Source organism: Chenopodium quinoa, unplaced genomic scaffold, assembly GCF_001683475.1.
Source record: "Chenopodium quinoa cultivar QQ74 unplaced genomic scaffold, ASM168347v1, whole genome shotgun sequence".
NCBI lineage: Eukaryota > Viridiplantae > Streptophyta > Magnoliopsida > Caryophyllales > Amaranthaceae > Chenopodium > Chenopodium quinoa.
In genome coordinates this window covers 10,716,325-10,846,967 of record NW_018745024.1, presented here as the reverse complement: position 1 = coordinate 10,846,967, position 130,643 = coordinate 10,716,325, and the positions used below count along the sequence as shown (strand labels likewise).

General features: G+C 36.7%; 9 protein-coding genes and 1 pseudogene across 17 annotated transcripts; 6 read left to right on the top strand and 4 right to left on the bottom strand.

Moving 5' to 3' along the window:
- Window positions 1–1,838: 1,838 nt before the first annotated feature.
- LOC110708648 (nuclear transcription factor Y subunit B-4-like) lies at window positions 1,839–3,394 on the top strand. The gene has a single exon (XM_021886834.1). It carries the CDS (start codon window positions 2,498–2,500, stop codon window positions 3,035–3,037), a length of 540 nt encoding a protein of 179 aa, XP_021742526.1. The 5' UTR covers window positions 1,839–2,497; the 3' UTR covers window positions 3,038–3,394.
- A 21,120-nt stretch (window positions 3,395–24,514) lies between these two features.
- On the bottom strand, window positions 24,515–29,560 carry LOC110708647 (pentatricopeptide repeat-containing protein At3g22470, mitochondrial-like). The gene is made up of 7 exons (XM_021886833.1): window positions 29,432–29,560; window positions 28,447–28,512; window positions 28,248–28,322; window positions 28,041–28,146; window positions 27,909–27,955; window positions 27,684–27,747; window positions 24,515–26,377 (listed from the first exon to the last, which is right to left on the bottom strand). The coding sequence occupies exons 2-7, from the start codon at window positions 28,458–28,460 to the stop codon at window positions 25,073–25,075; spliced, it is 1,611 nt and encodes a 536-aa protein (XP_021742525.1). The 5' UTR covers window positions 28,461–28,512; window positions 29,432–29,560; the 3' UTR covers window positions 24,515–25,072.
- Window positions 29,561–32,073: 2,513 nt separating this feature from the next.
- LOC110708646 (putative pentatricopeptide repeat-containing protein At1g12700, mitochondrial) lies at window positions 32,074–35,579 on the bottom strand. The gene is made up of 2 exons (XM_021886832.1): window positions 33,459–35,579; window positions 32,074–32,421 (listed from the first exon to the last, which is right to left on the bottom strand). The coding sequence occupies exon 1, from the start codon at window positions 35,472–35,474 to the stop codon at window positions 33,561–33,563; it is 1,914 nt and encodes a 637-aa protein (XP_021742524.1). The 5' UTR covers window positions 35,475–35,579; the 3' UTR covers window positions 32,074–32,421; window positions 33,459–33,560.
- Window positions 35,580–39,511: 3,932 nt separating this feature from the next.
- Window positions 39,512–43,808, bottom strand: LOC110708645. Its single transcript, XM_021886831.1, has 3 exons — window positions 41,777–43,808; window positions 40,616–40,676; window positions 39,512–39,744 (listed from the first exon to the last, which is right to left on the bottom strand). Exons 1-3 carry the CDS (start codon window positions 41,834–41,836, stop codon window positions 39,524–39,526), a joined length of 342 nt encoding a protein of 113 aa, XP_021742523.1. The 5' UTR covers window positions 41,837–43,808; the 3' UTR covers window positions 39,512–39,523.
- Window positions 43,809–44,098: 290 nt separating this feature from the next.
- Window positions 44,099–52,066, top strand: LOC110708644 (cyclin-H1-1-like). Of its 7 annotated transcripts, none has more exons than XM_021886829.1 (14): window positions 44,099–44,441; window positions 44,576–44,728; window positions 45,555–45,627; window positions 45,717–45,835; window positions 45,923–45,996; window positions 46,251–46,371; window positions 47,141–47,209; window positions 47,336–47,377; window positions 48,165–48,242; window positions 49,529–49,587; window positions 49,695–49,779; window positions 50,427–50,515; window positions 50,616–50,701; window positions 51,642–52,066. In XM_021886829.1, exons 2-13 carry the CDS (start codon window positions 44,618–44,620, stop codon window positions 50,698–50,700), a joined length of 1,005 nt encoding a protein of 334 aa, XP_021742521.1. In that variant the 5' UTR covers window positions 44,099–44,441; window positions 44,576–44,617; the 3' UTR covers window position 50,701; window positions 51,642–52,066. The 7 variants fall into 7 exon arrangements, with proteins under 7 accessions (XP_021742521.1, XP_021742519.1, XP_021742522.1 ...); XM_021886827.1 differs by having other exon boundaries at window positions 44,100–44,441; window positions 50,616–50,696; XM_021886824.1 differs by having other exon boundaries at window positions 44,104–44,441; window positions 50,613–50,701.
- Window positions 52,067–52,730: 664 nt separating this feature from the next.
- LOC110709002 (cyclin-SDS-like) lies at window positions 52,731–58,224 on the top strand. Its single transcript, XM_021887228.1, has 7 exons — window positions 52,731–54,686; window positions 54,805–54,975; window positions 56,110–56,276; window positions 56,678–56,806; window positions 56,984–57,164; window positions 57,629–57,673; window positions 57,786–58,224. The coding sequence occupies exons 1-7, from the start codon at window positions 53,868–53,870 to the stop codon at window positions 57,816–57,818; spliced, it is 1,545 nt and encodes a 514-aa protein (XP_021742920.1). The 5' UTR covers window positions 52,731–53,867; the 3' UTR covers window positions 57,819–58,224.
- Window positions 58,225–60,494: 2,270 nt separating this feature from the next.
- On the top strand, window positions 60,495–66,164 carry LOC110708642 (cullin-1-like). Its single transcript, XM_021886822.1, has 9 exons — window positions 60,495–61,186; window positions 62,508–62,669; window positions 62,755–62,854; window positions 63,778–63,963; window positions 64,076–64,123; window positions 64,211–64,411; window positions 64,535–64,612; window positions 64,809–64,898; window positions 65,763–66,164. The coding sequence occupies exons 2-9, from the start codon at window positions 62,542–62,544 to the stop codon at window positions 65,841–65,843; spliced, it is 912 nt and encodes a 303-aa protein (XP_021742514.1). The 5' UTR covers window positions 60,495–61,186; window positions 62,508–62,541; the 3' UTR covers window positions 65,844–66,164.
- A 4,329-nt stretch (window positions 66,165–70,493) lies between these two features.
- LOC110708641 lies at window positions 70,494–83,794 on the top strand. Of its 3 annotated transcripts, none has more exons than XM_021886821.1 (14): window positions 70,494–71,246; window positions 73,951–74,023; window positions 74,107–74,228; window positions 74,317–74,703; window positions 74,794–76,508; window positions 77,446–77,810; window positions 78,708–80,080; window positions 80,174–80,328; window positions 80,774–80,934; window positions 81,200–81,348; window positions 81,810–82,076; window positions 82,203–82,340; window positions 82,445–82,579; window positions 83,381–83,794. In XM_021886821.1, exons 1-11 carry the CDS (start codon window positions 71,148–71,150, stop codon window positions 82,002–82,004), a joined length of 4,794 nt encoding a protein of 1,597 aa, XP_021742513.1. In that variant the 5' UTR covers window positions 70,494–71,147; the 3' UTR covers window positions 82,005–82,076; window positions 82,203–82,340; window positions 82,445–82,579; window positions 83,381–83,794. The 3 variants fall into 3 exon arrangements, with proteins under 3 accessions (XP_021742513.1, XP_021742511.1, XP_021742512.1); XM_021886819.1 differs by having other exon boundaries at window positions 81,810–82,115; XM_021886820.1 differs by having other exon boundaries at window positions 81,810–82,115; window positions 83,369–83,794.
- Window positions 83,795–107,674: 23,880 nt separating this feature from the next.
- LOC110708640 (sucrose nonfermenting 4-like protein) lies at window positions 107,675–119,381 on the top strand. The gene is made up of 14 exons (XM_021886818.1): window positions 107,675–108,011; window positions 108,114–108,456; window positions 108,561–108,648; window positions 110,500–110,682; window positions 111,037–111,162; window positions 111,270–111,329; window positions 115,788–115,877; window positions 116,796–116,930; window positions 117,822–117,966; window positions 118,058–118,231; window positions 118,387–118,450; window positions 118,541–118,610; window positions 118,802–118,919; window positions 119,006–119,381. The coding sequence occupies exons 2-14, from the start codon at window positions 108,329–108,331 to the stop codon at window positions 119,095–119,097; spliced, it is 1,473 nt and encodes a 490-aa protein (XP_021742510.1). The 5' UTR covers window positions 107,675–108,011; window positions 108,114–108,328; the 3' UTR covers window positions 119,098–119,381.
- A 6,338-nt stretch (window positions 119,382–125,719) lies between these two features.
- Window positions 125,720–128,889, bottom strand: LOC110708936 (annotated as a pseudogene).
- Window positions 128,890–130,643: the final 1,754 nt, after the last annotated feature.

The window sequence follows — 130,643 nt, the reverse complement described above, 5'->3', positions numbered from 1 at the left end:
AAGAGTACAGTAGAGGTTGTAGAGCGTAACTATTTATAAAGTCATAAGTTTAGTGAGGGCATGTTCTCTTCAGCTTTATTTAAGTTCAATTCAGCTCAGTTCAGTTCAGTTCAATTCAACTCCTAATTTCCTTCTCTCATAAAATATTTAGTTTAGTTCAGCTCCAATCAGTTCATTCAATTCACTTCAGTTCAGCTCAGTTCAGTAAATCAGAACAGGTCCTGAGTTAGGGCATGTTTACTTTAATTAGTTCAGTTCAATTTAGTTCTTAATTTCCTTCTCTTAGCTCATAAACAATTCATTTCACCTCTATTTAGTTTAGTTAAGTTGGTTCCAGTAAATTAAAACATGCCCTTATGTCACCTATTGACTTAGAATCGGCTTAGCCCAGCAGTGATCCAACAATTAGAACAAACAAAGAAATATTGGACAGCATTAATTTATATGGACCATTTATTGGAACATATAATTATATTCTCATCCAAACTACATGGTGCTGTTTGACATGAAAGGTAGTAATTTTTTTAATCATTTAATTTATTCCCATTAAGTTTTACATGGATTTATTGAAATTAGTAGCAACTCTAGATTTCATATGAATGCATTATGGTAATGCAAAAGTTAAGAGAACTTATAGGATTAGCTTTACTCGTACAATTCAACTCTATTGTTTGGTTGATGAGATGATACTTCTTCGTAGGTTTAAAAACTTAATATGTAAGATACAACTATATATAAAAGTATCATCTTTAAATAAATAGCAAATTGATTTAAGAGAATAAGTAAGAAAAATAAAACATTAAAAACTAGTAAAGTAGTGGCTATATTATCCGTACCAAAATACCTTGTATATTAATTAGACTAATATTTTTTTGTAAAATTAAACAAAAATTAAAATTATGATCGACTTGTATGAAAGGTCGATGATGCCATTAACACTATATATGGAATGAAGATCCAACAAGCTATTATTTCAATTTAAGAAAAAAAAGTTCGAATATTACACCTCATTATTTAAAGGCCTGTAACAAAAGCAGGACGAATAATTCGTTCACTACAAATAATCGTCACACGTATGGTAACCACTCAAAAGCATCTCATAAACTAAAAACTCAATTTCATTGGTTAAATTACTAATTAACTAATTAAGCTAGCTAGGAATTTATAAATCTAGACCTATGATGATTAGTAATGGTGTTATGAAACGCTATTCAAAGTTGACAAAATCCCAAGTATATATGCCATGAAAGGAATTGCACAATTAGCCATGCGTCTAATTACAATTGGCTACACAAAGATTAGCACTGTAATTAGTACTAATAGTAGAATTAACTAGAAGATTAAGGGACCCATTAACTAACTTTAGTACAACTTAAACTTCAAAAAAGGAAATGCTTTGCCCCCAAATAGAGTGACAAAAACTACTATTCAAATGGGTTAATTTATGCAATGTAATCAGACACTAGGGTTTCCCACTTAATTGGCTTTTTAGGTATGGTTTTTAGTCTTTTACTTAAACCCATTACTAAACATACTTACTTGGACAAATGTCGACCGCCCATTCGTGTACTTGTACTAATTTTTTATACTACATTTTTTGACTAATGGAAGCATTATTTCATGCAAAATGAGAAGGATGATTTGAAGGAGTAGGGGACCATTGTTGTGTTATGGTAGATAAGCATTTAAGCAGTACAATTGTCGGAACTCGCCTTTCTATTAGCCAATTAATTATTTTTTAATAATTAATTCATTTTTTAATTAATTTGATTTTAAATTGAATTAATGTCTAGTTAAATTAAGTGAATTTAATTGTTTTTATTTAATTTTAAGGGGTACGGTTCATACATAGATAGAAACCCTAAGAATTGTCAAGTATATATAAATCTTAAGCTAAGTTTGAGAGTGCATAATGCCTAGAGGGCTAGAGGTGATTATATATTATTCCAACTTGTTTATCTACTTTTTTTTTTCATTATTCATTCTTCAAATTTTCATCAAATAACATGATTATGGCTTATCTATTATCTATCCATCAATTCCATTTGATCCTTCTAGATCAAACAAAGGTGAGTTTTCTTGAGTTATATAGATCTATAAAGTTTGGATGTATGTATGTGTATGTACTTATATTGCAAATGTTGTTGACTAAGAATTTAAGCATCAAGTGTTTCCTATACTTGGGCCGCTTTACTTTTTGTCAATTTGTTTATACCAAGGAATTTATACGCTCAAAAGTTTTTAATAAACTTATTAGGGACCATTTTGAATAATTTATTATCCACTTGTATGACGTGGATGAACATTCTATATTCTGTATCATTCTATATATGTATGTATCTATACACATATACTGACAGTTGTAGCGATTAGGAAAGAGTTGCTACAGTGATATACAGTGATAAATTACAGAAGCGAATTAACCAATCTTGAAATTATCGATTCAATTTGTAGATCGATTTAGATCTAGCTAGTCGATCAATCTAAGTAAATTAAAATGGTAGATGAGACAGATAGGTTGCTACCAATAGCCAACGTAGGAAGAATCATGAAGCAAATACTCCCCCCATCAGCAAAGATCTCCAAAGGGGCTAAGGAAACAATGCAAGAGTGTGTAACAGAGTTCATAAGCTTTGTGACCGGGGAGGCGTCCGATAAGTGCCACAAGGAGAACCGAAAGACGGTCAATGGAGACGACATTTGTTGGGCTCTAAGCACTCTAGGGTTTGACAACCATGGAGAGGCAATAACTAGATACTTGCACAAATATAGGGAGTTTGAAAGGGAGAAAGCTTGCCAAGGCAAAGGCGGCGAAGAAAGTGGAGTAGTACTACTTGGTGTTGTAGGTGGCCGCGGTAGCAGCAATAGTACGGAAGAAAGAGATCTTGATGAAGAGACAGCAACAAAGTTTGGAAGTCATGGAGGAGGAAGGGATCATCATCATCAACTCGATGTCGAAAATTCGGGTTTTCCCTTGGAGTTTAGAATCATAGATCCTAAGGGTAAAAGCCCTTTCAGAAACAACAACTCATCTTAATTGTAAAAGCTAAATCATAAGGTAAACTACTGCCAGCATACTTAGCTTATTTAACTACTAAATGATTTCTTCCTTTAATTAAATTAAGCTTGTTGATTTACTCATTAACTTTTATTAGTTCACATGAAATGATCAAATTAAAAGAGCAAGATAGATGTTAATGTAAGACTAATGATTTTCTTAAGAAAAATAATCTGATGTAATCTTTATTAGTTTCAGTTTATTATTATATCTACATATATATGTACTACTTTGTTTATAATTTGAGAATAAGAAATGTATGTGGTAACTGGTAAGCAATTAAAACACACTTAAAAAGTGCTCGAATCATACCGAGTTTAGTTGGTTCTGAACTTATAATCTAATCCCTGATGATGTTGATATAATTGATTTAAGGGCTTGTAATAATATTATTTGTTTCTAATTGTATAGCATATATATGTTGCTTGCTCTCCTAATCAGTAGCACACAATCGCGTTTGAATCTATAAAACAAACAGCTAGCAAGAACAATCGAAGCCTTAAAACACATATTTGCGTTTAAATCCAGGCCATAAAACTAAGGGCCTGTTCACTTCAGCTTAATTTCAGTTCAGTTCAGCTCTAATCAGTTTAGTTCAATTCAGTTCAGTTTGCTTCAATCAGTTCAGTTCAGTTCAGTTCAACTCCTAATTTCCTTCTCTCATAAAATATTCATTTCATCTCTATTCAGTTTAGTTCAACTTCAATCAGTTCAGTTCAGTTCAGTTCAGCTCATTTCAGTAAATGTGAACATGCCCTAAAAATTATTAGGAGTAAGAGAGGTACGAGTTATAATCTTAGGCTTACTTCAATCTCTTCCATGCACTAATGTACTTGTATAAGCTAGTGATAGATGCACACTAACAGAATTAACTAAAAAAATGATATGATTCAATTAGTTCATTCAATTGATGTTGTCCATAGAATAGTTCTATACTAGAATTTAGTTCAATTAGCCCTTTTGTACGGTTTAACAAACTTTAATTTCTATTTGAATCATTAAATCTGTAATTTATGTATCTTAATCTCAATGTATATAAATCAACATTCACCACGTATAATGTTATTGGTAATGATAAATCTGTTACATTTCAATGGCTAAAGCTACGCTAGCTCTTGAATCTCAACGACTTATTAGTCATTATATTTACACTAAACAACTTAATACGTACATGTAGACATTTATTTCTTTTTATTACGATTGTTTATGACTTTCCAATCGTAGCCCCATTGTAAAAACTTCTCATACCTAAATCATCTATCGATAAAAAATCTATACTAATATATTAAAAGACGTTTGTAACAATGTTCACGTGTCACGTAAGCTCCCCTCACTACGCCATGTCATCCATTTAAGTACTCAAAACGCCACGTGGCTCTCTCCTCCATTGATTTTCAGTACATGTCATACACTCATAATAATAATTAAAAATAAGTTCTCCACATGATTTGAACTCGCAACTTCTATTTCAAGAACTAAATATCTTACCACCAAGCTATGTGATTCTTTATGTAATTTTTTGTATACAAAATATTAATAACTAGCAAATGACAATATGAATAACAAATTTTATTACAAGAAAATTAAATCATAAATTACAATGTATATTAATGATCAATTAGTTTCATGTAATAACCCGGGGCATCGTCCGGGCCCAAAAACTAGTAAGGATAAGTAAATGGGGCTATGGTTGCAAATAAAGTCAGATCATCCCCTCACAAGCCTCAGAAGTCAGAATCATCCCCTTTAATTTAATTTGCTCAATAATTAATTATGCTGATTATCTCCATGTGCTTTAATAGTGTTACGGAGTAACCTATGAAATTAACTAGTCTCAAAATCAATTAATAATGCATTACAATACATTCAACCTAATCAAACTGTTTTTCAGAAGTAATTAATAAATTCAAATTATGTGGTTAAGCACTTAATCATCATACACGAATATTGGATTAGATTACTTTTGTTGATGAGTGAAAATTGCAATGTTTGTGACGTATTTATTTCATTTTATGATCAGTTTGATAAGTTATGTCGATGATTAATGAATTTCTAAATTATTGGAGTATTTTAGTACACTATTCTTTCAAGAATTGGAAAACAACAAATTAAATATTTTAAGATTTTAATTTAAAGCTTTGAAATTATGTTTGGTAACTTAACTATATACTCTTAATCCAACAAAAGAAATTAAATTTCATTTAATTCACCCTTTTTCACAATTATTACTTCAGTCTCTTAGTACAGTACACTTCATCCGCCTCTATGTGTTTTTTATATTGTCTCATAAAAAAGTCAATGTAGAACTTATTTACAGACGTAAGAAAGATAATTAAGTCACTAAAAACCAATTATTCAACTTTTAAAAAAAAAAATTCCACTTTGTATAAGAGAAGAATGCCCACATTATTATTAGTTATACGATTTTTTTTTTATTGTTATTGATTATTTATTATTTTTTTACAAAGTTATATGAAGTTAGTCTAACAATAGTTTGTTGCTTTGTTTGTTGTGGGAAGAGCCAAAGAGGAGCCTTTAGATTTGATGAAGTGGGATATCACCCAAAAAAAGGAGATAAAAAGAGGGGCTGTTTACTTGTATATGACTTATAGAGCACTAACTAACATAGACACACATAATAATTAAGTGTTAAATCATCAATTGCATACCATTCCTTCCAAATTATTTAGGATTATTATATATACTTGTTATGACCCAACAATCTACTTTATATTAGAAAAGGCAAAAACTTGTTTAGATACAAAGGGCTTAGTCACCAAATAACCTAAAAGACAAAATTACAAATGAAGAATGAATTTAAATTTATGTGATTAGGAGTGACTAAATTGGCTTGTATATGGAGTTGTATCTTATAATCCATTGTATAATATTAATTAGAAATCGAAATTAAATCCTTTCACGTGTAGTAGGAGAAATCATAATAATAGACTCTGATCTTATATCAATGATCTATTAGTAGAAAACTACTATTTATAGATCAATAAAAACTACTGATCTTGTGTCTTATGACATATATAGCCTATTTCATTTCTATTTTAAAAGTAGTATGTAAACTCTATATTAGGCCATGTTCTATTCACCTTATTTTTCAGATAAGTTCAGATAAGAAATGTTCAGGAAAAATAAGCTACCAAGTTTAATTTATAACTAAAATAAGTTAAGATAAGTAAAAATCAGGTGAAAAGAACACATCCTTACTATGTAAATAAAAAAAAAAAACTTATTCGTGTAAGACATAACTAACTCATTGTTAGATAAATACGTTATATATTTGTGTGTATTGTTGGTGTTCAATGATGTTTTTTCTTTGCATTACATCCATGATCCATTATATTGTAAGAATTAGATAGCAAATCTGATTTGACTAGCATATTAAATTAATTAAACTTGCTTTGTATAAACTTTGTCGGAATTTTTGTAGTTATGACACAGCAGCTAGCTAATTGGATTCTTACTTTAAGAGGCGATTGGCCTGGTTACATTGTATGTATACCGTACTTTCTTTTGAACAACCCACTATTTATCAATATGTTTCTCTTATTTAACATATTTGAAGAAGGCTGAATTGAAGGAAATAAGAGGTCTCATAAGATTTGTCCTAAATTTCAAAGATATATATGAAACAGGAAGCGATGTCATTACTCTATCGCCTCAACCTAACTTTCTCTTCTAATACTTACTAGCACAAGCTCCTTTTATGCATGCTCGGGTATAAACCTAGAGCTAGATGTGCTCACATTTATTAACTGCATGCTTGTTTAGGGTCATCCAAATTAACAAATACAGAGTAATTAACTATGAAGTACGTACATTGTATAATAATAGGTATACAAGTATATGGTACACCCACATAAACTCAAAATAATCATGCTCCCATCCTTCATTTGTGGATCGGAAACCAAAACAATTTTTTTAAATAAGACTGTCTTATTATCATAAGACCATTTTGTAGATGAGTAGAATCAAGGTTAAAGAGAAATTGAGATGTATAAGAGTACATGTTTGAAGTTACTCACAAAAGTGATCTTATGATAGTAAGACGTCTAACATAAATAATGTTTCTCAATAGATTATCAAGAACTTTTTCGTACTTCAATTCGTATTTATTTCTTAATCTATACAAGTATAAAGAAAATCAATTAAAAAAATACAAATCAACTTACATATTGAAAGTACAGTCTAAGCAGCCTTATGAGGCTCCCTTTATGGCTTTGTGGTCCATCTCCATGTGATCTACCAATCTCTTAATTAACCAAATTAAAATTAATTAATCAAAATTTAATTAAGTTTAGTGCTTCTAACAAGGGAGTCTTAACCCTAAGCCATAAGAAATTTGGGACCATTTTTTATCAACTTTATAAAACCATGATTTATTGCGAAAATTTCACCCATCATATCAGCAAAATGTTCCCATTTTATTACCCTTCCTAATTAATTAAAGCTTAATTATTAATTTCTTCAATATCAAAAGAAATTTTCCCATCATCACCCATATATACCAAACTGACAACTGAATATCCTTTTGTTTATTAATTATATAATTAAGTTAACTATAAGTACAATCCTTACTAGTTACTGTACTAATTATTATAGCCAAAAACAATCAATTAAGATTAGGGTTTATAATTAAAATCATGAAATTTAACATAGGTTTTTTTTTTTTGGTTCAAGGGACCTAATATCACCAATATTATCATCTTTGATTTAATAAATAACTTTAATTTTTTTTACCATTTATTTTGTACTTGAAAAGCCATATCTCTTTGGCTTTAATTTGCCTTTTATTCTAAAACAATGCAAAGGTATGAAATAACTCCTTTTCATGTTGACACAGCATGCTTGGAAGTACAATGAGAGTAAAAAGCAAGAAAAAGGTGAAATTAGATGCATGTATTATACAATTTATCTACATGTCTACCAATGCATATTGTACTACATATTCATATACAATTAAGTATATGATTGATTAATTAATAATTATTTGCATTTTATAATAATTATAATTTTGGATTAATGGTTTTCAATTTAGTTAATTAGGGCAAGGAATAATCCTGGCATCAACCTTGATTAATTCATTTGCTTCAACGCATGGCTCGTTGGCAATGGTGAAATGTACTTATTAATTTTTGTTGTAGTCAAATTACTATGTATAGAGGTGCTATTTTCACTCATGATGCACCTATGTTTCCAAGACATGAAGTCATCTTGTCTGGAAATCTCCTAGAAATTCTATTTGCTAGGGAGGTGCATCCCTTTGCATTGCCAAGAGCAAACTAAACTAAAACCTAGGATTGAGATTTAAATGGTTTCCATAAGGTGTGACTCTTCCTAAATTTGTTCCCTTCCAAAAGACACATACCCTTAAAACTCAATAGCATATACTACAAAAATATATACAAATCGAGAACACAAAGTATTTCTTTATAAACCGATTTAAATGATAGAAAACACTTCTGTTGTCAAAAAAAAAAAAAAAAAAACATTCATCGTATATTGTCTATTATTGTTTTCTCTTATTTGAGAGGAATTAATTTATTTTTTCTTTTTGCATCTTTATATAAATATATAAATATACTTCAAAATTAATAAATTATGATTTTCATCTTATAATAAAAAATTAATACACTTTTTAAAAAGAGGTCATTAATATATATTGCATAAAAAATAAACACATAACCTTATAAATTTTATGGCGAAAATGAAAAAAAAAAAAAAAAAAAAAAAAAGAGAGAGAGAAGAAGAAAAATTTGGGAAAAAATAACACTTGGCGATTATCAATATTCTCCATTGGAAATAAATAAATAATTACTAGTTTACAACCAGCTGAAGCTAGGGCAGAAATAAAAGTGTATGTGCTACACTAATTTCAACTCCTTTGCAAGAAAACGTTTCGATGCCGTTGACCTTCATGATGCATTTTTATTTTTAGCAATTTTTGCAAAGAGATAGTTAGAGATCCAAAGCAGGGAATTGCAAAATACACTATCAATTCATACTTTGCATAATTCGAGAGTTACAGTATGTAGCAACTAACAAGTAAAAAGAGTGGAGAAAGTATAACTTATTTCCAAGTGTTTGGGTCCAATTTAGTCTAATTGGGCCTAGTCATTAAATGATCCAATTTAAAGCCCAAGGTTAAGGTTCAACTCTCCAATTGTGCTAAAGTCAAAGATCAGTCCTCAAGGCAAGTCAAGTGGGCTAAGACCCAACTTCTCCATATATGCAAAGGTATAAAAGCTATCAATATTACATTTGTACATTCATTCAAACAAAGCCTCAAGCAATTAATTCTCTTGCATAACATTCTCTTTCTACACACTGTACTGACTTTAGCATCGGAGGGGCCTTCCTCGGCAACACCCCCGAGGCTAGTTTACGTGTGTTTACTGTGCAGGAAACCTTCGGCCCAACATCACTTGGACCGAATCCAGTCTTCTCCACTTCATCGGACCTTCGACAAGGTCCCATTGTTTTCACCCGAAACAATTTGGCGCCGTCTGTGGGGAAGACTTTCAAAAATCTTTAAGCCAAGTTTCTAACCAAAATCATCTTGCAATTATCTTAGTAGCAATGGCTAAGAACCGCAAGAGCAAAAGCCTCCGTCAAGGAGCAGGCGAAAAGCCTAAAACCCCTACACCATCACCCTCACCGGACCGGAACTCTCCCAAGGGTGCCAGCTCGGGGGGAGGATCATACAGGGAGGATTCCCTTTCTCCCGTAATTCATAACTCTCATCATAGGCCGAGTCACTCTCGGTCTAGCAGGGGTCAGTCCGATCATAGGACACATTCAGTGCCCCAAAGCCAACCATCGACCGTCCGCTCTCATCCCCATACTCAGCCGAGGACCCCTTTGACGGGGCCCAGCTCGGAGGAGGTGGCAAGAGCGCTGGCAGTGCTCATGGAGGCAATGAGGGCACAAAATATGTCGCCACCTCGCGATCGAACTCCTCCGCATACCCGGCATCAGCGGAGGAAGCTAGACCATGATGGTGGGAAACTTCCTTCCTTCCGGGAACTGGAAGAGTGGGAAGAGGATACCTGGAAAACTGAAAGAGAGAGGAAAAAGAACCCTCAATTCTTCAGAGGATCCTCGACCTCCCGACCGGAAACGCATAAGAGCAGCAGCTCAGCTTCTCAGCCAGAATCTGCTCGCCAAGAACAACCTGAGACTGTTCGCCGAAGCGTCCTCGACCGACTCGGCGGCAAGGAACCGAGCGTGCACAGTCGCCTCTCGTTCCCTGCAGCCGAGGCCCAGACTTCCCAGCCAGGGACGAAAACCACTCCTACCTCTCTAAGAGGGCGGAGCGCGGTCCCTTCGGCCAGGAACAAGGGCAAAGCCGTTATGCTACCCACCAGTTCCCCATTCGAGCAATGGATACTGGAAGAGCACGTGCCCACGGTTAAAATACCGTCGCACATCACATATGATGGGACTTCGGATCCGAAGGACCACGTTGCCTCGTATGAGGCTCATATGCATCTTTGCCCTAGATCCGAAGCGACTTGGTGCAAATATTTCCCAACCACTCTCAAGGGGGTCGCGCAAGCATGGATCTCCAAGGGAGTAAAGCAAGGCTCTATAACAGGGTGGGATGATCTGTCCTCCAAATTTAGGAGCAAGTTTTCCACGGCAAACCGCCGAGAGAAGACTACTGCAGAACTCATGGGTCTGCAACAGGGGGAGACCGAAAGCCTCCGAGACTATCTGACCCGTTTCAGCAACGAGTCATCCAGCGTCTCTCAGTTGGACCAGGGGCTAGCCGTTTTTGCAATGCAGAATGGCCTTCAGCCCGGGAAGTTCATAGACTTCATGGTCATGCATACCCCGCAGACCTTGGAGGAAGCTCTGAGCGCCTCGGATAAATTCATCCGAGCCGAAGAGTGGAACAAAACAAAAACCCAACCTCAATCTGGGGGAGGGAAGCAAAAACAAACACCCTTGTCTGAAAGCCAGGGCCAGAGGACAAAGGGAAAGGGAAAGGCCAAGGCCTCGGAACAACCTTCGGCCAGCGACCCAAAGAAGGAAAAATCTGCCTCATACACAGGCAGATACGAGTCCTACACTCCGCTCTCTCTTCCACGCGCCAAAATTTACAGCGTGACGAAGGAGGAGCAGAGTTACCGAAAGCCGAGACCACTCCCAGAGTGGTATCAGCGGAAAAATAAAAATCAGTGGTGCAAGTTCCACGAATCTCCGGGACATAACACTGAGGAGTGTATCCAACTGAAGGACCAGATAGAGGACATGGTCTGGAAGGGATACTTGAAAAAATACATCGCGGATCACCGCGAGAAAAAGGAGTCCGAGAAGTCAGCAAAGGACCCTCGGCAAGACCTCGACTTCCCCCGGAAGAACAGTAAAAAGCCAGAGGGAAAATTCTCTCCGATCAATGTTATCTCGGGAGGAATATGCTCTCGGAGGGAACACAAGCGACACCTTAGGGCTCTGACCCACCAGGTGAACAACGCTGACATTCAGCCTCCCCAGTCGCCGGTGCCGAACATGACGTTCACAGCCGCCGACTGCCGGGGGGTAACGTTCCCTCACGAGGATCCGTTGGTGATCATCGCCACGGTGGCCAACCACGACGTCAGTAAGGTCCTTGTTGACGGTGGCAGCGGAGCAAACATTCTGTTCCGAAAGGCCTACAATCAAATCAAGTTGAAGCCCAAGCACCTTACGCCGGTACCCTACTCGGTATCCGGGTTCAACGGGGCTTCAACTTATCCAGATGGGAAGGTGACACTTCCTGTCACCATCGGCTGCGATGAGGCAGCCAGGAATATCATGATTGAATTTTTGGTCATTGACGCTCCTTCAGTGTACAACGTGATTTTGGGGAGACCCATAATTCATGAGATCCAAGGGGTCGTCTCAACTTATCATCAGCTGATGATTTACGTCTCAAACGCTGGCTTCCCCGAAAGGATACAGGGCAACCAAAAGGACGCCCGAAGGTGCAACTACCTCAAGCCATCCAGTAGTCGCCCAGATGACGACAAGGATGAGAAGGAGAAAGAAAAAGAAAGAGAGTCAAGCACAAAAAAGCCAAAAGGCCTAAGTGCTTCGGCCCAAGGATCTGTGCCCAGAGAAAAAGGGCCCGAAAGGGAAAAGACTGGGACACCTGCTGACATAGGCAGCAGGCCAGATTCTGAAGAGTCCAGTCCATCAGCAATAGACATGGACCAACAGACTGAAACAGTTGAGTTGGCCGAAGGAGATGTTGAGAAATGTGTAACAATCGGGATGGACCTTGATCCGAACACCCGTTGTGAACTTATTCAGCTCCTTCGGGACAACAGAGATGTGTTTGCTTTCTCGGCAGCTGATATGCCCGGGATAAGTCCAGACCTCATCTCCCATAAGCTTAATGTTGACCCAACGTGTCGACCAATTAAGCAAAAGAAGCGGAATTACTCCGGTAATAAGAACCGAAACATCGCAGCCGAGGTCAAAAAGTTGCTGGAGGCAGGCTTCATCGAGCCTTGTCAGTATCCAGAATGGCTTGCAAATGTGGTGATGGTTCAGAAGGCCAATGGTACCTGGAGGATGTGCGTTGACTTCACGGACCTAAATAAGGCTTGTCCGAAGGATTTCTATCCCTTGCCGAGGATCGATCAGCTAGTTAATTCGACAAGTGGCCATGCCTTGCTTAGTTTCATGGACGCATTCTCGGGGTATCATCAGATCTTCATGCACCCCGACGATCGAGCAAAGACGGCATTCGTCACGAACGCCGGGGTGTACAATTATAAAATGATGCCCTTCGGATTGAAAAATGCGGGGGCAACCTATCAAAGGCTGGTGGATCAAGTGTTCGCCGATCAAAAGGGCCGAAACATGGAAGTCTACGTCGACGATTCGATCGTCAAAAGCAAAAAATCTGAGGACCATGTTAAAGACCTGGCTGAAACCTTCGCCACCTTAAGAAAGCATCAAATGAAGCTGAATCCGAAGAAGTGTGTCTTCGGCGTGAAGTCAGGGAAATTCCTTGGGTTCATAGTCAGCAAGAGGGGGATTGATGCCAATCCCTCCAAAGTCAAAGCAGCGCTCGACCTTCCTGAGCCGAAAACAAAGCGGGATGTTCAGCGGCTCACCGGAAGAATGGCAGCCCTCTCGAGGTTCATTTCCAGAGCTTTGGATAAGGGGTTACCTTTCTTCAAAGCCCTGAAACTCCCGAAAACAAAAGAGCTCGTTTGGGAGAGAGAGAGAGAGCAAAAAGAAGCCTTTAAGCAGCTTCGGGAGCATCTGGCCCAACTCCCAACGCTGGCTAGCCCAGCAGAAGGAGAAACTTTGTATCTGTATGTGGCCGTTAGCCCAGCCACCATCAGTGCAGTACTGCTGAAGGAAGAAAGCAAAAGTCAGCAACCGATCTATTTCGTCAGTCATACTCTGACGGATGCCGAGACTCGCTACCCTCTACTCGAGAAAGTCGCTTTTGCGGTAGTGGTAGCTGCTCGGAAGCTGAGGCCCTATTTTGATTGCCATCAGATAGTGGTCTTAACTGATCAGCCGCTGGAAAAAGTTCTCGGCAAAGTTGAAAAATCTGGTAGGCTGGCCAAGTGAGCTTTTGAGCTCACCGAATTCAGCATCAGCTACCATCCGAGGGCTGCCATTAAGGCTCAAGCTCTAGCGGATTTCTTGGCCGAATGCTCATACCAAGAAGCGCTAGACAATGAAAAGAAAGTCGGGACCGTGTTTACGGATGGATCTTCCACCGAAAATGGTTCGGGGGCAGGAGTAGTGATAACCTCTCCCGAAGGAAAATCCTTCGAGTATGCACTAAAATTTTCTTTTAAGACCTTGAACAACGAAGCCGAATATGAGGCAGCAATCGCTGGCCTAGAATTGTGCATCTCCCTGGAAGCCGATCATGTCTGCCTGAAAACAGACTCTCAGCTAGTTGCATATCAGATCAGCGGCAGCTACGAGGCCAAAGAGCCCTCCATGATAGCCTATCTTGCCAAGATCAAATCAGTCATTGCAAAGCTGAAAACTTTTGAGGTTCAACTGATCCCAACGGGTCAGAATACTCAAGCCGATGCACTCTCCAAACTTGCCAGTTCAACTCTCACTGAGCTGAACAGATCTGTATATGTGGAAGTGCGTCGAGAAAGAAGTGTCGACGAAGCACCTAAAATGTGCTGCGCTGACCCAGAGCCTAGCTGGATGGACCCCATCCTAGCTTTCAAACTTCGGGGAGAGACTCCCGAAGATAGAGCTTTGGCCTCCAAAATGAAGAGAACCAGCTCAAGGTTCATTGTCTTCAGGGGGGAGCTTCTGAAAAAATCCTTCTCAGCCCCATTGCTGAAATGCGTGGGACCAACAGATGCAGATTATATCCTACGGGAGATTCACCTCGGCATCTGTGGGAACCACATCGGGGGAAGGACCTTAGCCCACAAGGCATTGAGGGCCGGATATTACTGGCCCACCATGATCGCAGATGCTAAGGAGCTGGTCCGGAAATGCGAAAAAATGTCAAAAATACGCACCAGTTATCCACCAGCCAGCAAGGGATCTTCAGCCGATCCTTAATCCACTCCCGTTTGCCCAATGGGGACTGGATATACTAGGACCATTTCTAGAGGCTGTGTACCAAAAAAAATGGCTGATAGTTGGTGTTGACTACTTCAGTAAGTGGATTGAGGCCGAAGCAGCCTCAATTATTACAGAGCAAACTGTCAGAAAATTTATCTGGCAGAATATCATCACTCGTTTCGGCATCCCGAGAGTATTTGTCTTCGATCATGGGAGGCAATTCGATAACTTACCACTGAAGCGGTATACAGACCAGTTCGGTATCAAACTGGCATATTCAGCGGTATGCCACCCGCAAAGTAACGGACAAGCTGAAGCTGCAAATAAACAGATCCTAAATGCCCTCAAAAAGAGGGTGGAAGATCAAAAGTCCAAGTGGCTGGAGGAGCTCCCTGGAACCCTTTGGTCCCTTCGGACAACTGAAAAAGAGGCAACGGGCTATTCACCTTTTGAACTGGTGTATGGTGCCGAAGCCGTTCTTCCAGTGGAAATTGGCTCTGAGAGCTTACGAGTGCACCACTTCTCGGCTGGGAATGAGCGACTGATGAAGGAATCTCTCGATTTCCTCGACGAAGTAAGAGACTCGGCCCGAGACAGAATGGCTGCTTATAAGCAGAGAATCAACAAATTTTACAACCGAAGGGTCCATGCAAGACCTCTCAAAATTGGAGACCTTGTCCTTCGAAATGCTGCTGCAGTTCAGAAAAGCCGAATCCATGGAAAACTCTCAGCTACATGGGAAGGGCCCTACGAAATCTGTGATGAGCTTCAGCCAGGGACATACCGACTTCGGTAGTTGGAGGGAACTGAGTTGAAAAATCACTGGAACGCTGATGTACTGAAAAAATATCATGTGTAAACCCTTCGGGGCAGAACAATCTTTGTAAGTACATTTTGAATTAATGAAAGGCCTTGGAGCCACCATTTATATAAATATTTGCAACTTTTTATTCTTTCAAAGTTTTCTTGGTTCTATCTACTCTTTAAGGGTTTTTATTCAGCCTCGTCTGAAACCTTCGCCTTCGGGTAACTGGGTTTCAGATTGCTGACAAACTCGTCTTTTTAAAGAACACTGGTCTTTCAGCTGAAGTCAAACTTTAGTAAGACTTGTTCTCCAAAGGCATGAGTCCATGGACAATTCTGGAATATTGCCTTAACTGAGCCTTGTATTCCAGAAAGCCATTATCCGAAACATTGCCTTCAGCTGGCCCTGTGTTTCGGATATCCATTTTTTTTTAAAGATAGCTAGAAGATTAAGGATAACAGCAACTGTTGGAAATTGTTTATTCAGCCTCGTCTGAAACCTTCCCCTTTGGGTAATTGGGTTTCAGATTGCTGACAGACTCGTCCTTTTTAAAGAACTCTGGTCTTTCAGCTGAAGTCAAACTTCAGTAAGATTTGTTCTCCAAAGGCATGAGTCCATGGACAAGTCTGGGATATTGCCTTAACTTAGCCTTGTATCCCAGAAAGCCATTATCCGAAGCATTGCCTTCAGTTGGCCCCGTGTTTCGGATACCCATTTTTAAGAAATAGAGAAATTGTTTATTTAGCTGAAGTCAAACTTCAATTTCTAGGGGGGCAAGAGGCACTACCAGTGCAAGTTTATGTTCAGCAGAATTGAAGAAACAGTAAAGCATTCAAAGTAAGACAAAGCAGTTGAAGAAAGGAACGTCAGATTAATAATTCATGCTCAGAAATTGAGCTACAAGTTCAAATAAATTAAAAACTATATCGGCAGCCGCCCACAAGCGGAAAATAACAGCTGCCGAAATACAAGGCAAAAATTCAGAAAGCGGCAAGTCTAAAGTTGAGCGCATGATGAACCGCAAGATTCTGAAGACGATTGCCCGAGTTCCTATGCTTCAGCCCGAGGATCAGACTGATTAGCATTGTGGGGCCCCATGGTGGCCTCAGCCCCAGCAGCAGAAGAAGCAGGCTTTGCACTCTGCCGAGCCTCCCATTCCCTCTGTTCAGCCTCCAACTCCTTTCTCTCAGCTTCTTCTTCGGCTTCCTCAGCCTTAAGGATTTCAGCTTCGATTGGAGTTGCATATTTCATATGAGGGTCTTCGGGATCCTGGACCCATTCAGCACATTTGGACCAGTCCAACTTCGGCTCAGCATGTAGGCAGACTCTTTGGCACACTCTGAACCCGTTTCTGAAACCCATTTCATACTCTTCTTGGGTATAGATACGGACTTTGAGTAGAGCCTCAGCATTACCCAACTTCTTCTCTGTCTCCTCCAAGTCTTCCTTGGATTTCTTCAGCTCATCGGCGAGCTTGGAGGAGGAACCTTTCAGCTCATTCAGCTCCTGCTGAACTTGGGAAGCCTCTGTCTGAGCCTGGGTCAGTTCTTCTTTCTTGGCCATCAGTTGATCCTCAATTTCTTGGAGCTTAACTCTCTGAGCTTCAGCAGCATTAGCAGCCTCTGAGAGTTGGACATTCCGGGCTTGGAGCATCTCTTCAGCGGCCATTCTACTGGCTTCAAGAGCTTCCAGCTTTTGCTGCACTTCAGCTTGTGCAGCAGCTCCTTCCTGGATTCGGCTCCCAATGGTAGCCTTGAACTTGGAGATGTCCACTCCCATGTGCTCTTGAAGGAATTTTTCCCCTTCCATCAGTGGGGGAAAAACTTCCTTCTCCATAGCACGCAGAAGGTTTTAAGGGCTTCAGCAGCTCTCTTTTCATATTCTTCACCCTTCTGCTGCTTCTCTTCAGCTGCTGCTTGCTTCAGCTTAGCAAGCTTTAGCTCCTCCTCAGCTACCTTCTTGTCATACTCGGCAGCATCTACCCTATCTTGTAGGGTATCTATCAGCTCTACAGTGAGAGTCTGATTGTGCACGAACTGGAAACAGGAGCACAAGTCAACCAAAAAAAAATATATAATAATAATAACTGAAACTGAATTGAAGAGCTGAATTGAAAAAGAGATAAAGGCAAGGAGAATCACCTGCATCATCAGCAGTTGATTAGACCTGGTTGGGTCTGGAACTGATCTGCTGGATTTGCCCATCCCAGCAGTGGCCTTTAGCGATCAGATTCTTGCCCTATCTACTTCGGACATGCCAGCAAAATCGCCGAAGTAGGCTGCAGCACCTTCTCGGTTCTGACCCCATATGAGGTCCCAGATGTGATCTGGGATTGGAATTCGGGGGGCCGAGAAACCCATTTCCCCAGACTGCAGCGTCTGGAAGGAAGGGAAGGATGACGATGGAGCTTCTTGAATCTTGGAGGGCTCGACATCCCCCTTCTTCTCAGAAGAGTCAATTATTATGACTTCTTCTTCTTCAGGTGTGAGGACGAAAGCCTCAACCTCTCTTGCAATGTCTGTCGTGAAACCCTCAGCATTGGGCATCACAACATCCTCATCTCTGTGCTCAGCAGCACTCTCTTGAACTTCCTCTTGGACCCCTCCCTTGAGTTCGGGAGTTTTCTGATCCACCTCCATCTCGGGAGGTGGCGGAGGGGTCTTTGGAGGTGATTGAGGTGGCGGCCGGGGAACCCTCGGCGATACATTGCCTTCCTCAGGTTCCCTTATCTCGACGCCGATGGTCATCGGCCTTCGCTGAAAGTCATGCGGGCCGATGATGGCCATTCTTCGTCGCCTTTTCTGAAGCGGCTGCTCATCCATGTCTGAGTCTGAAGACTCTTCTTGTGCCTGGTCTTCGGGACGAACATGGGCTTTCCCTTCTCTATGTCTATTACTCTCTTCGGACTGTAAAAGACAGGGGGGGAGGAAGAATGTGAGTAAAAAAAAAAAAAAAAAAAAAAAAGCCACAGACAAAACTAAGTCTAAAAGCTCACCGAGGTCTTCAGCAAAGCCTCGTCTTCTTCAGCTGCCCTAGCTGCAGCTTCTTCTTCAGCAGCCCTGGAGGACCCTTCTCCTCCTTCAGAAGCTTCAATAACCCGTGCAACCTCTTCGGCCGTAGGGGCAGCTTCAGCTTCTTCGTCTAACAGCTGAAGCCAGGGATCTCTCTTCTTCCACCAAGGCTTATGCCTCTGATACAGAGCAACAACCTCAATTTGGAAATGGAAAGAGTCTAGATGAACTTCCCTATGCCTCGGTTCAGTGATAGAGGGGGCCCGATCAGTTACAACTCGTTCTCGGTTGACGCCAAGACGAGCGTAGTTAATGCCGACGTTGGTCTCGTCCCGCTCTGAAAAAGAAGAGGGAAAAGGTCAGTTCAGTTAGGTTGGCACAGCAGAAAAGAGCGAAGTAAAATCGGAGGAAAAAAGGTAATTAAAAGGCCTCGGCCCCAGCCGAAGAAGCTTACCATCCCTAAACTTTCGGCTGAGGCCGACAGCTGCTAACATGTTCTTTTGGAAGACATAATGCGTATCGGGGAGCCAAGTCTACGGGATATGCTGCATTCGACCGCTGCCCCCCCGGTTCGGCAGCTTGCCGAAGATGTTCTGTTGATTAAGGTTCGGATCTGGGCCGTTATCTTCGGGGGGACCTAAACTTCCCATGTCGGGATCAGGCTCAGCAAGGTACCTGGGAGCGCTGAAGACGCAAGGGTGGCCCGGGTCCGTGGGCGCCCTAACCCAAATCCATTGACCTCTCCAGTCCTTGTCTGAAGAGTCGTTCGGCCACATGGTTAGGTACTGGGGCCGAGACTCAATCCGGTACCACCCAGAACCGTGACTTCCATGCCCACTTTGAATATTTTGCACTAGACGATGGAGCTTTTTGAAGCAGTGCAGATTCGGCACATACCTGAAGAACTTGCAGACCCATAAGTATGTCATCACCCTTCGGATGCTAATGGGAGTTAGCTGACATAGGGAAATATTATAATGGATCAGCAAGTCTCGGACGAATACGTCCAAAGGGAACCTCAGCCCATACTGAAGTTGTCTTGTGTACACCCCCACATACCCCGGGGGTGGACGATGGATTCTATTGGATGCCTCGGGCATTCGGCACCAATACCCATCAGCTTCAAGGTTGCCGTAATGCAACTCAATCTGTTCGGCAAACTGATACTGCTCAGCATTCTCTACCCACCATGAGTAGGGGCGGTTCTTTATCATGGCCGAAGCTACTTCAGCATCCTCCCACTCCGAAAACCCAGGAAGGATGTCCCAAAGGATAGCGGGAACTTCATCGTCCCGCCCAGAAGCGCTCGACCCCTCCGTTCTCTGAGGAGGAGCCGAAGAAATGGGAGTCGCCTAATCCCTTCAGCAGGGTCAGGCTCTGCTCTCTGTCCATTCCAGGTCCCAATCCTGTTCCTGGGATCGGGAATTGGCCTTGCTCTTCTTGGAGCACGGGTTCTACCTCTAACTCCTCTCACCATGGATGAGTTTCGAAGAAAAAAAGTCGAAAAAAAGGGAAGGAGTTCAAATTCGAAGAAAAATAAACTAAAATCAAAGGAATTTACCTTAATCTGAAGCGAAAGTTGCCGATTTACGAATTGGCAGTGACGAGTCTCAGTTTCTAAGCTTAATGCTCGGGGAATTTGCGAAGTTTTGACGCGGGTTCTTGGGACTTTCTCGAGAATTCTGGGTTTGTGTTGGTGAATAAGTGAGGAGAGATGACGCGCCTCTAATTATATCTCCAGAAATGGGAATTCTGGGAGTCCGCATTTCAATTTCTCTTAACCATCCCACTAAGTAACCGTTAAACACACGACCTTGCGATTAAACCGCCCATTATCCGTCCAACTTCCACAATTATTCGCCTTAACTGTTGTTATCTCATTAATTACGGTTTAAATTCAAATTTCTTGGATTAATTAAATCATTCACTTCCCTCCTTTTCTGATTAATCAAACCCGACCCGTCATCTTGCCAAATCGGGTCTGGGGGGCAAGTTGTTTGGGTCCAATTTAGTCCAATTGGGCCTAGTCATTAAATGATCCAATTTAAAGCCCAAGGTCAAGGTTCAACTCTCCAATTGTGCTAAAGTCAAAGATCAGTCCTCAAGGCAAGTCAAGTGGGCTAAGGCCCAACTTCTCCATATATGCAAAGGTATAAAAGCTATCAATATTACATTTGTACATTCATTCAAACAAAGCCTCAAGCAATTAATTCTCTTGCATAGCATTCTCTTTCTACACACTGTACTGACTTTAGCATCGGAGGGGCCTTCCTCGGCAACACCCCCGAGGCTAGTTTACGTGTGTTTACTGTGCAGGAAACCTTCGGCCCAACATCACTTGGACCGAATCCAGTCTTCTCCACTTCATCGGACCTTCGACAAGGTTCCATTGTTTTCACCCGAAACACCAAGAAATCAAAATAAGTTTTATTACATGTTCATAAAGTCAAGTTTAACAAATTTCAAACAAAATATATAGTAAAATTTCATGAAAGGGACAGGTATATATATAATGATTATAATCAGGGCCGTTTTCAATAATTTAAAGGCCCTATTCAAATTATAATTAAGAGGCCCTTTAAAATAATTTTTTTTATTTTCAATGATTAATTTGGTATGAGTAGTGTTTCTTAAAACTTAAAATTTATTTAATTAATCTATAATACTCCACTGTTTATCGGTTGTCTGACTTAATTTTGGGCTTAACATAAAACTTGTATAATGTCATTAGTAATTACTCTGTAATATTAATCTGGGTAAATAATAATAATAATAATAATAATAATAATAATAATAATAATAATAATAATAATAATAATAATAATAATAATAATAATAATAATAATAATAATAATAAGCCTTGAAAATTGAGCTTATTAACTTATTTAAATGTAAAAAAATCGTATAATTATTTTAAAAAAATCTTCGAGCCTCTTGCGATCTTTTCGAACCGAGCCTTGCCTGGCTCGTGTATCGTCTTGTTTAGTCTTGAGCTGAATTCGAACTCGAGCCTAACATTGACCAAGCGGAGCTCGAACAGTTCACAAGCAACCTCAACAGAAAATTAATAATAAATGAAAATTTGAAGTTTTGACAACTTTATGGGGGTAATTAAGTTCTAGGAATCTGGTATAATTGTGTTTATTTAGCTCTGATTCGCGTGAATACAAGAAGTCAGAGGAAATGGATTTTTTTTAACAATTGGGCTCCGAAAATGTTGGGCCCTCGATATTACGAGGCCCTGTGCTAAGGGTCTGTTTGCACAGGCCTTAGCCGGCCCTGATTATAATTATTATCTTGAAGCTACAGAAATGATGATCGTATGTAAAACCAATAATCCAAGATTTCACTTAATGGAGCATGTTCTCTTCCTTGTAATTTTACTCATGAAGATTAATAAGTTACTAGTACAGTATGCCAAATTTGAATTTGCCGTAAAATCTTAGCATCAAATTAAATTTAATTTTGTTGTATGCCAAATTTGATTTAGAGTACTAAAATAATTTTTGGTTAAGTATGCAACTATGCAAGTGGTGAAGATTGTGTATCTTTCTCAACCTTGAAATTGTAGTATCAATCTCCAATTCTCCACTTAAGTGAATTACTTAATCCTTATCCATGAATCGCTACATTTTTGTTACGCAAAATGAGGCACTAACGTTATTTTTTTTGCTAATTTCAATCTCAATTTGGATCTTTAAGGCCTAAATGACCCCTAAAATCTTAACCGAACATTTTTTGACATGTAAGCCGATGAAAAAGTTGAATAGGATTGTAATTTACAATTTACACGAACTTTTGGGCTGCAATTTGCAATTTTTCTTAAATAGCTTCAATTTGCAAAATACGAACTTTAAATGACTATAATTTGCAAATTTTATTTAAAACGGAGTACGTATAAAACTTCTGGTCCACAATACGTATAAAAACTTAATCATTAGAGTACGAGTAAAAGTAATAAAAATCAGTACTTTATACTTTATAGCTTCAAGAACTACAGTCATGGCTGCCACAATCACTGTCAATTGTAAATAGATCACCTGCACATTTCAAGGTATTTGCAATTTACTCTCTTCTTATTTACTTTTATGAATTGGAGTCTGATTGCCAAATTGTTGTGAATCGGCTATCAAGAAACGCAACTCACCTCACTGACCTTGATTCTGTGCTGCGCGATGTGATGGCTCAAGTGGTGCACTACTCAAGCCTTCAATGGAATCATGTGAGACGAGAAGGCAACACTGTGGCACACAACCTTTGCAAAGTATATTCCTTTCAATGCTGAGCAAATTTGGGATCATTGTGTTCCAACTGATGTATCCCGCTATGTACTTATGGATGTTTTGGCTCTTTAATTGATTCTTTGCCCCCCTTCAAAAAAAAAAAAAAAAAAAAAAAAAAAAAACACTAACTGCAATCATCAATTCTTTAATACTACATAAACAAAGAGCTGAAAAAAAAGAAGAAAAAAACGCAGCATTAAACAAAAACCGATTGATAGAAAAAAAAAAATAGGGAAATTCTACATGGTGACCCTAAGTTTCGACCTAATCTATACGGTGACATACTAAACTTTTCTATTCTACGCTATGACACTAAGTTTTCGCTTATTCTACGCAGTGACCAAGTTAAGGTTTTAAGCTTCCTTCTAATCTCGTTTTCTTACTCAACAGCGAATCCTCGATTTTGACGCTTTGATCATCTCTAAACCTTCCCTCCAGCTCCTCCAATCACAATTCTCGGCGCCGCCATCACAACCTCCTTTTTACGAATTGAGTCTACAAAACCTTCATTCTCGAATCGAATAGCAGATAAACCCTAACTTATCTGCAATTGAAATCAAAGCGTGAAATTAAGCGCATTTGTCGATTTAAGCGTAAATTGAGGAGGAGAAACCCTAAATATTTGGGGATCAATTGAAGACAGAAGAGAGGAAGAGAATGAGATGAAATGGGAGTACGAGTACACAATTTCATCTTCATGGTTTGTATTGCCTTTTGACGACTGTCAAAGCCGCAATGTGTGTGAGTATCACGATGATACGCCCCGTGATCAGTTGATCGTTCTTGGACCTCACGGTAAATTTATGGAGCGCAGGGCTGCTAATGCTATCACACACACCCCAAACTCCGTCACAGATATGTATCCCTTTGCGGCTGAAGCCCTTGCCCGCCAAGAGACTGACAGGCTCACCTCGCTTTCCTTGGACTCCCTCTTATTTCCTACTGATACGGCTTTTAATTACCTTGTTTCAGTCAAGGATAACAAACATATCTCACTGTCAGATCTTCCAGGCAAGAACGTCATCGAAGCTGCAATGGACTTCTTAGTACAAATTGAAATAAAAAATCGAAGTGCAATTTTCTTAGTTGAAATCAAAGCTGCAATGGACTTTTTAATTGGTTTTCTTTCCTTTTAAATTAGTTTAATTGTAATTTTGATTAGAGTAGGGGTTAGGTTAGTAATTTCAATTAGAATGGTTAATAAAACATGCTTAGGGTCTAAATGGCTAGCTTAAAGGCTTAATTGTGCCACTGCGTAGAATAAACAAAAACTTAGTGCCATAGCGTAGAATGAAAAAGTTTGATATGTCACCGTATAGATTAGGTCGAAACTTAGGGCCACCATGTAGAATTTCCCAAAAAAAATAACAATCCAATCCGATCAAATAAACAAGCAACAATGAAATGCAAAAGTCAAACGGTAAATTAAAAAAAAAAGATCAAAATGCAGAAAATATAAGCAAAATTACCTGATGGAACACAGAGTATGTCAATAATCTTGCTGCACAGTGAGTGCATAAAACTAGCCTGGGCATTGGAGGCTTGGGACTGCGATTTTATCCCAGCTATCTGACATAGAAATAGTAGATGCATGTCACCGCCATTGGAATCACCAATCCATGGCTCAAAGAAGTACTAAAAACAAATCTTGCTGCTATAGATCGTAGTGCTAGTAACACACAATCACCTCCAAGCACCTAAGAGTCCAAGACAAATTCTAGCAGTTAACTATACTCTTCGATTCTGACAAATATGATTACTCATCATGGCTTAGATAGTAAGATGTAGCTAAGCTTGAGCTCTGGCTCCATTAATATTCAAAGGCTAATGCAGATACCAAGTAAACACACATAAAATATTAATACAATAGGTCAAGACACATCTGCTTCCATGAGCACCATTCAAGTAAAAGCAAGTCCAAAAAGAAGTAAAATCAAATGTTCCAAATCACAGATGTTAATACAATAATTGCATTGTATACAGCATGTGTGGTTACCCCTTCGCATAGTAAACAAAATTGCTGTTATCGATCTATGTCTAAGATATAGCTAAACAAATGCAACTCAGTGGCAGATGGCTAGCAAACACCGCAATTGGATACAAAATTTACAGGTTAATCCACATTTGCTTCATAGGTTCCAAATCACAGGAGTTAATGTGTTTGCCTACGATCAACAAAAAAAAGAAAAATAAACTATAACCAATTTACAATGATCACTCGTGATGTAAATGATTTCAAACCAATTTACAATGATCACTCATGATGTATATGTTTTCAGATCACTTTCACAGCTGATCATATATGCTTTAATCATTGCTCCTTCCACCTTTGCTCCTAATTATAGCTCACTCAGTTGTCAATAAACTCTTTCAGCAAATTCTTGTCTGCATCACCAATATTTGGATCAGTAAGTAAGTCCACAAATGATGATATAGTGTGATTATTAGCAGCAAACTCTTTGACTCTCATTAACCTGACAAGCTCTAATGCTCTCCTAATGTCCTTTCCATCAATGAATCCTCTAATAATTGTATTAAAGGTGCATTCATCTGGAAAGCATCCATTGTCCTCCATATTCTTCAGTAATTCATCGGCTTTTGCTAGCAACCCTTCTTTACAAAACCCTTTAATCATTATGTTATATGCACGCACATTAAGTAGCCCTTTAGTTGTGAGAAAGGAGAAGATGTCCACTGCTTCTGTAAGGCGATTAGCTTCACACAACCCATCTATTAGGATACGGTATGTAACAATATTAGGGACCACTCCAGTATTCTCCATTTGCTTCAATGTTGCGATTGCCTCATCTATTTGTCCATTCTTACACATGCCATCAAGCAATGAGCTCCAAGTGATTATATCTGGCTTTAGTCCATGAGCTTCCATTTCCTCGAAAAACTGGTGTGCAAGCTTGAGCTGATTGTCCTTGCACAAGGCATCTATAAGAGTGCTGTAGGTGATAACATCAGGGGATAATCCGTTACAATGCATTTCTTGGAGCAGACCAAGAGCTCTGTCTATATTTTTAGACTTGCAATAGCCATTGATTAAGCTGTTGTAAGTAACTACATCAGGTTTGCAACCATTTTCAACCATCAAATCCATAAGCTTTTCTGCCTCATCCATCTCACCACGTAAACAATATCCATCTAATAGAGCGCTGTAAGTGATGATATCAGGAACAAATCCTCTTTCAGTCATGTGAACAAAGATGTCCCTTGCTCCACCAACCTTGCCATCTTTACAATACATGTCAATCAACATGCTGTAGGTCTCAGTGGTAGGAGGTATGTTGTTCCCCAACATCTCAGTCAGCATTTCTTGGGCCTCTTTCTGTTGCCCCAAAGTGCACATACCTCGAATTAAGGTATTAAAGGTGACAACATCAGGGGAAATTCCCTTGACTTTCATCTCCTTGAAAAGGCGGAGAGCCTGAGGTAATAACTGGTCTTTACAGAGACTATCAATGATGGTGTTGTAAATGACAACATTAGGCATAGAATGGCCATAAGACTCCATATTTCTGAGGAGTTTGAGAGCACCGGCATTATCACCGGACCTACAGAGACCTTTGAAGATAGAGCCATAGGTGATTAATGTGGGTTGGTAGCCAAGCTTGAGAATTTTATCCAATAAAGGAACAGCTTTGTCCAACTGATGAGTATGAACGAAGCCGTTAATGAGGGTATTAAAGGTGACAATATCAGGTTGAAAACCAAGTTTAATAAAATTGGCGAGAACAGAGAACCCAAAATCAACAAAGTTCAAACGACAGTAGCAATTAGCAAGGATGGTAAGGGAGTAAATATTTGGACGAACACCTAACAAATGGAGCTGCCTAGAAAGAGAAATGACAGTGGAGAAAGGGGGGTGGGGTTTAATCTTACACATAGCACTCAATAAAATACAGAAATCAATGATTGAAGGAAGAGGGCGCATTGATTTCATATGATGGAAATGGGAAAGGGGAATTTCGACATTAATAAACCCTAATTTGGATTTTTGTCTAACAAATTTAAGGAACAATTTGGGGTCATCATCATCAACATTAAGATGAAAATGAAAACGTTTGGAACGATAAGAGTAAGATCGGGAATGAAATAGAAATAGAAATGGAAAAGGAGAAATAAATTGTCTGGACAGTTGAGCTCATAATAATCCAAACTATGATACAAAATGAGCGAAGTTCAAACTAATGCAGCAAGATAATACTTATCCTTCAACATTATTACGTTGTACATACACATCAGCATCTATCACATGCAGGCTTGCAAAAAGGACCATGGGCCTTTTTAGGTAGAATGATGATTAATATACCATAGTAAAAAGTGAATATTGTGACGGATTCCAGATAAGACTTAAGAAATTGTCTAAAACAAGAGGGTGTAAAAAGCTTAAGGAAATATATAAGTCCAACTATTCTTCTATTTTTGTCACCCAGTGACCCAGATAATATATAAATATCCAACCCTTACATATTTCATCTTCATAGAGTTGAGTGATTACATTCTAATGACCCACCCTAGGGTCTCCCAAATCCCAATCATGCTGAAATACTCCGGCTTTCCGGCAAGTGTGGCACCTAAGGGCACTATAGATTTTGATAGTATCCAGAAAATGTTTTCCATATTATTACAAGGAGAGCTCAAGGCCTCTCGAATTCCTTGATTATCAGAACACACTTATACTGGAAAAATCAATACCCCGTACATGATAATAATAGTTATTCTCTCTCCTTTGCTTTGATCTGTCTCTTTTTCATAATTATTCTTCTCTGAAATGTTGCTGGGACAGCTTAAATCATTACATATATATTCAACATAAGATGCACTGCAGCAAAGCACAATTCCACCCTAAAGCACCCATATCACCAAACCATATATTGAGCAAGCAATCATAGACACGGATGCAAGAAGCACTTAGAAAGCAGAAATTCAAGGCATCAAGTGCACCAACTTACCACCATAACGACGATCCTTGAATACATCTGAAAAACAAACATCTCCGGCTCGTCGCATGTGATCCTAATAGTGAAGAATATAATAAGTAGATCAGAAAAAAGCATGAACAATAGACAGTGGATAATGGGAAGGGGAAAATTTAACATAACAATCATGCACAAAACACAACTGCACAGCACAATGATTCCTTAATCCTATCTAGCTTAAAAAATTTTATCACTCACCTTAAGGTCTTGCCAAGAAACAGATGACGGCAGTCCAGTGACCATGACTGCACAAACACCAACATTAGAATTTCTTAGAGCAGTAAAATAACCAAAAAGATATCACTTGAGAAGCAAGAGTACAAGACTAACCTCTATAGTCAGTGTGCTTGGGTGCTCCACCCCTATAACTGCTGCCTCCATAACTGCTGTGACGGTCAGATGATAGGGATCCTCGACCACCATGAGCAAATTCCACCTAAAGAGTTGAGAACACCGTTGTAAGTGTTGCAACACTAAACAGACAAAAAACGGAAGCTCAGATAGACAGGCAGCAAAATAGGACCCAAGCATACTAACCCGCAAACGATGCCCGTCAAAATCATAACCATTACGGCCATACACAGCATCTTCAGCATCACGTTCATCTTCAAACTTAAAGAACATATAACAAAAAAAAAAAATGACAAACTGAGAAATAAGGGAAAGAAACTACAAGTTCATAACATTCACCCATCTAATCCCAGCTCACTCACTCCCAATCAAAATTTGACCTCACCTCAACAAAAGCATAACCAGGAGGCCGTGGTGGAATCTTCAGATCAATGTCAACGATTGGGCCATACTGCATCAGAGCGTAAACAAATAGTGAGTAGTCGCTTGTTTTACTTAGCTACCATAATTACATTTTTTACATCTCTGACCAAGAACAACTAAAGTAAATTCTAATTTCTGAGTTGGCCATACTAACATATTCTTTTGATTGCAACCAACACTGGTTTTAAACAGAATAATAACCCCCCGACACACACACACACACACACACACACACACACACACACAATAACACAAATTTGTCATTATTATTTATTTAAAATAAAATATAAAAACCCACATACAGGCGCTATATTTGTCTCCTATGTACATTTTTTCTTGAGCGAGAAGCACAATCCTAATTTCTTTTCTATATTGTTTTGGCCCATGTAGGATCATCATTCAACCATTCTTAATTGACACTTTTAACCGAGAGCATCACGAGACACTGTGAATGACTTATTACATAACAAATATTTTTTCCGAAATTGACATATATTAGAGTTGTACTCCCCACCATTGATTCTCGTGTATGTCTTGCACACTATACACATGTTGGTTTGAAAAGATTGATCATCAATATATTATTATCTATCGTTCAGCAACACAATATCACATAAGGACATACCAATAGCCTAAATATTTCTCATCTCTTCTGCCTTCGCTAATCCAAAAATAGGTGTGCCTAACTCAGCTACTACAATATATTCTGTCAATCTCAAACGGCTAGAATAAAGCCTCCGCAATCCAGTGAAATACAATGTCAAATAACTACTGCGGTTATCAATACATCATGACAGCATCAACAATAGCACATATAGAATATTCATTTCTAACTACACAATCTTAACCTTGGATATTTATTAATAAATTAGTAGAATATTAATAATTCATTTCAAGGACAATACTCATATTCAAGATGGGGCACATAAACTTGTGTAAAGGCCAACCTTGTAAAAGATATCCTCGACTTCTCTCTCGCGAATATCACCGGGAAGATTACCAACGTAAATAGTACGGTAAATTCGTCTCGTCATGTTTTTCTTCAACCCTTCACAAAGATTAAAACTTGACAAAAGCTGCACAGCAAAATATAGCCAACTATCAGAATTTCCAAGATTCTGTAAAAAAAATTCCCTCCAAAACAAGAAAACAATCTATTTTAACTAAAATTTAGACAAATCAAATTATTCACATGTTGAATTAGCTATCAAAATTTTAAATTCGAATACGCAAATTTTAATCCGAAAAGTTAAACAATCAAAACATTTCCTTTAGAACAATATTTCGAGCTCTTGTCAAAAACTATAGCAATTGCCTATAATCTACATACAACGGAGTAAGAATTAAGTGTAATAAATTGGATAATCTTCAATCTGATGAATCAATTAAACATCACAAAAATTCCCAAAATTGAGCTAATTACGATTAAAAAACAACAAGTAATATGACAATTCTAACTAAAAAAAATAAAACTTAAATTTTTTTTGAAAATGGACAAAAAAAAAAAACCTCACAGGAAAACAAGAATTCAACGTTAATTTAATAGAATAAGACGTCGATGTACCATCAAATTTCAAAAAATAAGGTAATTGACAATAAAAATCCCAAAATTAATTCGAATTACCACAAATCAATAATAATAATCCAAAACCTAGTTTTAATCAACCCAGCTAAGAAATCAAGCTATGCCAAAAAAACCAGAAAAAAAAAACGAAATTACCGAACTTAACTGCTAGTACGATGAACTAGTTAACTGAACAACTTATTAATTAAAGAATTATAAATTAAATTGAAATTTCGATGATTTAAGCACAATAAAATCAGAAGAAAACAATTATAGAAAAGAAAAAAACGAGAAGAAGACGCAACTTACCGTGAAATTTAGAAGTCTCTGGAAAGCAGTTATGAGAGGAGAGAGAAAATAGGGTTTTATAAGGGTGGAGATTGGATTCACTGCTTTTAACCTACGGTTTTATTGTGCGCCAGACGTTTGATCTTTTTGTTTATCCACGTAGCAGCATCTTAGGAGGGAATTGCTTTTATGTTGTTGTGTTTTTTTGGTTGGTTTTTTTTTTTATTTGATGATTTTTTGTTTATCCACGTGGCATCATCTTAGGAGGGAATTGCTTTATGTTGTTGTGTTTTTTTTTATTTGGCGATTTTGGAAAAGATTAAGGAAGGCATCAAATTCAAAATTAAATTTGTAATTTACAAAAAAATTAAAATAAATAAATAATGGAATGGGACATTTGGTATATGGGAAACTCAAAATTAAATTTTAATAATAAAAATACTCCTATTACGTATGGTATGTGGAAGTGAGAATTTGAGCATTTAAGAGTGAGATTTAGATTGAGAATTGATGGTAGAGGTTGATGCTTTATAAAATACGCATTCATTCTCATTATTAAGGATTTACAGGTGGCTTTGGCCTGTGTAGGTAATTAACTATTAGCTGATTGTATTAACTAGTTTGACAATATGTTTATATTAGCTAATTTGACTAACTGGTTGTAAATAGCTAATTGTATAAAAGTGTTTGGTAACTAGCTGTTTATTATTCGTTGTTTTAGTTTTTTTTTTCAAACCCAAAAAACTAATTAATTAATAGGTTAATTTTTAAATTACCACCCAAAAATATAACCATTTTTGAATTAACCATCCATTTAATTTTTTATTTTAAATTACCACCCCTTAAATTAAATAAATGCTCAGATTACCATCCATTAAAAAAATCCGGTGAATTTCCCATATGTAGGCCCCACCTAACACTTATTTTGACTCTTTTGATTAATTTTCTTCCCTGATTTTTCTCTTTAAAAACGCTCTCTAAACTTTAATTCCCATTTCCTTAACCAAATTCTCCCAAATTTCAAAGAGAAAAATGTGAATTAAAGTAGGAGAGCGTTTTTAAAGAGAAAAATCGAGGAAAAAAATCAGTCAAAAGGGTTAAAATAAGCATTGGGTGGGCCCATAGACGGAAAATTCACCGGATTTTTGAAATGGGTGGTAATCTGAGCATTTATTTAATTTGAAGGGTGGTAATTTAATATAAAAAATTAAACGGATGGTTAGTTGAAAAATGGTTACATTTTTGGATGGTAATTTAAAAAATTTCCTATTTAATAAGCTCATTTCAAATAGTTTTTATAAAGAGTTTTTTCTAACAGAGCTTTTTAAGCCAAAATAGCTCTTTTAATAAGTTATTTACCAAACATTTAAATTTGTTTTAAAAATGGTCAAACTTCTAATTGTGCTCAATAAGCTAAAAGCTATTTACCAAACAAGACATTGACTAGCTGATTGTATTAGTTGGATTGATTAGCTAATTGTATAAGATTGTTTGATTAATAATTTTTAGCTAATACGTGTTTGAGTGTGTAAAATTACCAATAAGGACATTAACATATATTAGTGTTAGAGAATTAGTGATAGTCAAAATTACATAAAGAGTATTTAAATTTTAAACACTTATACGAAGTATTTGAGAGTTAGTTGATTGAAAAGGTTATATAGTTGATTTAAAAGAAAAGAGCTATTTGGGCAGATTTAGAAGAAAAGAGCTATTTGCCACAACCCACAAGATACTTTACTGTAATATATTGGTAGTATTTTCGATGTTTACTGAATGTTATAACTTGAGCAGCCTTATTTAACATATTGTTGGGTTGGTCCGTTGGTTTGGTTTGGTTCAGCCTCACACTCGAATCGACCAAAACACTACTTCTTTGTAGTAGCCGAGGTTGTACAATCTAGTAAATGAAATTGTTTTTCCAACCAAGTATAAACATTGTTTCCTAATCTGAACACTTCAGATGACTAAAAGTAGTGCAGTTTGATTAGTTACTAACTCAGCTACCATGTCGAAATCCAGTCTCATTGTTTCTTTCTTCCTCTCAAAACCAGTTGTGCTCATGACCTTGCACCTCTTACAAATCTACATAACAAAGGAGAATGAGAACATGACTCAAAATTTAATATTTAGTACTGCAAAACAGAAAATCTATGCTGTAAACCAAAACAGAAATGAGAAAAAATCAGTCCAAATTAGCATGCTATACAAATACAACTCAGTAGGAAAGCCTAGTAAAATATACTGGAAAAAAAAAAATCAGAAGCCCCAATCACATTCTAATTTGCAAATTAACAAACTAAAATCTGCAAACAAGTCAAGTCTGCGAACAAGCATATCACAATTCTGCAGACTTTGCTATATAGTCTATTAGAGCTCCAATTAGATTGGGCAACGTTCTTATAAATCGGGCTGTATCTTTTATATTGCTGCTTAACCAGCTTAAACTGATCTCTAAACCTGAGGGTTATTTTTTACCCCTTTTGCTTCTTTTCTTCTTTTTTTCAGAATGGGAAAAAGAAAAGAAAATAACAGAAGAAGACCATGTCAAAATGATATAATCTTGAAATTATAACTATGCTATGTGATCAAAACATGAAATTTGTACAGCAAGTTCCTAGTGCCCTGAAGAAGTAAAATCTTTAATGAGACAGTGACTTCAATGGGTACTTATTCTGCAGAGAGCTGAAACACACCTAGGGACATAGTATTAACACATCTCAAATGAATGGATTAAACTAAAGTACAAGTAGATTCTTGTGTGCTGCAATAATTTGTCCTTAGCAAAGTTGACACGATTGGTGTTATTGACCTTAAATGCCCTGTGCTTGAACCTAGCATCTTCCATGGTTGTATCGTGGCTTAGATAGTAAGATATAGCTAAACTTGAGCTCTGGCTCCATTGATATTCAAAGAATAATAAGAAAACAAATGCAACTCGCTGGAAGATACCAAGTAAACACACGCAAATTAATACAATAGGCCAATCCACATCTGCTTCCATGAGCACTTTTCAAGTAAAAGCAAGCCCAAAAAGAAGTAAAATCAAAGGTTCCAAATCACAGGTGTAAATGCTTTTTCCTACAATCAATCAAAAGTTACACATTAAATATTTGACTTACTGATTCACAAGTCATTCACAATATCTGTGTACACATCTCTATCACAGCTGATCATATATGTTTTAGTCATTGCTCCTTTCACTTTTCCTAATAATCGCTCGCTCAGTTTTCTAAAAACTTTTTCAGCAATTCCCTGTCTTCATCACCAATATTTGGATCACTGAGTAAGCTCACAAATGACAATATAGTGTGATTATCAGCAGCAAACTCTTTGTTTCTCATTAAGCTGACAAGCTCTAAAGCTCTCCTAACATCCTTTCCATCTATAAATCCTCTAATAATTGTATTGAAGGTACAATCATTTGGAAAACATCCATTGTCCTCCATATTCTTCAACAGTTCATCAGCTTTAACGAGCAACCCTTCTTTACAAAACCCTTTAATCATTATGGTGTTAGCACGCACATCATGCAGCCCTTTAGTTGTAAGAACGGAGAAGATGTCCACTGCTTCTCTAAGGCGTTTAGCATCACACAAACCATCCATTAGGATATTGTATGTAACAATATTAGGGACCACTCCAGTATTCTCCATTTGCTTCATTATTGTAATTGCCTCGTCAATTTGTCCATTCTTACACATGCCGTCAAGCAATGAGCTCCAAGTGATGACATTTGGCTTTAGTCCACGAGCTTCCATTTCCTCGAAAAACTGGTGTGCAAGCTTGAGCTGATTGTCCTTGCACAAGGCATCTATAAGAGTGCTGTAGGTGATAACATCAGAGGATAATCCGTTGCAATGCATTTCTTGGAGCAGACCAAGAGCTCTGTCTATATTTTTAGACTTGCAATAGCCATTGATTAAGCTGTTGTAAGTAACTACATTAGGTTTACAACCATTTTCAACCATCAAATCCATAAGCTTTTCTGCCGCATCCATCTCACCCCGTAAACAATATCCGTCTAACAGAGCGCTGTAAGTGATGATATCAGGAACCAATCCTCTCTTAGTCATGTATTCAAAAATGCCCTTTGCTTGACCAACCTTGCCATCTTTACAATAAATATCAATAAATATGTTGTAGGTCTGTATGTCAGGAGTTATGTTATTCCTTAACATCTCAGTCAGCATATCTTGAGCCTCTTTCTGTTGTCCCAAAGTGCACATACCTCGAATTAAGGTATTAAAGGTGACAACATCAGGGGAAATTCCCTTGACTTTCATCTCCTTGAAAAGGCGGAGAGCCTGAGGTAATAACTGGTCTTTACAGAGACTATCAATGATGGTGTTGTAAATGACAACATTAGGCATAGAATGGCCATAAGACTCCATATTTCTGAGGAGTTTGAGAGCACCGGCATTATCACCGGACCTACAGAGACCTTTGAAGATAGAGCCATAGGTGATTAATGTGGGTTGGTAGCCAAGCTTGAGAATTTTATCCAATAAAGGAACAGCTTTGTCCAACTGATGAGTATGAACGAAGCCGTTAATGAGGGTATTAAAGGTGACAATACTAGGCTGAAAACCAAGTTTAATAATGTTGGCGAGCACAGAGAACCCAAAACCAACAAAGTTCAAAAGACAGTAGCAATTAGCAAGGATGGTAAGGGAGTAATCATTTGGGCGAACACCTAACAAATGGAGTTGTCTATAAAGAGAAATGACAGTGGAGAAAGGGGGGTGGGGTTTAATCTTGGACATGGCACTCAATAACATACAGAAATCAATTATAGAAGGAAGAGGTCGCATCGATATCATATGGTGGAAATGGGAAAGGGGGATTTCAACATTAGTAAACCCTAATTTGGATTGTTGTCTAACAAATTTCAGAAACAATTTGGGGTCATCATCAACATCAGCATCAACATGAAAATCAAAATGTTTGGAACGATAAGAGTAAAATCGGGAATGAAATAGCAATGGAAGAGGAGAAATCAGAAAAGAAAGTGGTGAAAAATTGAAAGACGAAGTGCAGGAAGAAAGAGGGAAAAAAGGAGGAAGATTACCTAAAAATGGCGAAGAAGAAGAAGAAGATGCAGAACCAAGCAAACGTAGAGCTTTGCTCCTTATCATCGTCTCCACTCAGTTTTCACATCTCAGACAAATACCTGCTACTCTGCTAGTGTTGGCTACTAGGGTGAACATGGTCTGGTTTGGTGCGGTTTGAGTATAAACCAAACTAAGCCGCAAAATACGGTTTGGTCAATTTTCCAAACCAAATCATATTAATATTGAAACTAAACTAAACCATAATAATGCGGTTTGGTTTGCGGTTTACGATAAAACGACATTTTTTCCTTAAAAATTGTCAAATATTAATAAATTTATAATAAAGTTTAAATAATTAGTCCAAACGGATTAAATTATACTACAAAGTTTTAATAAAAATAACAACCAACTAATCAAGTGCTAACACAATAACACATAATAAAAATAATACATAACAAATTAATAGTGGAAAAAAATATAATACATTTGTCCAAAAAAAAAAAAATATTCATACTACATTATAGTTTTTAATAATTGGCAGCAACTTAACAACATCAGGGGCTACATTATGCGATATCAATGATTGCCGGAGCTAAACTGATCTTGGAGTATAGTAGTATACAGAATTACTGACCGTCTTCTAATGATTTTTCATTTTTTTATTTTTTTTTCTTTTTTAAAATATATAATAACTATTTTAATTTTTATAAATATTATATAAATATTAAAATGTGGTTTACTGGTTTACGGTTTGGTTTGGTTTATAATTTTTGAAAAATCAAACCAAACTGCAAACCGTATTTCCCAAAAAATCGAAACCAAACCGTATTTTTCCAAACCGTAAACCAAACCAAACCGCTAAAATGCGGTTTGGTCTGGTTTGATTACGGTCCAAACCAAACTCTGTACAACCCTATTGGCTACTGCGAAAAGATGGTCATGAACTTTTTTTTTTTAATTACGAAAAGATGGTCATGAACTTTTTTTTTTTTAATTACGAAAAGATGGTCATGATTTTTTTTTTTAGGAAAAATTGACATGAACTTAACTACTCTAATTCAATAATAATACAAGTAAACCATATGGCTGATGGTATAGTGGTGATTGGTACTACATTTGATAGGGAGGACCTGTATTCAATCCCCCCGCAACAACAATTGCCTAACCATCGAAAATTAGGAGTTGAACTGAAAATAAACATATGAGAACAGACCCTTAATAGTGCCCTTTGGGGTAAGATTGAAATGGTGAATACATATGGACTTTCCTTACCCTGCCTTAGAGGGATAACTTGGATTACTATTAAGTTGTTGAATGATTAATAACAGTGATATCTGGTTTTGTATATTCCTTAATATGAATGAGCCAAGGATTATTTCACTTTAAGTAGGTTGCAGTTAGGATTGTATATTTTTTTCACAAAACAGTCTTATGACTTATACCTGAGTTAAGCATAAAAGAAGGACTTGACATTTACAATTTTTCACTTTTAAGGACCTTGCACTTTTTTTTTCACCTTTAAAGACTGGAGGTTAAAACTCAGGCCACTTAACTCACCTTTAACCCACCTAAGCATCATTTAAATGTTAGTAGTCCCTTGGTTAGCAAATGTTAGGTACTTTGTTAATAGAATTAATTTTTATTACTAGTACTAAAAACACTAAACCAATTTCAACAATTAAAATTAAATATTTCTTCCAGGCAGCGATCGATGGCGGATCTCTTGACTGACCGTGCCCTTGTTCACCAAACAACATATCTCCAACCCAACCCAACCCAACATAGTGCACGAAACCCACAAATTGTTATGCAATCCTCTAATATTCTTTCTCGTCTTGTAAATATTGTTGTTTCCATGTTCAATATTGTTATTATAAATTTAGTCGGAAAACACTTATTGCCGCCCAAAACACCACCCATTAAAATTATCAACTAATATATCCACACCTTTGTGACCTTAATATCTTTCCCTGCATGCATCAATTATAATTCAAAATCAAGCACAAATATTTAGATCAAATTGGGGAAAGCTATAAATACACCAAATCCACTCAAAAGTTTTCTAAAATCAAATTACGCACAATAAAATTTTAAGCTTATGAAATTCTCAATCTCTATCTGCACCGTCAAGGATTCTTCACATACTCAAACTCGGGAACTTTATTTATTCCCTATTTCTTGTTTTTTTTTTTTTTTTTTTTTTTTTTTTTTTTTTTTTTTTTTTTTTTTGGGTGTTGTTTGAGAGTTTAATTAATTGTAGCGCTATATTCGAAAAATTTCTACCTTATTTTCTCTTTTGATTTCTCAAATAGTAATTGAGTAAAATAACTAAAGATTTGAGAATGGTGAATGGAGTAATAGGAGTCGGTGAAGGGGAACGTTGCACGGAAGAAATGGAGGGGCAATTAAAGCTCGGGAGTTTAATTTTCAGAATAAAAATTATGCAATGTCATCATTAAAATATGTAGGCAAGGGCCCACATTTAACTATGCTTGGCTTTAGTGTGGTTAACTTTCACCTGAAAAATAGTTTGAGGTCCTTAAAAATTGTAAATGTCAAAGTCCTTCTTTTATGCTTAACTCACTTATACCTCAATCTAAGGGAGGCTATGACGTTTTAGGATTCTTAGGGTTACAAAATTTTATGAACCTGCTCATCAAGCTTTGGAGGGTGGTCGAAAGCAGACTGTTTGGGGGGTTTTTATGTTATAGTTTTCTATATGCATTGTATAAAAATAGCTCTGTTTGGTCTTTTTTTCTTAGGTTAAGTTTCATCATGCGATTGATGTTGACCTTTGTGGTATTCTCATACTCGTGAATGCATTCTCTGAGTTTTGTGAGTTCTGGTTACTACTGATAAGCTCATGGTTTCTACGCTTTAACTCTCTGTTTTTTTTTTTGGGAAAGAGTCAAATTGTATTATTCATCATTGCAGTATTTTGCTGTGTTGTTGCTCTTGCTATAACTGGATCCCTGCATCGTGTTGACAAGGACCTTCTTGGCTGGTGGTTGTGTGAGCGCCAAGTGAAATCAGGGCAACACTGATACCTGTGGTTGCTTTCCGGCATCTAGGCTGATAGCTTTAGGCAACACTGTTTCAGGGCTAGTCTTTCCTTGTTTCTTCCATTTTGGGGATGTACACTTAGCATCTACAATCCTGCGTTACGTTCCAAAGCTCTTAACGTTTTAGTGATAACCTCTTCTGTCAAACTCGTAAAGTTCTACTAAGCTCTTGTTACATTATACTCACTAGTTTTGCTTGTAATTAACTGATTCATATTTGTTCCTTTATGTTACTCTAAACTTATCAGCATTTTGTTATGCTAACCCCATCCCTACATAATATTCTATTAATACCTTAAATATATTATTTCGTATACAAAGTATATTGATATGAATATATGATAATGTATAAAGTTTTACTAACGAGCTCCTAAAAAATTGCCTCATAATAGTGTGTGTAAAATGTAAACGACCAGTCACATATACAGAGTAAGTCTGTATAGTCCAAAACAAGTTAAGCAAAAGTATCAGTATCAAGTTATCAACGCTGGGCTAGTGTCATAAAATCCTTGAGTAATTTGGAGTTCAGAAGTCAATTATATCTTAGACAAACATTGAAGTTCATTACTATCTTGCTTTAACATAAAAACTTGACATTTCGAGTGAGCTCACTCAGGTTGGGTCAATTTTGACAAAATCATCCTAAACCAATGAATGGTTTTCATGTTGTCGATGCACCATAAAGGGCCTATAATTTCATCAAAATAACCATGCTCCTGTCATTCATGTAAAAGAACATTCTGGTGAAGCGATTAACAGAAGGAAAGCAGCCGGAAATGCCAGAGGAACAGCACAGAGAACAAATCTGAAGCCTTCTTCTATACAGCCCTTTCATGGTCGGATGATTTAGGACTAAAAATTTCCCCCAATTCTATGCTTCCATCTATATTGGGTGTGTGCACGAACAATACTAATAAAGAGTATCTTACCTATTGTGCTTCATGATTCATCATGACCAACAAACTCGCTCACTAATCACACAATCAGCCCAAATATGCATCAATTATTAGTTGTTCAGAGAAAAAGAGGCCAAGAACACAAAAAAAGAAATTATGGATAACTGACAAAGAATCAAAGAATTATATCAATAAAAGCTTCTACAAAACCCCAACCATCCTCAGTATCGGGTCCAACCCAGTAGCCAGTTAATGTTTGGGGACAGTAACTTACATCAGAATAAAGGGGTGATAGAACAAATGAATCCCTAGATGGTACTCTAATCAGGTGCCCTGAGTACAGACTCTGTACAGCGGTGTGATTCCTGATGCAGGCAGAGGAGATGACTCTGAATGCTGCAAGCATAAGATATGATTTTAGAATAAAAATTCAGTTTAAAGTTTACAATCAACTCTAGCATAAGCAAGTTTGAAATGTACTATTGATTATATGAAACCATATTGAATGTATCAGCATTGTATAAGACATCCATGCTTGCAATATTTCTCTAGGGTAAAAAGAATTATATAAAGAGTAAAATAAGGTGAGTCCGTGAGAAGGATCAAAAATATAAGAAAGAAAGTGAAAGGGGTCAAAAACGAAAAATGTAGGTAAGAAAGGTCAAAAAGAAGAGAATACACGAATCCTAGTTGTTAAAAGTATAATCCATACCAAATTACCAAGCGGCCAAGATCATAAGTATAACATCAAAAATCAGTTTTTCATATACATGATGGTATATTAGTATCATTGTTTCTAGGCTTCATATTAGTCCTGCTCCAAACCCGACATCTTGTTATAAGACATGTGATTCCTAACATACATCAACAATCCATACCTAAACCATTGATCAATCTCATCAGAGTCAGGAGCTTCACGGGAATTGCTCAAGTGTTCTCATGTTGCCTTAGTTATGGGAACTTGGGAAGTCTCATGAAATAAATAATAAAAATGAGTTACAACCATAATGACACGGATAGTCAGCTAGAGGGGAGCAATATAGCAACTTTAAAGAACCAACAGTTTCATGCCACCAGCTCCATAATAAGCAAATTAAGATCATGATAAACATGACAAAACAGACATTTGAAAGTTGATATAAAAAGCAAAGGTGGATCAAGTCAAGTGCCTTAGCTTACATGCTCTATTACAGACCATAGACTTGAAACCATGTAAAGAAATTTGTAGTGAAAACAAAAAACCTTAATGGCACAAAATGAAACTTACATGCTCTTATAGACCATAGACTTGAAACTACACGGTGATCACTTGTTTTGGGCTGTAGCTCCTGAAGTGAATAAATTACTTAGTCAGTAAAACCAACACGGTAAAACCAATCATCAAGCCTAAAACAAATAAATAATACGAGTAGTAACAATGTAAAAGTTGCTAATAAATTTTGGTGCTTCTACAAGAGAACAATCCCTCCTCACCCTTACCCCCAGAGTAATCACATGAACAGCCAGATACCCTCACCAACTTCCCTGCATTAGCGGGGGAATGGGCTAAGCGCCATAGCTTCTTAAAAGAAGAAATAGGGAACTCTTGATATTAAAAATGTGGCATCATATATTGCATTTGGATACAAGGTAACGAATGAAGCCAATTAACAAAAGTTTTGAGACATGTGTATTTCAAGCAAACAACAACTAGTAAAGGACTAATGAACAAAGCTGATTAGCAAAAGAAATGAGATACTTCCTATTACTCTAAGCTGCGCCCAATAATCCCTCCAAAAGACTAAGGCCAATCTTACTCACTCGGAATCTTCGTTCCAACTCAAAGTTTCCATACTGCCCCGCCCTCGAAAATACACAATGTTACATACTCCGATTCACTTGGATACCATAGTAGAATGCAAATAGCTGCACAATTGACCTCTTGCAATCAACAACAACTATAATTGATTTCTTGATACCAACAATTATAATTGAATTAACTTCAACCCGCAAATCCGAGTCTCATCTAAACATTTACTTGTACATCAATAATTTCATACTCCCTCCGAGTTAATAATATATGTACATTCATTATTTTGATACATCCTACAAAAGTTGTCACGATTCCTAAAACAGTATGATGTATAGTTAAATTCCTTAAGAGTTACCTACCTACTTATAACTACATCTAATAACGGCCCAAATTTTACATATTCCCCAATTAATTTAAGGGTTTGAAACAATCCAACAATAACAAAATCTAATGTAATAATGTGCCTTACACTTCGAAATAAAATGAGAAATTGGACATTTAAATGAATAACATTATACAAGTAAGTTACAAAATACATCAATTAAATTCATCAAAAGAAAGCTTGTGAAATGTAAGATAAAATTAGCTCAAATTAAAATTTAATAAAAAGCGCAAAATTGAGAAAGAGAGTATTACCCTGAAATAATAAGAGACAATTGGAAAAGGAGAGAAATTAACTGCAATTAAACACGCCATTTTCTTCTCTCTCCAAATTCTTATGCTCTTTTCTGCTACTTTGAACTGCTTCAAGTTTTCTTTTGTTGCTTCATAATTTTTCCAGAGAATATTGATGAAATTTTAGTTCTTCATTCATAAAAGATACTTGGGCAAGTAATTCCGACTTTACTTGCCTGGGCCGATTTTGTTGCATTCTTACAATCTTACATATGCGATGGGAGGCCCAACCTCAATTGTGTTACGAAGTTTAAAGATGGCACTGGGTTGAACCGACCCGAGACACAACATGACTTGCTAGAAAAAAAAAAAAAAAAAAAAAAAGGTTTTTCTATATAGTGCCCCTGAAATTTGACTTTTTCAAGCTGTACCCACCCATTTTCAAAATTCTACGTTGTACCCTTAAGGTGCTTTTAGTGTCTAAGATGTAACCCTACCCTAATCCCTCCGTTATCTTAAGTTAACTTTCCGTTAACTTCAAAATAAATAATTAAAAAAAAAAAATACCAACCACCTCTCTCTCCTCCCTCACAAGTTCACAACTACCCACCAGCCACCACTACACCTCCAGCCGCACCGCCGCACTTTCGATAATCCAGCCGCACCGCCGCACTCCCACTGCCTCTCTCTCCTCGACCGCCCACTGCCTGCTGGAATACCAGCCACCCCAATCCCCTCCCGCACCGGAAAACCCACAACCTTACTCCAAACTGCTCCCTGCACTGCACCGCACCAAAACAGACCAGCCGCATGAACAAGCAAACGCCACCGACCAGTTTCTCCTCTCACCTCGGAATACCAACCACCCCAATCCCCTCCCGCACCACCGCAGCAGTCCCGCACCACTGCAACAATCAAACGACACCAAACCCTAACTTTTCCCCTAATTTGATTTTAATTGTTAAATCATCAATTTTGGTTCAATTAGATCGAGATTAAATACACAAAACTTGTTTTAATTGATTTTTCTAATGAAAATCTGCACGAATATAGTTTAATTGTTCAAGATTGTTCGAATTACACCCAAATTTTTTCGAAAAATGGTCGAAAATTTGGAAAGAGAACGAAGGAGGGAGGAGGATGATGCGGTGGAGGGTCGAGGAGAGAGGGGCGAGACACTATGGTGCGGTGGTGCAGCTGGAGGTGCGGTGGTGGTACTTGTGATGGAGGAGAGAGAGGTGTTTGGGTGTTTTTGGGTTTTTTTTAAAAAAAAAAATTATTTATTTTAAAGTTAACAGAGGGATTTGGGTAGGGTTACAGCGTAAACACCAGAGGTACCTTAGGGGTACATCGTAGAATTTTGAAAATGGGTGGGCACAGCTTGGAAAAGTCAATACCTTAGAGCCACTGTATAGAAAAACCCAAAAAAAAAAAAGAATAGCACACCATGGTATTGTTCGTGTTGGGGCGAGACCACATTTGTTTTGGAAAAACACGACAAGGCATAGCCTGACACATAACTTGTAGATCGGCCTTAGCTAGGGTTGGTACGAGGATTGACTTGCTCGCTTGGCATGTCCCATTACCATATGTACTTCTAGTTGCATTATTTTAACCATGCGTCGTTTTTTTAACCTTAAATATTTTTTTTTAATTTTATTTTAATATGGAGTATAAAAAAAATTATGCCTCATATATTCTAATCCAACAACAATTAAATCATTGATAACAAAGTTAATATGAGAATAGTGTAAAAAGTCCGTACAATGCAGCTGTTGTGAAACAAATGAGGTATGTTTGTTGTGAACTTAGACCATACCCATAGTTGGATGATCCGAAATGGACTTGACTTTGGGCCTATTCACGTTTACTGAAATGAACTGAATAGAGCTGAAATGAATATTTTATGAGATAAAGAAATTAGGAGCTTAACTGAATTGAATTGAAATTAAGTTGAATTGAACATGCCCTTAAATTGATTTGAGTGGAAATTAAGTACTTCCTTTGTTTTCTTTTTAGAAGCATACTTTAAGAATGTAAAAGATGTAAGCGGATCAATACATCAAAACAAAAAAAAATATATATAAATAAAATAAAATAAAAATAACTAGTAACTAGGAAGATAAAGTATTATGGAGTATTATTTTTAGAAACCTTTTAAGTGGTCATATTAGTGAAAAAAGTCTTTTTAAGTTAAAAGTTGTAAAAAGTGACCTTTTAAGGGCTTGTTCTCGTACGTTGAAATTCAGTTGAGTTCAGCTCAGTTCAGTTGAGCTCCTAATTTCCATCTCTTATAAAATATTCATTTCATTTCAGTTCAGTTCAATTCAGCTGAGTTCAGTCAATGAGAACAGACCCTAAGTGGTTTTGGGTTATGAGCTGGGACCTTTACTAAAAATCCGAGGAGCCAATATTGAAGTCCGACCATCTCCTTTAAAAAAAAAAACATCCTTACTTGTACGAAAATGTACTTTATTTTTGAGTCCAGAAAATTGATCAAATTAATATCCAATTTGAGGACAAAATTGAAAAAAAAAAAACATTACTCGTAATAATTTCACTTTGCATATCAAGAAATGCCCTTATTTGACATAATAGAAATCGGCCATTTCACTTTCAGTCTTTCACCATCTCTCTTTTTTCCTTCCGGCGTTCCCCTTGCGACATTTCCCGACGCTTTTTTCAAGTTCTTCTTCTTATTCTTCCTTAATTGGTTTTCTGCATTTCCCCTGTTTATTTGTTTTAGGGTTTTTTTTTTTTTTTTTTTTTTTCAATTACCTATTCAATTTTTTAAATTCACAATTGAGTTTTCTGTCACAGTTTCGTCGGAATTCAAAGCGCCGATTATAAAAAGTCGTAGTAATGGCGGATTTCCAAACGTCTACTCAAAGAGCAAAGTGGATTTTCACTCAACAAGAGTTGAATGACAAGTACATAGCTCATAATCAAAGAGCTATAGAATCATTAGAGAAGGTAAAGTTTTAATCTTTGGACTTTTTTTTTTTTTATCTTCTTTTTGTGTAATTGTTTGCATTATTGATAATTATTTGGTTTTCATGGACATTGGTTGTTGTAACAAATTGATGTAGCACGAACTATAGTGAATCGCCATGATTGTAGTTGTATTTGGCACTTCCGCTGTCTAGAATTAATAGTCGTGTTGATAGTGTGATTTGAACTAGTAACTAGTCTTTTGACCCGTGCAATGTTGTATCGATAGAAGTTGGCAAAGACGAATGAGAAATATAATTTGATTGATGAAAGTTACAAATTAAAGACTACCACATTCAGTGGCCTAGATTTTCCTAAGTTGGACTTAGTATTGACTGGTCATATTTTCAGAAAAGAAAGTTGCATTAACAATTAGCTTAGAAAATAGTCTATGCAAAATTACAGACAGAGATTCAAGGAAACAATTTAACAAGTTTTAGTGATTTTCATTACTAGTTTTCTTGGGGTTTTTTGCAAAAAACATGGCAGAAATTAGTAAGAACGACATATTTACCATTGCGTTAGGGTTTTTATATTCTAGGTGTAGATGTAGATGTGACAACTTAATTTAGATGGAGATACTAATTGGTGAAAAGTCATTGGTCATATGCGAGGAGTATTGGGTTGATGTTAAATTGTTAAGAGCATTACACGGCCTCGTTTCATTCATCTATGTTTGAAGTTGTAAGCTGCTTCTAACTGTGAAGAAATTGCAGTTCATGGAGATTCCTGCTCATTTTTACTAGATTTCATTATGTATTTATCTTATATAGCACTAATTGATGTACTAATGTTATGCATCATGAAGTATGGTACGACAAATTTGGCTATTGATGCTGATGGGTCTTTATCACATCCTAGAAGCCAAAAGGATACAGGTGGTAATGCTAATGCTTCTTTGAGTTTGGACCGCATCAATACTTGTTTTGTAAACTTCCATGATTGTGACTGCATTTTATGTTTCACTAAGGTGTTAAGCAGTCTCGTGCAAAACCACTTAGTGTGGAAGAAGAAAAGATGTTCCATGTGTATTATGAAACCAAGATTCAAGAAGTATGTGGAGCCTTCAAATTTCCTCATAAAATCCAGGTTTGCAGTTTTACTATGTGGATATCAAAATCTTTCTACCAAAGTGGAAATTCTCATTGTAATCATCTATGTTTTTTTTTTTCCAAGGCTACTGCACTTACATACTATAAGAGGTTTTATCTCTGCTGGTCAGTCATGGAGCATCATCCAAAATCTGTTATGTAAGTTATTGTATTATTGTTTCTATTAACTCGGTATTTGGCTAATATATACAAGTAGAATATTATCCTTCACCACTTATAATTACCTTGTACCTTCCCGCCCTTATTTTGGTTTTGATTTAGAATGTGTTGGAGATTACTAGGAACCAGTGGTAAGTATGTGAATGAGCACTGTCCTCTGCACTTTTCTAATTTAGAGATTTATATCTGCTTCAATAGAGAAATATTAAGTATTTTGGTATGCAAATATGTAGGTTAACATGTATATATTTAGCTTGTAAGATAGAGGAGAACCATGTCTCTGCTGAGGAGCTTGGCAAGGGTATCCAGCAGGATCACCGGATGATTCTAGATAATGAGTTGCTAGTCCTTCAGGTACAATAAGTTGCTCTTTCAATGATCTCTCGCTTCCCATGTACTCTTGCATATTTTCTGTAGATATGAATTGTATTGGTGCCCCTATACCTTGACCATACTTCACTTTGTGATTTCAGTCTCAGAGAGTCATATTTTACTACTCTTTTCGATCACAGTGAATGGAGATATCCTGAATGAAACTTACACCACTCCGGCACTCCCCACAAAATCCTGTCTCTCCTTCTCCTTCATTAGCGTACCTTCTTTCTCTGTTTACTATTCCATCTCCACTAAAACTAAGATTCTTAGAATATATGTCAAATACTGAGATAATCTGTACTAAAACTAAGATATGTCAAATTGGCCCATAAAAAAAGAAAAAAAAAAAAAGGTATTCGGGGCCCTGCTAAGAAATCACGGTCTTTGCAAGGAATTGGGTCAGTCTGCAGTAATTTCCCCCCATTGTCACGAGCCACAGTGGTCTTCTTTTGTTGTACCAGTAGAATTTTCATGATAGTGTCTGCCTGTGTGGTGGGGCTAGCCATGGGATATGATTTGTGGGAGTGGGGGCGAACTTGAGAGTTTTGTTTAATATATTTAAACTCGAAAAACTCTTACTCAAAATTGCTAACTAAATTACATGTCATCTCATATTTGAAAGGACACAGTAAATAGTCAATTGGGCAATTGGTGAGGTATATCCAAAGCATAGGGAAATGCAAAATTTGATATCCCCTATAATATCCTTTATTTTTTACTTGACATTTATAATTATGTAATTTTTCAGAGTCTGGGATTTGATCTAATTGTATATACACCATATCGATCAATTGAAGGTTTTATCAATGATATGGAGGTATGGTAAATCCCAATCTATTTGTTATAGTATATCCTCAATTTGCATATGCTCCTGTAAAATTTCTGGTTTTCCACTTTCATTGAGCATTAATGACCTATTGGTCTGTTAACTATGATTTTCTAGGACTTCTGCTATGCGACAAATGGTGAAGTTGACATGTTGCAGGTATACATCATTATTATTTTGGGACACATTATTCTTTTGTTTCCTTTTTAGCTTTTTATGGACATAGAATGAAATGTGTCTTGCAATATATCTTTCTGTGGCTGTCATGCTTTTAACATGACAGACTGGATCATAGTGGTTTGATGTGGTATTTTGCAACTGATCCTTTTGGTATCGATATTTTCTGAATGGTTTAACTGTATACCTCCTTTATTTAAGAATAGATCATAATGTTTGATGTGGTGCTTTGCGCCCGTACGCATATAAATTGATGTTATCTCAATGGATTAAAAGGATTAATTTCACTTCTCAAAAGTGAATCATATTGTTGATTGTTTGGAAAGGTTGATGTGATAGAGGAAACACAACTTTCAACTAATGATAATAGCCATGGAGGAGATGATTATGATGTACTTGAAAATTGATTTTCCATTTTACTTTCGCTCGCAGTGTGTTTTAGGATGATATACTGTTTGTAACTTTTCAAGAAAGCCAATAAACCCTTAATTCATGTTAGGTAATAAAAGCGGTGCATTTGTACTCATATAGCTAATAGGATCCCTAAAGAATGCTGTAGCTAAACCTCTTTAGTGATTGGTTGCTGCCATTATTTATAAGATCCAATCTTGAGACTGTATGATATTTATTTATATGGTGATATCTGTATCATTATATGTGTTATTTCTGTTGCTTCATATATTCTTGTTTTAATTTTTTTTTTCTTGTATATTTAATCTTGATAGCGGTGTTGCTTATTCACTATTTTGGTATCTTACTATCTTTCCAGGAGTTAAATCAGAGAGCGGTCTTTGAAGCTGATAAAGCAATGCTTACAGATGCACCACTTTTATTTCCTCCAGGCCAGGTATTCTTTATCTGAAAAGATTTAAAGGTTGGATGAGAGTACTCATGCTGAGGCTTGCCTAGGTCTTTTAGGAGGGCATCATGAACTTTATGGTAATGCTTTCACTGTGGATGTTGCTGAGAAATGTCACTTGTTAATGGTGATAATAATAAACCCCCAAACCTACCCCATCCCAAACTTCATCCCTCCACAGTATAACTAATAAATCTCAAAATAATTCTAAAATAGTATGTGTACATTGATTAAATTTTGAGTTTTTGGAGCAAAGATTACACAGTTAACAAGCATTTTGCCCCATGGTCGTTTTTGTTATGAGTAATTTTGCCTTAAGTTAATCAAAGGCAGCAGCAGAAGGCAGTGAGCTCCACAGCCTGCAATGTTCAAAATCATTCTATCTTTCCTTTTCACTTTTTATTTACTTGAAGAGAAAATGTGGATAAGCTTTATTGAGAAGGATATATGTGACTAACTATTAAATTTCCTCAAAACAAGATTTGGAATTGCGTTTTATGGTGCTAGATTTGATGCTTTGCCCATGTTGATTCAAAAGAGATTTGCAAGCAGTCATTTAGCTCTGACATTTTATGGCTCTAAAGATACAGCAATCAAACTTGAAAATCCATTACATCATTGTAAAACCTAGGATCAATGATAGTTTATATCTTCAGGCTTTTAGCTCTGTACATGAAACCCTCTAATAATTCATTTGTTAACTCTGCTTTGTACACTTCAATGTTGAATTTGACCATTGATTACAGATCTTCCTTTAGTTCCTTGAGCAGAATGTTAAACATTAATCTATTTTCCTTTCTTACTCATTGTCTCTAATCTCTGCTAATTTTTTCCATGACACTTTCCTAATTGTTCCTTCCATTTCATGTAATCATGTCAATATGTTAATGCTAAAGAGAGCTTGATGTCTTGAATTTTTATGCTTATGACATTGGTCCATAAAGGAGAGATGGGTTGAGTGCTACAGTGGCGAGGGTAGTCAACAATGAACTTTATCAAACCCGGTGGGTTTATCTGGATTATGGTACATTTTCCGCCCCAAGTTCACCCGTATCACTTGGTTCAACCAGGACTCCCTTAAAAAAGGCTCAAGAAATGTTGAACGATGGACAGTGAAGGAAAGAATATTTGTAGCTCATAGGAGTTCATGTTATAGTTTGCAGTGGTCTCACTATAAATGTATGATTAGGATTGTGTGTTCACGTGTTTTTCTCTAGTCTTCTTTCAATATTACCTGTCTGACTTTTGATTTTGCATACAATGTTTCTTTGCAGTTGGCATTGGCTGTACTCCGTAGGGCAAATTCTGAGCTCTTAGTTCTAGATTTTGACAGGTATTAGACTGCTTATGTTTTCTAAATATAACGCTGAATATTTTGCTGCTTGGTTTATTTGACTTTTCATTGATTGTAACTAGCTAAGAAATACACTTATTATGCAGATATCTTAATAGCATTCTCTCACGCCAACAATCTGAACACTCTATTTCAGAGTTGGACCAAGGCCTCAATGCTATAGAATATCTGGTACTTCTAATAATTCACTTGAGATTCTGATATTTTAATATAACAGTCTGTCCATCAAATTTTTGGTTGATTGTTATTGACATTGTACTCTTTGCAACGCTGTATATCTTGATAATGCATCGTGATTGATAACATTGATGAAACCTTATTTTGATTAGTCAAATGTTCTATATGTAATGCTATGGACAATTGAGAGGCATAGTATGTGTCAAACACTAGTCAGAGCATGAGAGATTTTAGGAGAAACATGTAACGAACCAACATAATATAGATGATTCTAAGAGATGAATGTAATGATTATGACTGATAAAACTTATGAACTGGAACATTGGAGCAGAAATTGGTCACAATCTGTTAGTATGTCAATTAACTGTATATTGTTAATCAAAACTTAGTGTCACAATTTTTATATCTTGTCAAAGCTAGTTATATTTCTTGATTTTCTTCTTTGGGAAATATTCTGATCATTGTCAATTATTTTTTTGTGGATGCACCTGCTAGTGGCTAGTCTGTTACAAGTGCATTTATTTTCTTAATGTTCAAAATGTTTGCTTTCCATTGCATGACTTATTATTAGCAGTATAACTTGTGTTGACAAATAATGATAATGAGCACCTTTCTTTTTCTCCATCCACAAAACAATGCAGATAAAGACAATTAAAGTGGGTGATAATGATGAGATGAAACGCGTTGCTAAGAAGCTGAAATTATGTCAAGATTCTGGATCTCGTGACGAGTAACTTGTGCTCCTTCTATTGTCAATTTGAATTTCAATTTCCATCGCGTTTCAAGCCTCTTTTTCTATATCTAATACTGATGAATTGTGGTTTCAGCAGTAAGAAGAGAGAGAAGAAGTCAAAGCACAAGTCTAAAAGAAATCCACAAGAAATGCAAACGACACAATCTGCTGCTGCAGAGTAAGGTCCTGTTGATGTGTATTTTAAATGAATAATTAGTTTTTAAGCCTGGGCGATGCCCTGGGGCAATATATCTCTTAAATGTTTAACTATTAATATTTTACTTTAAGAAGATAACATCATTTATTGAATAGTTTAGTGGATAAAACTTTAATGTATAAACTTGAGATCACAAGATCAAATCTTGTATTAAGCACATTGCATATTTTTAATTGTATATGTATGACTGGAATAAATCACCTAAAGGGAGGGTGACACCTGGCGTGTTTAACCAGTTAGTGAAAGTAAAGTATTACCTTTAAAATACTCGAAAATATATCAAGCATAAATCTCTAGGCTTTTACTTATTCATAACAATGCTGTCTAACTTCTAATGAACTAAGATAGCCCAATAATCGACACTTATAGCTTGGAATATAGACCCAAAACACCTAAAATAAGTCTAAATAATAAAGATAGTTATAAAAGATCACTTGTAAAACCCCTAATTTTAGAGTAAGGTAATACCAATAGAGTTTAACTGTAAATCTGTAATGTTAGTTGGAAGGAGTCTGGATTCACATAGCCTGTGTGTGTTGTGTAAGGTTTCAGCCTTTTCGTCAGACTTGTAATATTTATTGATACAATCTTTTGTGATGCGTCATGTGTGTGCAATTTGCTATAGTATGTGAAGTTGTTTACGCTCAAGTTATCTGAAATATGCTGTAATATGCACGAAATTTGTTTGAGGGCGTAAGGGAAGTAATGCTCAAATTTTCTTACCTATACTTCTACAGTAGGAAATGTGAGGTTATTGTGAGTTTGAGATGCAGTACTAAATTAGAAGGGAATCTCACCCTTTTGTTTCGAATTCTAGGTTAATCTTGATATATAAATAGGTATGAGTACATGTTATGAATATGATGTAGCTAAGCAGCTGATGTGCTTACTGGGTTGTATATGCAGGTGATATGTATTGCAGTGAACTCTTTTTGGCTGTATGACGCAATAATTGATCGGTTGTGTGATACGAGTACACTTGCAATCTATCTAGGCCTATAAACTATGGCCTCACCAGTTTACATTAGTTCATCCTGTCATTGAAATCAACAGCTTTACCTGAGGTGATGCCGCTTGCTGTTTGTTGGTGGAGCGAAGCAGTACAAGGAGCTATTGAACTGGTGTAATCCGTAGTACCATCACAACCTTTTACTGCCCTTCTCATCAGAAAAACATATTTTGTCGTCCATTTATTCCTATTCCTACCAAACAGAGATTCTATATTAACTTGTATGAGGAATTTACAAGCTTGTAAAATGAAGCCCTTCTCATCAGTCATTTATATGTATTGCAACATTTTAAACTCTTGTTATATACTGTATTTTTAGGTGGATTACAAGTTTACAACCGTTATGAAAATAACAAGTTCAGACAGAAGTTCCTACCAAAAAATAAAAATTCATTTAATTCAAATAAAATAAGTGCAAACAAAAGAAGTTCATGCAAACTAAGTTTATAAAAGTCAAATAAAATAGGAAATTTTGTCAAAAATCACCTACTAAAAATATATTTTTTTTTTAATGAAAAATCACCCATAATAAAAAAAAAATGTTATAAAAAACCACCCAAACTAATAAAATCATTGACCATATTTGTCGGTGTTGACTACCCTCCTCGTCCCCTCGCAAACCCCTACAATTCACAAGATGAACTGATGTAGACTGGTGATGTCCTTGCAATTCACAGGATTAACGGGGCAAAAGACTAGTTCAAAATAATTAGCCCTTTAATGATAGTGGATCAGGTGAGGAATTGTAGAATAATACCCTATCTTAGTAGATCGTCTTTAGTCATATTTTCACTACTTAGGAAGTTATGCTACTAAGGGTATGTATGTCATTTGTGAATAGAGGTGGTTATTGGGTAGGGTAGTCCAATGAGAATAGGGTTAGGGCCAAGTTTAAAGGGTTTTTAATGGACAGAGTCTTTAATGGACAGGGCCCTATATTGACTGTCAATAAGGGCCCTGTCCATTAAAGACTCTGTCCATTAAAAGCCAAAATATTTTTCCAATTTAATTGATAAAGAAAATAGATAATGTAATAATAATTACATAGATAAATTTATATTCATATATACTTAATAATGGCTTTGTCCAATATTTTTTTAATTGATATTTTGTAGGCCCGCCCATTATCGACCCGCTATTGACCCGTGACCCGCATTAGCCCGACCCAATATTGACCCTATAAAATGTGACCCTCTTTGACCCGATCCACACTGATCCTGACCCGACCCGCCCAATAACCAAGTCTATTTGTGAATATAAAAATCTATACTAAGGGGGTATTCTGATTGACTGAGCTGAGCTGAACTGAATATTTTATGTGAGAAGGAAATTAAGAACTGAACTGAAAATAATCTGAATGGAACAAGCCCTAAGACTCTTCTAGCAATGTCTATGTATAGGCATTTTAAACTTCGGGGGTAGCCCAACATTGGGGAACACAACCAAGGAAGATGCGCCCACCGTCAAAAAAAAAAATTGTCCATGTATCACTTGACACTCTACTCATATTGCAGAAAACCTCATGCCAAGTAGCTAGAATTGAATACCAAGCAAAGTTTGGTAGATTTGGTCTTGTGACTTTAAGGTCACGAACACGAATTTGAGCTCTACTTACTACAAAATACTTGAAAGTAGGGAATTCTCTTATCTTTCCCCTTTACTCTCAAGCGATGACCTATAGGGTTGATATCAAATCAAACCAGATAAATTTATATCAGATAAGGTTATATGTATCCACGTTCAATTTAAAAATTAAAAAAGAAAAAAAAACTTATTTAATTCAAAAAATAAATTACTCGTTTATTTGAATAACTTAATTAAATAAAATAATTAATTAAACATAGAGAAAGTACGTTGACACTTATAGAAAGTGGACCACTGTCCACTAACCCATTATAACCATAACAAACAGTTTTCTCTCTCCTCTTTCTCCCCCTCACCCTTTTTAACCGCACAACACACGTTCTCCTTCTCCTCCCTCTTCTTCTTCTTCTTCTTCTTCTTCATGCAGTTTTACTTTCTCTCTCTTCTTTCTCTGATTCTCTGCAAATCTCAACCCTAACTTCATCCTCTGACAAACTTCAACAACAAACTACTCAAAACTGCCATTGTCAAATTCAAAAATGAAGCGAAAAACTACTCTACAATCTACTCATATTGCTACTGTTGCTGTTTCTGCTGCTGAATTTTTGACGAAGAATGTTCGATCGAAGATTTCACGACGTAAACGAGCTCACATTTCTCCAGTTCTCATCGATTTCACTACTTCAAATGCTGCTGCTGATGATCTTAAGCTTAATCGCAATTTCTCCTTCAATTCTACTTGTGATGAGGTTTCCTGCAATACGACGCTTGAATCGGTTGTTTTACCACCAAACGGTGCGTTTCAGGCTGGAAATGAAGTGATTCTGAAGCCGTTGAAGAAGGAGGTTGCTGAGGTTTCAGTGTCGGAGAATTCCTGTGTTGAATCATGCTCTGTTGTTGCGGAGTCGAAGCGAAATGACGTCGCTCCGACGGAATCCACTGCGGCGGTGGATTCTCCGGCGAATATGACGGTGACGGTTGAGCAGAGGAATGTGAAGCATTATTCCTGTGATTCTGGTGATTTTCAAATTGGATCAATCGGCTCTGATTTGGCTTGCTCTGAGCAATTTTCGTATGATTATTACGAAGTTTCGTCGGAAACGAAATTCTCCGAGCTTGAATCGGAGATTTATTCCGGTAATGGTGAATCGGAGTTTGATATTTTCACTGATGAATACACTCCTTCAATGTGGTTGAATTCCGGCAGCCAATTCTCTGAGAAATCCGGCGATGATTCGTCTTCTCCTTGTTTCTCTCTCTTCAAAGAGTATTACAAGCAATTCTTACCAATGAGCTCTGATTCTACTGATTACGAAGTTACTTCTCTCTTCGATGATCAGTATTCTGATGAACTTGCTGTAAGTATTAATTTAATTAATCACTTAATTTATGAAATAATTAATGTTGCATTTTGCTAAATAATTTGATTTAATTATTAATTAATTAATTGATGATCAATTTTGTGTTTGTTCTTAGTACTGGAAATTTGAAGTTGAGGAAGATGAAGAGAGCTACAGAATGTTGAGAAGTAGAGAGAGAAATCAAGCAGTGAAAGCGAAAGACTACGTTGAAGAGTATGATTTTGCGACTGATTTCGGAGAATTAATTGTTGAGCAACGATTATTGATGGTTAATTGGATTATCGAGGTGAGTTATTTCGATTTCGAATCGCCATTGTTGAAGCTTGAATTTACGGTTTCATAAATTCTTTGACGTCAGCAGAAGTTGTTTTCTGGTTTTTTAGCTTTTTATTGTTTTTAAATTTAATTTTTGATTTTTTAATTTTTGCAAACGGTAACTGTTCGTTAGAGAGAATAACAATCAGTGTGTCACGTTTGTTGCTATTTAATTTAAAGAACCTGTCCAATAATATATTGCCACGTAAGGTATAATTTTAATTTATGTTCCTGATGGTGTAATCTTCAGACTCAAGATACACTGTCAAAACGAGTTTTAGCGTGTAAAATGCCAAAATGTTGTGCACGAATCATGTCCTCAACTAGATCTGTTTCTTTTAATTATTTTATTTTGGAAAGTAATAATAATTACTTGTAGTTTTGTTGCTAGAGGTAAAATATGTAAATTTTGATTATGTGTTGTTTTGATCAAGTAAGGTTTTCAATTGATAAGTTCCTTAATTGACCCTTTTAAACAATTTTCGAAACATATACTATTATATTACTACTCGGAGATGTGATTAATTAAACTCTAAAATTATCGTTGAGTCTTGTGTGTTCTCAATTGGGAAAGCAAATTTGGAATCGTGTTCATATCAGAGTGACTGTAAGAATTTTTTGTTAAATGCATGTAGAGACTCCATAAGGAACATGAAAGGGTCCTTTTAAATCGAAGACACAGTATATGACTGCATAAATTGCTATTCATTAGGAAGTAAATGCTAAACAATCCTATGAACTAGAAGAAGGGGTACTTGTACTTATTGGGACAGCTGAATTATTACTTTGATGATTAATGATTATTATTGTAAAAGGCTTTTTACTCAGTATTTACTTTTATCATTGCACGTTTTTCTCACAACTAGATGCTATGCATTCAGCAATTTACGCAAGATTTTGCTCAAGTTTTCCAATTATTTGTGGATTAGGATAGCTATCAACATTGCCTTCAAGGCTAGAACATTTAGTCCGGTGAATATAGCCCTTTCTTAATGGCAATCACCTGCAGCCTTGCTTTTCTTGGACATATTGCTTGAAATTTGCCTTTTACTCCAAAAATAAAGGAGATGGTTAACTGACTACAATTCATGCTTTGATCAAACAGCTAACCAAAAAAAAGGATCTCCAGAGTGAAACCTTGTTTCTTGGTGTGCGCCTCCTTGATAGATTTCTGAGCAAAGGATTTTTCACAAGTAGGAAGAACCTACAACTACTTGGCATAGCATGCTTCACCTTAGCAATCAGAATTGAAGAAAATCAGCCTTACAACAGGTTTCCACAAATCTATCTTAAAGTTGTTTGTTTAATCACATTTATAAGATGACTTAAAGCAATTCAGCTATTTTCTAATCATATTAGTTCTTCAATTCATGCCAGTTGTATTATTGGAGTTTCAAAGAATCAAAGCTTTCACCAACTGAGATATTGGTCTTAGTCTCCTAGGTCAGGGTCTCAGATAGATTAGATATGACAACGAAACATGTTTATACAATATAGCTTCAGATCATAACTCAACTAAAGCTTCCTAGTTTGTTAGACTTGGTGGATTCACAGTGTTCTGCTTGTAGCTCTTCTTTTCATTTTATTATGTTGGCAGTATCATCTTATTGTACACTGATTGCAATTATATTTTCTCAGATTTTAGATTAATTATGAATCTACTTGAATTCCAGTGTTCGGCAAAAGTCTTTCTATGTGGGAAGCAATGTGTACAGCAGATATGAAGTAGTGGCCATGGAATGGGTAGTGCAAGAAGTCCTTAAATTTCATTGCTTCTCGCCAACAATCTGCAACTTCTTGTGGTACATACAACTGTCCGATATTCTTTTGATCTGTTTGCATTAGATGCAATAGATAGATTCAATGATTAAAGATAGTATACATTGTTATTTCACTGGATATGATTTGCAGAACTGGATTTAAAGCCTATGGGGTAATACATACTACTGATAAGTGTGATTACCTTCTCAAAAACTCAGGTTTTATCTAAAAGCTGTGACTGCTGATGAAGAAATGCAAAGAAAAGCCAAGTACTTGGCTGGTCTGTCACTACTTGATCATAGTCATCTCAGATATTGGCCCTCAACTGTGGCAGCAGCACTAGTTATCCTCGTCTCCCTGGCAGCAAACCGAGATGAATTCAGCCTTAGGGTCATGGAGGTATCATAACTTCAGCTTCTTTTTTTTTCTTTTCTTTTTTTTTTTTAAATACTGATTCTATTGCATTGCATCATGTTTAGCACATCCCTGATTGACATCAATCACACAACTAAGAGGAATGCATGATTTAAAGTAATTGCTTGCCTTTCTGTTTTTCCTGTTAAATTAGTCTTTGAGATTTGACTTTAAAAATGTACCATTTTCCCACATTGCAATTTGTTTTTGTTTGGGACTTTGTAATGACTGGTACCTATTGCATCATGTTTAGATTAGGCGTATCTTTTGGTTTCCTTTTGCTTGTAAAAGATAGATTTGGAGTTTGAATTTAGCAGTATTTCCATTTATAATTTCAGAAGGCAATGCATTTTATGATGGAAATTAAAACTAAAAATTAATTTGGTCTTCCTACATTTTATAACGAGACTTAATCTTTCAATTGTCTAACACTATGTCAACCTATGCAGGCTCATGTTAGAACAAAAGTTGACGATCTACCTGAATGCATTAAGGTATTAAAAAAGCATTCCATAATTTCTAATCATTCATCAAAGGTTTTCAAAATGTTTCGGCTAGTAAAGCTCACTGCAAGTCATGTTCTGATCTTCTGACTCTTTTTGACAGAGCTTGGAATGGTTGGCTAAGTACTCTTGGTAAAGGTTAACTTTATTCTTGATCAGATTTTGTGGCCATAATACTTGTTAACACAGCACATAGAAGCTATGAAGATCCAATATTCGTCTAGTATATAAGAATTCCTACACACTGTTTCTGTACCCAATTTTTTGTGAAGTGTACCTTCACCTCATAAGATTGAACAGGAAAAAGTCTTTCAAAATTCATTCTGGGATCGCCTGCATATACCATCAGCATCAAAGTCCAGCCTAAGAGTTCAGCTAAGGTAACTCACATGTATTGTTCGCGACACAAAACTTTGTGCTCATAACAGGAACTCGTCTACAACATTATTCTTTATGTTGATAATTTTTTGCAAATTGTATAGACTATAGTGATAATGTGTCATTGTAGGAATTTATACTACAGCAAGCAAAGTTTGCATAGTGTCGAGGACATGAACGTTTTTTATTTGGTTCGGCTTTTTGCCAAAGGCATGAAGCTTTGATCATTAGTCTTTATAGAATCCAAATTTTGAACCGTTCAGTTCTATTTGCTTTTACATCAATCTAATGAGAGAAATGGATCCTCGTTAATTTCATACTGTTATATCAACTATAGTTTATGAAAATTTGGAATCACTTTATAATTAGTACTTAATTTCTGAGGCTAATTTGGGGATTAACTATATTGTTAATGCTTTTGGAAGCAGTAGCGTGGAAGTTCAGTCATGCCTTGTTAGTTTCAATCCTCTAATAAGAAGCATGATATATGATGTTGACACATATTCAGACTAAGGCTATCATTATTCAATTCCTTTATTGACTTCTTTTGGCTTGTATTAAAAACTTAATATTTGCAAAAAGATGTTGTACAGAAATCCAGGAAAATTAAAAAAATAAATAAATAATTGGATTTTTTGCGATAAAGGACAATGATGTATACGTAATTTGACCCAAAATTTTGGTATGTCTGCGGATTCATATGAAAGGAGGCAGACGTCACTGCATCAACCAGACAACCATAACATAAGGCTAACATTATTATGTTTCATTTGGATTTTGTATATAAATCAAATGGGCCAGATATCAATTGGGAATAATTCCTTTTGTACCAAGAAAAAGGATTGTTCATGTTAATTTAGACATGCAATTTTCTATATTTCTAAATTTGTTATAAATAACTATATATACATATTGCATGAGAAAAAATTTCTTTATTTAAGTTTTAGATATCTAAGCAACGTCTGAGAGAGGGATAGATGTGAAGTGCGCACCCTTCAAAATCTAAAGATTTCAAAATAAATATTTCTCTCTATACTTACCTAACATGCGGATATTAACATTTGTTCTTTATATGATAGGTGTATCATTTTAAAGATCTTTAAATATAAAGAAATGAAAATAACTTTTATTCGTTTGTTACACGAGTATATCTTTGCCAATAAATCTAAGGGCCTGTTCACATTTATAGAAATGAGCTGAACTGAACTGAACTGATTGGAGCTGAACTGAACTGAGCTGAGCTGAAATGAATATTTTATGAGAGAGGAAAATTAAGAGTTGAACTGAACTGAACTGAACTGATTGGAGCTGAACTGAACTGATTAGAGCTGAACTGAACTGAACTGAAATTAAGTTAATGTGAACAGGCCCTAAGTTTCCATGCCTCTCATTTTTTTTTCTCCCGGTTTCTTGTATGTAGCCACCTAAATAAAAGAGTAACATATCAAAAGGCACATGGTTCAAGATTTCCTCTCACAAATGAGTGTTCAAACTCTTGAATGTTTATTCTCTCTTCTCTCCAACTATTGCGAAGGTTTTGTGTTTGTTGTTCAATTTCTTCTCTCATGAACTCCCGTGTTTATAATTTATGATTATCTTCTCTACTCGAACAGAGGTATTGTATTTATGGTTCAATCTCACTATTCAAGAATTATTGTCAATTCCCTGAAAATCCCGTAAGCTTTTGATAACCTATATTTTAGCGCTATGTAAATTTAGCCCATGGATTTTTTAACAATAGCAAATTAGCAACCAATCATGAAAAAATAATGGGAAAGCATAGGATCAATTAAAAATTATAAAGAATTCTAATACCATGTTATATTAACCACAATAATCTCATATCATATCACAATTCACACCATATATCACACCATATATCACACCATATATCACAATTGAATATGATTGTCAAGCAACCACTAATTACCAAATTAGAGACTCCTTAGTTTTCGAAATTTCTTCACATGAATTTTCAAAACCTTTTGTCTATTTCTCGAGCATTCACAACACCATTTATTTCCCTTAAATGAGTATAGTTAATCATATAGCTAATTTTTCATTTCCTAATGTAAGCAATGCATAAAACCTAGTGAAAAGATTTACGAGTACATATTACAATTAAGGTGATAAAAGAAGTAGATACCCTTCCTCAACTCCTAAGAAGCCAAACCCGGTAGCTCAAATCTACCTATTCCGTATAATATTTCAGCTCAATAAAACCTTCTTCACAGTTCTCACCTTAAAACCCGATAAAATAAAAACAAATACTCATGTCTAAATGTCTAATACATTAATGATTTTGCATTGGGTTTAATGAAACACATTACGAGTAGCATATTCCAACGTCGACGTTTTTTCTTGAGTGCATAATTTATTAATACCATTTAGCTGTTTCTTGGTATGAAAGAGGTAAAGCAGCTCGGTTGTTTGGGTAGTCCTCCAGGTTTTTGTAATTCTCCTTTGCTGCAGGTTTTTAGGGGTCGTAGTGATGATTGTTGTGAGGTTTCTATTTGTTTTGATGGTGCTTGGGATAAGGTTATTCATTGTGCGGGTGCTGGTTGGTGTGAGGTGGAGTCTTCTGATATTCATCTGGTGCATGGTGGGGCTCGTGCCTGTATTGCTAATTCGGCTCTTCAGGCTGAGCTTATGGCCTGTTTGTTTGCTTTGAAGCATGCTATTCGTCACGGTGTTTATCGGGTCTTGCTTCTTACGGATTGCTCAGGAATCTCCCGTTTATTGTTGGGTCCTGGTATTGCTGATATTTCTGTGGCTTGGGTTATTAAAGATATTCGGGCATTGTTGGAATCTTTTGTAGTTTGTCATATGTGTAAGGTGCCTAGGGCTGTTGTTTCTCAGGCTCATGATCTTGCTGGAGCGGCTCGACGAAGGGAGTTACTGTCTTTTGTTTTTTAATTTTGGTTGTTCTTTGTTTTGTGTTCTTCTTGTCAAAAAAAAAAAAAAAAAAAACCCCACTTTTCACTCATTTTTGTTGTCTCTTTCCTCTCTACATTCACAGTATTTGTCCACTCTCTTTGCCGGCCCGAAGAGGAGCCAAAAAGCAAACGAAATTCCGGAATTTAAATCAAATTCCACCAATTCATCTTATACCCGCCTCCAATTCTGGTAAAACTATTTCTCCCATGTTTTTGATTTTTTTTTTCATCATTTTTTTTGCTGTGATTTTTTTTTTCCTTTTCTTTTCTGAATATATATATATATATATTGAAGAAGTGAAGAACCAATTTACTTTGATTCTGGGTTTTTGATTTTTGCGTAGTTATCTAATTCTGGTGAAATTCTACTGTTCAGATTTCTAGGGTATTCTGATTTTCCCCTAATTTGTTTTTATCATGATTATCTGCTTCTTCTTTTCTTTTCTTTTTTTTTTTCCCTATTTTGGGAAGTGGGGTTGGAGGTTTAATTTGTGGGTTTGATTTTTTATATATATTTTTTAATTTTTATTTGATAGGGTTTTGAGAATTTTGTGAGTACTTTAGTTGTGAAAAGAATTTTTGTGTTAATAATGGGTAAGCTGAAATGTAGTGCAATTTCTGATGATTGTAGTATATTTGATTTGATTTTTTTTTTTAAAAAAATTAGTTAAATGTAGTACACCTTTTTTAAGATCAAATTGATCCTTAGTTTTATTTCCTCATTTCTGGGTTTTATGAAGGTCATAGTAACTAAGTTTTATGGACAATTTAGGTGTCTAATTAGATTCATTTGTGTTTGATTTCATATATTGCATGCTATTTTTCCAGTGATTTGGTCAATGAGGTTGCTTACTAAGCTCATGAAATGCATGGCCTTAACCACATTATGTTTATGTGAGGGCATTGAAGTGCGCAGGGCATCGAGTTTGGGCATTTGATCTCGGGTTTTATAGAGCATCACTGTAGTTTAATTTATGGTTATTTTAGATGTCTAATCTATTCTATCATAATAGGTTCATCCTCAATTGATTCCATGAGTTACATGTTATTTTTCAGTTTGGGTTCATGAAATGCGTGGCACGACTTTAGAATTCCCAGTACAGCTGAAGTACATTGGGAGTTTACATGTGAGGGCATTTAAGTGTATAAGGCGTTGAGGGAAGTGTATTGTAAATTGAGTTTAGGCTATGAGATCATTGAGACGAGACTATGCTGGGACACTGTGAAATCTAATGAACTTGTTTGCTTGGACAAATGGGGTTTTTCTTTCTTTCACTTGTTGGATTTCATTTGGTTTTGTTCTTATATCAATCTAGTTATTGGATGTTCCAGCCATATATAATATTAAGTTTGTCTTTGTGGATAAGATATTTTTTAATTTTTTGGATTTGTTGACATCCTCTTTATGACAATCATGGTATGCACAAGTTTGATTTATAATTCGTGAAAATGGAATATTTCTGAAGTTTCTATAGTTTCAACTTAGTTAACGATTGGGTTGATCTTTCCAGATTGTTCTGCGGTGTGGGTTTTAAGTTGTCAAACATGGTTAGCAATCTAAGTTTGGGAGATGGAATGATGATATTGGATGAGGCATTTTCGAGAACAAGGAAGATTATGGAAGGATATTCTAATGTTAAGTTCAGTGCAGAGGAGTACCAGAAATTTTATGAGTATCCAATTTGGCCCTTGTTTTAAATTTTGGCATTAGTTGTCTTCCTTTATTCTTGTCAATCTGTTTCTCCTTTACTTTGGTAGATGTGTTTACCTGCTGTGTGTCCAGAGGACTTCTTTTGACAATTCCAGGATGCTCTACGAACGATATCAGAATGGTTTAGAAGAATGCATCTACTCATTGGTAAGAATCAACTGCAGACCATTAGGATTCATGCTGCCAATTTTTTTTCTTGTTGCCAACATTGAATTTACAAAAAATATCTTTTAATCTTTAAATGTAGAGCTACTTCAAATTCATCATAGTCAGACTCAGACATTATCAAACTTTATGCATTTTTATTCTAGGTTATATTTATGTGTATATTATTTTTTAACATAGGCATGGCTCAAAAAACCATGCTGTACAAATTGAACTGGTGAAGTGGTTGACCTAACTATCAGAAATTTGCTAGTCAAGGTCTGTAGTGGTCTTTGGTTTGCACAAAGGTTGAAGCTGTGATGTACAGTACATTCTTAAATACTTGGGTCTTATACAAAGTGTTCTAAAATCAGGTCAATATTCCATTTGATTAAATGAATACTCTGGATATCATGCTGTATCCTTGAGTATCTTTTCACCTAAAACTTAACTACATATGATGGTTACTATTCTCTTATTTTTACCACAAGACACACAGTATACAGGCATAAAAGTATCCATCATCCCAAAATAAGGTACAAGTAAAAGTTTTAGAGACAGTGTTAAGGGACTCTTGTTTTGGCATAATGGCATCTTCTGTCTGTGGTTTTGCATATACTATTTTTGCTATGTTAATTGCTCATACAAATTTCTTCTCCGAGTAAATGAACAGTCAATAATGAGTCCAACTTTGGAAAGCTACGCTACTGAATGTGGTAGTCTTTAATTTGTGAAATTTTTTCTTTGAAAAGATGGTCTATAGAGCAAAGAATACGTCTAAAAAAGATTCATTTATTCAAATAGCTGATTCATGATATTAATCAGTCGTCAGTACTCCTATATTCTGTTTAGGATACTTGTCCTTTTCTATATGCTGTTGTGTTTTGCTACTGTGTTTGATTGTTCTGCGCCCTTTTTTTTTTCAGGTCCTTCCATCGTTGGAAGATAAAAATGATGCTGCTCTCTTGACTGAGCTTGTGGTGAAATGGTCTAATTATCAATTGATAGCTAGGTGGCTGTCTAGATTCTTTTGTTACCTTGACCGTTTTTATATCCCCCGTGTTGGAGCTTTTGGCCTTTTGGAGCTAGCTATTAGATGCTTTCACAATCTGGTAGGCTATTTGTTCAATGTATAATCATTGCTGCTAGTTGAAATCACTAGAGGCCTTTTTTTTTTCCTTTTCCTGACTGATAGCCTGTACCTCAACTTGTCATATATTTCAGGTGAATTCAAGGTGTAATAGTAAATTAGTTCCTGCTGCAATAGCATTGGTAGGACAACTCTTCTTGCTTTTATTAATTACTTATTAGTCTGGGCATTATTGCATTTCTTTAAATCTCCTGTTCTGTCAATTTTAGATTAATCAGGATCGCAATGGAGAGAAGATTGATAGTAACATACTTAAGAATGTTGTGGAGTACTTTGACATTGTAAGAACAGTAGGAGGAACCTGCTATGATGAATTTGAAAAGGCCTTGCTTGCAGATTCTGTTGCTCACTATTCTCAAGTTGCTTCACATGGGCTTTTGAATGATTCATGGGGTGATTATACATATAAGGTTGTTTCCAAAAATTTTAGTATCTTGTACTCTCTTCATGTTGATTTTCTATCAACCATTTTTACCTAATCTATAATTCTATAATCTATCTTATTCAATTGTGGGGTTTTTGTTAACTTTCAGGTGCAATGGTGCCTAAATCAGGAATCTGAAAGATCTAGTCAATTTCTCAACCCAACTTTAAGAGATAAGCTTCTGCAGGTGCGTTTGTGTCTTAAGTATGCTCCTACTTTGGTAGCAAAATCGATTTAGACTAATTGAGAAATTACTTTGATCCCCGCATATATGTCAAGTTATATAATTTCACTTTGATTTGACTTGATTTAGAAAATACTTTGGAATTTACTAATGAGGTTTTTGCTGATGCTAAATTTTCTCTGTGGCCATTTTCTTGAAGGTGGTCAAGTCTTGCTTAGTCGATCAGGTTGTTACAAAGTTTGCTGAGAAGCAAAGGGCTGAAAACCAGGGCAAGTCAGCAGATTATCAGGTATGTAAATTCAAACCAACAGAGGAATCTGTAAAAGTGAGAATTTATAAACAAGGACGATATCAGTATAATTTGTTTCTGAAGCATAAAGACTTAATTGAGTTGATTTGTGAATTGGATATATTTTATGTTGAAATTGAAAGATACATATAGTCATATAGATACAGAGTTATGGAAAGCTAGTTTTTTAAAACCAGTACATTTATTGTAAATACCAGCTAACAACTGTATGTACTAGTTTTGGAACATAACTATTTTCTGGAGGGGAAAAAAAAACCTTACCATCACCGACCTAACGATAATTTTTGTATGGAAAGCTTTCAAAGAAGTCTGGGTGACACGCAACAACGTTATTCAGCTATTGTATATAACTGAATGTAGGGATTAGTTTTGGGTTTATATGAATCATTTTGTAACCCTTTACTTTCTGATATTTTCCATAAGTCAGAAATCAAACACAAATCACTGATATGGAATTAGTTTTATGCTTGCCATTGATTGTCTTTTAATTATTGCTTTTGTAGTTTGCTAATGTAATTTGCATTCAGCTCAATCCTAGTAGATACCTATACCTTCTTTCATTGGGGAGGGTAGATATGTGTGACTGTTATGCTAAATTGAAAGCAAGTAGTTTTCGCGATAAAATAATTTATTTTACAATAAATTTTACTCTACCTGAGGTACATATATCAGATATATGGACTGTAGGAGACTAGGCGTCCAATGATCTAATCTATTCCCAATGTCATATTATCATGTTTATTTGAATTGTTTCCATGATCTCTAAACCGGATTCTGGGTTGATCCTGCATGATTCTATTATCAGACCTGATTTATCAATTATTATGATGGCTGATTTTGTAGGATCTGCTGTCTAAATGTGCTGATCTCAATCTTGGGGATCCTGGTACGGATCAAAGCTGGAATATGGTGCGACAGCCTTGATGTTAGTCGGAACTCGGAAGTAACATATAGTGCAAGAGCTTGAGATTCCTCCATACAGTGATATCACCATTTTTTCTGACCGATATTTTAGGGTAGTAATACACAATAGAATTATGTTTAAGATGCTAGATAGTTACTGCAGGACTCTTGTAGACATCCTGTCGCCTGTGACTGTATGCCTGTATATATAATGTGTTTCAACATTAATATCTTGTCCATGTCTAGTTTCTTCAATCTCCAAAAATGCTAGATTTCTTATTTAGTTTGTCCTATAGTATCCGCAATCATTTTCCTAATTTAGTATGTCAAAATTGCAATTCTCGTCTTTTCTGTTAAGTTACTCTTAGAGGAAGACTTAGAGTAAGGTCATTCAGAATGAAACATTGTAGATTTAGTATACTTATTTAAAGGAAATTCCTTAAAAACAAAGCTTGATGTGCAAAACAAAAATGGTGGATGTACATATAAGCAATCTTGGATGAACATAAGTAATATTGTAATTTTTTTATTTATGTCCTAGTGTACTACTACTAAGGGCCTGTTCATATTTACTGAGCTGAATTGAACTGAACTAAACTAAACTAAACTAAGCTGAAATGAATATTTTATGAGAGAGGGAATTAAAGAGCTGAACTGAACTGAACTGAACTGATTAGAGCTGAACTGAATTGAAAATAAGTAAATATGAACAGGTCCTAAATTTACTATTCCATCTACTATACAAAAAACAAAGTTCCAACTTCCAAGTATATCGGCCTAGTTTGTTATTATATTGGACTTATTTTGGTGTTGCTCCATTGGACAAGCAAGGGTGGTGCTGGACTGGACCTTCTGGTGTCCTAACTCCTAAGTGACTCCTTGTCTTTCAAGGATAAAATTGTCAATGTGCCTAAATGTTAATCCTTGGTTTTTTAATGTACGTAGTAAAAGGTTCGTGATAGTTGAAGGAAAATTACTAACTATATTTATCAAAGCTAATTAAATTTGTTTTCAAAAAAAAAAAAAAAAACTAATTAAATTTACTACTCATTACTAAGTTTGCTCAAACTAATACTTGTAATAAATTATTCATCCATCCATATTGTTCCTTTTACACAATGATAGAGTTTAGCTATCTACTAACCATTACTTCATCCGTCCCTAAATTATATTCTTACTTATAGTATTTATCCCTCACATAATAGAGAGATGTAGGAATGTAATTTAGGGATAGGGGGAGTAGTATTTACCAAAAAGTACTTTGTTTGTTTCTTTTAATAGAGTACATACTACATACGAAGGAGGTTTTGTATGGTAGCTATCAAAGCCGCTTTGAAATTCAGCATGGCAGTGTCCTCAAGGTCAGCATCCTCTCTCTATTTTAATTGCAACGGGATAGCAGTATTTTCTGTAATTTGGTGACAAAGGTCAGTTGAAGCCTTCTCAACTCAAGGGATACTATTATTGGGAGTGTGGCAATGAAAGGTTAATTAAATTTTTTATTCACTTGCATCTTTTTCTGCTAATTTAGATCTTAACAACCAGAAGCATGGGAACTCCGGGTAACTAACAAGGTGCAAGGTTGAGGAATGACTTCTAAGGCATTCAAAGTAAAAATAAATATTAAACTATATTCGGAAAGAGATTAGGAGCATGTGACATCCTCTTATACAATAATATTTGTGATCATTCTAATCTGTTTCCTATGGTTTTATGTTCTACCTTTTCCTAGATGTAAACAATTTATTTTGTTTGTTTTCCCTAACAGATTACATATTAAGGAGGGTTTCTATGGTAGCTATCACAATCGCTTTGAATTTCCTCATGGCGGTGTCAAGGACATCTATATATGTTCTCTGTCCTCAAGGTCAACATCCTCTCTCTATTTGAATTGATTCTGATAGCAGTATTTGATCTTGGCATTTGGTGCTTGATTATCGCAGGACTATTGTTTACAAAGGTCAGTTGAAGCCTTCTCAAGTCTCAACTGAAGGGGTACTATTAGTGGGACCGTGGCAATGAAAGGTTTACGAGCTACATGGCCTTGGTAATTATATTTAATTGTTGTACATTCCATGGCTCTTTCTTGGAATCTTTGCTCTTTGTGGAAATCTTTGAGGTGGATTTTTCTGATGTACTGTAAAATCATTAGCTAAGGAAAATAAAGAGCAAAGAATGATGCTTTCGGGTTTTGAAAGAATTGTGCCACCATTTACATCCGTTAGAGATTAGTAGATGCATTAGAATTAAGTAGATTAGTTCTTTAGTATTTAATAACGGCATCCACACTATTGGCTTCATATTGAAGACGAGATCAGGGAATCGCCCTTGTGTCTTGTGATGTTTAAGTGAATGTGATTGTTTCATGTTGTGGTTATTTGAAGTTTTTCTATTTTGATGATTTTAGTTCCAAGGATCTTGCCAACATTACCCATGTAAAGATGAACAACCAAGTTGAAAGTAGCTTATTATACGGATTTAGGTTACATTCTCTCTGCACTTTGGATACTATTGCAGAATTGATTGAGAGAGAAACCACTGTAAAGCAATGCCAGGAAATGAATGCTGGTTTGATTGATCCATTGTTGGTTAATGCTTGGGAGTATTTGGACCTTAGGCTTAGCTTTGATTGTATGGACTCAAATGAGTTGCTGACAATAACTTTAGAGGATTTAGAGGCACGCCTTCAATATCTATTGCAATGAGCGGTCTGGACCAAACTAAGGAGGGATTATCCATAGCTAAGAAGCTTTAGTTACGAATAGTTGAAGGGCATAGGGATCATCATCAATCTTTCGGTGTTCATCAATTTTCTTCCTCAATTGTTTTGTACGGAGTAATAGAGTTGTTGATCACTCCTCTATCCTTGCTTCTGCAGGAAACCATTCTTGAGTCTTTCTTTATATTTTTGTATGATTGATTAATACATACAGTAATTGATTAATACATAGTTAAGTATGTAGTATAATTGATTGTAAGATTAATACATAGTGTACTGATAATTTTGTAATAAATCAAGTTTTTATATAAATGAAGCAATTATTGATTCTTTTGCACTGTCCTTCACTCCGTCCCAAGCAATTTATTTTGGAAGTTTAATAAATGAGCCTTAGCCACAACAAAATGTAAAAGAATAGATCTCCTAACACCTTAGCATGTCGTGTCACAAATCTCACAATATAAAGTTTCAAATAACAAGTAAGCGAAATAAGCTATAAGAGTTATACTAATCAATTTCCATAACCGAATTATTTCGGTTTAGATTGGATTGGATTGGATTGGATTGGATTGGATTGAATTCAAATTCGGTTTTAATAATCCAAGAGGCGCGGATTAGCGTTTATAAAATTAAATATGATTGGCAAAGTTTATGAATTTTTTTTTTCAGAAATACAACATTAGTATAAGAGTACCTGATATATTGTATTCATAAATTATAATAATTGATTACACATTTTATAAAACCACAACATATCAAAACTACGTAACTATTACTGATGTCAAAACAATTAGCTAATGAGCAATACCGATAACTTGGGGAAACGCGCGCATCGCGCGCGGGTCCACAACTAGTAATGGAAATACCACATGTTTATTTCATTCCATTAACCGATGTAAAATTATGAAAATGTCAATTGTGGTTCCCATAGGAAAGAGACACTTAATTATATTTTAATTGTACTCGAGTTATACACAAGACATTTACAAAACAAGACATTTACTTGTACGAAAATTAACTTGATTGGATATTAATATTTCAATCGTTATTTTACCAAACGTTTTTACTATCAATTATTACCTTAAAGCCTATCTATACACAATTAATTGGCAACTACTCTCGTTAGTCTAATATCTACTTACTACCACGAATCTTGTCAAACGAGATGAAAAATATAGATAAAAAACATTCTTTGGATTTTGATATGGCCGGAGGTTACTAGGTCAGGTTAGGGTTATATTGTCATTTAAGCATGACATTAGACATGCTATAGCGAATACATCGCTATCGATCTCATTTACTATTTATTTATTAGCTTAATGATGATCCTTCTACATTTATGGAATTGAAAGCGAGTTTATATTTACTGTAAGCTTGTAACTGCTTAACTATGCTAAATTTTCTCCAACAAAAAACAACAAAATTTCTCAATTTTTTTTTAGCAACAAAATTTTCTAAAGTTTTTTTTTTTCTAACCACATATAAAACCCACCTACCTAAAAGTAAAAATGTAAAATGGTAAATCAAAACAAAAGAAAAAAAAAAAGAGAAACTACAAGTACAAGTTCCAAAGTAGGACAATATATAGGGGTTAGTCATCAACACAAAAGAGGAGCAAACAAAATGAAAGAGAGACATCACACCCAATGACCCAAAGGACAATCAATTTTGACACTTATCTTCTCCAAGGGTATTTTCGTCACTTCACATCACAGAACACAACACCTCAACAAAAAGGCAAAGGCGTCGATAGTTAAGTAAGTCCACGTACTCTATATGAAATGACCAAATTACCCTCTAATTCATTCTCCTAAAGAATTAAATTCTCTTTGGCTTACGTCGGTCTCTGGAATAATTTTTTATTTTTACCCACCCAGAAAAAACATACCTTAATTTTTAATTATTTTTTTTATTTAATTTTAAATATTATAAATATTGTTTTTAGTTTTTAATTTTTTTTCTGTGTTTTTCCTGTTGCTCTGTTGAAACACCACTCAGAAAAGCCTAGACAGAGAAAGAGGAGAGAGAAAGTTTAGAGGGAGAAAGAAGAAGAACAAACACAGGAAAAAAAAAAACCAAAAAAAATATAAAAAAAAAGCCGCATTTGTTAAGAATAAACACTTAATTTTCGTTTTTCCTAATAAATTTCATTAGAAATATATTTGATTGTTGATTTTGGGTCAATAAATTTCTGGGGTTTGGAGGAGTTTGATTAACTTTTCTGGGCTTTCTTGATATATTCGGAATTGATTGATTGATTAATTGTTCTTGTTGGTTACATTTTTAGGTTTTTTTTTATATTTTTTTGTTTACTGGGTAGAAGAAGGAATTGTGGCTTATAATGGTAGTTTTGAGGGATTTGCTTCATGGGTTTTTCTGGGTTTTGGATTTCCGAAGTGGGTTTCTGAAATCTCTTTGGATTGATTGAGAATAATAAAGCAATTCTCTTTTTCTGGGGAATTTAATTTTAGGGTTTTTTTTTTCTTTGAAGTTTTGAAATTAATTTAGCTGCTTCAATTTAGATGGTATTTTAGGTGCTATTAGGTTGAGTTGGGTGTTCTTTCTCTCTCCTGTTTTTGTCTGTTCTTGAGGAGGGGTTTGTGAAGATGAGAGACATTGAGCTTGAAGAAGGAGAAGCTTATTTGTTGCAAGATGATTATGATGATGATGAAAACATTGATCCTGACAAAGATTTCTCTTACATTGTAAGCCTAAACTTATTGCTAAAATTTTCTGCTTAAAATTTGTTTTTCTTCAATCCGATTTCAACTTTGTAGGTCTGTTGTGTAGAATACCTGATTAGTAGGTTAGGTTAGGTTAAGACGTTAAATTTCTTCAAAAAAAAAAAAAAAAAAGGTTAAGACGTTAAGATGAGACATTATCGACATGATCATTCTAGTGATGTTAATGGGTGATTTGAAACTTAAGGGTTTTATGTTTCTTGGCCTCCATCAACAATTCAAAACATGGTGTTTATGGAATTCATCTTGATAACTGTTATTATCCTGTCTCGTGTTCATCTAATGCCTGAAAGTTGGAACAATATGCTGTCATTGTTGATATTACATTGATCTATCTGTGTCAATTAGTGTTAGTAATTGAACTCATTTCCTCCCTTTGAAATTTGGGTTGGGGGACATGTTCAATTGGTAATGTGGTCTGATTGGTATGTGAAAATAGCTGGTCTGACTGCATGATCATTGTTGATATTGCATTGATCCAGCAGCGTCAATCAGTTTTAGTTATTGAACTCAACATTTCTCTTCCCTTTGTAGTTTGGGTTAGGGGACGTGTTCAATTGGTAATGTGGTTTGGCAGGTAAGTTAGCATTGTCATTGTATATGATTGAGCCATTGTCAATTCTTTTTAGCACTGGAATTCTCTCTTTTTTATTTACATTTTTTTTTTCCTGGGAATTTTAATCATAGCATTTTGATTGAAACCTACGTTGGGTTTCTGATAATGTCTTAGAATAAAGGGATTAGTCGTATATTTTGAGGGTGCATTTGCATGTACGTAACTCACGTGTCAAGTTTGATGTTTGAGTTGAACTTTCAATGTTGAGAGTGAAATTTAGATCAGTGATGAAGTATAAATCAAGCTACTGTATCAGTTACATTTATAATCCGAATTAAATTCTTGATGTGCCTTCCTCTGTATTGGTTTAGCTAACTTGAATATTTCAGAGAGAAACATGTTGGTTCTGCTTCTTTATTGAATATAGTTGCTCTAGTCTTTTAACCTGTTAATAATCTACCACTTTTTCTTGATCAACATTCATATGCTTGTTGTAAATGTTTCTCACGGCTATTGGAAAACAAGAATAGCTCGTTTACGACTTTGATCACCAAAGCATCCTACCTTTCTATTGTTTTCTTTTTGCTTCCCATATACATATTCTCATCTTAGCTTTGTGCAGTACAATCATATCCATAGAATACGTTAACCCCTATCATTCCTTTCCTTAATACTGAATGGAAAAGGTTATATCACAGTGTAGTGTATAATTGGAAACTTTGGGTTTTGCAAAATGAAAATAGCTTTTTTACAGCGTAGATCACCATGGCATCCTACCTTGTTCTTGTCTTCTATCTACATGAATTCATATTCAAATCTTACAGGCTTTATGTAGTCCACACAAATCCTTTTCCTCCTTTTTAGTACCTTTTATCATTCCTTAAGAATTAATGGGAAAGAGGATTAGGAAATACCATTAAAAGAAGTGCACCTGATACATACTTACATAGCGCTATTGTATTTTTTTAGCATGTCAACCCCCTCCCCCACCCACCCCCCTACCCCTCCTGTCAGAATATCTAAGGGGGTGAGATGCCCTCCTCTTTTAATAATTATCACTGCTATAATCAAATGTGACTTTGAGGTGTTAGATTTCTGGAACATTGGAGAAGTGGAGACAAAGGCTTACTGAAGAATTCTATGGTCAGGGGATAAGTAGTTTATTATTTTGAATCTGTGGTCAGCACCTGCTGAAAATTCTCATTTACACTTTATCATATTGGAACAAGTGTCAAGAGATACAGTTGTAAACATTAAGGTTGCTCTTAGGATTGGTTTTAACATCAAACAGAAACGCTTAGTTTTACACCTATTTTCGTTGGACCAGATTTTTTACTAAATATGCTCATGGTCTTTACAGAGCCTTTTTGTAATATCATGTGTCTATAAACACAATTAATGGCCCAGCTCTGAGCTACTGAGTTTAGCTAGCGTATACATTGAATTAGCTGGCCAATGTGCTGTTTTTTGTCAATCCAATGCGAGAGATGCACTTTGGGTTCTTTATCGTTCAAGGTTCTTTGAAATAAATAACAAGGGCCTCTTCTTGCAATCCGACATATTCTTCGTTCACCATAGATCTAGCTATTAACGGTAATTGCTGGTAATTTTGTTCCAATTAATGGAGATAATCAGCTTAAGATACATACCATTTTTGTAAAGAGAAAATGAGCAAGGTCTAGCAAGAAAACCTTTTATGATTTGTCTCCCAAACGAAGTCTGTATAGGCTTTGATTCTTCAATGAAGTTTTCCAGTCAAAGCAACTTAAAGTATGGAATTTATTTTAGGATAATAGTTGTTAATGGTTTATGTGAGGAGCTGCAATATTGTATGTGTGAATTTTATTAATTTTATACAAAACCTTGTGTGCTGCCATGGATTCACATCTGGATGGTTCCTTTGACCTAGTGTTTGAAATATTAGGTTTTGTTTTGGGCGGATTTGAAGTTCTATATTATCGGGTTTCTTTGTGAGTTGGCATTATGCTTTACTTTTTATTTTTATTATTTTTTTTTTAATATTGTGTGGCTTGCTTGTTAACCGCATTTTTCTGTGGCCCATACCATCTATGTGAAAGTTATTTTTGATATTGTGGTCTTGGATATCTGCAGGACAGGAAGCTTGAAGATATCTTGGGACATCACCAGAAGGAGTTTATGGGTGGGGTCTCAGCAGAGAACCTGGGTGAGATTTCACGCCATGGAATTATTTTCTTTGTGCTAGTCCACATTTTCAAGTAATTCTATAGCAATTGTATATCTTGATAGGTGCAAGATATGGGGGCTATGGATCATTCTTGCCAATGCAACAACGTACCCCTCCTACTCTGCCTAATCAGAGAAGCCAGAACCATGTTAATTCTAAGTCTCCCCAAGATATATTGTTAGAGGTGAATTTATGTGGAACAGTATGCTATATATTGCACTTATTATTCTAGCTTTCATTATAAACTTTTTCCATATTTCCTTGTGGTGCAGCATTTCCATCAAAACCCAACAACTACTTCTAAGAAGTCACTGCCAATTAGATCTATGCCTTCCTCAGGTGACCAGACTGAGGAAGCAATGTCTGAATCAGGAACTTCCTTGATGAACAACCAATCCAAATTTCAAAGTTCTGGAGAGATCGTTTCTAACAACCAAACAAATAAACCGTTGAAAATGGTTTCCAAGAATACCTCCCTGAAGTTTCGAGTCAAGATGGCATCTGAGACTATTCCATCTCTGGACAAATCTGCTATCTACACTGGCCTAGGTCTTGATATGTCCCCTTCTTCCTCTCCTGAGGGTAGCCCCTCAGAGAATGATAGGATATCAACTGGCTTGCAAGAAATGAATTTGGAATCTCCTTCCTTCATTCTCCAGGTCAGCTTAAATGCGCTTTTATGCTGTATGTGTAAATTACTGGGTAATTTTTTTGGCTCATGCTAAGCTATTATTGTTCCTCTGGATCAGATTATGACGACTTTACCTATCCCTAAGAAAGACCTGCTTTCATCTCTTCCTGATAACCTTGTTAGTTTAAGGGGTATGGAGAGCAATCTTAATACTGGTTCACTAGGGACTGGGGAAGTAAATCCTGCCAATGTTTCTCATGAAAGCATGATCTCAAAGGGAAAGAAAGAAGCAAGGAAGGAGAGAAAAGCAAAGGTGAAGGGCACAAGTAAGGTCAAGAAATCAAAGCACAAGGGAGCGAGTGAGGAGAAGAAATCAAAGCAAAAAAATTCTAGTCTGAAACCTGTGGAATTGATGGAGAGTTGTGAATATCCTGCAAATTTTGGTACCTTGAATGCTACTAGAAGGGATGATAATGAAGCATCAACAGACAAAGAGGTTGCCTTCAATGCCTCCATTAATGCAGTTGCTGCTTATTCTGAAGAGAATGAACGTAATTTCTTGATGAGCAAGAGCATCAGCTCAAAACGTTCTACTGTGTTCAATAAGAAAACCGAAGTTGGGTGTTTGGGTGAAGACATTGGCAACCCAATGAAACCGGTCTGTGTAGCTAGGCCTAAGGCAAAAGAGGAACCTGATTCAGCACAAATGAATGAAGTGATGGACGATGATGTGAATGCTATTACCTTAAGAGGGGAGATGGAGAAGGAAAAAAATCTAAATTTTGTTCAGAGGAATGAATTCACTTCTGAGAAGAGGGATGAAGTTGGATGGAGACATGATGACGTGAAGAAGCTCTCCAAACAAAATTACATTTTGAAGGATCGCGTGAAAGAGGAATTGCTTGATTTAGCACAACCCAAGGACAAAAATGTCATATTGATTTCGAAAGATGAATCTAGTACAGAAAAGAGGAATGAAGGTCGAAGAGAGAATGAGGTGAATAAGTTTCTAAAACAACAGAGCATGGCATTGGACAAAGTAAAAGACGAAGTTCCAAATTCAGTATGCTCTATTGAGATTGGTGTGTATAGCAAGGAAAATGGAAATGTGGAGATGATTCCTAAAGGTGAGGAGGTATGTTTTCTTTCTGTGAAATATGAAGGAAATGGTAAGTACAGTGATGTTTCTCAGGAGATAAAATACGATAATGTGGTTGAGTCTTTGAAGCAAAAGTCACGTTCCAGGGAAATGACTCACTTGCCGGCAGAGCAAGGATTGCTTAGTGAAAAGGAAAATCCATCCTCTGTGGTCAAGAAAAACTTACAGGATGGTCAGATTGAAGGGGTCTCTGCCACTGAGGCACCAAGAAGCTCAATTATTAGCTTGTCAGCATCAAAAAATGAGGCAGTCATTTGTAAAAACAACATTCCTTCTAAAAGTAAAAAGGGTGGCACTGATTTACGTAAGGATATGAGAAATAATAGTGAGGCTGTTGGTAAGGCAAATCGAAGGAAGAAAGGAAAAGAGCTGAACTCAAAGGAATTGGTGATGGAAATTTCAGAACAAGGGCCACAAGCTCCCACAACAAAGCTGAAGGACAAGTCTAGCAGTAATAAAACTAGTTCTGCTGCTATTGGTGGACCTAATATGGGAGATCTCCATGGTGTTAAGGTTCCTGTTGGGGATGTGCCACCAGTAGAGAATCCTCCAGTAGTGACATTGGAAGATTGGGTTGAATGCGACAAGTGTCATAAGTGGCGGCTTCTTCCTTTAGGCATGAGCGCAGGTTCCTTCGAAAATATGAAATGGACTTGTAGCATGCTTACTTGGCTGTAAGTTTTTCATCTTAAATATGCTATATTCAGATCGCTTTCATTCTTATGATAAAATTACTGTTACTGCTTCAATGATGAACTTTTAAATGCTTTTAGACGTCTTTTCATGTGGTATGGGATAGAGATATACTTCTCCGTTTCATTGAGATTGTATTAGTTTGACTGACACATTTGCCAAAAATATCTTTAATTATGTAGCATTAGTGTAATTTATAATTTTAATACATGGAAATTATACATTGAGATGAATCAACATCTTTCATGACATTTGTTTTCTACTCCCTCCGTCCCCGAAAGAACGACCCTTTTGAGTTGATTTCGCGGGTATTAATAAAGTTAAATAAAAAGAAGTAAAAGTATATTGGAAAGATAAATTTACATGAGGTTTACAAAAAGTAGAGAGAGATAGTAATAAAAGTATATGGAAAAACAAAATTTTATATGGGGAAGCTAATTTTGTTCAAATATTGTTACAAATTGGTGGGTATTTTAATGCTAATGGGTCATTCTTTTTGGGACTAAAATTAGGCCAAATGGGTCATTCTTTCGGGGACGGAGGGAGTATATATTACTTAGAGTTCAAGCTAGTTTGTGAATAGTGCAAAAGTCAAAGTGTTGCAATTTTGAGGAACCAATGAAAGTTCTAGTTATTAGATGAAACTTACAGGAAGCTATCAAACTATCCAATTGCTTGACCAGAATATGTTCGTACCTTGAGTTGTCTCTCTGTCTCACCCCCTCCCCTCCAGTGCTTGCTCTTTCCTCTACTGTTGGTTAGATGTAACAGTTTAGTTCTGAAGACATTATACAAGTACATACATTTTTTAAACTTTTAAAGTGTTTAAATTTTCTTAGATTGACTAGTTATCTTTAAGCTTAATATCCCCTCCCGTATCTCTGGCTGATCTTTACATGGCATATTACTGTTTTCTAGGCCTGGGATGAACAAGTGCAGTTTCACTGAGGATGAGACAACTAATGCTCTGTACGCATCGTATATACCCCTGGATCCTGCTTCTATGATTCAGAATAATCAGCCACCTTATCTAGATGCAAATGCATCCGTAACAGCCAGTGCCCCCAATGTTGTTCTTGCCAGTCAAGCTCGTAGTTTCGATGTTTTGCCCTGTGGAAGCAAAAAGAAGAATTTGGTGAAAACAGAAATAGATGCAGCACGACGAAGTGGTGTTCAAGACTTGCATCATCCTGTCAAGAAGGATCAGCAGCGCTCGGGTGAAATAAGGAATATGAAGAATCTTAAAAAACTTCCTCGGGAGTGTGATCCTGTTCAGAAGAGTGGTAAGCATTCAATCATTCTTAATTAAACTCATTTGTTAGTCCTAGCTGTTGGCAGATGGAAGAACTATGGCCTATTGTGTCTTCGCCTTAAAGCCTTACTGAATGCCCTAAATAATGTGATGTAGAAATGCCTTTTGTGGAAACCATGTTTTAGAGAACCATTGACAACTCATTTTACTGACTATTTTCTTAAATGAATACAATTCTGAGATTTTGTATGTATTTTCAGATGGAGGAGACTTTTTCATTGCTCTTCTTTAAAATTGTCTCTTCTCTACTTTTTAAAGATCGTATTACTTGCCACTATTCAAGTTTCATAGCATCGTTCCTAATCTGTGCTCTTCTGCAACTTCTGTCGGTGGATTATTAATATTTGATGGAATTTCAATGTTCATGTTAATGTTGCACCCCCCCCCCCCCCAAACACACACACGCCCAAATTTAAAGAAGTGGACTGATTGTTATTACCAAACGTCAATCAGTGTATCAATTCCATTTTCTTACTAAAAGTGAAGGAAAAAAAAACGCCAAGATGTTTAGCAGGTCGCAGTTGGCCCAACTACTATTTGACTACCAGTGAGTTAGAAAGCTAAATTGCTGGATTATGAAAGATTTTCTCTCAGTTTAATCTCAATGTTTTCCTATTTTTTTACGAATTTTATGTCGGATGTATTTGAAATGAATTGTGTTCTGTTTTGTTGCTGTGGGTATATGAACAACCCTTTTAATTCCTTTCTATGGAAACAAACTTACATGTGGTTTGCTAGATTTGTTTTTGTGCCTTTCCTCCTTAGTGTTGCAGGTATGCAATTGTTAAGAGGATTTCTGCTTGGTTCTCAGATGTGATATTTCTTACATACATGCAGCTTTATTTAAATATTTAATGTACATCCACAGGTGATGGCAAGCCATCAAATATTGTTAAGAAGAGGGTAGCAGATGTTGAGGCATATGGAGCTTCTAAGAAAATCAAGAGAGTGCATCAGCAACCTATGGAAGAGTTTGATCCTAGTGTTCCACAGGATTTTGTGAAGGGAAGCTCAAAAGATTATCCTGTGAAAGCTAAAGACAGGGCTCGATATGATATAACTTCCAAGGATAATGAGATATATAATGTGTCTGGGACAAAGAGAAAATTGAAGGACAAACAGCAACGTGTTAATCTTTCAGTAGCGCCCTCAGGCAATGGAGAACACTTAGTGAGTAATTGGGAGGCCGGGAAGAATAGTGTTTCTGCACACAGGAAAGAGAAGAAGTCAAAATCTTCAAACTTTCAGGCAATGGAGAGTAGTGCAGACAAGGGAAAAGAGAGGCTTTTGACTCTTGATGCTAAATCTAATCTTGGTGGTTCTGGTGATAGTGGGCGACGTAAGGGAGGTATGTCGGATGGCATTCCTTCAGAGCAATATCATGTGGACAGGGTTTCTCGAAAGACTCCAGCAGGTAGAACATCTTCTGAGATGGCTCTTGATTTAGGTTTATCAGACAATGCAACCACCTCTAGCTCTTCAAAGATTTCTCGCAAAGTTAAATCAAAAGTGCGTGAAGTGAAATCTTCTCCTGTTGGGTCAATATTATCCTCTCCAAAAAAGGTTTCTAGGACTGATCCTGATAAAGGGACAAGTAAGAAATCTTTGTTATATAGCGATCAGCGGCCGAAAGCTGGAGCAGAAAGTGCTGCAAATGAGTTTGCACCACATAACGACGGGTATAGAGATAGAAGATCTAACCTCTCTAGAAATTCTGGTGTCTTGTCTGATGCAATTGATGAGGATCAATTTGGTAAGAAAGTTTCATCTGGGAGATATTCGCATGCAATAGATACCCAACCTAAAATTGAAGATTACAAGGATAGAGGTGGTAAAGCGGACATCACATATGAAGGAACATCGACTTCACAACAGAATTTGGTTGCTGAAAGTCAGATAATAAAATCCCCAAATAAGTTGCATTTTGATGGAACTAATTCTGTGAAAGGAAAGTCACATATTTCCAAGATTGATAGGGAAAAGGAAGTATCATATAATTTGCATAGTGCTCCTGAAATTGGAGGTAGTGGATCTAATGGTGGGAGAGATGAAGATGTTAATGGAATTCCCTTCAGGCAGGTTCCGGCTAGTCGTGTTAGTTTGAGACAAACACAGCATACTGGGCAAGTGCCCAATGACGTTGAGGCTTCAAGTTCTAGAAACAAAGATAACTTCCATCGGGCTGCTAAATCTGCGTTGAGAGAGGCAACTGATCTTAAACATTCTGCTAATCGTATGAAGGTGTGTTGTCTATTCCCACTATGTATGGTTTGTTTAAATCTTAAACCTACATTAGTTAACAACTTTTCTCACTATTGTTCGGTTTGCATTAAGGTTGCTGGGTCAGGTCTAGAAAGTACTGGAATCTTCTTTCAGGCAGCACTAAAGTTTCTTCATGGAGCATCTTTGTTAGAACCTGGCAACAATCAAAGTAGAAGTGGGGAGATGTCACCAAATGATGTGTATACCAGCACTGCGAAGTTATGCGAGTATGTTTACTTTTGTGCGAATTTTCACTGCTCCCTTTTTCTTATTATAGTTTGAGATTCAATTGATTTGAGCATGACAAAGCAAGCTGCGTCCCTCTCTTGCTGAATAGACTGTTTAGACCCTGAGGGTTTAATTGGATGTTTGTACTTGATCTAGTTCTTTTTTTGTATATGATAGTTTAGGCTACATCGCATTTGCTGTCGATGTTCAAGTGACTGAAAAAAAAATTCCTTTAAGTTGTTTTAGTTGTCTACTTGTCTTAACTCTCTTTAATGCACCAATTTACGTTTGGATTGTGAATCTAGTGACTATGTGGCATATGATACATGTACTAGTATTTGTTCTTTACTGGAAATCATAGATAGGCAAATTTTCATACAACTAGTCACATCTGCCTGATTTTGGATGTTTTTGATAAACAGTTTTATTCATTGTGATTTGCAGATATTGTGCCCTTGAATACGAACGATGCAATGACATGGCCTCTGCTGCTTTGGCCTACAAATGTATGGAGGTAGCCTATATGAGAGTGGTATATAGTAATGATTTTGCTGCAAGCAGGGATCGTCAGGAGCTGCAAATGGCTGTAAGAGCTGCTCCTCAAGGTAATGAGACTGGTAGATTCTAAATTCTTTGGTCTGTGCTTGATATAGACTGATATATATATATATATATATATATATATATATATATATATATATATATGTGTGTGTGTGTGTGTGTGTGTGTGTGTGTGTGTGTGTGTGTTTTATTATTTTTATTTTTTTTTAAATTTTTTGCACGGGGTTTCCTACTCTTAGTGGGATTTCTAAATTTCTTTTGGATTTTGTTCAGCTTGCTAATGTTAAGTATCTCTTGTTTTATTCACAGTGGAGTCTCCATCATCATCTGCCTCGGATATTGATAATTTAAATCAAGCTGTCATAGATACGGTCAAGGATGGACTTTCTGCAATGGATCATCGAAGTCATGTTGTTTCTGCTGGAAACAGGCCAAACGTCATGCGGCTGCTTGACTTTGTATGTGTACCATATCTGAGACAGCCACTGCCTGCAAACTGTGCATAGTGTACATTCACATAATATTCATTTCCATATGAACTACCATCCTCTGCTTTGCCCTATATAATATGCTTTTATGCTAAAAATATGAATAGAACGGAGGTATTTTCTGAACTAAGGGGAAAATTGGGGGTCTTTTCGAAAGTTGAAGAGAACTTGATCAGTGTGTATGTAAACAGTTTTTGTTTATTGCTGTTATGATCATGGAATTCTTCTCCACCCCTCTTGTCTCTTCTCCACTTATGGGATTGGTTGCTTTGGTACTATATTATAATCAGAATACATAAATTGATAGTGGATCCTTATATTATGATCTTGAGGTCTGCCCAACAAAATCGTGATTGTCCTAAGAATTTATGTATGTTTCATTCAATTGCTCAACTTTATCTTGAGTCTAATAGGCTCTTGCTTGATTGCAGACGCATGATGTAAATCTTGCAATGGAGGCATCCAGAAGGTCACAAAGTGCTTTTGCAGCCGCGAAGCCAATCTTTACACAGTCAGGAAATGAGCATGGCATAAATTCCATTAAAAGTGTTCTGGATTTCAGCTTCCATGATGTAGATGGTCTTTTACATCTGGTGCGCCAAGCAATGGAGTCTATCAAGTCTTAATGTTGAACATGAATTCGCAGTTCCATTCATCAGTGCAGTGAAGCTGAGTTTTTCCAAGGGGGGCTATTTCTGGTGCGTATAATATTTCAGATCCCAAATACCTTTTTTTTGGTACGTCTTTTTTTCCTTAAATACATCGAGACTTGATAGCAGGTGATTAGTTTGTCTAATGGGCTTATGAGTTATCTCTTCTGACAGGTGTATGATGTAAAGTCACTCAGTTGGCTTCAAAGCATGTATAGGATTTAAAACCAAAACATGTACAGAAGATAAAATGGGTAATTGTGAAAGGATTATTTGACTGAGATTAATTGCATATCCCCAGAAACAACCAAGGTATGTAGAGCATTTTCAAATTAACAACACATTGTGGTGCCTTATATTTTTTAATCATCTTATTGTTATAGCTTATTATTTTCTCTTTTGTTCTACATCATCAGTTGAGGAGCATGGGGGATGTTCGTTTTTTGTAAATATACAGTAAAAAATTATTTACTCAAGGAAAGCAGTTAACATTTCTCTTTTGGGGTATTCATGCTGCCTTGCTACCAGCACTCGGTTGAGAGAAACGGCAGGTATATATTTTCCCTGTAAAACTTTTTATGGGGTGATATGTCAGTAGTGAGTGCTTGTAACCCAGTTTGATTGTTTAGGGAATATGTGGCCATTTACTGCAAAATTTACAAATTTCTTTGGAAAAATAATTAAAAACTACACGTTTAATAAGGGTATTTGTGAACAACTACTCGCTAAAAAAAATTTATCAAAAAAACTACCCCTAAATTTTAAAACTTAAAGTAGAACTACCCAACTTGTTCAATATATTTGAAAATCCCTAATTGAAGAAGTGCATTCAAGTTGAGTTTGCAATTCATAGGTAATTTTTCTTTTTTATTCCATTAATTATGAATTTGGATGTTAGGGTGCAATGATTAGCAAAATAAGGGTTCTTAGAAATTGGGGATAATTTGGAATTGGTTGAATTTGTTGCTTTTAATTCAAATTGATTATTTTAGGGTTACGAATTAAGGTCGAATTTGTCATTGCGTCGTGTCTTTATGGAGGGAATTGAACAAGTGGGACCCACACACCGGAGTTTGTTGTCGGAAAGTTGAAATGGATAGTGCTACTCTTAAGTTTTTAAATTTAAGGGCAGTTTTTTTGGATAAAATTTTTTAGCGAGTAGTGTAGTTCCTAACAATTTTTCCAATGAAATACCCCTATTAAGCGTGTAATTCCCGACAATTTTTCCAATACCTTTTTTTTTTTTTTTTTTTTTTGACAAAGTTTTCCAATTCCTTTATTTGATTAAGAAATGTTGTGTTAGGTTATTATCTTAAATAACACTTACTCTGCTGATCAAGGTTCTGTTGCAGGTTTGATCACTTGGTGCTGAATTGATTAATGGCGGCAATTTTGAATAATAGAAGATGAGTACCCCTGGAGTGATTTTTTTTTTTTTTTTTCATAGCCATTTTTCCCATATATTGATACAAGTACATAAAAGGGATTTTTTTCTTCTTTTTTCTTAAGTTCTTTTTGGTAGACTTAGATGCACATATTTTATTTGGTTGGTACTCTTGAAATTACATATATATATATTTCTTTTATCTTGTAGAGAGAAATTACTAGAGGAAAAGAGGGGTTTTTAGTTCAGTTTTTTGGGGCAAAACTATTTGTCAAAGGCTCTGGGATGATTACACAAATTCCAAATTGTCCCCCTCCCCCACTTGGAGTGTAATTATTTAATATGTCTTTGGAATAGAAATTGTCTCTACACTATTTCAATTTTTTGTGATGAAAAAATAAATAAATAAAATAGACTGACATTTTCTTTTCCTAAAAAAGATACACAAGAAGTAATATTTATACAATCCACATTTGAGGTGCCATTACAGTTAACCCTCCAATATTTATTAAAAGTTACAATTATTATTATTTTTTCATAAAGAAAAAGCTATAATTATTGATATAAATGAAATATTATAAGCTTATTGAAAATAAAATAAAATTGTAATACAAAGTAACATTTTTATCCTTAAAAAATATACTTCATCCGTTTTTTTATTATTGTACCACTTGCCTTTTTAGGAAGTTTGACAAATATTGCACCATTTTCTTTTTAGGAAAAAAAAATTATTTGTGTTCACGCTATAAATATCCAACATACCCTTGTTTTTTCACTTACTTTTTAGTTTATCAATATGTCACATAAATTTTATATTTTTACCTTTTTCTCTCTTACTTTTTTCCATTACCAAAATATTTATACCCAACCCCTATGGTGTAATAATAAAAAAATTGGAGGAAGTATCTAAACTTTGTTTATGCGACATTATTTTTGTTATATTATCACTTAGTTAAAAATTTCATCTTATTACTTGTTTTAAAATTCACTCGTGTGTGTATATATATATATATATATATATATATATATATATATATATATATATATATATAATTAGTATTCTTTCTTCTAGCTAATTTATGCCACAATGGTTAAGTTAATTAGCGTTTAGATTTTTCAGCTTTATTTTTTATATAATTAGTATTTTATAAGAGACAATTAATTTTTAAGATAATTAGCTTAGCTAAGCTAATTTGCTTGGCATTAGCTTGGCCAAACTAATTCTTAAACTATCCTCCAATGGTTTGGCTATTAGCTTGAAAATTATTAAAATTGCAAGCTAGTCCCTAAAAGCAACCATTAGAGTTGCTCTTAGTTGATAAATATTAGGGGTGAGTGAAAAATTAGGGTACTTAGAATCTGAATCAGAATTCAGTAGTAAACTAAAGAACCTGAACAATATATCTCTTTTTTTTTTTATTATTTACCACAGCAAACCACAAAACTAGATATTAAAGGAAACATCAACTAAACGTAAAATTGTCTCAAAGGTCCTAGCAAATAAATTAAATTTTTTTTTGGGATATTATTTCCACGAAATAGAGTGCCATTGTCCGGCAAAGGCACATTACTGACAATACTATTGTAGCATTTGAGATCTTTCATTCATTGAAACGTGGCGGGGAAGGGAAAGAGGGCAACATTGCTTTGAAACTAGATATGAGCAAGGCGTATGATCAGGCGGAATGAATTTTACAAGTAATGATAAAACTGGGGTTTTCGGCAAGTTGGATACATCGGATAATGTGTTGTATCAATAGTGTTTCCTTTGCCTTCAAGATCAATTGTGGTATCTTAGGGTATGTTGTTCTGTCAAGGGGGTTACGTGAGGGTGACCTATATCTCTGTGCTCATTTCTTTTGTGTGCAAATGCTTTTTCGACTCTGATTACTAATGCGGCAAATGATAACCTCATTCATGTGGCTAGAATATGCAGAAATGCTCCCAGGGTGTCTCATTTTTTTTTTTTTATGATAGTATACTTTTTGCTAGGGCTACTTTGCAAGAATGCTCAATTATTGCTAATATTATTAGTGAATACGAGGAAGCATCAGGTAAGGACGTCAATCTGAGCAAAACAGAAGTCTTTTTTAGCAAAAAAGTGTGCACAAGTTGAAAGCAACAGATTATTAATATTCAGGGTGTTCGGGAAGTTGAAAGATATGAGAAGTATCTTGGTTTGCTGACCATTATTTGAAAATCGAAGAAAGCGATTTTTGCAGGGTTAAAGGAAAGATTGTGGAAAGAGTTGCAGGAGTGGAAGGAAAAGCTCTTTCTAGATCGGGTAAGGAATTTCTCATTAAACTGTGGTCAAGCTATCCTGACATATATGATGATCATTTTTAAGCTTCTCGAGGGCCTTATTGATGAATTACATGCTAAGCTTGCACGATTTTGGTGGGGGTCAACGGAGTCAACAAGTAAGTGCAATGACAAAGGTGGGATCACTTGGGTCAACCAAAAGCTCTCGGTGGATTGGGATATTGAGATCTTAAGTGTTTCAACAAAGCCCAACTTGCCAAACAAATTTGGCGGCTTCACCACAATTTAGGTACTATTAGACCATCTCCAATCGTGAGACTCAAATTTGAGTTTTGAAATACAAAATGAGTTGTTTTTTTACCTTCAATGGTGATACAATACTCACTTCTCAATTTAGCAACTCATGTGAAGCTTAATTTTCCAATGGTGAGACTTTCTAAAATATACATATGTTACTTTCAATTATGGCTCACCAAATCCATTTCTTTTTTATTAGGGAAATTGTTCCGTGTACCCCTAAGGCTTTGAAAAATGTACCATGTACCCTTGAAAACTTGCAAATGCGCCATGTACCCTTGAGGTTTGTAAACAAATGCAACACATACCCTCATCGTCTTACAAATGCACATATCATTGACTTATCAAACTAAAATTATGCCCACACACTGACTCATTTTTTGTACTTTATATTTATGGAGTAAAATCGCCTAAAAGCATAAATTACATCAAAATTTGAACTCCATCGATCATTCTAAATCCTAAACTTTACGGTGTTAGAATTTGATTTATCAATTAAGCTTGCATGATAATTAAATGCTTTAGCATTATACTAGCATTACACTGTAACAATTTAATAGAATTTGATGCTTATAGCCCATATGGGATCTCAATTTAACAAAATTATCATTTGTTATATGAGTCTAGGGGTATTTGGTGCAAATTCGTACACATCTCAGGAGTACATGGTGCATTTGAAAGTTTCATGGGTGCACAGTGCATTTTTTAAATTTATGGTTTACGACAAACTCCACGAGCTTTACTTCAGAGTTTTAGCTAACCTTAAGGGTACACGGAACAATTTCCCTTTTTTTATTATCAAATATTGTAAGATTAAAAAACAAAAGGTAAAATTTAAATAAATTACAAAATATATTAGAATATTAACAAAGGCGGCACACACTTTTTGTCAAATGAGATTCAAAGTTGAGTATCTAAACTTGACAACTTTCTTTTGGGATTGCTAAGTTTAGATACCAACTTATTGGTATACATTGAAAAAAATACTCTATCTCTCCTAAAAATACTCACTTGAGTCTCAGCATTAGAGATGGTCTTATTCACTCAATTTTAAAAGCTAAATATTTCAAAAAAAAATGGTTGATGTACTTGAGGCAAGCCTATGATATGACCTGAGCTATGCTTGGAGGAGTATGTGGAGTTTGAAGGAGTTGCTTCTTAAAGGTCTTAAATGGAGAGTTGGAAATTGGTGCAAAATTAACGTGTGGAGAGATGCGTGGTTGCCACGCAATACATCTTCGCTTGTGCCTACTCCAATGGCTAAAAGTAACATGGAGATGCGAGTTTGCGAACTGATAGATCACCAAAACAACACATGGGATGTTGATACTATTTCCAACAATTTTAATGTGGAAAAGAAGCATATGATCCTCTCAATCCGCTTATCCCCCAATTGCCCTCCTGGTACAATGTATTGGTGGTCGTCTAAAGATGGCGCCTGCAATGTTAAATCAGGGTATTGGTTATTCAAGAAGGCACATAGCTCATCTGATACAGTAGATATGTGTGAGGTAAAGAAGCTAATTTGGTCCTTGGTGTGTCCCAAAGCTCAAACATTTTCTATGGAGAGCTTGCAAGGGATTTTTGGCTGTTAAAGAGCGTCTTTTTTTCCGCCACATTGTTACTAATATGACGTGCTCAATTTGTGATTGCCCGGAGGAATCCATTATACACTCTACTTTTGAGTGTACAACTGCTAGAGAAATTTGGGAAAGCTCTTACATGTCTCTGATTCAGCAAGCTCCCATGTTGAGCTTTTTGGAGAGATTCTTATGGTTGTCTCATAAACCTGGTTCGTGAATGAATATGCGGGTATGGACTTGACCAGATTTGTCCTACCAGAAAACACATCAGCTAGTTCTTGGAGATGTTTGAATCAGGGGTGGGTTAAGATTAGTTGCGATGCTTATTAGGGTGAAAAAACCAGGCTAGGAGTGGTGATTTGGGATGACCAAGGACTGTTTTTGCGACTGCTGTACGACAGGAATCTGCAGGTTGGGGTGTGGAGTTAACTGAAGCTGCTGCTTGTTTCTTCGGGTTGGTGCTAGGAAGAAGATTGGGATATGAAGAGTTCACCTTGAGACTGATTCGAGCAATGTGGTGAGAGCCGTCATGAATAAAGCTATGGGCTTCTCCCCTGTTTATTTTCATGTTTTATGAGGATATTAGTCTCTTAGCTTTATGTTTTATTGCGTTTTACTTTCCTTATTTTTCTCATGTCAAGCGTGCGGGTAATACTTTAGCACATGGGATGCTAGAGGTTGTACTGAATTTGCTTGTCTTGGTCCTTTCCCTCAAAGTCTAACAACTTTGGCGGAAATCTATCTTATTTAATGAAATTCGCAACTTGGTTTAAAAAAAACATTGGTTAGATATAAGGTGAGCACTTTCTACCTGATATTGCAACAAGTTTTGGTTTAGGTTCTCAGTTTCTTTTAAGATACCTTGTAACCCGCAAACCTGTCATTTAAACCCAAATTATACATAAATTCAAGCCCATTTTTTTTAAAAAAATAAAAAATGTAAATAACAAGCATAAATATTATGTAATAAATTTTTAAACAATTTTTTTTGGTTTATTGTATTTGCAAGTTTAAAAAATCTAAATTCTAAGTATCGGTTCCAGATCACATTTAAACCTGTTCCGGTTCCCATTTTGAGGAATTTGCTGCAACAGATTCAAGTTTCGATTTTAGGAGTATTAATAGGGCACCCAGTTATGCTCACCCTTAGTATTTAACAATAATAGAGATTTTAGGCAAACTTTATTCGAATCTATATAGTGTACTCCCGTATAAGACCCTATTAACTTCACCATAGAAAAATAATATTTAGTAAAAATATTTTTATTTTTGAAAGAATTAGTAAAATAATTTCAATCCATTATTTCTTTAAAAAAAACAATTTCAATCCAATAAAAAAAGTTCCGTTGAGTAAAAATCAATAACTTCAAAGAAAAAAAAAATTATTATAGAGAATATGTAAAAGCAATTTCACTTCAATAAAATAATTCTTGTTCAACAAAAATAAGGTGAAATGAACAAGACCTAAGTCTATTTAAAGTATTGTAGTTATGACAAATTCAATCATTAGCTAAGTGAATTTTAATCAAGCAAAATATCTATTTATCGTTGTTTAATTTGTTTTAGCCCTTTAATCCATGATTAAGTTAGAGGCTCGTTCTCTCGGCTACAATGGATCGTTAGGTTGCTCTTTAGAAAGACTATATTTTTCAGCGATATATGAAGGATTTATGTCTTCGTCGTGTGCAATTACTAGATATATAAGGGGGCGTTTGGTTCGCGGATTATAGGTACGAGATATGAGTTTAGAATGATCAAAACCCATACCATATGTTTGGTTGTCAAAAATATGAATTTTAAACCCATACCTCAAACCCATGAGGTATGGGGTTTAGAAACCTTGGGAGGAGGTGGGTTTGGCTCATTCCATTCCATTTGGTTCAAATACATAAAATTAAGGAGATGATATTGAAGGAGTTGTGTCTTCGATAAGTGCAATTACTAGATATATCAAGGATCACTATTATGGAGATAATAAGTTCGTTCTCTTGGGGCGTCATCATCTGTTGCTAGACTATGAGAGATGATCTTTGGGCTAGTCGAATGGTCCAAAGCCAGCTAGAATGGATCCTATGAGGTCACACACAAGGGTATTGGGTTAAGCAAGTTAGAGGCCCATTAATGGGCCTCATGAGCAATTAACTAATCATGAAATGAATTGGGCTAGCATAGTTAGATTGGAAATAAGTTTTGGGATTTTGACATGGGCTCTTATTTAGAGATGAGATCTATAAATAAGATCCATGCCTAGGGTTGCAATTAAGTAGTCATAATTCACACACAGTAAATTTTGACATCAAGGCAACCAATCCCAAAACCCTTATTCCCTCTCTAATTCACGGCTCCCTCTCCTTCCCCTTTGGACTCACGGTCGGCCATCCTTGGTGGCGCGTGTGGTGGTTCGTGGTGGTTTATGGTGGTTCGTTGCTCGCACTTCTCCATAGAAGGTCAATTGAAGGGTTCAATTGCAACTAACTAGCATTAGTGGAGGTCTTAATCTGTGTCCGTGGACCAAGTAGAGGAATCACGCTTGAGGTTCTTTATCTCCCAATGTTCTTGCTCGATCGCACGTGGAATCACGCTTCAAAGGTACGATTATATGTTCTTTATGTGTTATGCATTAGATCTTGGGATTAGGTACTGTATGAATATGATTCATGTTTATTTCCGCTGCGTAGTACCTATAATTCCCTACAGTGGTATCAGTTAGCTTATTGCATTTACGCATAATGACTATAATTCTTTGATAGTCCACAATTTTAATTCAATTAAGAGGGAGATTAATTTAATTATGGTTCAATTATTATTTTTAATGTGATTAAACTTTTGGAATCGATTAAATGTGATTTAATTATGCTCAAATATCCATGAAGATGACCGTTTTTAGCCCTAATATGTTCGAAAATTTTGAACCCCCTAACCCTAAATTTCGAATTTTTCGAAAATCCTAGCCCTAAAATATGATTTTTTGTGCTTGATTTTGATTTAATTCGGTTTATTTTATGATTCATAATTTTAATCGGATTGATTTATGCATAAAATGTATGATGATCAATTTAATTTTAAAAGTTAGAATTAAATTGGGATTAAAATTCATGAACAACCCTAATTTTGAAATTGAATATGATTTAATTTTAAAATTAGATGGACCACATTAATTTTAATTTTAATAAAAATGTTTTATTATAAATTAAATCACCCAAAAAAAAATTAAAGGGAAACTGAGGTGCGGCAGCCGCGACTGGGTGGCGCAGGTGGCGCAGCCACGACGACTGCCGCACCGGTGGTGGTCCAGGAGGAAGGGTGGGCTGGGCTCGGGTTGGTCAAGGGGCAGCGCAGCAGTGCACCACCCCGTTGTGTGTGCTGTTGCTGCTGTCCTTGCGTCGCTGCAGGGGCATGGTACACCGCAAGGTGTACGGCCACCGTGGCCGGCTTCGGCTGGCCACACCACGGTGGCTGACGCGAATTTTGAAAAAAAAAGAACTGTTTTGAAAAATTATTTCAAGATAATTATGAATTATTTTGGGATAAAATCAGTTTTGTTTTGGATAAGATAAAATATTTTGAAAATATGATCTTTTATTTTTAAAAGATAAAATCAATTTTATTTGGATAAAATCTTTTATTTTAGGATAAAATCAAATATTCAAAAGTTGTTATATTTGATATTATCCATATTTAAAGTTGTTAAATTGGTAATTATCCATAATTAAAGTGGTTAATTTTGGATAAGATTTATTAGGATATTCTGAGCATATTCCAAAAGGATACTAATTGATTTAAATAATGTGATTATCCCATAATTAATTTTGGATATAATTGATTTAAAATTTTGTGATTGGCTAGTAATTAGGATAGAATTTCTTAACTTTGTTAGGATAATCTTTGAGGATAAATATGATTTATCTTTTAAGATTAAAATAAGATTTGATTCTATCTCATGACTAATTTAGAATATATGATATTTTATTTATGGTCATGAATAATATATGATATTATCTAATTGCATTAATTAAAATATGAGATATTTTGGTGTCATGTTTCCTTAATTGTGAACATTCGATGTTGTAGTTTAGGAAAGAATGATGAGTGATTTATTATGTGCCACTTTATAATATATGATATTATTTACTGCTATATAATGACTAGTATGGCCCAGTAGATTGCTAAATACGATCTGCGCATCGTGATGTATTTTGTAATCTTAGTACGGTCTACGTACCGATAAAGTATTTTTGTAATTTTATTTCATTTTATTTAAGTAGTAGATAGAATAGAGTAAAATTACAGGTTGCAGTTAATCCAAGAAGCCCATGAAGTGAAGGCCCAAAGGAGCAAGGTGGATGAGATCCATGATGGTTCAAGTGGGAGCCTTTTGCTTTATTAGTTTCTTAGGATTAGGGGCCATGCTATGTCTTGTTTATGCATTCAGTTTATTATGCATGTTAGATTTTATTGATGTTTTGTGATGATGCGCTAGAGTTCACTATTTAATCACAACATAATAAATCTAGATCCCAGTAATATTGAGGTTGCTTTTCCAATCAAAAACCCGATGAAACCTTCGATATTTATGATGGGTCATGCCAAAGCAGGGTGTCATATTATATCTTAGGGGAGTGGGGGTAAAACAAATTTTACACTTTTGATTGGTTATACTCAACAAGGTTACCTAAAGAGTTTAGAACCTTGAAGCTGAGGGTAATAATTAAACATGTGATGGTTAATTATTCAACCAAGAATTACAAAGAGTTGTAATCAGTAAAGAGTTTACTCACCTTGAAAATGTAATGGTTGATGGTAGGGCCAAAGTCCGGTCAATCATTGCACAAATAAAGGATCTTGGAATCATTTTATTCAACAGGGATCAATTAAAATTGAATAAATGTTTTAAAGTTACCAGTTTTAAAACCGTTTATGGTACTTTAAAATTTTTATCAAACATAATTGAATTTTGCGTTTACTTTTAAGTAACATGTTGTTCTAGTTTTATTATATATAATCTCCTCGATTGAAAATAAAGTTGAGAAACGTTCTCAAAAGGTTAAAAGATAATCCATAAAACTATATTCCAATTTTGCTAAGATGGTTCTAAAAGGCAAGTTTGAGAAATCCATGTCACATGTCTAAGGTTGGTTTTATTCAAAATGTTTGAGTAAAATGCCAACACATCTTCATTTTGAAAAGCGTTTCAAGGGATATAATGAGATGGGAGGTACAAACCCTCTAAAAGACAAGTATAAAAGTCCAATAACATCTCTTATCTTCAATATGATTGAATATAAGAAAGTGATTGGAAATCTCTATGATCAAAAGTTGATCAATTGACGCTATTCTTCATCCACTTAATATAAGAGTTAAATAGTTGATTAAACTCTAATATGAATGATGCTTGAATAGACTTAGCAAAATCATGAAATGTGCTTAAAGTAGTTAAGCAAAGCATCATTTTGAACCTAAGAGAAGTGTTCTAAGTGGCTCAAATGGGAAAGGTTTAGGAATATATGAGGATTGCATTAAGAAGTTATAGGCCAAGAAATGCAAACAAGTTGCTACTTCTCAAACCTAGAACTACTTACATGCTAAAAGTTGTTATGAATAACAAATGTTTCAAATTAAATGGACCAATTCCAATTGATTAGAAACTACCTCATATAGTTGGAAGGTAAAAGAATGGAAATGTTCCAATTTAAGAAGTATATTATAGAAATTGATTTAGCACATTGCTACTTCTTGGACATATGATGTCTTGTTTAGTTTTCTCTCATTGAGAATGAGGTTGAACTAAATGAAGAAGTATGGCTAAAGGAGAAATAAATCTACAAGTTTAGAAGCAAATGTTGCTACTTCACAAGTAGAGTCTACGAATCTGGAAGCAAAAGTTGCAACTTTACAAGTAGAACCTATATTTCGCCTTACCTTGTTATTGGCTAGAATTAAATAAATGTTATTCATTCTTGCCATCATCAAAACAACATTCAATGTTAGTACTAACTAAGCATCGAAGATTCAAAAACGTGGAATAAATGTTATTCTATGCTTCATTGAGTCATAATGTGTTTTGAGTTGCTAAATAGGTTCAAAGTTCTATATGATAGAAATAACTGAACCATTTCTATAAATGAATTGTCTCTAAAATGTCAAATATTTCGAACAAAAATGAACATTGCATGCGAAAGATCCAAAGGGATGGACTTTCAATATCATTAGATTATGAATCCATTGATATATGTAATTATCATTCTAATTTGAAATTTTGACAAAATCACCATTTAGAGAAATAATGATGTGAACTCAAGGTCGAATACATATTGATGTAAGAAAACCAAAGGTTCAAAGACTAGAGACGCACAATAAAACTTCATTTGTGATATGATCACACGTGCTTAGTTGAAGCATAAGAGTGAAAATTTTGAAAAGTTCAAAATGTTCAGTATGAAGTTCAGTATCAACTTGACAAGATAATTATTACATTACAATATGATTGTAATTGTGAAAATTTAAGTCAAGACATATACTTGGCAACACATTCAAAGTATTGCGATATGATCGTAATAATGAGAATTTAAGCCAAGACCTTGATGAACATCCAAGAGTTGTGAAATCGTTTTACGACAAACTCCGAAAGAAAACCTTGTGAAGTGTTTATGAAGGGAGCTATCAATCTATATAAGATATATTTTGATAATGGATGTAAATTACCTATCATCCAACCATTGTTCAAGGGATATACTTTTAAGATAAGCTACAAAACTAAACAAACGAACTACATAAGTTAAATCAAATTGTAGCAAAGACTTCATATGTGATATGGATAAGAAAAGTTCTTATTAAGTCTTTCTACAAAGCAAGGAATAAATATTGTATTAAATCGTTTAATGCACGATCAATTCCTATACAGAGCACAGGGTACTACTACACAAATCATACTTAGCACAAAATGTTTGTTGCTCAAGTAGGTGCCCTTATGGAAATTGTTCCAAAAGGTCAAGTGGGAGTAGTATAAATCTCAAAAGAGTTCGAGAAAAGCAACAAACAAACATGGTTCAAACCATGGTTGGTTTACCCTATACTAAAAGTGCCTCCTCAAAAGGCAAGTGGGAGTATAAGAATCTCGAAAAGTTTGAGATCCTTGAAAGAGTTCAAGAAAAGTGATTTGAAAATCTTGAAGAAATTTGAGAAGTAATCGAATAAAAACAACAATATGAGCATGATTCACCTCATGTTACAAGTGACAACGCGTGGTCTCATTAAGTGTAATGGGAATAATAACCATGTGTCGAAGGTAGTACATTCCAAGTGCACATCCTCAATTGTCGTTTCTCATTGAAACTAAACAAAGTTGTTGTATAAGTTTCAATTGTTGCATAAAAACCCACAATGATGACTAGCATATGTAAAACTTAGCCAAAGAAATATGATTTCATATTGATTAAGAGTTCTAAAATATTCATTTTAGAACATGATGATTATGCAAGTAACAAAGATGATTTGACAAGTAATGACTCCAAGTGGTTTAAAAACCAGGAAATCTGAAATAGATTCTAAATCTGTAAGCAAGTGTATGACACTTGAATAATTTGCCTAATTGGGTGAGACCCATTATAAGAAAAACAGACAAGAAAGAAAAATGTTTTCTAACTAAAGCAAAGACTTATTAAAGGATTCAACTAATTCATAGTATGACTATGACTACGATGAAAACTTTATATTAGTCATGTTGCAAAGATCTATAAAAGATATTTTAGTGATTACTACCTTATAAGATATGATAGATGGACTTCAAAACACTTTATTGAAATTTTTCAAGAAAGAAGATTTGTATATGATACAATCAAAAGTTTGAAGAACCTATAATCCCAAGGATGCATAGCATCATGGAGTTAGTGTTCTTAATTTTGTGAGTAAATCAAATCGTTTGATGTTCTCGTAAAATGAAGAAAAGGTCTTGTGTGTACAAGATGTTTAGTGGGAGCTATGAAGTCTTCTTGGTCTAGTACAAAGAGCAATTATTCATTTCTTGAAGGGTCAAGTGATGGCTAATGCATTTTGTATGGAAATCTTGAAGAAGAAGATGAGTACATTTGGGATTCAAAATCTGTAGAGATAGGTTTTGATTGATGTTTGAGTTTGGTTAAGAAGCGTATATTGATAAGATTCTTATAAGGTTCAACATTATAGTGAAAGGAGTTTCAATCCCATGTAACATGGCACATTGCTTAATGGTTCAATACTTTGAGAAAGATTGATGAAATTAAGGTGTTGAGTGATGATCCTCATGCAATATGCAAAGGATGCATCATGCATGTCGTGGAATATACTCGTCTATTTGATTCACACGTTTTAGAACAAGTGATGATAGATTTCAATCAAAATCCAATATAACGTTGGAATACAAATTAGAAATTCCAGAGTTCCTTGTGAAAGGGCGAAGGAAAATTCTTAGTGTTTGGAGATGAAAATGATTATAAGATTTAGAAATTGCAAAATTCATGTTTATGAGAATGTCTCATGAACTCTACTTAGTAAACCCCTTCCATTTCCAAAGCATGGGAAACATGCTAATGAAACTGGATTGAGGCAAATAATGTAATTAGAAGTTGTATTTGTTTTTGGAGAAAAACAAGTTACATATGTAATACATTCATTTGCAGAATTATGTTTATCAATTGAAACAAAGTTTCAATCTTATTTAATCGTGGTTTCAAGATTAAATAAAATGTCCAAAATAATTATGAATTGATGGGCTCATCAGGTTGATGACCTGGTGAATGGAACCCCACAGGTGAACTAAATTCATATGTTATTTAAGTTCCTTGTTCAGAATCATTAAATTGGACATAAATGATTTCTAATAATGGACTAGCATGTAAGATTGATTGGATAGCGCAGTTTCATGGGCTATAGGAGCATAGTGAGGCTCGGTTAATCACATGGATATGCATGAATGATGCATGATCGAACTATAGACCTACTTTGAAGTTCAAGTATAGAGATTCCGGATATATTAGTGGATTCCTTTGACATGAGTGGAACATTGATTTCATTCAATGGATGTTATGGATGTGGTACACTCAAACGTCTGCCCGTAACTGGAGATTATAAAGGGTGTTTCCCGGTTATTTCAGAAGTTGAGTGGGAGCTTTGGTTGCCATAAGATTGGATAGAGTCTACCTATTTAATTAGGAATGTGTCTTGGCCCCTTGAAGAGGGAAAATTCAGAAAATGCATGGTCGTGCTCAAATGGATTACATAGTAACCATTTGTTTTGTAATTCTCACTCGGTTTTCAAGAAAAGATTTGTAGACTAATATGATCACGACATGAGATGCAATCATATTATCAAATCGACACACATTGACTTAAGGAATTTGAATATTGTGCACTTGTCTCAGACAAGTGGGAGATTGAAGGAGTTGTGTCTTCGATAAGTGCAATTACTAGATATATCAAGGATCACTATTATGGAGATAATAAGTTCGTTCTCTTGGGGCGTCATCATCTGTTGCTAGACTATGAGAGATGATCTTTGGGCTAGTCGAATAGTCCAAATCCCGCTGGAATGGATCCTATGAGGTCACACACAAGGGTATTGGGTTAAGCAAGTTAGAGGCCCATTAATGGGCCTCATGAGCAATTAACTAATCATGAAATGGATTGGGCTAGCATAGTTAGATTGGAAATAAGTTTTGGGCTTTTGACATGGGCTCTTATTTAGAGATGAGATCTATAAATAAGATCCATGCCTAGGGTTGCAATTAAGTAATCATAATTCACACACAGTAAATTTTGACATCAAGGCAACCAATCCCAAAACCCTTATTCCCTCTCTGATTCACGGCTCCCTCTCCTTCCCCTTTGGACTCACGGCCGGCCATCCTTGGTGGCGCGTGTGGTGGTTCGTGGTGGTTTATGGTGGTTCGTTGCTTGCACTTCTCCATAGAAGGTCAATTGAAGGGTTCAATTGCAACTAACTAGCATTAGTGGAGGTCTTAATCTGTGCCCGTGGACCAAGTAGAGGAATCACGCTTGAGGTTCTTTATCTCCCAATGTTCTTGCTCGATCGCACGTGGAATCACGCTTCAAAGGTACGATTATATGTTCTTTATGTGTTATGCATTAGATCTTGGGATTAGGTACTGTATGAATATGATTCATGATTATTTCCGCTGCGTAGTACCTATAATTCCCTACAGATATTCCATTCTAGAATTGAACCAAACACATTGTATTAAGTATCAAGTTCCAACCCGATACCACCTTAACCCTATTCCTGATTCCAAACCTATACCACTCTGCGAACCAAACGCCCCCTAAATGGATCAAATTATGGAGATAATTAAGTTCGGACATTTGGGTCGTCGTTTTTATCATAGCTAGAGATACTAACCATCTTTGGGCTAGTAAAATAGCCTAAAGCCCAATTGGACGGATCCTATAAGGTCACACAAAGGGTCTAGATCGGGCACGAGAGGACAAGGCCCATGATGGGCCTCATCCTCTAGTATGGCCGGCCACATGGAGTGGATTGAAGGGTTTTGGGCTTCCTAACCATTATAAATAGACTAGGTGCCTAGGGTTTGCAAGTAAGCAATTCAGTGATCAGTAAGATCAAACCCTAATTAGCAAACACGAGACCAACCCCTCTCAAACTCTCCTCTCTCTCACGGCTCTCCCTCCTCCCTCGACGCCAGTGTTTTGGTTCGTGGTGGTGGTGGATCGTGGTGGTCAGCTTAGTCCATTAAAGGTGGTGTTCACGGTTTTCCTCAACACTCGACCAATCTAGTATTGGTGGACAGCTCGTTCGAAGCTCGTGGACTAAGTAGAGGAGCAACGCTTGGGGCTCTATTCTCTCCCTGATTTATCAATCAATTGCTACGTGGAATTCACGCTACAAAGGTGTGATTATGTGTCTTGTGTGTTATGCATGTGATCTTGGGATTAGGTACTTGATTGAATGTGATTCATGATTTTCCGCTGCGTAGTACCTATAAACCCCTACAATATAAGCGTCAGATGTTTCACATTGCAAAATCTGTTTTCGACGATCGTAGTTTTTATAGAAGAAATTTTTATTTGATTCAAATTATGTATTTATTAAACTCGATTATCGTTGTAGATGTCGTATGACTTTTTATTACTATAATTAATATAATATTCCAAAAAAAAAGTTAGAGGCTCGTGTTATATTTCACTATTATTCTAAATTCAACACTATATTTGTTGATCGAATATGTAAAACATGTTCTTGAGCATCAACCATCAGCTTAATCTTTTGGTTGAGATGATCCCTTAACATGGTATTAAGAGTTAACGTGACACAAAAGTCACACATCCACGTTTGAACCTTATCCACCCATCCTTTTAAAGTGGAATTTAAGCACTAGGTATGATAAGGGCACATTGCCGCATCCACATTTCAAGCCCAAAGTGCTCTCATATGAAGGGGCGTGATAGAATATATAAATCGATTTTAAAATAAAACCTTGTATATATTCACCTATATACCGTTTAAGCCTCCACCAAGGAGAATCACACTAGTAATTTTTTTAAGGAAGTGAATCACAATTATGAAAAATTAAAAAAAGTGAATTTGTTTAGGAAGTGAATCACAATTATATGAATTGGTGAATAATTTTTTTAAGGAAGTAAATCACAATTATATGAATAAGTGAATCACAATTATATGATTTGGTGAATAATTTTTTTTAGGAAGTAAATCACAATTATGTAAAGAAGTGATTTTTTTTTATTTTTAAAAAAAAAATTTTAGGAAGAGAATAAAAAAAAAAGTTTTGGAGGGGAAAAACAAAACCAAGAAGTGACACGTGTCATTCTTGGTATTTGTTTAAGTATTATGTTATTGAATGTTGCATTAATTTTTTTAGTTGAAAAGTCGAAGTTGTTATTACTTAAAATATTTTTGGGATATTAATATAAGATATAACTATAATTCATACTCCGCATTAGGTTAAGAACTTTACATTTATTGTCGTATCATAATTTTGCACAATGTTGTATTGGTAAAGATACAATGTATCTAGTAGGGGTTAGATCTGCTTTTCATGTTAAAGAATTACGTCGTAAGGTGTCTGATACAAGTACATGAACAAATAATGAGGTTGTTGGATTAGTAGCCAGTTAAGGAAAGGGTCGGGATAAGGAAACCCAAGGAGTAAGAAATTCAAAAAATTGTCTTCTAGAAGTCTTAGACCTGACAATGTCTGTAATTACCGTAAAGAAAGGGGCGATGAATTATTCCAATAAGATTAGACGACAAGATAAATTTGAATTTGTCGTTATAGCAGAAGAATACACCAATTCAAAAGATGATATATTACCCTAGTTGCTAATCAACATACGTGTCACTATGATGTGTACGTGGGTTATTGACTCTAGGGCGTTTTATCATATGGGTTCTCGCATAGAGTGGTCTATATATAGACTACAAGGAAGCCGGAGATTTATTACAGTAGTCCAATAATGAAGTTTACAATGCATACGATTGTTTATGTTCCATCAGATTATGAACACATGATTTAAATTTGTTTGTTGAACAATATGAGGCATGTTCCATGTACTTGTGAAGAAGAATTCGACTTCACTAAGTCTTTTAGACATCAAGGGGTTTGATTTCAGGTGAAGGTGGAGCGTTGTATGTTTGCAGGGGTTCACAGATATTTCTAAAGAAGTGAAAGGTGTTAAACGGGAGACACTGAATGTGTTGCAAGGGTACAATCTATGTTGTATGGACCTTTTGTTGTCATGTTGTCAGTTTGTGGTAGTGTTGTGTGGCAGTGTTGAGACACAAGTGGAACAATAGGTTGCTCTAGGTGAGAGTGATGAACTACATTAGAGAGAATTTAGTCAACACCCACCATAATAATTTGAAGCACTGAAGTTGTTGTTGTCAAGATCGATTCAGCCTAATTTAGCTCTAACTTGGCATAAGGTACAATTGTTAAGACATGGTGTCTTATGTATTAGTGTAGCTATAGTGCTGGATATATCTAAGCCGCCCAAGGAATGTGTTGCGGAGTAGTGTAGTAGGTAGCTCAGTGTGTGTTATGCTTTGCAGTAGGCCAAGTGAACGTTTGAATCTAGTTTTGTAGAGTATTCTCCAAAGTTGTTTAGACTTGTTAACTACTTGAAGTTGTTAGTTGTCCTCCAGGGCAAATATAAGGCAAGAAGATCCTTTTTTTTCTTTTTTTTTTTTTTTTTTTTTGGTTTTTTCGATTGTGTTTCATTCATCTAATTCTGAGAATGTTTGATGTAGATCAGTATGCCTATCATTGTGATTCATGCATTTGGTCATTTCTTTTTATTATTGTGGAGAGGGATAAAGTCAAGTTGAAAATTTGTTAAATATGCGTTGAATCTAAGTATTAATTTTGGAATACATTTTGTTCGTGATCCCCTGTAGAGAAAAAAAGTTAAGTATTATAATTCATGAATATATACATATAATACCTTGTTTATTCTATCTAATAGGATCCAATTGACCTACGTGTTTGTCTTTTCGTGAGATTACGGAAATAATTTCTCATTAATTCCTTTATCAAATTTGTTACTCCGTATTAACTTTATGCCAAAATTGACACTTCCACATGTAAATATACAAAGAATCATCTCACTTCAAATCCATTAAGAGTAAAATATTTTTTTTTTTGAAAGAATAAAATAAAAATACTACCCCTAAAAAAATTTAAAAGAAATTAGATAAGGGAGTAAAAAAAAAACCACAAATCACACAGGAAAAATTGCCAAACTAAGCGTTTTTGGGAAACAATTTCCCAAGCAAGACGCGTGGCAAAACTATTTACCAAACTAAGCTTCCAGAGTAAAACGCCAACCAGGATGGCGTTTTACCCTGGGCATTTATTTTTTTTAATTTTTAGTCAAGGATAAAACGCCATCAAGGGTGGCGTTTTACTGCTGGGCAAATTTTTTAAAAAAAACACATTTACACAAAAACGCTAACGCCGTTGGCGTTTTACCCTGAGTGATTTTTTTGAAAATAATTTACCCCCCTAAAGCGCCACCATGGTTGGCGTTTTATCTCTGCACACAAACACAGCTACACAGCAACAGCAGCAACAACCACAGGAGCTGCAACAACAACCACAGGAGCTGCAACAACAACAGCAGCAACAACCACAACAACTACAACAACAACAACAACGACAACCCCAACAAGAGCAACAGCGACAACCCCAACAAGAGCATCAACAACAATCACAACAACTACTACAACCTTAACAACACAAACCACAACAATAACTGCAACAACATCAGCAACATTAACAACACCAGCAACAACAACAACACCAGCAACCAATACAATGAAAAGAATGAATGCGTATGGTGAAGTTGATAATGTACAGAAAATGAACTAAAAAGGTTAGTAAAATTGATAATATTTATTTGGATACAATGTACTATAGAATCTGATTACAACTAACAAAAGAAGTTCTAATATCCCGATTCATCTATTGTATGTAAGTGTTGTCTATCCAATCGCGGTCTTCTACGACGGTAGTACTGAGATACCGTTGTGAAAGGATCTGGGGCAGAGGTCTGGGGAGGAGTCTGTTGGCTGGAAGATGGTCCTTCCTGAGATGAGTATGGCGCAGACATGTGGATGGCGATATCTTCTTGATCATCAAAAAACAGGGGGGACCCTGTAGGGGACGTGTGAGTCTGTCCCCTACTACTGCTGCCTACCTCACGGTGTGAACGGCGGTGTGATTGGTCCCGGCCCTGGGGGATAAGATGGCCATGACCATGTCTCTGTAAGCTACTCACAGTCATTGCGTGAATGTCATCCAACTGCGGTATGGTGGGATATGATATGCTCAAGACTTCTAGTGCATCATGTATAGCAAGCATATCAGACGCATGCATTAGTCAACAATCAGCCATTTTAATAATTAAAGAAACTATAAATTGGAGGAAAAGAAAAAATGACAAAAAACTCACATATCCACTGATGTCTCCAAAAGCTGGGTGGTAATGCGTTGAGGGTGGGGTGTAGTTAGGGTTGATGAAGCGTTGGGTAATGCTCCTGTACCATACCATGTATGGATCGTGATACTCCATCATGCCTTGGACAGGCGCACCATCCGCGACGTGCTGCAGCCGCTGGTCCCACATGTCAATGTAAGGGGCATGCTGAACTGCCCAGTTAACCTCCCCCTTTCCTCGTCGGTCTGTCCTGTGCAACTGGACACTCGTGTCACACGGGGCGGGGATGGCTTGACAAAGGCCGAACTGTCGCATGACTCTGTCGGGGAGGTGAGCCTCCACCAACTCAAAACAGATGAGCACTGTCATGGCACGCCACTCCATCTGGTGATCAAGAAGATATTGGGGCATGGCATCGACTAAGTGAGGGACGTACGGATCCCACGTCATCTGCATTAACAAGCAGTCGTTAACATCATAATTAACTTATTAAAATAATGAACACGGTGTTAAATTAGTTTTTAAAGTGAACTATAACCTGAGACTCGCTCAGTCTGTCGAATGCATCTCTATACGGCAGACCCCTTGCTGCATGCACACGAGTAAGTCTCCGCCCTAACCACCTGATTACATGTATAATAACAGTGTTCATGACAAAATTAATAGAAAATTAAAACCATATGTGGATAACTTAACAATAAGTCATACATACCGGCAACCGTATGCTAAGTCCGGTGGTGGGTGTGGCGGCGCCTCATATGCATGCTCCTGATCGTCTTCCTCCTCCTCCTCGCGTCGACGCCTAGCAGGCATAGCTGGCCTACCAACGTGGATGTGCTCCCAAGCCCATAACTGTAATAAAAAAAACAAAAGTTTAGTCTAGCCAATGTTTAGTACGTAATAGGTAGAAAATGGTATGAAAGTACAAGACTACCTGAAGCACAATCAAGGGACCGCTAATCTCCCATCTACTACGCTGGGATGCTCTGCAAAGATGTTGATATAAGGTTGCCAGACACGCACTACCCCAGCTGTAGTCACGTATACCCTCCCAGTTGTTCTCTAACAGTTGTAGGTAGATCAACTGTATGTGACTACCACTCTTGTTACTGAATAATGATCCTATCAACATGAACAGGTACGCTCGAGCGTATCTTTGGACGACCCCATCATCAGCATCAGGAAGCAACACCCCAAATGTCTCTCGTAACCATATGTGTCTTAACCTTGTGCCTTTAACATCGGTCGCCTCAGGCCTCACCCCTAACACCCTCTCAACAAGGCCACGAGGGTCCTATATAATCGGTCATGTAACTGCCCTACCATGCACTGGGAGCCGTGTAAGTATCGCCACATCTCGGAGCGTGACGGTGGCCTCCCCAACTGGTAGATGGAAGGAGTGAGTCTCCTGTCTCCATCTCTCAACGAGCGCAGTGAACCAAATAAATGCCAAACACAATAAATATTTGGTAGATGAAAACTTACTATCTGCTCCCATATGTCACGGCTCCGATGGGTATCCTGAAGTGTCAGCTGGTCCAGGGTCATGTCGTGTCTGCCCCTGATCCTGTCCCTCCATGATCTCTGTTCAGCGTACAATGTAAAACAAAAAGTCAGCTACATCCTACTTGAACACATACACACAACATGGTATAAAAATAATACATAAACTAACACCACTACCGGTCACCGTCCGTTCGAAAAGGGCAAGATCTCTTATTGTGTCCTTCCTGACGGCAACGACTACATTTGCTTGGTGGACGGTTTGTGTCCCTCTGTATGACCTCCACGTCGTCTCACAAGGAATAGGCCAGAATTGTGGGGCATAAGTATTTGCATACGCCTCTGATCGTAGGAAACTGTCCACCCACGGTTCCTCAGAAACTGAATACTTAAGACACACGGCTAGAACATGAGAACATGGTAGGTGAAATATCATCGGTTTGTTGCATGTACATGTTCTTAAATTAAGTTAACGGTATGCTTATGACCCCCTTTTCTCCCTATCCTTTCTCCTCGGTGTGTTTTTACTTGGTATATACCAAGTTGACGACTATAAACATCCACTGTATGGTATTTTGCCTTTCTATTATTCTTCTCCAAAATGGCGGTGACCTTAGGTGAGTATGCATATCCGTGAGCACGCCTAGCAAGTGACATGATTGGCAGAAAACGAGCTCCCTTCAACACATTGTTAAAAGTTTCTGAGAAATTTGTAGTACATATACCATGCCTCCGACCAGCGTCATGAAAAAAGGACCATCTGTGAAACGGCACATCCGTGATGTACTCTAGGGACTTAACACAAGCTTCGCCGATAGAACGCATATCTTCAACCAATTTTTTTTCTTGGCGTTGGTATGCAGCAGCCTTGAACCTGTCTCTCATGTCGTTGTTTTTCACATGGGTCCTCAAGTTAGAGGCCATGTGTCGAACGCAAAACCTGTGAAAGGCCCGTGGCTCATGAAATCCAACATCCGGGTTAGTCATCGCAACAATAATCCCCGCATGTCGGTCAGATATAACACATAGGCCCTCTCGATCAGTAACATGAACCCGAATGCAGCTTAGAAACCAGGACCAACTCGAGGTGTTTTCCCCTTCAACTATTGCAAATGCTAAAGGAAATACCTGAAAATTAGCATCAACACTTGTAGCAACCAAAAGTGTGCCTTTATATTTCCCATACAAGTGTGTCCCATCAATAGATAACAGAGGCATGCAGTGTTTGAACCCATCGATGGAAGGCTTAAAGGCCCAAAACACTCGTTCAAATACCTCCATGTTGCTGTAATAAACGCCTTCAGCAATAGCTTTGTATTTCCACAGAACTACAGTGCCCGGGTTCGACTCCTGGAGGGCTTGCATGAATGAAGGAAGTCTGTTGTATGAACTCTCCCAATCCCCAAAAATTTCCGCAATCGCTTTCTGTTTGGCATACCACGCTCTTCGATATGGAACATCGAATTGAAATTTGTTGGAGATGATATGTTGTATGAACTCAACTCTCAAACATGGATCTTTCTGCACAAACGACTTCACATAGTCGCAGATAACAGAGGAGTCCAAATGTCGATGATCTCTGGGCGGAACTTCATTAACACAATTTTCGCAATGTGGGCCCTTGTAAGATACGATCTTAAAGGCACGTGTGGTTAGATTTGTTTTTGTACCACGTAGCGACCAACCACACCCCCTCTTGCACTTTAAATGAAGGACATTCTCATTCGACGCCACTGTGGTGTAGAAATGATTTCGCTCTATGGAATACAATTTCACCATTTCCTGTAGCGCTTTCTTATTGTCGAAAATCATGCCCTTCTCAAATTCTCCCCCGACACGAAACGAACACTGGCTCCCCGAATCACCCCAATGTATGTCCACCTCATAGTTCTCGTTTATTTGACTGAACCAAGGTAATGGAGTTCTAGCAACAACATCATCCACAGACAAATCGTTGTTTATAACATCTTCTTCATCTCCGTCTTCACCCTCGTCGTTTGTGTCATTATACATATCAAGAACAGACAACTCGTTGTTTACAACAAGTTCAGCATTCACCAAAGTCTGAAACGGTGGTGTTTCAATATGTTCTTGCGTGGGAGAGTAACTTTGCAACTGCATCGATGATGAAATGTCATTGTTTGAGGTAGATGGACCAGGTTGCTGCATTGACCCCGACGCCGTAAATTGTGAACTGAATGGAATGTCAAATTGATCGTCGTGTAACATTCTACTGAAAGAACCCATTCCATATTCAGATGATGGAATGTTATATGCGGGCATTTGTAGAGAGCTTGCATTGTATGATGGAAGAAATGTTGGTTGTTGAGTACATACAGGCACCGTTTCCACATACAAATCAGTAGGAAGAGACCTCATTGCAACGACACCCCTCAAAACCTCCAAATGGTCGTCATTCAAAACAGGTAAGATTTGAATCCCGCTAACACTTTCAAACCTCATTTTGATGTTCACTTCAACACTTGTTGGCTTTGAACCAATTATAGTATAAACTTTCTTCAACAAATCATTGTAAGTCATACAAGGTTTCAATGCTAGCGGTTCCATTTTTCCTCCTCTATACTCGACATTGGGTCCGACACACAAAATTTCACCCCCCCAACGACATAACAAAACAATCAATTGTGAAGCCATGTTCTACATAACATCAGACCACATATTAGGTGACACATATGCACAACTAAAACCACAATGATTCCAATAAATCCCCAAGCAAAGCGTACATACAACGCAGTGTTCAACAACATACTAACTTACCTACTTAATCTAACAATGTAAGATACATTTAAATGTACTTAACTCAACAATGTAGTTCGTAATTCCCTAAATGTTTCATATATGTAGTTCAACAACTAAATGCTTCATATAAATTATACGAAATTATACAACATACATATAACTATACTTAATTTCAATAATTAAACAACAATGTATTATGTAGTTATACATATTTCGCATACTTGAACAACACTGTAGTACATACATTGTAAATTACAAACATAAATTCCCAAAAAACATCATACACAAGTAAAATAGTTAAATTCAAGACATACCTCAATTTCGATGAAAGTAGGGCGTAACAGTGTTGAACAAAGAAGGAGGATTAATTTTTATTGACTATGATGCAAAACTAAGCTACGGAATGTGATGAAATTGCTTCAAATATGGAGAATTGGAAGTTGGTATGCGCGGGGTTAGGGTTTGCAATTTGGGGGTTTGGTTGAATAATGAAGAACCGCGATATATGCTTTAGAAATACCCGACTCTAAAACGCCAACGACGTTAGCGCTTTTGTGTTGTAAAACGCCAACGGCGTTAGCGTTTTTGTGTAAATGTTTTTTTTAAAAAAAATTTGCCCAGCAGTAAAACGCCACCCTTGATGGCGTTTTACCTTTGACTAAAAATTAAAAAAAAAAATTGTCCAGGGTAAAACGCCACCCTAGTTGGCGTTTTACCTTGAAAGCTTAGTTTGGTAAATAGTTTTGCCACGCGTCTTGTTTGGGAAATTGTTTTCCAAAAACGCTCAGTTTGACAATTTTTCCAATCACACAACAAAGAAACACACGAGTGTAAACAACCAAAAAAAAATGAAAAAATTACTCAAATTTTATCTATTTTCCTCAAAATAAAAAAAAAAAAACATTAAAAAATAAATAAAAATTTCATTCATAAGATTGGAGGGAGGAACAGAAGTTCGGGTTTTTCTTCATCTCGTTCTTCTGTTGGTTCTTTCGCCGCCGGCCGCTATTTATCTCTCCATTTTCTTTTTTCATTTCCCTTTTTCTTTTATATGTTAGAAATAAATTAAAAAAAATTCAACCCAAAAATTAATAAAATCTCCGCCGTACGACCACCGTGGTCTCCGCCATCTTCAGCCGTCGATCTGGTGGTTGTCTCGCATTATTCTCTTTCTCTCTCCTCAAATTAGGGATTTTCTGATTTGTTCGATGTGAATTTTCTTCGCAATCGGTGAGAATTTTCTCTCATTTTTTCTGCATTTTCTACTTCAAATTAGGGTTCTTATTTCGCTTGATCCTTTGAAATTCAATTAATTTGATATAATTTTTCCAGGTGGCTGAAAATCGAAGTTGAGATTGGGGCATGGGTCGGAGTTTGGTGAATCGGCCGACGAAAGAGTTGAAGATTAAGACATTGTATTTGGTTGTTAGGTTTAGTTGATAATTTTTGCGAATTTAGGGATATTATTTTGCTGCTGCTGCTGTAATTTGGTGGTGTTGAGATTATATTAGAAGTTGTTTAGATTAAGAATTTGTTGTTGAGGGGCAATGTTTGGATCCAATCCGGATTCTGGTAATCATGGTAACACTGGACTTCCTGGAAACATTTTAATTCCGTTTCGTTTCGTGTGGCGGTATGGAGGAAGGAGGGTTTACCTCACCGGTTCGTTTACCGGGTAAGGGGCTCGGCTTTCGTCCGGTGTTAGATGATGAATTATTGATGTTAACTGTGGAGTTTGAAGTGGGTTTTTGATATGATGTATTTATGTAATTGATGTAGGTGGTCGGAGCATATACTCATGTCACCAGTGGAAGGGTGCCCTACTGCATTTCAAGTTGTTTGGAACTTAACCCCGGGATATCATCAGGTTATATTCGTGCTTTTTTATTAGCTTTGTAATGGTTGTCGAAGTTATTACTAGATTATGGTCAAATTATCGTGCTTGGTATTGGTGTTTCAGTGGTAGTGTTTGATGGTGTTCTGTTTGGTGTATGCAATCGGATGAAATTATATTAATAATTAGGGCTGCGGTAGTGCCACAAACATATAGCATTGTGATTTGTGAAATGATTATATCCATTTATTTCCTTTGCAAGTGATTTGTTATTATGGAAGAAATCTTAGGGAGCTTAAAATCTTGTGGCTGACATGTTCAAATTAGAATTTCAGGATCTTACTTTTAAACTTTAGATGAATGAACGTATCTCATTCACGTGCTTGGAGATTTTATTCACAATAGGACATGAATTCATGGTCGCTTTAATTGTTCAACTAAACATCAACTTGGAGTTTTATTTCGTTGAGATAGAAATAGGCTGTAAGCTTTAATTGCAGTGAGAAGTGGAGTCTGCCTTGTTGTTGTTCATCTTTTAAGAAACCATTAACTTTTTAGCCTAGGTTTGTTGACGGATTTCCCCTTTTTTAATGGTTTTGTTGCTCCTACATTTCTTTATGGTTTTGTTTTCAAGACTTTAATTTGGTGAGTGATAGCAGATTTTGTTGCCTTTTTTTTTTTTTTGGTTAGCATTTAGGGATTTTTATTCTTTGGGGTTTGGAACTTAAATTCTTTTCTCATTTAAAATTTCATTTTACCTTATTTTTGTTTGTTACGGGGTACATAGATGAATAATTAGAACAATTCTGGGCAAATCACCATTGGTTGGATTTTCTCCAGTTTCACATCATCATGGAGAACTATACTGGTGCCGTGGTGCGTGTTTAAGCTTATTAAGTACTCTAGGTAGGATATGTTTTGGGGCTTCTGGTCATTAAAGCACTTGTCTATATAATTGTCATTGATATCGGAAGAGAGACAATGCTAAAAATTGTCACATTACTGTGATTCTGACGGAGACTTTAAATCACTGAACATCTTTTTAAAGGCATATTCTAGCACACTGTATGCTGTTTTATTGGGCAAGGTGTTCGAATTATGTTTTTTCCCTTATCCTTTCAACTTTTATTATTATTTTTATTTTTTTATTTTTTTTACTACTATATTTTTTTATGGAGAAGATAGATCATTAGTTATTTAGGTTTACTTGTCCAACATCTCTTTCCTTTGTTCTTTACCCTCTCTCTCCCCTGTTAATTGAGCTTTGTTATTTGAATATTGTATCCTTTTGGTAATCTCGCAACTCTCTTCATACACAAATAATTTTCATGTTAGGTTTTGACATTCATATTAACGAATTTAGTAGGGTGGGGTGATAATTTAGAGAACAGTGGTTGGTGGAGGGATCCACGTCACATGGGTTGAGTGGTAAAGATTTTCATTTTAAGTAACAAGAAGATTTTGGTTGGACATCCTAAAAAGAATTTCAAGAATATTATTTGTGGACAAAATTTGCGGACAGAGGGAGTAGTTAATGCTTTGGTTGTCTTCTTCATTTTCTGGCATTCTTAGTCATGGTAATGAGTATTGCCGTGTATCACTTTCTTGTGCTCGGGATCTATGCAATTACTTGTCAGCTTTAAGTGATAAATTGTCGGGTTAGTTCATTAGTTGTTTGGAGTAGTCTGTCATACCTACCCTGCTACACATCATGCGAAATCTTTCAAAATATGTAAAATGTAGTAGTTTTCATGGCAATGATTTTATTGTTTTGCCCGCCTGTCTAAGTTGCATAACCAAAGTCCGATTTCTGTCTGGAATGTCTTGAGAGGCCTGCTGTTTATTTGAAGCTATTTATTTATTTTTATTTTTTTTTACATGCAGTACAAGTTTAATGTTGATGGTGAATGGCGTCATGATGAACATCAGCCTTTTGTTAGTGGAACTTATGGCGTTGTCAACACTGTGCTTCTAGCGAGGGATTCTGACATGGGTCCTACTGTATTCAGTGCTGATACTCCCGGTAGATCCAACATGGAGGTGGATGAGAACATGTTTGTTAGTGCAGTAAGTATTGTGTTAAATAATCTAATAATTTTTGGAAAGGTCTACTCTTGTAGCATTCCATACTATTACTTGATAGTAGAATGTTGGTACATGGTATCTTGTTTGATGAAGAATATAGTTCTTTCATTTTCTAATATCTGAGTTGGAGCTAGGTGCCTAACAAACATGACATTTTGTTATCCCCTTAAAATCAATTTGTGTGGGATTTTACTTACAATTTTATGAAATTATAAGGCTGGTTTGATGTGCTTCTATTTTAAGTAGAATCAATATCCTGTCATCTATTTATTTCTTGAGTTCTTGAACAAATGAGTGTTGCCTTAGTTTTCTCTTTTGTCCCATGAATGGCAACAGGCGGCTACACCTGATGGAATGTTGCGGGAGCAAGTTTCAGATGCTGATATACAGCTTTCTCGTCATCGTATATCTCTGTTTTTGTCACAACACACAGCGTATGAGTTATTGCCAGAGTCAGGCAAGGTTTGGATATTTTTCCTTCTTTGATCTTCTCATTTTCCGTTCTCCAGACTTGCATTCTTTTGTTAGATGAGGTAGGTCTTTGACACTTGTCTGTGTTGCAATTGTAGGTTGTGGCCTTGGATGTTACTTTACCGGTTAAACAAGCTTTTCATATCCTTTATGAACAGGTTTGCAATATCCGTTTTAATGTTAATGTGCTTGCTAAGATTATGCTTTCTTTTGTATTTGTTTGTGATTTCTCCAAAAATGGAAAACTATGACCTAGAAGTGTTTTTTCAATGAATATAGGTCAAGGAAAAATTGATTGTATTGCTGTTTCTCTATGCTTTTTTGCTATTTTACCTTTCCAAACATGGGAACATGAAGCACTTAAATATAAGTCAAGAATATGTATAATCATCATGGCCGAGGCTATCTGTTTGCCTAGCTTTTCAGCCATCTGTGTTCAATTTAGTTTATTTGCTTAGGTATGCGGATAATATGCTTGGCAATAATTGCTTACCTGTCATGGCATGAAAATGCTCGAGGTTTTGGGTTAATATGTTGATGAGAAATAACTAGGCTACCTTCTTCAAGCTCTCATGCAAGGCCTCCCATGGGACATGATAAAGAAATTTTTACCTACTAATAATGTTACTTGCTAGCTTTAGTCCTGAAATATAACAGTGTATTATGAAGATATTATCCAAAAGTCTTGCACAATGTCCCATTTAAAATATCACCTAATGAAAATCGTATTCAAGATATAGTATATTTCTGAAGTAATTGATCAAATCTTTTGTACGGGGTGAGTATCTTTAAATTTCTGTGATGTTGGATGTTTGCTTTTTGCTAACTATTAGTTTGATTTCAATACTTCCAGCATCCCAGTATATGCAAAAAATGTATTCCCAGTGATTTGAGATTTTGGATATTTGGTCACTACCTGTGTACTTAGCAAATGTAAATTTGTTACTGATAATGAAGTTAGTTTGTGCTTTAGGTTTTTTTTTATTATTATTATTTTTTAATAATTTTTTTTATAATTTTTTTTTTTTTGGTAGAGTAAAACCTTTTTAATTGCTGTACTGCCTGAAAATCATGTTTGTGATGCAGTGAGGCAATGATGCTTCATTTTCTGATTTTTGATAATCCATTCTGTCTGTCTTTTATGGACCTCCAATTCAATGAAAATCATTTTTGTCATGTTATGGAGGAAATTTTTAATCTATTTCAGGCATCTTCTCACAATTGTGTCATACGTGGAAGTCATTGAATGAAAGGCTTTTAGTGTCTTTGCTGTTTTTATAATTCTTTTTTATTTTGAATTACCTAAACCTCCGCATCCAAGTCATATCTAGTTTTATATGAATTTAGAGAAGCTTCTGATGAGACGAATGCTTTACCTTGTGCAGCTTTTTTTTTTGTTAAAAAAAGATTTTTAATCCTCAATTTCTATCTTGTTGTGACTGATTTCCATCATAAGCCCTAATTCATGCCTGGCATCTTCGTTTCAACATGTTCAAGTTCCAGAAATTGCCTAAAAAGGGGAATTTTTATGTTTACTTTTGAATCTTAACACAATTCACACCATACCCTTGTAGTTACTCGAAAGATAATACAAAATGTGCCCAAAATATAACATGTTTGAATTTTACTATACATATGAATGTATGATAAGCTTGAGGGGTACATTGTGTCATGTTTTGTGAACATTGTAAGGGGCTGTTTAGTTCATGCATGGGATTTGGAATGGAATCAAGATAAGGAATTAAGGAAAAATTATTTTTTTAAAATCAAATCTCTAAATTCACTACACTGCTATTCCAGCCGTCATCTACCGGCAACAAGTCCCAAAAATCATCATACCTTCACTTTTTTTTTCAAGCTATGGGTACCTAACTTACCTCTGCTACAATTTCTATAAGTCGTAACCTCCCACCATTCATCTCTTACTACTGCTTTCATAGCAGGCTTAATTTTCTTTCCCTGCATCTCTGCTTTCCCTCACCTTCCACATCACAACAACCAGGTTTCCCCTTTATCTCTGTTAAGACATGTTTGCCATTACTATGAAAAAATCTGTTTGAACTTTGGCTCTTTGGTGGTTGTTAATGACTAAAGTTTCAGTTTGAAACTTTGCTCTTTGGTGTGAATGGCTGGTGGGCTGGCATGTTGTGAATGTTGAAGATGAAAAAAGTTTGGAAGTTGCTGATTATTGGCATGTTGGGTTAGTTGTGATGGTAGTTTTCATTGGTGGAATGTTGGTGATGTGGTCAAACATGGGGTGTGCCGACGGAAGTGTGTAATAGGTACTCATGGGTTGTTGCAGCTGAGGGGTGGTGGTTGTTGGCGGCTGGAGGTGTGAGAGCGCTGGGGTTGGTAGTTGTTGGCAGTTGACGGTGATAGTGGTGGTTGTTGGATGGTGTGGGTTCATTGGTAGTTTAGGGTGGTCAAAGGCAGGAGTAATGAAGATGTATTACAGGGTATACAGGTCCTGGGTAATGACAAAGATAATAATAAACTGGAGAACTCCAAAAATTAAAAGGGTGAAATGGAATTTAAAAAAAAAAGGCAACCTAAGTACCGAACACTCATACGTAACGTAATGGGGGCTTTTACTTCCTTTTTCTTTTCCCAATCCCCCTCAACCAAACAGCCTTTAAATTATGTCACAATTTTGGGGTGCTATATTTTTTTCTTAATTTTGTTGGTGAAATAATATTGTCATTTATATTATATACTTTTTTTAATACATGGGGAACAACCAGGTAATTTTCATTAAGGCTGGCATTCTTGGCAAAAATAATATCAAGAAGATATTTTAGATGGACTGATTGAATTTCCCCATATAATTATTCAAAGAAGTGAAGAAATAACATTAGGCTATCTAGCTTCTTAATATTGATAGGTTGGTAGGTGTAAATAAAATTGCAGAAGAAGGCATATAGTAAAACGATAGGAGTAAGAAGAAGAAAAAATATACTTCTTATGATTGGTTCAGATGCCTCACGTCTCCTTTCCAAAAGTAATCAAAATTAAATTGAGATGAATCAATCCTGCCCGCGAAAAGCATAATAGAAAAATTTGCAAATAAAGACTGAGGCATGCACGCAGGTATGGCTAGAGTAGACGACCACAACAATGCCCAGACTGCAGCATATGCAATGTTTAATTGCCAGACTATGCTCTATATATTGAATCTTGATTTATAAAGTTTCATTTTCATATGACTGATCTAGGGCACGAATATTGAATTGTAAACTGGAACTTTTTTGCTCATGAAGTCATGATGTATTTCATGGCAATAAAGTTGTTTAGTATGGGGTCTATGGGCTGGAGGCAATACTGAAGTTGATTTATGATTTTGCACCATCCCAAAAAGTGCCAATTTTATACTCCTTTAGGGCATATGACCGTTTGGTCCTGCTCTGTGGTAGTTGGAGTGTCGTTGAAACTGATACCTGGGGTTCAATTGAAAAGTTGAAGTAACCAAGAAAAAAGCTGGATTTCTCTTGATTATGGTGCCTGCTGCTGCCTGCTTTGGGGATGCATGCAACTGGTGTGTCTAGACAAAATTTGACCATGGGATCTGCAGTTTGACGTGTGTGATCTTCTGTAGTGAAATAAATATACTTATACTTGTTCAAAAAAAAAAAAATAATAATAATAATTAAAATACACATACGTGTCTCTGTATTCTGTTTAAGTATGAAGATTTTCTATAGAAAACTATCTTATCGGTGGCTCATGATCTCTTGAGCAACCTCATCACCAATGTGAGTTTGTTGGTCATCGTTTTTTTTATTTTTATTATTATTATTATTATTATTATTATTATTATTATTATATATATACACAGAAGCTAGCATCTTTGTGTCTGGTTTCTCTTTTGGAAGGTCTTGTTGAAGTGAGTGTGTTTCAGTGAGTTATAGAAATAAATTCTACATCATTTCAAGATCATACTTTCAGCCCCTTAATTTTGATTAGAGCTATTGTTATTTAAGTACTAAGCTAGCATATTTGTGTCTGGTTTCTCTGTTGGAAGGTGTTGTTGAAGTAAGTATATGTCAGTGAGTTGTATTTGTGTACATTAATTCTACTTAATTTGTAGCTCTTCGGGTAGGGAAAAAGGAAATATCATTTTTTTCACTTCCAACTTGCTTGAAATTACTATCGTTTAACCTCTTGTTCTGTGCTTAAATCTTAAATTTTTCATTTGATATTTGTTCCAATTTTCAGAGAATATTCACTATTTGTGAGATTGAATTATTAAAGTATGCGCTTAGACTTGTGTGGAAAGTAACATTTCATTCTTGATCTCCTTTAATTAGTTTCACTTTTAGGTACATTAAGGTTTATAATGCTTTCCCTTCTACCCATAGATCTCCAATTATTTTACATTGAACTTACCTTCCTTGCTTCTCCATTGTTTTACCCTGATCACTCTTGTATTCTTGTCTTCTTGAGCATTGAAGAGAATTTTGCTATTATGTAGTGTTGTGTATTAATAGTTGTTTGTCTTCTTTGTCCATCAGCTACCCTTTTTCAGGTGTATGTTTTAGCATGGTGCTATCTTCCTAGTCAACTTTTTCCTTGCCGATCTTGTGATTAACTTGTCTAATTCTGATTTAATCTACTCTCAGGGAGTCCCCGTTGCTCCTTTATGGGATTTTGGCAAGGGTCATTTTGTGGGAGTTCTTAGTGCAATTGATTTCATTCTAATCTTGAGAGAGGTATGTGGTCACTTGTACTGTGGTGCATCACTCATTTCTTATAACCTCATGCTGCATGTGCCTATCTTTTTATTGTTTTCTTTGGTAGGTGCTCCATGAGAACAGTATTTGGCTGAATCTTCCCGGCATTATTTGTTAATTCAATTAAATATGATGCAGTGATGTTGAGTTGTTTGTAAATTTTTTTCCATGTTGCTAAATTTTGTCAAGCTGTTTTAGTTAATGCAAGTATTTTAACTGAATTAGTTGTAGGTTTTGAATTCGATGTTGCTCAGTGAGCTTCATGTTGGTCATGGCTTAGATCAGCGAGAGTGATCTGCTGTGCTTTATTTGAGTACAGCTTGGCCATTGTGAGACTTTGTGATTTTAGTCATTTTGATAGAGGCTAATCCTTAATTCATTTTGATTATTTTCTACAATTTTGTGAGAAAATCTCTGCTGGCATGTGATGCAAGTATGACTTCTAGCCATGAACAACCACAACTTTGGTCAGAAACTTCTCAATTCAAAAGACAATACTTTGGACGTGGGTCATAATAAGCTTATAGCTCTGGATCTATACTCACTCAGCTTGGTTATATATTCCTTTCCCTCAATCTTCACTGCTCAAGGAAATATATGGCACTGATTTCACTTGTTTGCGAAATTTTGCCAGACATCCTATATCTTCTTTTTTCTTGAGGCTGGAGCTCTGTAGTATAACTAAGTTCTTGTGTTTCTTTCCTTATATACTTTACTGTGTTCTAAGCATTACGATTGCTGAGTTTTTAATTGTACTATGGTAATTTCTGTGCTATCTGGTAGTGTCCTCGATGGAATATTGAACCATTATATTCTTTGTTGCTTGCCAAAGAAGATTTTATGTGTGGTTAGTTTCTTTGAATACTTTCCTTGTTATTAACATTGTATAATTTTTAGCTTGGAAATCATGGCTCAAATTTGACGGAAGAAGAGCTGGAGACTCATACGATATTGGCATGGAAAGATGGAAAAATTCGTGTCAACAGACAAATTGAGGGTAGTGGGAGGCCGTATGCCAGACAGCTTATAAATGTAAGTGCTTCTGCCATTAGCTTATGAAGGTGCCGCTGTGCAATGATTTGTCCTAAAAGTACAGCTTTTGTTTGAAGCATTTTGGCTTGCAGCTAGTATTTCCAAATTAAGATGCAGTAAATAATCTATTTTCAAGGACTCCATGTAGAAATCTTCTCAGACCTTAAGAGTTTTTGAAGGATGTATTTTGTGGGTTGGAATGGGTGGTTCTCATCTCTAAAAATTTGAGTCTTGGTCTGCTTGCCTTCTTCGTAATTGCTGCCTTAAAGCTCATCTGTTAGTGGGAAGGTTTGGTGATTTTCTTACAAGATTTTTCAGTCTTTTTAGTTTTTTCCAGTTGCTGGTGATACTTATAATTTGTTTCATTAATCATCAAGGATTAACATCTGGTATTGACAGTGCACTTCTTATTGAATTATCAAGTAGTGATGTACTCTAGTAAACGCATTATAATTCTGGCCTGAGCCAGTTTCCTGTCTTCTTTATGCAATGTGAATGGATTTGTGATAATAAGGAACTTTTTCTTGAACTATAAAGTGATTTGTAAGATGCTCAAATGGTTTTTGACCTTAGTCACTGGAACTGGCTTCCAGGTTTTATTTGGGAGATACTCAAAATTTACTACATATATTTCGTGGAGCTGAAGCTTTTTTCGTTTCTCTCATGTATAATACATATCTTAATACTGATCTTTACTGTCCTTTTTATTGGAATTGCAATGTTTTATTAGATGCTCAAAAGAATAATGAATGTTTACTCATTTACATTTTAATCGTGCTCCAGTCTTTCTGCTTTCTGGTCTTTTTCTTATAAAAATCGCTGGGATAGGGTGGTCAGGGATGTTCAATATGGTTAGCTGGATTGACATCTGTACATTTTAAACCCGTTTAGGCTGGGCCTTATGATTCATTGAAAGATGTGGCTTTGAAAATTTTGCAAAACAAAGTATCCACAGTTCCAATTATACACTCATCGTCCCCAGATGGTTCTTTCCCCCAGCTGCTACATCTTGCTTCCTTGTCTGGAATTCTAAAATGTAAGTTTCCTACCCCCAACTCCACCATTGCAACTCCTTGCTGCATCTTAGCTTGATACTGTAAATGACTGCTTTTCGTTTATTTTTCCAGGTATTTGCAGACATTTTAAGCACTCTAGCAGCTCTTTGCCTATTCTTCAGCAACCAATTTGTTCAGTTCCTTTGGGTACTTGGGTTCCCAAGATTGGTGAATCAAGTCAACTGCCATTTGCTACCCTGAAACCAAATGCCTCTCTTGCGGCTGCACTGTCTTTGCTTGTCCAAGGTTATTTTGTCTCTGATGCTTCTTGAATCAGACATCTAAGCTTTGTCAGTATTTTGTTTTTGTTTGGGTGCCAGTTAACAGTGGGTTTTATTGAGAACTCTCATAACTCTACACAGCATGACCCATCTTATGTTAGTTTTGTGCTAATTTTGCAGCGGATGTGAGTTCGGTACCCATAGTTGATGAAAATGACTCGTTACTGGATATATATTCTCGAAGGTATTGTTGTGTTTCTATTTTCATTTTAGACGGTTGATCCTTCTGTGTATGCATTTAGATCATCTGATATTTTTTTCATCTCTTTCTTAGTGATATTACTTCTTTAGCAAAAGACAGGGCGTATGCACAAATTCATCTTGATGAAATGAGTGTTCATCAGGTAATTTGTTAAACAAGATATCCTTGCAGTATCCCCCTGTATTTAAGTTACTTTCTCCAACTCTTACAATTTCACAAATGATAACAATGAAGAGAACAAAGCACTTTCCGGTAACGGTAAAGGATTCATCTGATATTTTATATAACTTGACTGAGCTTTTTACTTACACACCTAATGTTGCTGTTGTGCAGGCACTTCAACTAGGACAAGACGCTACTTCTCCATCAGGAGTATTCAATGGACAAAGATGTCAGATGTGCTTGTCCTCAGACTCTCTACAAAAGGTCATGGAGCGGCTTGCAAATCCAGGTATGCCGATACTACAAAACATATTTTCAAATTCATGTAAGCTCACGTTGGCCAAGTGATCATTTGCTATTGATACTTGTCCTCAGGTGTCAGAAGGCTTGTGATTGTGGAAGCCGGCAGCAAGCGTGTTGAAGGCATTATTACATTGAGCGATGTATTCAGATTCTTGCTTGGCTAGCGTTCTGCTCAAATGTTCTTGGCATAGAAACTTTGGAGCAATTCATCCATAATGTAAACACCCCTGTTACTCTGCCGTGCCTTCACATGTGACAGATGGCTTCATTAGTTGCATTAGTCCTTGATTGTTCTTGTGGGCGATGTTCTTTCGAGCCCCATTGTTTTTAGGATACAGGGCAAGGAATAAAAAAAAGAAAAAAAAAAAAAAGAATTTGTAAATTGAAGAGATTGGAAAATTTCCCATTTCACCTTTTTTTATAACCAGAATTCATGTCGATTCCCTCACGGTGCTGCATTGGCTTACCACTAGGTTTACGTAAAAAAAAAAAATCAAAATATCAGCCACTTTGCCTCTCCTCCCCCTCAAAAGAAAGAAGAAAATAAAACTCATAATCTAATGCGAGTGTATTTGTTGCAGCATTCATCTAAATTGGTAGGATGAATGTCCTCACAAGTCACAAATGATATGCGAAATTTACCTTGTGCAGTTGTGCGGAGTGCTTCTATTTTTCGCAATGTGCTCTTGATACTACATATTCAAAATTATGTAAAATCACATATCAAAGTGTTTTTTAGGACTAGTCTTGAATGAAAACCAGCAAATTTATGAACCTTTAGATAATATGTTGAGGATAAAATTGTCATTATGAATCACATATCAAAATCTTAATTTGCTGTGGTTATAGTAGTGTTAAACTTTTATAATTTTTACTTATAGTGTATTAAAGTTATTGATGGTTAAACTTGTGCATTGACAAACATGATAAAAGCAACAAGTCAAGTAAAAAAGAATAGAGGAAGTCTAGACACGTTTGCCAATGTATAATTTTAATGTATACTTTGATATCTTTAGTTATTATAAAAAAAATAATAAAATTTTGACATCTATAAAATAGATATTGAGATGAATCTTACAACTATAAGTTATGTAAATAGTGGATCAAGTCAAAACGTGTCTACTAAAAAAAACAGAGGTAGTATTACGGAGTAACAAACTTTGTGGCTGTAAACCAACTTACCAAATAAGACGACACCCTAGTATCAAAGTGTGTAAAAAAGGGTTAAACTTACGTTTAGGGATCTCCGGCACGTATGGTGGCTTTGCTGCCCCTTCTCCCACCTGCAGCAGTAGCTCAGAGAATACACTGGTAGCAAAATTTTATTTGTAAATGACAATTTTATCCTCAACATAGTGGTATAAAGTCAAATATGACCCATATGGCACAAGTCTTTATCATTGGGATCATGGGGTTTTGCTCACGGATTGGGGAACTAATGAGCTAGGGACTAATTATTATAGAGTTCGCGACAGTAATGTAGGAAGTGCTCCAAACAACGGGGATTACAAGGTTGCTATTGTAATCTAACTCAACAATTGTTGAAATCACAACAGAATCAGAGGTTGATACATTTTTTATCAAAGTGGATGATATTTATGCTCATACTAAGAGCCCTATCCTAATGAGGAATCCCTTGCCAAATATATCAAATGATGAATCCAACACTGCTGCAAGATGAGAAGCATCAAGAACTCGATCAGTAGTCAATACCATTAGAGGAGAGGATTTAGCTAAGAATATTGCTTTCATGGCTAGAAGGAAGTGGCAACATGCAAGAAAGCTACAAGGCTCTCTATAATAATTCAAGTGTCGAATCCACAGTTGATCAATATACGCACTTGCTAGACCTAATGAAGCAGCAGCTGCCGACAGATGAACCTGATACAAACAGACTTGGTTTGGCAGCTAGTTCTATGCTTGCAGGTACATATTGCTTGCTTTCTGCTTCTGATCATGTGTTCTCATCTTGATTTTTGTAATTCATATAAAGACATAGCTAAGCCAAACATTGAGCTTAAAGTGGGTGAGATTGAATACTGATGGTGCTTTTAAAGGAGATCCTGAAAGAGCAGGGCTGTAGAAGTAATAAGGAGCCACAGAGGTGCACCTGTAATAAGCTGAATTACGTGGTGTTTTGCGTGGCTTGGGATGGAGGACATCATAAGGTTCAGCTTACGGTGAATTCCTAGGTGGTTGTTTGTGTGTTGGTTGAGACAACTCCAACCAACTCCCCTGGAATACTATTTTTTTTTTTTTACCAAGAAATCGAAAATTATATTACATCAAGTGAGAAAAACTCACCAAATAAAGACCATGACGGAGTTCAAAAGAGGTAGGCCTGTCGCTAGTAAGGGGAAAATAAGCAAGCATGCTACCCACCATCGCTAGATGGAAGCTTAAACCGAAATTACAAGACTGAATAATAGAGTACTTAAAATTGAAACAAAGTTTGCAGAGAGTTAGGAGCCATAACAAGGCCCAAGAGGCGCAGCAGCATCAGGTTGTGGAGTGGCCATTCATAATGGCCATAGTGTTAGCCAATTCTTCACATTGTTTTATTGAGAATCCTAAGTGGGGGTGTAGTGGCGTGGCACGAGACATCAGCTAGTAGATCTATTATAAGCCAGAATCATAATTCAGCTGCCAATTATAATTTTTATTTTATTTTTTTATTTTTTTATTTTTTTTTTTTTTTTTTGGAGGGGAAATTATAATTAACTTTATGACAAAGTTTAACTGTAAAATTTCTACAAACAAACTGTAATAGGAGCTGTAATAGGAATTTTGATTTTACAAAGGGTGACTGCCTGATTGGTCAAGAACTAAAGAAATAAATGTTAGTAAATAGTTAAAATATCTTTCAAATACCTTTCATATAATTTTACTTCATACTAGTATTATTTAAATGTAAATAACCATCCCATAAACTCACACAATATGCAAACTAGGAATCTAAGCATAGATCATAGGCTACAATCCATGATCACAGAACGGAGAGCAAACTGCAACTACAAATCAGAGTCAACTTCGTCATACTTCACCCGAAAAGCAACATCAGAAGCAAATATATACACATAACCATTCAGATGTACATCCGTCTTAAGTCTTGAACAAGACTTTCTCACCAACTTTCTTCAGAACGTCCTCAAGTTTTTGAGCAACGACTTCAGTAGGTGCTGCATTCAGATATAAACTAATGTTAAAAGCTACTACAACTGGACATTCTTAATATGGTGGCTTACTCATAGCAAGATATACAACATGAATAAAAAGTATTAAAGAATAGTTTATCGAAACAAGTGTTCCAAGAGAATCAAGTGGGACCACAATATTATTGTCATATGATGACCAAGTTAAATGAAGACTACTTTTAGTATAAAGACCTTACATTTTGTTCTTACAGAGTGAAGCTACTTGTAAATTGGTGGTGTACAAGAATCCTATGAGGCTCTAGTTTCATGAAATTAATTGGCCATCCCAAGAGTTGGCGTCCAGAAGTATCATATCAGCAGGGGTGTAACAAAGCAGCATTCATAAGCATATGTTGGCTATATAGTATATTGTACACAATGTTTTCAGCAAATGGAAGACTCTAATCATGATTATGGCCAATTAGGAAAGTGTCAGATTAATAAAGGAAATGGGAACTGCTTGCATATACAAAGTACTAATTAGGAAAGATAAAAGGATAAATCATCTACTTGGAAGTCCGGGTTCTCTGCAAAAACTTTACAGCTCTAGCTAACTGGTAATAGACTAGTAACGAACTAGCAATGCCAAGGGCGTCATCATTATAGACAGGATAGAAGGCTGTAGGTCACAATTACCTCTCAATCACTGAGTTAACGATTCACTTGGTCACATTAGTAGCTTAATAAAAGTACATCTACTTGACAAAAGTCGTTGAAATAAACAACTAAATTACACCAAAAACATGTCAATGAAAAACCTAATGGCCATGACATGGAGCAAAAGGTTGATATAATTAAACCCTCTATTTAGTAATGTCAATGAAAATCACACACAAAGCAATGATCTAAACTGAAGTTATTTTTGTCTAATCTGATGTGAGCTTATTTCTTCTAAAATAAGGTGAAGTAAACAAGGCCTAAGACCTATAAGTAGAAAAGGAAAAATGCATAACAGGAGCATAATAGAAAATGAGAAAAGCAGAACATCTAAAAATAAAAATTAGATGGTTTAATGATGGTAGGTATGTGTTACAAACCTTCCTTAAATCGGATAATTGCCAAAACTTTATCATGAGAGGCATCTCTAAGCATACCCAAGAGAAATTGTCTTGGTATCCCAAATTGCAAAACCATAGCTTGAAGGGTGTTCTCATTTCCATCCACATCAACCACTGTAAAAGTTAGATAATAGATGGGTTCACATATAGGAGAGCAACTCATCTTAGTGACCATCTTCAACTTGACATCAGAACCCTACAACAACATTAAATAAAAGTGCATAGTGGAACATGACCAAATGAAGAAAGATGCAAGAGAAGAAATGGGTGACATACACATAGGTATACATCGCGATACCAGGCGAATGCATACTCAGTCGGATGTCACGTGCTGACTGATCCCCTTAGTCTTTTGCATGCGCGCCCACTAACTTCCTTCCCTAAGGTTGCTAGTCAAGGCTTACCCCGAGTATTGCTTAAAGCAACTATGGCAACGAAAGCTAAAGTAAGTGAGTAAATAGAGCACAAGTGAGAAAATGACTGAGTGAACTTTATATTGCTTGAGAAAGAGTGTTTTACAAATGCTTGGATGGTCTACAAAATGAGGGGAAGGACTCTATTTATAGTCCTCCCAAGTAGCTAGAATGTTCTATTCTAGAGCTTTCTAACCTCCTTAAATGGAGGGTCCTAGAAGCTTACTCTTCTAGATACTTCTATACATTTCTGAGTCCCTACTCATATGTACAAGTTTTCGGAGTATTCTACATTACTCTAGAGGTTACAAGTATGTACAAGAGCAACCTAGATACTTCTAGAAGCTTCCGGACGCATCCCGAGCCTTGTAGCACGTTCTGGAAGGTTCCGGACCTTTCCTCGAAATTCTGGTTGCACCATTGTGTTCATTGGGTCCAAAACGGTAGACCACCAAGTTTGGGTTCATTTGGATTCCATTTGGTCTCCCAAATGACCCATTATTGTGTTACTGTCACTTGAGTGTTCACTAGGTTTATAAGCAGGTTGCTATTTAAAGCTCTTTAGGGGAGTGGTGCTTCCTAGCACCCATGGGCAACTCCCTTGGCCCGATTTGTTGCCTAGTGCCCAAGTGACGTTGCTTGCTGCCATTGTGGGTGTAGGGCTTGAGTTGTGACATGCTCCCCCACCCAAGTCTTGACGACCCCGTCAAGGCCGCCCCTCGAACTCCAAGATCTTGTCCTTGAATTGCCACAAGTCTTCCTCTCTTTCCCATGATGCCTCACTGTCCGGAAGACCTTTCCATCGGACAAGATATTCGTTATAGCTTGGCACACCTCTTTTCCTTATGGCCCTCTTGGCCTCAATGACCTCGATGTCCCGATCATACAAAGTCACTACCGTTGTCGGTGCTCGGTGTGACTCACCCCTTGATGGATCTTCCTTGTCTTCATGATAGGGTTTGAGCATACTCACATGGAACACCGGGTGGATTTTGAGCTTTGGTGGTAGCTCAAGCTTATAGGAGACCTTCCCAACCTTCTTGATCACCGGGAAAGGCCCCTCGTACTTCCGCACAAGGCCTTTGTGCACCTTGCGGAAGATTTTAAATTGCTGAGGTAGCAGCTTGACCATGACTAAGTCGCCCTCCATGAACTCCAACGGGCGTCTATGCTTGTCCGCCCACTTCTTCATCTTCTTGGCGGCTTTGTCAAGATAAGCCTTCGTTATGTCCAACTGCTCGTGCCACCCCTTGGCTAACTTGTAGGCTGCTGGGCTGCTACCCGTGTAGCCCGATGCAACGGCTTGTGGCGTCAAAGGTTGTTGCCCCATGACTATCTCGAAAGGACTTTGTTGTGTTGCCTCGGACCTTTGTAGATTGAAAGAGAATTGGGCTATGTCCATGAATTTCGCCCAATCTCGCTGATTGGCACTCACATAGTGCCTCAGATACAACTCGAGCAAAGCATTCACCCTCTCCGTCTGCCCATCTGATTGTGGGTGAAAGCTTGTTGAAAAATGAAGCCCTAACCCAAGGAGCTTGAACAACTCCGTCTAGAATTTGGCGGTGAACCTTGGGTCCCTATCACTGATGATGCTCCGCGGTAAGCCCCAATACTTCACCACATGCTTGAAGAACAACTTGGCGGCTTGCTCCACGGTGCAGTCCTTTGGTGCCGGTATGAAAGTGCCATACTTGGAAAAGCGATCGACGACCACCATTATTGAACCACACCCGTCTGACTTAGGCAAGGCTGATATGAAATCCAATGAGACGCTTTCCCAAGGTTTTTCTGGGATTGGCAATGGCTGCAACAGCCCCTCCGGCACTCGTTGCTCCACCTTGTCTTGCTGGCACACAAGACAAGTCTTGACATACGCCTCAACATCGTCTCGCATATGAGGCCAATAATAGATCTCCTCCAAGAGTGCCATGGTGCGTTGGACGCCTGGGTGTCCTGCCCATAAAGAATCATGACGCTCCTTTAACACATCGCGCCTAAGGTTGTCCCACTTAGGCACATAGATGCGTCTTCCGACGGTGTAGAGTATCCCACCCTCTACCCAAAACCCGTCGGGTCTTCCCTTCTTTGGCCAATTCAACGAGCCCATTGGCCATTGAATCACGCTCTAATCCATCCTTGATCCGCCCAAAGGACGTTGCTAGCAACACTGCTAGCACTAGCAAAGATAGCCTTGCGACTAAGAGCGTCAGCAACCACATTGACCCTTCCTGGCTTGTACTCCATCACATAATCAAAATCGGCCAGGAAGTCTTGCCACCGAGCTTGCTTGGGGCTGAGCTTCTTCTGATTTTGAAAATAGCTTGTTGCTACGTTGTCAGTCATGATGGTGAACCGACTCCCCAAGAGATAGTGTCTCCATACTCGCAAACAATGAATGATCGCCGTCATTTCCTTATCATGCACTGGATACCTCTTCTCGGTGTCATTTAGCTTGCGTGACTCATAGGCAATTGGATGCCCCACTTGCATGAGAACCCCTCCAATGGCAAAATCGGAGGCATCCGTATGTAGCTCAAATGGCTTAGAGTAGTCTGGCAGGACCAAGACAGGCTCTTCGGTGACCGCCTTTTTCAGGTATTTGTCATCCCAGCACCATTGCACCTTCTTCTTCAAGAGATCGGTCAGTGGTGCTGCTCGTGCTGAATAGCTCTTAATGAATCGCCTGTAGTAGTTTGCAAGCCCAAGGAAAGAACGTAACTCTGAGACGTTCTTGGGCTCCTCCCATTCATTGATGGAGCGCACCTTGTCATGCTCCATCATGATCCTTCCAGCCCTGATTCGGTGCCCTAGGAAAGACACCTCTTCTTGGGCGAACGAGCACTTCTCTTGCTTCACATAGAGCTCGTTCTCCCGGAGTACTTGGAGCACCTGTCTCAAATGCTCCAAGTGGCTTGTTAGATCGTTGCTATACATGACGATATCGTCGAGATAGACAACGACAAATTTATCAAGAAAAGGCTGGAAAATTCTATTCATCAATGTACAAAATGTGGCCGGGGCGTTGGTGAGACCGAAAGGCATCACCAAGAATTCGAAAGACCCATAGCGAGTGACGCACGTCGTTTTAGGCTCGTCACCTTCGGCGATGCGCACTTGCTAATAGCCTGACCTAAGATCAAGTTTTGAGAAGTACCTAAAAGCTTTTCCAAGTCGGTCAAAGAGATCGGCGACCAGCGGGATTGGATATTTATTTTTCACCGTTATCTTATTCAAAGCCCGGTAGTCGATACACATCCGCATGCTCCCATCATGCTTGCGTTGGAAGAGCACAGGTGCTCCAAATGGTGCTTTGGATGGCCTGATGAACCCTGCATCTAGAAACTCCTTAAGTTGCTTCCTTAACTCTTCAAGCTCTGGTGGTGCCATCCGATAGGGTGCCATGGCTGGAGGTCTAACCCCTGGTTCCAGCTCTATCTCATGATCAACTTCCCTTCGAGGGGGAAACCTTTTGGGCAGCTCCGAAGGCATCACATCCTTAAATTTCTCGATCACTTTGGCAACTTCTGTTGGAACCTCGCCCCCACAAGGTTCATCTTCGACTAGTGTGGCCAAGAATGTTTCTTGGCCCTTCTTGACGTCTTTCTCCAGCTTAATGGCCGAGATTATCTTGGGACGGACCATGCACCCTGGTCCTTCACAATAGTCATCGACCCGTCCCTTTCAAATGAGAACGGCCTCACCAAGTCCATGAACTCTAGACCCAGCACAAGAAAGAAGTCGTCCATGTTGACGACGGTGAGGTCGACGGCGCCACTCCATTCTCCCAAACAAAGAGGCACCTTCCTAGCAATACCAAGGATGGGCACTGGTGAGGTATTTACGGTCTTCAATGTGCCTTGTTCCTTGGCATACTCGACCCCCAATTTACTCGCCTCCTCCTTGGTGATGAAATTGTGTGAGGCACCCGTGTCAACAAGTGCCCTAGAAGCCCTGCCATTCACCAATGCTTCAACAAACATTAGTTTTCCCTTTGGGCGGGGAAGTGTGCTTACCTTGGCAACATTGCTGCACCCCTCGGCCTCGAATGTAGCCTTGACACTTCCCGTGATGCGCAACGACCCCATCTGCGCTTCGTCTCCTGTCAACTCACCACCCGAAGAGATAATGGCATTGAGCCTTTGTCGTCCTAGGCATTCCCTAGCCCAATGCGGCCCTCCGCATAGGAAGCAGTCGCGGTGCTTGCTTTTATCTGACGAGGAAGAAGTAGATGTTTGGCCCTTGCCTTTGTCTTTGTCCCTCCTCTCGAACCGGTTGTTGCTGCTGCTACTGCTTCGGTCGGTGGGTTTAGCTCCCCCACCTTTTCCCTTGTTGCTACCACCCTTGTTATCCCTCTTGGAATCCTTGAACTCAAGCAAGGACTCGGCCACGGCAATGGCCTCAGCAAGTGTCTGCACATTCCTCCTTTCCACCTCTTGCTGGGCCCAACGTTGTAGCCCTCCGATGAAATAGATGAGTTGATTCTCCTCTGAGAGATCGTCGATCTCGAGCATCAACGTGGAGAATTGCTTAATGTACTCCTTGATGGTGCTGTTGTGCTTGAGATCCCGCAGCTTCATCATCGAGAGCTTCTTGGCATTCTCTTGATAGAATTGCCGTTTGAAATCCTTCTTGAACTCGTCCCAAGTGCTAATGGAACAAGTTCCCTTCTTGATATCTAGCTCGCGGCGCCTCCACCAGAGTATGGCATCATCTCCAAGATACATGGTGGCAGCATTAATCTTGGAATCATCGCTCTCCAAGCGCATAGCGTCGAAGTATTTTTCGACGCCCCATAGGAAGTTATCGATTTCCCGTGCATCTCGCTTCCCATGGAATTTTTGTGGCTTGGGAACCTCCATCTTGGGTCCCGCATTAATGGTAACACCCCCGGTTACTGCTGCCTCACGGAAAAGAGCGAGTTCCTCCTTGAGAACCTCGTTCTCCTTTTTTAAAGCGAGGAGCTCCCCCGAGAACTCCTCCCGTAACTTGGTTAGCTCGCACATCAACTTCTCCACGGCTTGATTAGCGAGTGTGTGAGCCTCCGTCGTGTGTTCCAAGCCCAACTCCTCAAGTCGGTTGTCTAAGTCAACCACTTGATCTTTGAGCGCTGACACGTCAAGCTCTACCTTGCCAATGGCGTCGGACAAGCCCCCCATGGCTAGCTCGAGCTTGGCTGTCTTCTCATCGCCTTTATGCACTCGCTTCTCAAGCTTCTGGAAGGCCTGAGGCATGGCCTCAGCCTCTCCTTCGAACACCAGTGATGCGCTGGCCTCCTTGTTCTTGCCCATCGTCCAACACTTACCTTTCTTTCGTAGTCTACTGTGCTAGCTAAGCCAACAGAACGTCGCCCCACACGATCGTTGCTGCTCTGATACCACGTTGTCACGTGCTGACTGATCCCCTTAGTCTTTTGCACGCGCGCCCACTAACTTCCTTCCCTAAGGTTGCTAGTCAAGGCTTACCCCGAGTATTGCTTAAAGCAACTATGGCAACGAAAGCTAAAGTAAGTGAGTAAATAGAGCACAAGTGAGAAAATGACTGAGTGAACTTTATATTGCTTGAGAAAGAGTGTTTTACAAATGCTTGGATGGTCTACAAAATGAGGGGAAGGACCCTATTTATAGTCCTCCCAAGTAGCTAGAATGTTCTATTCTAGAGCTTTCTAACCTCCTTAAATGGAGGGTCCTAGAAGCTTACTCTTCTAGATACTTCTATACATTTCTGAGTCCCTACTCATATGTACAAGTTTTCAGAGTATTCTACATTACTCTAGAGGTTACAAGTATGTACAAGAGCAACCTAGATACTTCTAGAAGCTTCCGGACGCATCCCGAGCCTTGTAGCACGTTCTGGAAGGTTCCGGACCTTTCCTCGAAATTCTGGTTGCACCATTGTGTTCATTGGGTCCAAAACAGTAGACCACCAAGTTTGGGTTCATTTGGATTCCATTTGGTCTCCCAAATGACCCATTATTGTGTTACTGTCACTTGAGTGTTCACTAGGTTTATAAGCAGGTTGCTATTTAAAGCTCTTTAGGGGAGTGGTGCTTCCTAGCACCCATGGGCAACTCCCTTGGCCCGATTTGTTGCCTAGTGCCCAAGTGACGTTGCTTGCTGCCATTGTGGGTGTAGGGCTTGAGTTGTGACACGGAGCTCTATAAAATGCAGGTATATATTTGCCTTCCATGTGGAAAAACCCACCCATAGCCGGCATTCCCGGATGATCAAATATCTAATCATAAAACATCAGTACTATTCACGATTGTTTCCCATTAACTCAAAATCACACAAGAATCAAAAGTAAAAGTGCAGAGAAACAATGTTTAATTCTTCAGAACAAAATTAAACACAAGTACATATACATTCAAAATTATGAATCAACATACATAAGTAAGAAAGAAATTACCTCCAAAGTATGCTTATTGTAGCACAGTTTGACGAAAAACCCATACTGATTGAGGTCGAGTCCTAGAAATTGGAGGTCTTGAAGATGATTATAGAATGGTGTAAAGAGGCTCAAAATCACAGGAAAAAAGCTTAAGATTTCTATCAATATCAATTTTAGTTTTAGGAACATATTGTTCAACAGGTATATCGTCCTCTTTAAATTGCGGCCGCTTCAGCTTCCTTCGTGGCCGCGATTTCATCCTCTGCGCCATGCTTTCGCCGCCTTTCATACCACCAAACCCCTAACCCAATCTCTATCAGTATTTTATTTACTTGTAAGTTGTAACCAAATCTTCACCCTTACCAAAACTTAGGAGCCTAAATTCATTAATTAGGAGGCTTAGGGACATATTGGTACTTTCACTATAAATACATATCCTCCCCGGTATTATAGGAGATTGGGAGGCACTACTTGTACTAATAATAAAATGGAAATTTTGACTTTTGCTACCTCACAAACACCTCAATTTCAATTTTGCTACATATCAAAACTTTTATTTTATTTTGCTACCTAATACATGCCCTTTTTTAAAATTTTGCTACCACTGAACGAAATCTGTTAAGTGGGTCCATAACGACACGTGTCGTGTTATTAT

What these genes read in the sequence shown, in the direction of transcription:
- LOC110708648 (XM_021886834.1), top strand. Translation starts at nt 2,498, where the DNA reads ATGGTAGATGAGACAGATAGGTTGCTACCAATAGCCAACGTAGGAAGA.
- LOC110708647 (XM_021886833.1), bottom strand. An exon ending in TTGACGGGCATCGTTTGCGG is followed by an intron (nt 28,147 to 28,247) that starts GTTAGTATGCTT and finishes TCAACTCTTTAG; the next exon opens with GTGGAATTTGCTCATGGTGG. An exon ending in TTTCTTGGCAAGACCTTAAG is followed by an intron (nt 27,748 to 27,908) that starts GTGAGTGATAAA and finishes CTTCACTATTAG; the next exon opens with GATCACATGCGACGAGCCGG.
- LOC110708646 (XM_021886832.1), bottom strand. Translation starts at nt 35,474, where the DNA reads ATGATAAGGAGCAAAGCTCTACGTTTGCTTGGTTCTGCATCTTCTTCT.
- LOC110708645 (XM_021886831.1), bottom strand. Translation starts at nt 41,836, where the DNA reads ATGGCGTGTTTAATTGCAGTTAATTTCTCTCCTTTTCCAATTGTCTCT. An exon ending in TTGTCTCTTATTATTTCAGG is followed by an intron (nt 40,677 to 41,776) that starts GTAATACTCTCT and finishes TATTCACTTCAG; the next exon opens with GAGCTACAGCCCAAAACAAG. An exon ending in TCTATGGTCTATAAGAGCAT is followed by an intron (nt 39,745 to 40,615) that starts GTAAGTTTCATT and finishes TTATGCTTGCAG; the next exon opens with CATTCAGAGTCATCTCCTCT.
- LOC110708644 (XM_021886824.1), top strand. Translation starts at nt 44,618, where the DNA reads ATGGCGGATTTCCAAACGTCTACTCAAAGAGCAAAGTGGATTTTCACT. An exon ending in AAGCCAAAAGGATACAGGTG is followed by an intron (nt 45,628 to 45,716) that starts GTAATGCTAATG and finishes TGTTTCACTAAG; the next exon opens with GTGTTAAGCAGTCTCGTGCA. An exon ending in GATTCTGGATCTCGTGACGA is followed by an intron (nt 50,516 to 50,612) that starts GTAACTTGTGCT and finishes TTGTGGTTTCAG; the next exon opens with CAGTAAGAAGAGAGAGAAGA.
- LOC110709002 (XM_021887228.1), top strand. Translation starts at nt 53,868, where the DNA reads ATGAAGCGAAAAACTACTCTACAATCTACTCATATTGCTACTGTTGCT. An exon ending in ACAATCTGCAACTTCTTGTG is followed by an intron (nt 56,807 to 56,983) that starts GTACATACAACT and finishes TCAAAAACTCAG; the next exon opens with GTTTTATCTAAAAGCTGTGA. An exon ending in ATCTACCTGAATGCATTAAG is followed by an intron (nt 57,674 to 57,785) that starts GTATTAAAAAAG and finishes TCTTTTTGACAG; the next exon opens with AGCTTGGAATGGTTGGCTAA.
- LOC110708642 (XM_021886822.1), top strand. Translation starts at nt 62,542, where the DNA reads ATGGTTAGCAATCTAAGTTTGGGAGATGGAATGATGATATTGGATGAG. An exon ending in GAGTACCAGAAATTTTATGA is followed by an intron (nt 62,670 to 62,754) that starts GTATCCAATTTG and finishes TTACTTTGGTAG; the next exon opens with ATGTGTTTACCTGCTGTGTG. An exon ending in GCAAGTCAGCAGATTATCAG is followed by an intron (nt 64,899 to 65,762) that starts GTATGTAAATTC and finishes CTGATTTTGTAG; the next exon opens with GATCTGCTGTCTAAATGTGC.
- LOC110708641 (XM_021886821.1), top strand. Translation starts at nt 71,148, where the DNA reads ATGAGAGACATTGAGCTTGAAGAAGGAGAAGCTTATTTGTTGCAAGAT. An exon ending in GGTCTCAGCAGAGAACCTGG is followed by an intron (nt 74,024 to 74,106) that starts GTGAGATTTCAC and finishes ATATCTTGATAG; the next exon opens with GTGCAAGATATGGGGGCTAT. An exon ending in AGCACTGCGAAGTTATGCGA is followed by an intron (nt 80,329 to 80,773) that starts GTATGTTTACTT and finishes TGTGATTTGCAG; the next exon opens with ATATTGTGCCCTTGAATACG.
- LOC110708640 (XM_021886818.1), top strand. Translation starts at nt 108,329, where the DNA reads ATGTTTGGATCCAATCCGGATTCTGGTAATCATGGTAACACTGGACTT. An exon ending in CTCACCGGTTCGTTTACCGG is followed by an intron (nt 108,457 to 108,560) that starts GTAAGGGGCTCG and finishes TAATTGATGTAG; the next exon opens with GTGGTCGGAGCATATACTCA. An exon ending in TATTGCCAGAGTCAGGCAAG is followed by an intron (nt 111,163 to 111,269) that starts GTTTGGATATTT and finishes TTGCAATTGTAG; the next exon opens with GTTGTGGCCTTGGATGTTAC.